Source organism: Oreochromis niloticus, linkage group LG1, assembly GCF_001858045.2.
Source record: "Oreochromis niloticus isolate F11D_XX linkage group LG1, O_niloticus_UMD_NMBU, whole genome shotgun sequence".
Taxonomy (NCBI): domain Eukaryota; kingdom Metazoa; phylum Chordata; class Actinopteri; order Cichliformes; family Cichlidae; genus Oreochromis; species Oreochromis niloticus.
The window spans coordinates 26681282-26821145 of record NC_031965.2 but is presented as its reverse complement, the minus strand read 5'-3'; the positions used below and the strand labels follow the sequence as shown (position 1 = coordinate 26821145).

General features: G+C 39.0%; 1 protein-coding gene across 8 annotated transcripts; it reads right to left on the bottom strand.

Annotated features, from left to right (window-relative positions):
* Nucleotides 1-25474: 25474 nt before the first annotated feature.
* Nucleotides 25475-87338, bottom strand: spata17 (spermatogenesis associated 17). 8 transcript variants are annotated; one of them, XR_003220068.1, is made up of 12 exons: nt 87183-87338; nt 86494-86583; nt 85303-85384; nt 83852-83902; nt 80357-80460; nt 72948-73071; nt 70715-70762; nt 68439-68678; nt 64800-64936; nt 63502-63612; nt 47224-47293; nt 25475-30806 (listed from the first exon to the last, which is right to left on the bottom strand). XR_003220068.1 is itself a non-coding variant. In XM_019359756.2 (11 exons), the coding sequence occupies exons 1-10, from the start codon at nt 87248-87250 to the stop codon at nt 63528-63530; spliced, it is 1029 nt and encodes a 342-aa protein (XP_019215301.1). In that variant the 5' UTR covers nt 87251-87338; the 3' UTR covers nt 25475-30806; nt 63502-63527. The 8 variants fall into 8 exon arrangements, 5 of the variants coding, with proteins under 5 accessions (XP_019215301.1, XP_019215284.1, XP_019215287.1 ...); XR_003220069.1 differs by lacking the exon at nt 25475-30806 and adding an exon at nt 59404-59469 and having other exon boundaries at nt 46136-47293; XR_003220067.1 differs by lacking the exon at nt 25475-30806 and adding an exon at nt 53538-53637 and having other exon boundaries at nt 46136-47293.
* Between the last annotated feature and the right edge of the window lie 52526 nt (nt 87339-139864).

The window sequence follows — 139864 nt, the reverse complement described above, 5'->3', positions numbered from 1 at the left end:
TCACTGTCATTCGCATAGAATTTTACACTAAACACTCCGCAAAACCCTTAACGGTGTCTCAGATAAATTCACTAAAAGAAGTCTTTTAGGGGTTCAGCATCTTGCTCATCAAAACTTTAATGTGGAGGCCTGGGGATCGAACCACCTACCTTCTGATTAGTAATTTAACCGCTCCTGAGCTATTGCAAAAAATAAGCTTCCCCAATAAATAACGTACCATTAACAGTTGGTAAAAAATGCACAAATGCAAAAGTGTACAACTTACACCTAACTTTAATTTTCTTACAGTTCGGCTATTGAACGCTAACGTTTGAGGCTCACACAGCAGTCATTTGATAGATCTCTGTCGCCCTCTAGTGGACTAAAAATGAGCTTATAGTGTGAAGCATGAGAGGACCCAGGAATACTGCTAATAATGCACGTTAATCAAAGATGATTGGAACTGTGTTTTTTAAACATACTCATATTTATCTCAAAATTAAAAAATAAAATAAAAACCACATCGTACAGCCAGGGAATGAAACAAATGAGGCAGATTTTAAATTTCCTGCATAAATGTAAATATTAGTCATCTTTAAACAAGCAATATCAAACAAGTGAAGTTTAAGTGAGATATGCAGCACGATATGCAGGAAAAAAATAAAAATGAACTCTCTCCTGAGAGTAAAAAAAGAAAGCTGCGCATCACGTGACCACTCTCTTTGCTTCCATCAACATGGGTAGTAGTGTCCATGTGGGAAAAGCGTATGCCAAACTAGGGAGAGCCACAAGACAAAACCCACCTACACAGCAGCACAAATACTAATTTCTCATTCATCATTATTCCCCCACCATATTCCCCTCTGACACATCAAGTCTTGGCGCTTAAGAAGTAAAACTTCATGTGACAGAAGTAATATTTTTATTTGTCTCATAAGGATAACTTTGTTAGTCCCATAGAACCCATTTAAGGAGCACAGTCGCAGCAAATGCAGCTGTGGCTGTGTTATGCTGTAGATAGGAGCTTGAATCAGTCCTTAGGGTGCTGCTGCATTGGGGAGTCATTTTTGTTTCTATGTTTTGCACATAATTTCTATTGGTAACAGCTTAGAGGCAGGTCTTATGTAAATAATTCTAAAAACAATAAAAAATCTAAAAGTTAACAAATATTTGTATATTTCAGGTGCAAATGCAAACGTTATGCATTCTTCATGTGACAAATAAATCTAGATCATATCATACCTCAATCACTTTTGTGAAATATTAATTTATCATTTGGTATAACAGATGAATACAGATGAAATAAATGCCATATTACACACCAACCTCAAAATCAAAGTCAGTGGTGTGATTCATTTGCTAAAATAATGTCCAGGGATACTTAAAAAAATCCAGATATTTGTAAAAGACATAAAAATTTTCCCATGTTATCCTCCCTGCTGATTACAGCTTATATTTTGTCACAGGGATTCTCATACTTCATCCTTTCTACTACCCCAACTGGGCAGTGCCAATCTGTACAGTGGCATAACCATGCCACGCCAACACAACATCCCCTGATGGGAGAACAGGTGTTGGACAGGGTCCAGTGGAGCAGAGCGAAGTGGGCTGCCATGATATATCAGATGAACCGGCCAGCACCGACTCCTCTGGCCCCAGGGAGGGGGACCCGGCCATTTATTAAGTGTGTGTCTGTGTGTTTGTGTGTAGAGGTCCTGTGAGGGCAGCAGTGGTGCAACAATGAAACCCAACAAAAATGATTGGGACCCAAGCTGCTACAGGGAACCAGGCTGAGCTGGGGAAGCCCTTAAGAAAAACTATAAAGGCTTCCTTCAAGCAATTAATAATTTTATAAGACAAAAAGGAGACATTTTATTGATAGTAAAAGAGAAGAAGTCACATTAAAAGGCTGCAGACTTTCTGTCAGCACTGTCTGACAGATACACGGCAAATTATGCTTTAATATTAACTCTGTAAATGAAAAATCCAAATTCAGTTGATTTTGTTTTCTTTTTTAATTTTGGGTGGCCTTAAAACAGACTCCCCACTAACTTGTACTTTGTGACTCAGACCTTAAGAAACTGGTTTATTGGGTTTTTGAGATCAGTTTCTCAAGTCCCTTTACTGCTAATTTTACAGCCAAAATGACACTCGGTATGATGATTTGCTAAGTCGCTGTGGAGCCATATTGGCCTAGGCAAGGCTTGTAGTTCCTGTTAATGGGTTGAATATAATATTTTATGTCCCGTTGCTATAGCCACGGTGCTTAACTTGTGATGTAAAAATAGTCAGGCCCATTCATTTTAGTATAAATACTTCACTTCGCTTCACAGACTGAGCTGTATGTAAAACATGTCTATTTGAATGTGCCCTAGCAGAGGGAAAAGGTATTGCTACTTTACACATAATGACGGCCCAGGTCGTTTGGTTGAGAATAATGGTGGTTTCGCTGTAAAGCATATCACTCTCATTAGGTTTTTACACACTGGTCGTGCCTAACTGGAGATGCACTTGTCTGGATACACACACACATACATGCTTGCATGCACACATAGACTACACCCTCACAAACACACACACACACTCATATCCATCTCTAAAGTCATTAAATCCCTTTGAAAAGAGGCCTCATTTGAGAGAAGCAATAAAATTTTTAATCATTTTATTACCAAAAGAGTATTTAACAAGTGGGTAATGAAACGCCAAAGGCAGGTTAGCTGAGTTTAACCTTCATAGAGGAAGCCATGTATCACATGCTGCCCCCAGGCATGGTGGGACAGAAATGTCATCCTCCATTATCCACCATACCTGAAGTGTGGCTTTGCGCGGCTGGCAGGCAGGCGTCTCGCTCTGCAAGGCAAGGCTGACGGGAAATTAGGGGGAATTCAATTAATGGACGTTTTTTACGCACCAGGGAGAGGGCACAGCTGCACACACACCTTAATGCGTGATGCACACACAGTGTAAGAAAGGTAACACACTTGCGAATGCACATACACATATCTCCAAGCATATCCTACATGTCCCGCACAGTGAGGGGCAGCTGATGGGACAGGAGGAGCAGGAGAAAAGCATGTTCTTTCCCCAGTTACCGGTCACCATCTCTCTTTGGAGCTCTCGTCACTTTGTCACATCTACTTTCTTAACTTTTTGTCTTCTTTTCTCTGCATGTATGAAGTCAGCTGTGTTGAGTCTTGCATTCTCTCAGTCTTCTTCAGGATAGTATAGCAGGGTCGCTCCATCGCTTTCCCTCAGTGGGTCAGTTAAGGAGAAAATGAGGCAGAGGGGGACACTTACTGTCTGTCACCATAAAAGAACCATACCTACTTACCTGCTCCCAATAGCTCATATAAAACACCGTTAAACTGCGGTGCAGGGTAAATTGTGGCTTTGTGTGCACGCCCACTTCCAAGAGTGCATGTGAAAGAGAATGAGAGTATGGCAGGAGAACAAAAAAGGGAGGGACACATCATTCAGTAAATGCACCTGTTCAAGAATCTTAGTTATTTATTTATTATTTTCCTGAAAAGCAATCATCAACCAAGTTTTTAAGGGAGGGGAAACACACCAGCCACCTCTGGAAGAACCAAATATAGCTCCTTACATTACATCTTCCAATTCATTTGACATGCAGGAATAATTTATGGTTGATAACAAAAATACTCTATTTTCAATAACAAGCTTCTGTGGTACTTAGAGGGACTGGCCCCCAAAGTTAATTGAAAAGTGTCCTGGCCCTCATTTGCATAAGAAACACATTTAAAGGTGAAAAATTATAAATAAATATGCGGCCACCTGTGAAATATGGCTTTTGGCCTGCTGGTCATTTATAACTTTGCCTTTAATTACGTGACAGGCTGGGGTTCTGCAGCTGTAATGAGAGGCTGGAGTGATGGAGAGGACTGTGGGAGAGACAGAGGGCTATAGGTCATTTAGTGTATGAACAGACAAACATGCATGCAGAAGCACACAGATGGACAGACAAGCATGCACGTTGAAAGACTGAAAATATATAGAGACACTCCCACATGGCTTTCGATACACATAGGTAAACAAAGAATATGCACAGAGTCGGAGTCAAAATGCAATTTTAATAATATCGGGATTCCCGTGCGCCCTGCGACAGACTGGCGACCTGTCCAGGGTGTACCCCGCCTCTCGCCCTATGACAGCTGGGATAGGCTCCAGTGCCCCCTGCGACCCTGAAAAGGATGAGCGGAAGCGAATGGATGGATGGATGGATGGGATTCCCGTGCATTATATTTTGAAGACTTGTAATCGAAATCAGTATGTAGCACAACTTACACCTTTTGATGACAAGTCTAGCATCCTGATCAGTGGAGATACTATGCATCCCAGTAATCAGGACGCATCAGCTCCTTAAGGCTCCCTAATGCTTGATATTTTGACATTTGCCATCCCGGGAAACAAAGTTAAAACGGGCTGCTGATCATTTTCCTCACACTTCCACAGTTAGGGCAGCATTACGGTACAGTGTTTGGCACTGTTGCCTCATAGGAAGAAGGTCCTGGGTTCAAATGCACCGGCCAGCTGGCGCCTGCTTATGTGAAGTGCGCATATTCTCATGCTCATTTTTCTGTGTGGCGTTTGCTTGCTCTCTCTCTGCCTGTGTTTCCATGTGTCAACACAGTGATGCTAAGACACACAAAAACAAAACCTGTGACAAATACCTGTGGCATTTCTGCATACTCAACAAAAAGCAAAAAAGACTGACTACATGAAGTCAAAGTAAGAAACTGAGAAATAAATAAAACACACCTGTACACAAATAATGCTACAATTCCTTTGTTGAAAATTTAATACATTCTTTTTATTTTTTCTTTAATATGCATTTATTTTCTTTTCATTTCTTGGAATGTAGCGCAGTAAGTGTAACGATTTTCTAATTCAATACCTGGTGAAGGCCTTTTAACAAAGCGTTAGAAATGTATCCTGGATAGGTTGTATTTGCAGACTCTAGCAAATTTCAGACAAACATATTAAATGACCAGTTAAAACTAGCTATGGCAAAAGTGAGGCAGGGAGAGACAGACATGCATTACAGATCATCATTCCATATGTAGACAAAAGACTGGGTGGTGGCTATGCAGCGTGTGGCACTTCTGTCAGTCTCTCCTCACTCCCTCACCTCCTCTCTCCCTCCCTCCGTCTCCTTTATGCATAAAGAAAACAGCTTGCATTGCCCTGCAGGTACTACCAGAGCGCCGCACCGCCGCGCACTGCCTTCACTTTCACCTTCACTCCTTCTCTGCGGTCACTTCCCGGTAGAGCTTGCGCTGCAGCAGCAGCACTTCCTGGGGTGTTCTTTCTCTCTCTCCCCTTATCTCCATCCCCCCAATCTCTGAATAGCAGTAGAGAGAGGAGGAATGAGGGAGGGAGTCATAAGCATGCCCCGCCCCAGCTCAGTAAGTCCTATTATAAGTAGAAGAAGGCGATATTTCACCATTTCACCCTCCAGAAATATTACAAGATAGACAAGCAAGCAGGGGCTAATCCCTCGGATGAAATTAGTGGTGGAGGGGTTAGCAGCAGGATGGATGGATGATAGAGGAGGGGGGAGGGTTCTGGGGTGGGTAGCTGAGCCCAGCTAGAGGCAACTCGTCCATAGGGATAATTACAAGATGCTCCTGGGGTCTGTCTGTCTGTCTGTGGGCTCTATTGGGCTGGCCTTCATTTTTGATGGCTCTATTTTCAACACAGGGGGTGCGGGGGACTTGCTCTCTCTCCCTCACTCTGTGCGCGTGGGTTGCCCTTTCTTTCTGTGTCTCCAGTGCTTCAAATACATAGTAAAAGCTATTAAGATTGAAATTGTTCTAGGGGCAGTGAGCGAAGGAGGGAGAGAGAGGACACACTCAAACCCCACAATGGACTGTTTAATAATGGTGTGTATGTATGTGTGTGTGTGTGTGTGGGTAGAGGTGGCAGGTCCTGTGGTATTTTCTTTTATTCCAAGCTACATTTATCTCAAATTTATAATAGCAAGCTTGAAATTGTGACCATAACGCCTCATTTAAAACTTAGCATCAGATTTATTCCTCAACTTCAGTTTATCTGACTTTTCTAGTTTTTATTTAGTTATCAACCAGTCTAGTGGGAGAATACCTTGTATTTTTTTTAACATTTATTTATTACTGATCATTTCTAAATAAAATTTAGAACACAAATGAGAAAAAAAAAGTGATTAAAATTTTCCTACATTGCAGGTAAAAGTGAGCAGATCTCCCTCACTCCCTCTTTGGTCAGTGGTTGGGAGGTGAGTGTGGCAGCAGAAAGCTTTGACCAGCACACTGACCTCTCTCTAGGGAAACAATGACTTTGAAAATGCTGGAACACACATGTACGCTTTCTCTCTCTCGCACACACACATACACACAGTCACGCACACACAAAATGAAGAATGGATTGGGCAAACTCATTCATCACTTTCGCAAATATAACAGGCTATTGTAAGAGCTCGCAAAACAGGAGACAAAAGCCAAAACAGTTGCACTTTACTCTGACACATTACCCACCTACTGTGCACACATTTGCAGCCACAGATCTGCATGGATATACATTTCAGTGCATTTACTAAAAATTAAAAACTTTTATCTGAATTTTGGTCATAATACAGATGAGCAACTTTAAAAGAAATACAATTTTATCACTTTCACATGTACTTGATGTACACCTCATAAAAAAACACTTTCAGTATTTTCTTCTCCTATAGCAACCCAACCTGGGACCGATTGACTGGAAAACTTTATGTTTCATTGGAGCATAATTCTCTGAAAAAAATGGCCCTTTTAATGTATTCATTTTAAAAATATTAATAAATGCTGCCTGTCATTTCTCAGTGGATATTCCTCTCGAGCATGTTGCTGAGTCTAAAGAAATGTTTGTCTCTAAAAAACTGGTGAGTGAGACTTGCGCAGCAGCTGAGGTGTTCAGTATTGGACCTGTAGATGGAGCTCTGCACCAGGAAATGATACAGAACTGTGGTGGAATGTGGACCATAGCGCAGAATAAGAGTGTGTGTGCGCGTGTGTGTGAGGGAGAGAGAGGGAGAGCGGGAGGAAAGGGAAAATAGAACAAGAAAGATGGAAAGCGTGTATGTATGTGGGTGTGTGTGTTATAAAAAGAAGAAGAGGGGAGTAGAGAGAGAGAGAAGTGTACAGTACCTGATGTTACAGAATAGTCTAATGACCGTCCTTCTTTGTCTTTGAGCCGGCAGACAGAGTCATCCAGCACATTCAGCACCAGAATAGCTACAGAACAACCACGCATAAAGTGAAGTTATAAACAAAAAAGAGCACACTAGATCATCGAGAGAGACAGGGCCAGGATGACATTTCCTTCTGATAACTGCATCCTCTCACATAATTCACAGAATCGCCCGCATGCCTGGACTGGAAACTCCTCTGGGTTCAATTAGTTATGAAAACTATTGTTTCGCTCCTAAACTTCTATTAAGAAAATGGAACAAGCTGATTATTTAATGCTTGAACAGGTTTACATCTTAAATGACAGAAAACGGGCTTACAAATAAAAGCAAAACAGGAAAAAAAAGAAGAAACATACATTCCATCACACATGTAAATTATAATTGAGGGTAAATGTAACTGTAATTACAATTAGGGTTTTGTTTTATATTTCTAGTAGAGGTTGTTATTTCCCAAACAATAAGAAAAAAATATTTTACTTAAACAACAACATAATGGGATTTTTTCCTCTCGGTAATCAGAGTGTAATTAGAAATAAAATGGTTAGTGATATCTCGCAGTAAGGAAGATATACAGAATAGACTGTGTATATTTGTTATATTATCATCACATCTATGTGAAGAGAAACATTTATTCAAGGTCAGATGAATAACTGACCCAGTGGTTAAGCAGCTGCCACATTTTGTCACATACAGTTACACTATAATTACACTGTGATTACAGAATCTAAGCAGCAACAAACGCAGACATAGAGCGATTTGATTCTTTGTCAGGTTGAGACACGAGCAGTAAGCGCAATTTTCTTTTTTCAGATCATCTGCAAAAAAATTACATATCCTAAGCTAGTTCCTCTTTATAATAACGCGCATCTTGTGGATAAGCGCTTGAATAATTCCTGCCTCAATCTAAGAGCCACTGAGTGACACATATGTCATATTGTTTCCATCCACCTTTTGCATGAAGTCGTTTCAGGGTAAAATCTGTTTATTCGGTGTTAGTGGCAATGACATTAATCTGACAGGGATTCCAGTCTAAAAATAGAAACACAGATGTGACCAAAAGACACATTCAGTGCTGCGGTCTTCACTGCGCGTCGCAAAAGCGTGTATGTATAGCCAAATGAAAAGTGGTGATATACAACAAAGTGACAAAAAGAAAAGGCAGATAGCAGATTTTTTTTTTTCAGGTCAAATCCAGATTATTATTATTAACTGGAGAAGTATTTAATAAATCAATTTAAAATAGTAAAAACATATTCAAGTAAATTTAAAATAAGTTTGCCTAGTTCGTAGATTTTGTATTTTTTAATCTTCTATTTTGTTTGTTTGTTGTTTAAACAATTATTATCATTATTATTATTGTTATTTTACCTTGCATTTTTCTTCAGTAATTCTCATTCAAATGATTTGAAGGCTCAGATGTCAGGCTGACAATCCATGTGCAAATCGCAGGGAAAAAACCAAAACAATTAAATGCTTCAGAATTTGGCTTCAATAAAATATCCAGGAAATGATCAATGTCACATATTTTGCCTTTTCAGCATTTAGCTACTGATTAAATATTGCAGGAGATTTTTGGGCCATATGCTGTAATTTAACAGAAACTGCAGATGCACGTTTACATATGTTGGATCCTGCTCTGAATATAAAAAAGGTGTCCTTGACAGTGACTTAGCCCCTCTGTATTGATGCTTTCTATCATTATTTAATTGAACTTTTCTAAGATATAGTGTTGCGCTAACCCAGATGAGGTTTCAGATATGGAGAGAGGTAAAAGTCAAACTCTTGTTTTCTATCGCAGCTTTTCATAAGCTGTTGATTAAACACGGGACAATGTTCCAGCTTTTCTTTAAAACATCCAGATTGTTTTTAATATATTTATATACTTTATATCATGTGCATTTAATTTTGTGATGTTGTGTGTGTTGACCAAACAGACATGTAGCTTTTAAAGGAATCGGGGAACTTTTGCATTTTAATCTCTCCCTCTTGTAGTGTTACTTCTTTTATTTGCAGCCACAGGGGAGGTCAGAGAGAAAGGGTAACTATATACTGACATGTATGGGAACCACTCAGCGTCCAGTATACTGCATATGCTATCATTTTAGCTTTAATCGTTTTTCCTAAACAGTGTTTTCCCTAAACATACACACTTTATATTCAACAAAGTGTGATGGCTTTTTGGAGTGCAATGAAAAGGTCACAAAGGTGTTGATGTCATTCATTAATAAAGCATTCGATTTAGACATGCCAACAAAAATGTGCTGTAATTTGTTTCATCGTTTTTTTATAGTTCAGACAGGCTTTGACTTAGCCATCATCACCTTTATACACCCTCAAGGTGTCTCTCACATATAAGGACATGCACACGCACACACACACACACACACTAGTGCCTCTTTAGCGCTCACCATTTCACTGTTCCGCATGTCCCACTCAGCAGTGTATGAAAATAAAGACAGCGCCCTTGCCAAAGACACACCAGTGTTGCGAGTCAGCCTTGTTTTTTCTTTCAAGTTTCCTGATTGGATTCTTTGTCACTGCATGAGGAGTTTGTCAAATGAGTCGTGACAGAACTCGGAAAAACAATTCATAAGCGTGTATTTTTAAAACCATATTTAATGCTAAACTGTTAATATTAAAAAAATTATTATTAGTATCTAGTGTTAGTATCAACGTAACTACTTTAAATGCTGACATATACATTTAAAATAAAAAAAGAAAATTACAAATAATAATAAAAAACTAGACATTATACTGTTCTTTCTTTAAATTGCCCAACATTATTTTTATGCTACATTTATTTCTATCAAGTGTTTTTTAATTATTGTCTTAATTAAAATACATAACGTATTTCACCCAGTGAAAATCCCAGTTTTGCTTATATTTCCATGTTTCTAAATTCCATGTTCCCATAAACAATGGTATAAATAACATGTCTCAAGAATACATGAGGGCAGGGGAGGGACACACTCTTTTTCTCTCTTCCTGTCTGTCCAAGTGCTCTGACTTTGGTTTTTGCATGATAGTTCCTAACGGTTAAAACTAATGAATTGACCAGCCTCGGGGAGGTATATATAAACCTATTAGCTTTAATAAAGTCTGAAGGTATAAAATTACTCTCTGAGGTATTTCACTATACACTTAGTACTCTCTCCAAGCTAATAATATCAGCTTCTCTTTCAAGTACATTGTCGTGGTCGTTGATTGCATTCTGGGGGTCTGTATGCACAATTATTTTCAATTTAACCACTTAGATGACAGAGACGGGAGCAGAAAAGTGTGTGGGGAGATGTGTTGTCTATATTTATCCTCAGAGACAACTCCAGAGTGTTGAGAGACAGAGGCGGATATGAGAGATTGAAAAACAGAAATTAAAAGGAAATTGAGAATAACAGAGTATAAAACAATCAATGAAGAGAGACGACAACAAAAACAGAAGCAGAGAGAAAGACATAGACGTTAGTTGAGTATGTGCACGTGTGCTCATTTGGCACCTAATCCCTGATTCAATTTCTACCCTTTAAACATGACGAATTACACTCCTGTCCTTACCTAATGCTTTTAACACATCCCTATAAGAGGTCTTAATCATGTGAGATGGGCCCCGATGTTACTGGCTGTACATACGCACATGCATAAACGTCAAATGCACATTCACAGACATGCAAAGTGTGTTGGCTGCACATACATACAGCACATAAACAGGAACACACACGCACACCTTCAAATACACACAGATAGGCTGATTAGCCTAGCCCTAGTGCTAGCCACCCCGGATAAGCCACCAGGTGGATAATGTGCTGCTTTAGCGCCTTAATTACGCTATAATCTGTTCAGCGCCTCAACCCCCTGCACAGAAGGACAGAGACATAGTGGGGGAGGTGGGGGTGACTGAGGTGTGGGTTGGTGGGAGGTAGAAGGGGACTAAAAGAGAGGACAAGAGAAGAGTGGGTGGAGGGAGCAGTGGGAGAGAATGAAAGGAAAAGGAGCCCTAAGGCACTCCTCTTCTTAACCCCCCCCCGCATCTCATCTCTAAACTCTCTGCGGTCCTCCTGTGTTCAGCCTGCATGTTTCTCTCAATCCTTCCTTTCCTTTTTTCCCCCCTTATATGCTTACTTGTGTCCTAAATTCCTTCAAACACCCCCTCGACACACCCGTTTTGTTGCCTAAAACACTTCAGCTCTCAGAGTTAGTCTCTCTGGCTACCAACACTCATACTGTTCTCCATGCATCTTGAGCCTCTACTTTCTCCTCACCTTCCTCAACCACTCACCCTTCCCTCTTCTGGCTGTTCTCCCTCCATCCACCTCTCTCCTTTGGTTTGTGTGTTTCAGTATCTCAGGTCCTCCTGTACCCTGTACCTGTCACTGTGCGCGGCCCTTTGACAAATCACGTGAAGGGCAGACTGAGTTTTGTAGGACGAGACAAAGCTTAAACATATGGCTGCAGTGTCCCCAGGTGCTATGCTGTGTGCTCTAGCAAGTCCCTGTGAGTCCTTATATATAACATTAGCTACCTGTATGTCTACCAGAATAGTACCCTTTCTGTCTGTCCACTTCAGAGTGTTTATCTGCCTAGAAACTTCTGACTGGCTCTCCAAGATACACACATGACATTAATAATGTAACTAAAAACTAATGAACCACAAACAAAAACTTCAATTTATACAACAATGGGAAGCAATAAATCTCTATATAGAGTTAAACAACTCACCATAGTGAAGCTTTGGGCCTGTCTTTACATGTAGTCCATCACAGTGTGGAATGATTGATATCAGAAAATACTGACTTTTACATAAAGTCTATTCTGCATTTTACTTTTGTGGTGGAGTATTCAGTATGTGAAACTGACTCATACCTTATCCAATGAGTGCACCACTTATGCCACATATGTTATACACTGAATTTATTCATAAGTTAGGGTCAGTTGCACATACTAGATAAATTTAAAACTACTGATCTTATTTTTCTTTAGCCAATGGAAAATCAGCATGAAGACTAAAAGCAGTGCAAACCAATGCAATGTAAATGTTTTACTGTTGTTAGTCATATGCTGAAAAAAAGAGTGATTCAAAATCACTGGGTCATATGCATTTGACCTCGTAATATTGTTTTTATCATTGCCGGCTGGTTACTGTTCCTTTTGAAGTGTACACACACACACACACACACACACACACACACACACACACACACACACACACACACACACTCTCTCTCTCACAAATCACATCAGTTTTGCTAATGAAGATGAAGTGAGATATGAGTGTTTTCTCACCGCTCTCGATGCCAATTAAGTGCCCCATTTAATGCTAATTGGCCACTGAACCTCAATTTGCAGAGTTATTTATTCTTTTGAGCTTTTCTTTCTTCTCATAATGTAAGTCAACACAGGAGAATTACTATCTTTCCTCTGCTCAACCACTGTAAATTTTGCTAAACCTAAATACATAGGATACGCATTCAAGTTTACAGCAGCACTTCACACTTCAGCACACGCTTTAAAGCTGTGCAGCTTTTTCAGAGGTGTGCTGCATGAGTGGTTTAAAAAGTTATAAGGATCCTTTACTACATTTTAATGCTGTAAAAACATGTCAAGACTGAAATTCAAGTTTAAAGCCTAAATTTTTCACAGTCTATTTAATGAATAGTCTTAAATGTCCACCTACTATGCACTGGTACCAAATATATGAAAGTCCAGTCACTATGGTAGAGGGCTGTTATTTGTATTTGCTGATGCTTACAGTTTAGACATGTGAGACTGTCAGCTAATTTTTACCACTTGATCAATTCTTTACAGTTTCTTGGAAATAATAATTGCTTATGAGTGATCTCTAATATTCTGAATATGCATACTTTCTATGTCAAGATGAAATAAAGTCAGTGGATCTTACAACGAATGCCATCACTATCACAGTATAACAGCATATCCTTATTTATAAAATGAGAAGAGAAGAAATGTTTGGGCATGTCCTACAAAGTTTTGAAGTTCTTTCCTTTTTAAACTTTACATGCATTTGCTGGCATGCAGAATAATTTTGGGCTTTGCTCGTCTCTGGGGCAATGGCCTCAGGAGCAGGCAGACCCCCACGGGGTACAGGTGTCAGGCAGGTGTGCACTGTATGTGTGTGAGTTTTAAATGTGTGTGTGTGTCAGTGAGTAATGGCGCTATCAACTGGCCTCCACGATCCATCATGCACGTCCCTGGCCTAGCACCTTTAGGCCCACAGTGCACATGCGCACTCTGATTTAAATGGGCACACACACATGCACGCACACATGCACACACTCACACACCTAAACAAGCAGATGTATTTAAGCATGAAAATATTTAACAAACAATTCTTTTGCTCTGAATCTCCCCCCCCCCATGGACAAACATACACACTGTAAAAAATACTGAATACACAGTTTCTCTCAAATCAAGATTACCTTTTAAGACTGCTGTTAAATGAAAACGTTGTGAAATCATATCACAACTGTTTCACAAAAGGTTTGTGGGCCTTTTGCTTTGCAGTTCCTCACATAAAGCTACTGCAAAAAGGCAAACATTTCAAGAGGTTACAGATTTAAATCAGACACTTGCTGCTTTAAAAGGAACTGCTATTAAAAACTCAATTAAACTCCAATCATGAAATGCATCGTATTGTTTGAGTATTAAAAAGGGGCCCATTTTAAATTCTAACAACCCTCCACTTTCTATTATTTATTTTCTGTCTCTTTGGTGTTCTGTCTTTCCATCTAGTTTCTTCTCTTTGTCCAAGCAGTTCATCTGTCGTCTTTCTTCATGTAGCAGAAAATCTTTCTGAACAAATTGCTCTGTTCAGTTATTATCTCAACAGGGGAGGTTGATATTATAATTAACAAAACAATAAAAGTTTATTAATGAACATTAAAATGCAAAATAGCAGGAAGGGAAGACAGTGGGTGCTATCAATCAAAAAGAAGTGACTCCCTCGCTTTTTTGAGTCTTAATTAGCCGTCCATACATTAATGGGTTGAGTGTGTTTGTGCGTGTGTGTTCGGGGGAGGTTACAAAATGACTTTAATTGATCAGTGACCCCAAAGTGGGCTATCATCAAGTTGGAGACTGAAAAATTATTTATAAAAAAGGTGTCAGATTTTCTTTTCACAACAACTAATTATGAAACCAAATGAATGCAGCTTTTACTTTGTTAAAAGCATCATCTTATCAAATGACCACTTTACAATATGAGACTCTGAGTAACCATAGCAACAATACTAATGCTTTATTCTGTTGGTTAAACCAAGTAGCCTGCCTAGTAAGTGGTGGTGATCAGGATTACACATGATGGATAACATTTTCTTCAGTAATCCCAAAAGGTTGATTCTGTTCATCTGGATGTAGCGTGTTCAGTGGGAGAAATGTTTCGTCACTTCTTCAGCCATTTTTTTAAGTCACTTGAGTGAGTGACAAAATGTTTCTTCTTTCCTTTTCTCACAGTTAGTATTCATAATCAGTTTATTTAGTTGGTGTCACCAGCTCCATCAGCAAACCACACCAAAGTAGACTGTGCTCACCACAACTAACAGGTAGAAAATCTCCATCATTTTGATGCACACTTATAAGGATCTCAGTTTCTTTACAAAATAAAGCCCACTCACCCCCTTCTTGTATATACGGCCTCTGTGTTAGTCTTTCATTTCAGCTTGTTGTCGATGCGGACACCACTTCTACTCTGCTACTTCTAAGTCCTCCTGTCACAGGATCATCAAGTAGTCCTCCTGCTCAACACTAACACATCAGCCACTGCAGAGTATTTCTATAGGCAAGATAACATGGAATTATACTGATGTTACAACATGGAAAAGAAAAGAAAAATCTGTTGATAGAGTAATATTTAGCCACAGTAGGAGAAGTGTTTTGAAAAAAATGTGATGTAGCAAAAAACAAAAACAAAAAACCAACCAATAAAATTGTACATAAACACAGAATAAATGTTGAAGTACATTGGCTGGAAAAGTGTCCAGGTTGTACCCCACCTCTCAACTGATAAAAGCTGGAACTGGCTTCATATAATCCATCTGTGGAAATAAGTCAAATTCAGAGTTTTCAGTAACACTCAACAGTAAGGACATATGAAAAAATATTAATTCATGTAAACTTTATGAACAACCAGTGAACCACTAACTAATGAGTGTGAAAATGTCACCTGTTAGCGCTCAAATATAGTATAACTATAACTGCATCCAGACTTCATCTCATCTTATGACGTAGTGACATACATCTAACACGCCAGAATTTCAGCTTACCAATAAGAATGATTTCATTTGAACATAAATTAATATAAACTAAAGGTTCTGAGACCACCCATGGAGGAATTCAAACTTCCCTCCTAAAACTAAACTAATAAAAAAATATGAAAAAAAACCAACCAACCAAAAACAACAACAAAAAACAAAAAACAAAAACAGATGACCAAGGCCTAAATCCAAAAAGGAAAGAAAACACATCCCCACAAAGAAGCAGGTATCATTGGATGCTGAAGAGGATCTTGGTCTGGAGAAAGAGCCTCATTTAAATAGGTGCAGGTCAATCAATTAATTACATCAACCTGAGAAAGAGAGACGAGATAGTGGAGCAGAAAAGAGGACGCAAACACAAGGGAAGGTGTGTAACATGCTCCTTCAGGTAACATGGTTATTGAGGTAATATTAGAAGAAAAGTAAATGCATGGATGGAATGGCTGAGAATACTAAATATAGAGCATTTACACATGTTAAACATCAACATTATACAGTATTTTGTCTTCACAAAAACCAAAAATAAACAAACATCAAGGAAGTCCAGAAGTATTATTTACTTTACATGACCTGTTAGCACATAAATGTCTGTAGACCTGAAATTGCTTGTTAAAAATATATCGTGACACATGATACGTGACACTTCTCAGCTTGTGCATAACGTTTCCATGCATATGATATTTTATAATAAAATCCATGGCAAATACAGTTAGAGTTATTCAGTACTTCTTAATATTAAAACTGAGCATATGCAAATTTAAGTTTTTGCCTGTGGTCGCCAGGATGCCATTACGTTCATGTTTTTAAAAAACATTAATAAAAACTGAAACAGGAAATAATGAAATCATAAAGTACAAATTGATTGATAAAATCACAAAAAGCAATATAGAATAATGCATCTTTGAAATATGACAAAACACATACCTCATCTGTACCCCGCTGGTAGGATGACGGGTGAAGAAACATTCTCATGGACACAATATTATTAATATTTTGGGCCTTTACTGACTCGTGATATTGCCATTTGGTTTAAAGAAGTCAATTTTTTTTAAAAAGCTGTGAGGGTGTAGTTTAACATCACACATCAGTTCGGAGTTGAATTTACAGTATATTAAAAAGCCAACCAACTTAAACCAGTGACAAATTAGGTTGCCCTCCTGAAGCTATATTTAACATACTTTAAACCAATCAGAAGCCATCTCTCTCCTTCCTTCTATATCTTTCATGCATACACATACAGAAATTACTGAGGCACACACTACTACACCCACGTGAACACATACAGTATACAACCCAGCTCGATTTATAATAGTTGGCATGACCATGTGCCCCCTCTCAGGGAGGAACTAAGAGAGTTCAAATCGTGGCCTAATTACGCCCCGCTCCGCTTCGCTCCCTCCGCCCTGTGCTCTCAGAAAGTAGAGCGCACAGCTACAGCTCACACAAAAGCCCAAACACGCACACATGCTCTGCTTTCAGAACAGACAGCCTGTTTCACACCAAACTCCCCTGTTTCAACAATATGTGTACAATTCTGCACACAGTACTGAAACTATTCCTTTGCTACCTCTGACAAATCTTGCCACATGTGTATATCAATTGCGCACACACACAAACACACACACACACACACACAGATTTCCTGGGTCAACCTACATTTTTCTTTTAGTGAGACTCAGTCACTGTAGTGGGAGTCCATAAAGTGGAAAGTCAGGTGGTTCAGACCTGCATACCCCCAACACTGCCAAGAAAAAAAAAAAAAAGGTGCGAGTAATTCTATACATTTATATATTTCAAATATATATATATGTAAGAAAACACAAGAGCGAAAATATCTTCAGTTTAATAATAAATAATTTAATAATAAATGTTGAGCCGCTGGGGTAGTGACACTTTAATCTGACTTTTTGATAGTTCAGTAATCAGGGTATGGGGGCATACAACATACAGAGTATGCAAATCAAATGAAGAGGGCCATGTACATTACACAGAAACTCACAGCTCTGCTCTGATGACACACTGATTAATCATAGTTAATAATGGTGAAGGTCACACAAAAACCTGACGACCAGAGATCGTATGTAATACCTGGTTATACATCATACAAATATGGAGAAGGTCAAGATGTAATACTAACAAAGTCACACACTGATAAAAGCCTGGCACCTAGCAGTCATCTCCATATCCTCTTCTCACCTAAACACATAGACCTACTGTTGTCTGAACCTACGTCGGTTTATGCAAACTGCTTCATTATGTTATTGGATGGAGGAATAGTGTATCTTCAGCATAGTCACATGTCCTGCAGGACTTCTGTTGACTCCGAAGCTTGGTTCAAGATAAATAGCCACCTATTTTTCTTCAGTAGTGCTCTTCAGCAGTGCTCTCCAAACTCCTTTGAGAAATGCAGGTTAGTGATCTAGGAATGACCACACAGGCTTCAAGCAGGGAACATCATGATGGTGACAATGATCTGGTGGAGGGCAGCCACTCTTTAAATACCAAGTGCTGATTAGCCAGGGTGCAGGAGAGACAGAACGGGGAAAAAAAAAACCCCGTAGGCAGACCCCCGAGGAAATCTCCCTGGATATGTTCTTCCACATGTCCAGGAATATAAGGGACAAACACTTAATGGATAAAGATTACTGAATTTAAAGTAACGTTACAGACCACTGATTGAGGGAAAGCTGCAGCTAGTATATAGAAACAGATGTCACACAGACATCACTCAGTGGAAAAGTCTTCATGATAACCAAGAAGTGGAGATGTTCCCATTTGTGGGTCTCCAGATTTAAAGCGTTCTTCCTCTTCTACTTAACAAAGCACACACTTCAGCAGTATGGACTGGGTTTATGTTCCATGTTCCTTCATGAGTATCTGGAAAACATGAGCATGATAGGGGCAACTGGTTGCAGAGGCACATTGAGGCTCCAGGCAAGCGGCTGAAGTATGGCAAGGGAGGGCAATAATTTGCACACCCATAGATCTTTATATAGCATATTATGAACCCAGTCCACATTAGGTGATGCAATTAATATTTTCATTAGAAAATAAATGCTTCTAAGTACGGCATTTTGATGAAAGGAGATGAGTATCAGAGTTTTAATTGATGCCCAAAGAGGAATTCATATATATATATCGAAATTATAAACATTAGCAAATTTTAGTTGATAAACTTCCACCAGCAGCTTAAGGAAATGGAAATCTACACTGATATACTTTTTAAGGTTTGCTTTTCTAAGTCTTCTGAAAACATTTAAAAATAATTATTTAGTTTTTAATACTGATTGTACCACAGATGTCTGAATTACCTTCCTAACTTCCACCTTTCTGACAAGCGCCCATGTAAAAAAAAAATATCTTGTTCTGACTAATGTTCTTAACCAAAGAAAAAGTAGTCAAAAAACGGAATCACTTGAGGCGTAAAATGTTCCAGACCTCTTTTAAGACACAAAGCTTTAGTTCAGATCAACTGACTTTGTCTGAAGACTGACAACTTGAAAGTTGTGAAATCTGCCAGCAGGTCTCTAATAACATTCACACACACACACACACACACACACACACACACACACACACACACACACACACACACACACACACACACACAGGTAATGTCTGACAAAGAACAGACTTTATGAAAAGAAATGGAAATAAATTGGATGGTTACAGTTTAATAACTAACATTTCTTTCTGCATTTCTGCCATATGCTCAGTCTTTCTACACCCAGGTTGCCCAGTAATATCCCGCATTTCTTACCACGAGTCTTAGTTCAAACGAAGATTACCAAAATAATTTGCTTCATTAGCAAAACTGATGTGATTTGTGTGTGTGTGTGTGTGTGTGTGTGTATGTGTGCTAAAGGTGGATAGTGGATTGGGGGGGGTGTCTCCTCACAAGTAAGTTGTAGACAAATGATTCGGCCCTGTGTATCCACTCTGGGGTTTTTTTCTTCATTTAATCCATGTAAATTAGTCTGTCTAACATCGCTCCCCTTATTATAGCCCTTCCTTTTATACTATGCACATTTTGTTTATCTTTCTAGTCTTAAAATATTAAAATTAATGTGTTAACCTTATCTTTAAAATAATGTTTTATTTTATGAGATCAATATTTTGTGTACTTACAAGTAAAGAATTAAAAAATTAGTCTAAAACATCATATTATTATCATTATCTTTTAAAAAAACCTTCTCATTTTTGTCTCAGTGACTTTCTGTTACTCTTTGTAACAATGCCCCTTTATCAGTGTGGAGTTAACAAGAGCCTGCAGTGCAATATGTCCCTGTCCTGTTTCACTGCTGTATACGGCTTCATTATGTGGTAGTTGTTTCAGTAGCACTCGCTTGCACATACTGTACATACAAAAGCGGCGCATATGAACACACACATTTTGTACATAAACAGGGTCACAACAATCTCTTTGATGAGAATATGACAGGACAGGCAAATGTGATTTGATTCTCTTTACCAGGCTGCCTGCGAAGACAAATGCAACAATGACTGCAAGCGGAGCTGGTAATATGGCATATGACTCCCACAGACATGACACGCAGGTTTGCTCAGTGTGGACACCTCAAATCAACGGGCAAAAACAGTGAGACTGAGATTAATGAACAGAAGCCAAACACATATATGGAGAAAATGGGAGTTAAAGAGAGGAGGAAAAAAATAATTTGTAGCAGTTTAGCAGGGAGTTTGATATTACACTACCCCAATCAGAGGAACCTAAAGGTTCTGGAAAAATTAAGCATTTTTCTTTAGAACTTTTTCTAGTTTTCACTTCTTGATTGATATTTTTTATTAGAAATACCAGGTAAATTCCACTTAAATTTATGGACTATTAAAACCAGACAATATTTATCACCGTTCCTACATTTTTCATAAGCTTCAATTAATATTATTCTTTTTAAAAATATATATAAATGCAAAATGTGATCTTTAAAAGACCTTAGATGCAAAAAAGCAGTTATGTGAATTCTGTATGATATCAGTTCAAGCATTTTTAAAGATATATTTGTATTTAAGATATGTCTTTTAAATGTTCTCTTTGGGGTGTAACTTCAGTAATCCGGTAACCATAGGATGTTTTAAATTTTTCACTATCAGACACCCTCATCAAAGTTACCTTATGGGAGTTGATCAAGCTCAGATTTGAGTCCCAGGAGACATCACCAATGGATCCCCACTTTTAATCTAAAGCCACCTAGTGGCTTGCGCTGAAGTTGCACTCACAAATGTAACGGCTGGTTAAACTAATACTGATTTGTTTCTTAATTTGAAATTAGTGTATCAGTTTAGCCTTAAGGATATAGCTTTGCATAAATTTGACAGAATTTGCATTAAAGTATCAGTGTAATGTAGAATGATCTATCAACATTACGTAGCAACTGGAATCTTCTGGTGTGACTTCAGGTGTGCAGACTAACGCATATAACATGGCAATTATTAACTTTTGCCTGAACACTTTTTTAGTGACTATCATAATAACAGCTCACTAACATCAACCAACAAACAAAGAATTGAAATACTGCATGAGATAGTAAAATGCACAGAGGCTTAGCTACAACCCATTTAGTGGAGATGAGCCTAAAACTAAATGGAAGTGACAAAAGTTGGCATACTATACGCAGTTCTCCATATACATTTCCTTTACGGTTGGATTGCATAGTATGCTTTTTCTTTTCTTTCCAGGCTATGTCCTTGCAAGTATTTATTCTTTTGTATATAATGAGCTATTCACTTGCAAGTTCTGATAAAAAAAACATAGCATACCGGATTAAATTACTTCAATAACTTTATTTATACACCCTTTAAGTTGTCAAATAAAATCAAGTGCAACACATTTTTATCAGCAATCACACACGTGCATATATACACATACACACATACATGCACGCACACATATATCTGGGTGTATAAAAGGGGCATCTATAATGAACGCACCTTAGATGTCAGGGGTAATTACTGTGTGTCAACCTCCAGAAGGATAACGTAACATGTGTGTATGGTAAGCCCTGTGTGTGTATGTGTGTGTCTTTCAAAGAGAAGTTCTTATCCTTAAAATCAAAATCTCTGCAGTAACCTGCCAATATTTTATTTTATCTTGTATAATTAATAATTTCTTTAATATACTGTATGTGTGTGTATGCAGGTATGTATCCAGAAAGGGAAGGTCTCATGCCATTATTGTATGATGTGCTTTAGCCTTAATGCTTTTCTCTGTCCCTTTGAGACACAAAATGTACCTTAAGCAAAGGTGTAATAGAACAGGCACTAAGTTCAGAACTAAGTTCATTGGAAAGCTGACATTATATCACTTATTTCATGGTCACCACACACACACACACACACACACACACACACACACACACACACACACACACCTAGCTTCAGGTGGCTGCTTCTTTGCATCATGTCAACCTTTGTTTTCCCCTTGATGGAATATAACATGATGGTTGCAATATGACACTAGTGCTGATGGGCTGGAATTGAGGAGCTCAATTTCCAGATGCCATGTAAACAGATATCACATAAATAGTAAACTATAGTTATCTAAGCTCCTTGAGGCGACTGTTGTTGTGATTTGGTGCTGTGTAAATAAATGTGTACATAAATATATATAACTTTAGAGCTTACTTTGAGTCTATACATATTGTCAGAGCTATAAAAGCAAGAAAAGCACAAGTGTAAAGCACAAGAATATAAGTTGGTGCATTAGCGTAATGAGCAAGCAGGACACGGTTCTAGCTTATTATTAACATGTTATTATTAATAAAATGGCCCACACATAAATATTCCAAACTCCAATCTTACTCTTTGTTCAATGTAATTACAATAATATACCAGAATACATGAGAAACTATGTGTAAATTTGTAGAGTATATAATATATGTAGGATGATAAAGGCCGTACACTGTGGACTATTTGTATTTTGATAAAATTGTAGCATCTGTGTGGAGTTATTTACACATTTATGTGATGTGATCTGACATTATTCTACCATAATTCCTAACTATAAAAAACTAAACACAGACACAAACACACAAAAAAACAGGTGAATAACTTTTTTCCACCATTGGTTTCCCTTTTTTCCTATTTGTTTCATTTGCGCAGGAGAGGTGCACAAATCTGTCTCTGATAGTGTTTGTGATCAGTCACTTCCAATGTAAGTGGAGCATGTGCTTTAAACCACCAACCCAAATGCAGCAAATATCTCAACACTCAGTTGTATATTATGGAAGAGACATGATTTGAAAAAAGGAATGAAAATAGTTTGGCCTGGTAGGAGTTTTTTGGTTTTTGTGTGTGTTAGGGGAGGCAGATGTAGCTCACTACATGAGGTCTGCTGAGAAGAGAACATCTGATCTCAACTGCCACAAAAGTGACATCTCTGTCTATGTGAGTGTCTGTGTGTGTGTGCAAGTTAAGATGAGGCCCTGAATCACACTGCTGATGATCTGTCTAGTCTAGTCAGACCCCTGCGAGTATGTGGTTGTGATTGGGGGTGGGTCGGGGTTGAGAGGGACTCTTAAAATGTCACTTGGCACTCTTGCCTACAGCTACATTTTTAACTTGACAGTGACCTCAGCGCACACACCCAAACACACATTAATACTATAGTTTTTCTTGCTTTCCTGTTTTCTAAATAGTAAAAAATTGATAAATAAAAAACACTGAAAAAAGTAAAGACTAATTTTTACTGTTGCGATATGAGCGTTACAGTGTTGTGTAAACAGTAAGAGGCACGTGTTTTCACAGTCATTGTTACATTATTGATACAGGTTTAAAGTCTGGGTATTGATGTTGTAAGGGTAGTAGTGGCCTAATTGATCAACCACTTGCTTAATGCTGACAACATTAAGAACATGTTGGAACTCCATCACCAGGGCACTTTAAGGAGCTCAGTGGAAAACATACATGCGTACACACACAAGGGCCTACACTTGTCATATGTTAGCTAAATCAGCTTACCAAAAGAATTCCACCGAGGAATGATAGCGAGAACAAGCTTTGGTTAGACTTCACACATCTCCAAACTTTCCTCTTTGCTTTCATGTTAAAAGTGTTGCATCTATCTGTTATCAGTCTCCTCCCTATCTCTAGTTCTCTTTCTCTCTCTCACTCTCTCTTATAGATGCCAGCCATAATGGCAGTGCCAGGCAGGTGATGGTGATGCCAAGCTGGAATGACACACACATACACATACACAAGTATACACAAACGTCTCCCTACAGACGTTCTTAATTAGACTCCACCCGTCCCCCATGGTCCCTGTGGCAGGCGAGACAAAGGGAGGTTCACTCGTTTGGACGTGTGAGTGTGTCTGCTTTTGCCTGTGTGTGTCTGTGGTGTGTGTGTGTGTGTGTGTGTATACTGTGTGTTTGTGTCTGAGGGGCCTATCTTTAGCAGATGCTCATACCTCTCCCGTCTCTCTGTGTGCTGAGCAGCGGTGCTATCATTAAAGTGTCATTGAGAAGTGGCACCACTTAATTTTAGCTGCTCTCACTGGGGGCACTGCTGGGAGACGCTGGAGACTGAGAGGGAGAGAGGGAGGAGAAAAAGGAGAGAGGGACAAGAGATGGAGACAGAGAGGCGAGCTAGAAGAAAGACACAAATATTCAGTGGAAAGAATTAGGAGGGAAAAGGCACGTAAGGTTTGAAAGAAAAGCAAACGAACTTTGATAAGACAAGTTACTGCAGTCACAGGCTCAACTTTCCCCACATGTGCAAGAAAGCGAGAAGTGTTGCTTACCTTGATCAAATGTGATAAGATTTGCTAAAGCAGCAGTCCCTCAAACAAACATCTTGTATAAATTTTCGAATAAAGACAGTGGCCATGGAACTCATACCTTAGGGTCATGAGTCTAGATTTGAGGGCACGCACTTGGTACAGTAGTTAGCCTCACAGCAACAAGGTCCTGGGCTTGAGCCATTTGGGATGCTGTGGAGTTCATGTTTTTCCCTGTGTCTGTGTGTGTTCTCTCTGGGTAATCTGGCTTCATCCTATAGTTTAAAAGCATGTGTGTTAGGTTACTGGGGAATGTAAATTGGCCATAGGTTTGAATGTCAGCATGAACTCTGCAGTAACCCTGTGAGAGGACTGACAACCTGTCCAGGCATTTTGCCTGTGACCGTTAGGAAAGGCTCCAGCAGCCCCGCAACTGTGAATAGAGAAGAAAGGATGGATAGCGATAGACTTCAATGCACTGCATCTCAACAGAAGAAGAAAATGGACACAAACACTTTACTTTACTTAGGAAAAATTCCTGTAGCTGCTTCACAGTGAATGCCCCTCAGTTAATTCAGAAGATGTCGACTAGGTATCCAAAACTGGCTACTCCATGAAAGAAGCTGTACTTGATTCTACACTTTGGATAATAAAACAGAACAAAAAAACCAAAAACCAAAAAAACAGGAACAGTAGGAATAGGAGGAAACAGATGAAAATTTAGAGGGAGGGAGTATATTACACTACTCTCAGCAATTTCCCACACAACTTAATTGCTCTGAGATGAGTTACTTGAGACACACACACACACACACACACACACACACACACACACACACACACACACACAAAGCATCCCATTGGCGTCGGGCTCAGTAATGAATCCATGTCTCAGGGACGTCAGGTGAGAAGCAGCACTTCCTATGGCGAACCCAAAATAACCGAGTGTTCGAGTGTTTGAAAGAGAAAGCAGACAGACGGATGAACAGACAGGCAGACAGATAGAGTACGTGTAGAGTGATAGATAAGTGAGTGCACTGTCAGCCATGAGAGAATGCCAAGCAGCGGTGGCAAGAGTACAGACATTCTTCACCTAAGCAGAAGTACATATGTAAGTGGGAAAAAGTTGAAAAAGTGAAAAAGTACAGGGCCTGAAATTTAATCCAAGCATAAAAGTAAAAAGTAAATATTTGGAGGGTACATCTTCTAGTTATTTTCTTGTAAATTGTCACCAGTTCGTAATTGAGGTGAGAGACAAACGACCACAGGTCCAAGTGCGTCAAAACAATGATTTTATTAAAACACACGTGTGGAGGAAATACACCGTCACAATCCTCAGCATAAAACCCCCCCAAGAAAGCATACTCAGAATGTTTTATACATCAGGGTATTATAACGCCCCCTCATGCGTCAAAGCAGATACATAACATGCATGAGTTACAGCAATGACAACCTTTAACACATTCAAAAAGAACATTTTCTTCGCCTCCAAAACCAGGTGTTTCCTGTAGCTGCCGTACGACCACTTATCTCAGAACATCAGCAGTCCGTCCTACAACAAACTCGTCACTTATGCAGGCACAAAATGCAGTTGCAAGCAAAATATATCTGAACTCTTACCTAGAAATGAGTCTACCGACTATGTGTGTGTTTGTGTGTGTCTGTGTGTATGTGTGTGCAGACTGTATGTCTTGACCTCAGTGCACTCTGTCTCACCTCTCCAACTAAAACTTATAACCTCTTACCAGACAGAAGGCTCTTCTGTAAGCCCATTTTGTAATATGTGTAACAACATAAATGAAACTATATGTGTAATATATTGAATAAATGTTTTAATCACTACTCAAAGCTTAATAAAAGGATATACACGAATAAAAAGAATATGAACGAATATGAATGAATAAACATGATATTAAAATGATATAATCCCCACAAAATGAAACTGAAACTTGTGCCATATTAACATAATAAAATATTATTAATGCACGTGAATGAAATCTTTATTTCAATCTAAATTCTAATACAAAGAATGAACTCAGGTTGAACATGTGTTGTACAGAACACATGCATAGAAAAGGGTAAAAAGGAACTTTTTCCAACCACTATACAGTATAAAGCTAGCAGGGATTCAGTGAGTGGATATAACCAGTATCATCACCTTAAATTTAATTTGCTGTCTGCAAACCTTAATGTAACCTAACAGTGACCATGAACACCACAGCTGCTCTGCACCAGTCCAACACAGTGCTTTACTGTAAAATCACAACAGTACAACAGACTAGCCTGTTTAACCTGCACTTAACTGCTCAGTATTTTCATTCAACCTTTGAATAGAAAGTAGTAGTAGAAAGAAGTATATTTCAGGGATTTTTTTTGTATGATTTGTTTTACAAAACATGAAAAAACAGAAGTACAGCAACACATCATGTATAAATACAAAATTTACTAAAAACCAACAATACTTATAAGCTTTCAGTTTATCAAATGTCACTGAGCAATACCTAAAAATAACCACCCTTCTTTCTCTCCTGTCCTGTCTGTACTGTTACTGGATACACTAATAAAATTATTTTTATGTGATATTTTTCTCTCCATTTGGTTTCAAATCAGTTTAATGTTGGGAAGTTGTACAGTGAAGGGAAATAACTAAACCTAAGGCAACAAGCATGTTTTAAAATTTAAAAGGTATAAAGTATAGAGATATGCTAAAATGTAGGAAGTTAAAGTAAATAGTTTTCAGAAAAATAAATACTCAAGTAAAGTATAAATACCTGAAAATTCTACTTAAGTACAGTAGAAAAGTACTTGTACTTGCCACCTCTGATGCAGTGTCAAGAACATGCAGAAGTCTGAGACAAGGCTAGAAATGTATATCTGATTAATTTAGGTCTTCCAGACTTTTTCTATTTATTTATTGACCTTGACCTTGATATCATCACTCTTTCTCTCCCTCCTTCCAATTTGTCTGCCCAATGTGTCAGTAAAATGTTAGCACATTGTCGTTGTCTTCAAGAGCAGGTATAGACTTGTTAATCTTGCCCCCACTGCTTTCTGCTATTTAGATTTTGTCTTCAAGGCTAATGTATTTTCATAAGGCAGTTGCCAACACATACAGAACATTTTCCACAGTCTCGCCAAACTGTTACTTTTACTGGAGGGACTTTAAAAACTTTTTTTGTAGACTTTCCAATATTATCCACATATTATTTTCTTTCTCACCTCTACAGCCTACCATCACCACTCAAGGTCTTTCAGATTTTCAGGCTTTGTACTTTTGTAAAGTTTTAAACAGTTGCTGTGACATATCAGTGTGAGTTATTTAAAACAATGTTTTGGTGGTGCATTGTCTTAATGTTTAGGGATCAAAAATCAAAGCGGCAGTCACCATAAGAAGAAATCATTTCTGACAGGGATCCTATCAGAGATATGAAAAAAACCCAAACTCCCTAATATTCTCTTTGGTTGCATTCTATATAATTTCAGGCAGAAGCGTAGAAAAAGTTATTGTCTTTGTGTTTGTATGTCATAGTCAATGCAACAGTGTTACAATCCCCCAAATTATCAGTACAATTCTTGAGTGGGTTGAAGGTGGGGGAAGCACTCAAACTAATTTGGTGTTTCAACTAGCCTTAAGCATCACAAGCCCTGATGGGACACTGTAACTCTTCAGTAAGCTGTATAAAATGTGAGTATAAAATATAGATGTGACTTCCCAGAAAAACAAAGCCAATATAGAAGTGCCTGAAAACCTGCATTCTATTAGAAGGCCACCAGATGGCGATAGCTGAGGTCGCAAAAAGATTTTCAGTCCTACAGAAGTCTATGGGAAAAAGGTTTTCTTTCTTGACCTCTGTGAACAACACTGCTGCTGAGTTCACTGTCTTAGTCACTTATTTTGGCTCATACTAAATAAAACTTTAAATTGATTTTTTCAGTCTTGGTAATACCATGTTTCAAAAAGGATTATTAGCTGTGTGCTTTTTTTCCCCACTTGTGATTCACAAGCCATTAGCCAATGAGCAGGTCGTTTCACACTCAGATTCACAACTCCTTATTACATCCTGTTTTTTTGCATCCAAGATGTTGATGGCGGAAAGACACATCTTAGACTTAAGAAAAAAGTGGGCTGTATCACAGTAGTTACGTCCATCTTTTATACTGTTTATGCTTAGGAAGCTACAAAATGTACAAAAAGTAAATTCTGTGCAAAACAATATCAGCATCTGTGATGATCCTTTAGGGTCAGAATCAGATTAAGCATACAACACTGTGAATGCAAAGCAGTGCCTTCTCAGTAAAACCTTGTCCTTCTATCTTTTTTAATATACACTTCTCATAGTCTCCTCTCTCTAACCTTTCCTTACAGCCACCTACTGCTCCCTCCACCCTCACTCTCTTCTTGTTTAACACTCACTGTCATACGTTCTTGGCATCTGCTCCCTGCTTACTTCCCACATGTGTTCCTACCTTGTCCTACCGAAGACAACTCCATATATCCTTTTACTCAGCTTTCATCTCTGTCCTTCTCCCTTTTCTGTTCTCCGTCTACATGCTGTGTCTCTGTCTCGTCTCATACCATGTGGTGTACCTGATAGGGCAGCTCACTCCTCATGGATCTTTTTGCGTTGTTGGCTGGGAATTGATTGTGGCACTTTTAGTGTTGGAGCCCATCATTGCATTTTCGTCTCACAGCATGGTATCCCTCTCTGTCTGTAACCCTCTCTTTTAACTTTTCTCAGTCCTGCAACCGCCTGCATCTAGCCCTACTTTTAACGCTGGGATCTTTGTAGTTTCATATTTTTCTATAATATAGCACGTTTGGTATAGTTTACATCAAAATAGAAATGCTTTACTTACAGACTGAAAAACATAGTTATCGCTGTCATTTTGATTTTAAAAAGTCCTTGCAATAAAATCAAGCATGCTGTGGTTTGAATCCGCTTTGAAACATCCAATTTTCAAGCTGGTTACTGTAATGACAGGAACATATCATGATGATACTATAGAAATGTGATGTTAGTTGGTATCTGCTCTGTTGGGACTCCACATTAATTGTCCAAAGTGTTTCAACTGTACTGAGAGCAAAGTAGCTTTTAACTATTACTATAGCCTGCATCGTCTGTGTGTGTGTCATTTGCAAAGTGGGGGATGGTAAACAGGTTTGCATTATGCATAGATCGTGATGGTTTACCAGAAGATATGGCAGGAAAAGGACTGAAAACTCAAACATGAGATTTATATACTACAAGGGGATGATTAAAAAATGAGGCCAAAATGGTTAAATTTCACAAAAAGGAGAAACAATGAGTAGAAGTCTGGATATGAGAAAGCAGGATAAAGGTGAGGAAAAGAGAACCGGAGAAGAATGTGGTGGGAGGTGAGAAAGTAGGCGAGCGGGGGGACCTGAAGAAGGGATGAGAAAGGAAAGGATGAGGAGGAAAAAGGAGTGAGGCCCTCTTCATTTATTGCTCCAGTGGAGAAGAACGTAGAGCTCTCTAATGGTGCTGCCATGGTAATAACAATAAAAACCAGGAGAACAAGAGAAAACGAGACGCAGCGAAAGAAAGGGAAGAAGACAGAGGTTAGGACAGAGCGGGAAACATAAAGTATGACTGTTTTCTTTCTACATTTCCATATTTTCCCATTTAGCTCTCCCTCTCTCTATCTCTCTCTGTATCCTCCACCCAGCAAAACGGCACTTTCCCTCTCTTCTTCTTTTCTGTCTTTCCACTGTTGGCACTGTGTGTCCTTGCTCTATGCTTTGTTAGGCAGGGCAGTGGTACTGCTGTAGCTGCTGTGTCAGGGCTTTCTATTGGTGGTGATTAATGTATGGAGATGGACTGATCGTCACCAGCTACCAACAATATTCTCACCGCCGGCACAGTGGAGGTGCACGCAGGGGGTAGGGGACATAGAGACGGGCTGCACATTGGTGTCAGTAGCAGTGAATCATAAATGCTTGTTATATTTGGACACATAAGAGACAACGGCACAAATACGTAGGAGAAAAAACTTTTTTGCTAAGTAATAATAAATAAAGCCAATAATTATGAGAAAGGTTATTGCATAACACTGCATTTAATATATCACAGAATTATAAACTAATGGTCTTTGGTATGTGGTATGTGGTAATGACAAAAGTTATGAACTAAAGTGATTAATCAATAAATGATAATAAGGAACAATTTTGATTACCATTCGAGCATTTGACTCTAAAATTTTAAAATCTGTGCATATGGTCTTCTTTAAAAACAAACAAACAAACAAAAAAACTTCACCTTTGGTTCACTCTAACTGAGATAAGGATTTTTACAGACAAAACCAGTGCACTAACAGAAGAACATTTTAAAAATGTTAGGCACCCCTCATAGTCATATTTCAACCCTAAATCCTGAAGTCTTTAACTAATGATTATGATGTATTGTAAATTACGATTATTGTACAGCCCAATCTTGGTTTTGGTGAATTCAATACATTTGAATATGAACACATTCAGAGATTGTTGCGCGCTGCTTCCCGATCACTTTGGTTTACTGAGTATTCAGTTCTAAGTTGGACCAGTTGCTTCATTGAAAAACTGAAAAACTTCTGTCTAGTAGTAGCAATCCTGTTGGATGAAACAAGACACCAAATTAAAACACGATACATTTCCAAAATCTTCTTCAAAATCAGTGGAAATAACATTGAGCCTCTTTTCCTTCTTGAGATATATGTGTTGATAGCACAATTGACTCTAAACTAACAGAAATTACCAGGCCAAGGTGGAATCATTACATGAGAATACATAGATCTCTACCAAGAATTTCAATATCTTTGTAGTGGTGAAGAACAGAGCTAAGATGAAACATCCAACACTGTTGTTATTTAATGAGCATAATTAACAAGCAAAATTTGTGCAATATATGAGTACCAAATGGTGAGCCAGCCTGGCATTTCTGCCCACACTGCACATGTGTGTGTTATGATTAGGCCAAGGAGACAGTAGATAAATTAGCTTTGGGTAGAAAATGAAAGTGGAAGATATACTGGATGGCCCTGCGAGAGTTCATGTAGTAAGTAGTGATACAAGCACGCGCGCACACACACACTCACACACACACTAAACCTTTCCTCTGTCTCTTCCTCCCTATCCACCTTCCCATCCATCAGGCCATCTCAGGGAGCTGCCCGCAGTTCCACTGGCTGGTTTAATTGTTAATGCTAATTGCTATTTATTGGCTCAGATGCAAATGATAGGCTGGCCAAAGTGAAATTTTATGAGGAGTGAACTCCCCCTCTCACACAAATTGAAAAAGTGAAACAAGAGGAAGAGGGAAATGAGGCGAGAAGAGAAGAGCTTAATGGCGGCTCTTTAATAGCAGAGAGCAAAAATTAAGACTGATTTAAGACATGGAGCTAAATCCCCCCAAAATCCTCTGTGATCCCCACTCAGGGAGACACCCATTTGGCACAGCCGGAGAGGAGAGGAGAAGATATTAAGGCAAAATCTGAATTTCATTTAGTCTTGAAAGCTAGTCAGTATTACATGAAATGTAACGTTGTGCCTGGCTATAAACCTTGAAACTTATTTAGAATAAAAAGAGAAAAAAACAGATAGATAGATAGATAGATAGATAGATAGATAGATAGATACATACACCTGCTCGGTGGAATAATTGTATTAGTGGAAAGCATATGGAGAATGACAGTAGACTGAGGTCAAACTTAGCCAGCGGCAGCCTCTCATTGACTCCCTATATACCAACTGAGCGCGCACTTGAACATCTTCCACTTTCTAATACACTCTAAAAGGCAAAGCAGTATTTGGACGGCACATTATCTTAATGTAAGGCTGACAATATGTGTGTATGTGTGTGTGCGCTATGCCACAGTCCAGGCACAGGACGAGCTTTGCGGCATTGTTTGACACAGCGGTGTCCTCTTTTTAGGTTCACTCATTTGCTTTTCTGTCCATCCATTACTGCCTTCCTCACTCCTGTCTATCCCTCGCTCCATCACTCCATCTGATTGAAGGATCTTCTATCCATCCTCAAGGTGTGATCGCCCTGCCAATTAAAGACCAATCCAATCACATCTCAGCTTCTGTGTGTGTTTGCGTGTGAGGGTGCAGTGTGTCTGCATGTATACACATATGTATGAGAATGGATGTGTGTGTGTGCATCTATGTGTGTGTGAGATGTGAGATCTGGCAAGTTAATGCAGTTAGGGTTATTTCACAGTCCATTAAGAAGCTTATGTTGACCTCCTGACCCTAAAGCCAACAACACAGAATCCATTATCATGACAATAGGACTCTGTGTGCACATTTGTGAGTGTGTGTGACTGTGGACTCTATTTGACATGATCATGCTTTGTGGAAAATCTAAATGCATGGACTGCTGCTTTCCTGAGACTTAAGGTTTGGTCAAAAGATTTTGTGTTGTAGAATTTGTATGATTGTAGTTAACAGAGTATCAGAAAAAGGACAAATAAAAATAAAAATGCAAATAAAAGAGAAGATGCTGATGTTAGCACTTTTTTGTGGGTGCTGGAAAATTTGATTGAATTACGTAATGAGCAAAACCCGGTAGCCTCCGTAGGTGCTGGACCACATGTGTATTCGTAGGTTTACATATGTGTGACTGATGGACTGAAGGAGGAATCTTGTCAGGTGTGAAAGCCTAAATGGTGCTCAGAAAGCTCAGTTGTAATTTGAAGCACTATTTGAAACAGTTTGATATCAGTTCAAAAGGATCATTCTTGCACTCTCAAACTGGGAAGGAAAATTACAGTATATGTCAGTAAAGTCCACCTTTTAACATTTATTATGATTATTTTTTTCTTTTTCTTTCATTGTCTCTTTTAATATTCATTTACCTCAATCTCTGTTGCTTGCTTTCTCATCTGTTTATCCACTTATTTCCCTAACACTGGGCGGCTAACCCTGACCCTCACCTTGCGCCTCTGTATCCAAACCTCTAGGATGGCTATTGATCCGCACCTCCTCAGACTCGCACAAAGACCCGGCTGCTGTGTTCATGGTTAATGAGACAGACACGGCCAGTCTAGGTCTGGATGGGTTACAGTGCGAGGACCTATAAATAAACTTACAATGCCTGAGGGAACCACAAGATTGAATTTATTACATTTTTGTTCAAACCCTGAAAAAATGTGTAAAGAACAGGACTGACATTTAGCAGAAGGAAAGCTAGACAAATGTTTGTACACACTAGAGTGAGGACCAAAACTTAAACGAAGGACATAATATAAAAAAAAATGTACAAAGTAAAATAAATAAATAAAAATCATTTCTGTGATCACACACACACACATGCACACACACTCCTATCTACCTTCACCTCTGTTCTGTATACAGTGTGTGTACTGAAATGTACCTGTAAAACTAGGCAGTGTTTGCACACTATGTGCACCTGACAATAGTACTGTAAATCTGTGAAACAACGAAAAATTGATAACTCTGGCCATGTCCCCAGCAATATGTTGCCTGTTTGGGGACTTTTCAAACTGATGGATTGGTGCGTGCGTGTGTGTGTGTGAAGGGGGTGTTGGTGGATGATCCCATGGGACCCCTGCCTTAATCAACCACACTCGTACACAAACACACAGTCACGCACTTCAACAATATGACCAACTTAAGACAGCGCAATACTGCATCAATTAACAGTCACAGAACTCTGTGTGAATTTGATCTTTACATGCACATCAAACACACTGTACACACACATCCTTAGACAGAAACAGAGCTTTGTGAATTATAAAGCAAGCTAGTGTTGGTTGTCTTTGACAAAAATAAGTGTTTTCTTTCCCCCTTTTTTGCAAGTGCTGTCACTCTAAATTATAAGTGAAACATGTATATTGAAACTATAAAAAAGAATTTTTTTTAGCTCTATCAGCAATATAATTATGAATATTTAGTATTGTTCAAATTAACAGCAGCATTACTGGTAAAGAATTTAACAGTTAAAAAGTTAGCTAAGCAAAATGTCTGAGGTTATTTCTCTTAACATAGAGACTAAAAACTGAGTAGTAAATTTCACATTCGAAAACAAAGTATTTAATAATATACAGTTAGTACTTTCATTATTTCACGATTATTGTACAATCCGAGTAAATCCATCCCTCAATTTAACTTGATGTAAAAAATTGAATTTCAGCTGTACATTAAGGTGTGATTAATGTTGCTTTTGAAACATTTGTCTTTGGTGTCATGTAGTTTCACCGCACTCTGTCTTAGTGGCTTTATATGTGTGTGTGTGTGTGAGCGAGCCTGTGCCTGCAAATCTGTTTTAACGATTCCGAGAGCTGTTTATCAGTGAAGAGTATACAATGCTCTATTGTCAGTACTGTCCAAAAAACACACTAGGACAAAGAACACACACACTCATACGTTCCCATATAGATGATGGCGCTCTCTAAATTGTCCTTCACACGGCTCTCCCTGTATATTGACTGTGTGTCTTTTTTCTCAAGCTGACATTATTGTCAAATTGTTTCTCAAACAGGACACAATTGAAAAGGCGGACAGTTGTTCAATGGCTCGAGTTTTACCATTGATTCCCAATAGGGCCGTCTATTCATCTGTCGACAGGAGGAGCGGAGAGAAACTCTGCTCTGCACTCGTACCATGACCGTTCTTTTTTTTATGTGTACACCGGTACACATACATACATACACACACACACACACAAGCACAAGTGGATGTTTACATCTATGCATGTGCACACACACGCACTTTCATTTAAATATTGCTCCTGTCCCAATGCATTCTGTTACTTGATACAGTGCGATACCCACAGATCAATGGAAGCCAAGGAGACACCACACACACTTGTGTAACCACACACACACTAGGCTATGTGTTGCCCGCAGGCAGATGGTATCTGCAGTAGACGCTTGTTATTCTCAACAACTCTGATATGGACATCATTAGCACAAGGAAAACACTAAAATACGTAGAAACACCTGAAGCTGTACACAAGATAAAACTTTTTACTTTACCGATCACCATATTAAAGCAGCAGTGTGAGCGGTTTATCTCTTTAATACACTGCTGTTAAATCGCTAAGTAGTCATACAACAGACAAAAAACAACAGATATGGAGATTATTAGGAAGTAAGAAACGTGGATCCAATACAGACAGCACCTACGCTATTTACAAAGAATGTGAATCTGAGTTAAAACAGGGAATAATTAATTATAGCTAGGGTGTACTATATGCCTTTCAGGATGAAGGATCACTACAGAGCAGGAACCAGCTGAAGAGGTGCCCTTGTAAAAGAAATTTGAAGAGTTTTCCATAACTAATAATACACTTTATTTTCGTGACTGCAAAAACGCTAAACAAGTCCGAGTCAATTTATTAAAACATTTTTTTTTATTTATTGTGTTTTTTGGCTGCCTTATAACAAAATCAATTCCCTCTTGTGTTATGTCAAAGATATAAATTGAAAGAAAAAAAAACATGCAACAGACAGACACAATCAATCAGACTAGTGTGCATCTATAAAAATGTAACTAATAGTTTTGAATGAATATTTAACAATCATGGCGTACATTTTCATAAACACATACTTTGCAGAAGTTGGATTTGAGCAAGTAAAACCGTAGAAAAGAAGAAGAGAAGAGAAGAGAAGAGAAGAGAAGAGAAGAGAAGAGAAGAGAAGAGAAGAGAAGAGGCTGATAGAAAAAAGAAAGCATTGACAAGAACAATGAGGATGAAAAGGATGAGCATAATTTTTCTCCTTCTCTGTCCCTTTCTCCTTGGCAACACTTTTAACAGTAAATAAATTAGAAAAAGTGTGTGTGTGTGTGTGTGTGTGTGTGTGAGTGTGTGTGACTGAGTGACAGAAAAGGAAACACAGACCGAGGGAGATAGTGCAGATACATTACTAGGCCCATGGTGTATGTGGGTATATGTTTGTACTTGTACAAAAACCCTTACTGCTCTGCGCTGCTCCTTCCTCTTGCTGTTTGTGTGTGTGTGTGTGTGTGTGTGAGTGTGTGAGAGAGAGAGAGAGAGAGAGAGAGAGAGAGAGAGAGGGAGAAAGAGACAGTATCTGAGGGAGCGTGCGGCACGAGATTGATGTGTACCGCCAGCGTGGCCGTTTCTGCTGAGAACGGCCACACTCCTCTGCCTAATGATGCCACATCCATCCTGCAGCGCCAAGTGCTACGCGATTAGGAGTGTGTGTGCTGCGTGTGTCCACAAGGCGTCTATCCTGGGGGCTACAACGCAGAACCTTACACAGCCTCTGATCACTCTTTATTTGGCACTGAGCATGTGTGTCCATTTGTGTGTGTGAGTGTGAGAGTGAAGGGTCCTATGCGCCCATTAATATTAAATATAGATACCCTTGTCAGTGAATTACATCCACTGATCCCGTATTCTCCTCTCAGGGAGGAGAGGTGAGCAGGGAGGAGTCATGGGAGGTGAACGAAGGGAGAGATAAAGCGAAAAGAAGAAAGGAAGCATACAGGGGATGAAATGGGGAGAGAGTGGAAGGTAGCAAGGGTCGAGAAGTGAGGAAGGGTGAGCATGGAGAATGCAGTGTTGAAGGCGAAGGGGAAAAGGGTGCAATAGGGAAAGAGGAGTTTAAGTAGGAGGAGGAGAGTTAGAGGAGAGCATACTGGTGGAAAGGAAAGGAAAGGAAAGGAAAGGAAAGGAAAGGAAAGGAAAGGAAAGGAAAAGGTATAGAAGACTAGAGAAGACTAGAGAGAACTTCTTGTTAACAGTTCATAATAAATGTTTAACATGATCAGAAAAAGAGGCATAAAGGAAGAATGAGAAAGGGCAGAGATGAGGAGAGAAGAAGGAGACAAAGAAAAGAAAAGATGTGATAAAACAGAGTTTAATGATATGCAGGAAGTATCACATTAGAAAAGGAGGAAGTAGATAGGAAAGTAGAGAGTGGGAGAGAGAGAGAGAAAGGTGAATAAATCTGTGGAAAGAGGAACCACCACAGAGGGGACTAAGGGGTTTAGGGATGGATAGATTGAGGGAGGAGGGGCCAGCTGATTGATTGTGCAGAGTGTTGGAGACTTGAGAAAAGAGGGACGACAAGAGGTGGAAAGGGAAAAGGAAAGGAGACTACTGAATCCATCACTTCGAGAGAAGAAGACGGAGGAAGGCGCAGGCACGCTTAGACAGAAAAAGAAAAAGAGACATAAGAATAAGCATTAAAATGTGGAGGAGTTACAGGATAAAAAGTCAACATAAAGAAAAATAGATCAGACTGAAAGAGATTAAGAAAGACTTTGAGAGAAACAGATTTACCGGATGCTGATGTTAGAAAACAAGCAGCGATTGAGTGATGAAGGGTGGAGAAAAAACAACAGAGTGAATGGTAGCAGCTTTGACCTGTCATCTGTCTGTAATGAAAGAGAGAAGGGAGGAAGAGAGGAAAGGAGGAGTGACAGTTTGATTTTCCTAGCCTGGCGTTCATTCCCATATTCCCTGGCAAGCTCTCACCTGATGGAAAGATGGCAGAAAATCAATAGTCCATGTGCGTAATGGAGTAATGACTCTGAGTGTATGTGTATGTGTGGATAATGATAAGTGTGTGTGTATGTGCCCGATCCCTAAGCAATCACACACAGCTTAAGCCAGTCCCATGGGGTGGGGGCCACTTTAACTAACAACTTCATTACTGCAGCCACACACACGCAAGCTCACGCACACACACAAACCATGCCTTCATACAAACACTGTTGATAACGGACATCTTAAGAGTTTTAGAGAAGATTTTTACAGAGCAGCTTTAATTTTCATTTTGAAATAGCTTACATGTTTACTTAATTTGGACCCACACGTGCCAAAATTCACCCATGAATACAGTCATGTGACACCACTGCTGTCAGGAACTTCCACATTTCCAACAGCTCTACCTATCTGCCAGTGTGATTTGGATATGTCTGAGCAGTTTGGTGGTATAAAAACTACTTTAAATTAGTTTAGTTTTCTTCAAAGGGTTAAACCAGAGTCCAAGTGTATCAGCATGGCGTCCTTAAGCGTGTTTATCCAAGCAGCTCTCAAAGTATTTTCAGCCTCTGCCAAGTTGTTCTGAAGCTGTGAAAACATTCCCAGCTCTGGGAATGCTAAGGCCCTGCCCTGGCACACACAGACACACAAACACACACACAAGCAAATACACAGACACACAGAAACACACGGAGAAGCACCTCAATCAACCAATTAGGTCATCAAGGGGCTCTCTCATCACAATAACAGGCTCACTGCCATGTCCAAATGATGGGGTGCTGACGTACAAACACACACGCGCAGACACAAACCATTCTCAACTGACACCGACACACAGAATAAACACATGCGCACACAGTTACATACACACCGCTCCCATGTAAACACCAAGCGCACACATGCACTACTCAAACTCACACATGGCCCCGACTCATTATGGGTCCACTGATCAAAAAGAATGATGCTCCCTGTAACTATCTACCAGAGGAGGATGGGACAAGAGGAATTTGGACTAAAGGCGGCCCATTGCGGCTTAGCGTCGGCACAGACCAGCAGCTCATGGCGGCAGCCCCCTCTGTTTACTAGCGGCTAATTAATTCGCCACATATGCTGAGAACATCTGTCGCTAGTGACCTGCCGGGAGAGCAGAGGACGCACTGCTGCGACAGCCCGCTCCCCCCAACTCTCATTAGCACACACATACAACTTCATATACACACACACACACAATCATACAGCCACACCAAGAGGGAAACACACACACACACTCAAAGACGTGTATGAATGTATGCACATGTATGTGAAGACACATCGAGTGTAACTAGGGGTATTTTGAAACAAACATAAACTTTGATCTATTTATAGTTTGGGACTAATAGTTTCTTTGCAACATATTAAAGCTCCGACAAGCTGAACACTTCAAACAGATGCCAGTCACATCTCTAAGAGTCTGTACTGCAGTTATTACAATCAAAAGCTCAATTACTTAACTCAACAGGCTTTTTTTCTTATAGATATTCACCAGAAATGGCATGCTGATACTGAACACAAAATAGGAACTTATTGTACTACAATAAATTAAGTTGTACCTGAATAATGGAATTCTGCATTGATATGCAACAGCTGAAAGGTGGTCATCTTTTCAAAGATCTGATTTGTGTAGGAAGCACCTTTCTGAAATATTTTGGTTGCAGCTAAATAACTAATAAAGTTAATTCATCAAAGCAGAGAAAAAAACTTTTTGGTCAAAATTATCATCAGTTTTTCTTTTTGCCATTATTTGGCAGTAAGTTTCTGTTTTTCTGTGTGTAACTAAAAAGTTGTATCATCACAGCAGGATGCAAACAGTGATTATTTGGAATGAGACACTCATATGAGCTGTGTCGTATTACTGTGTTTAATGGGTTCAGTGGTTTCAATACTTTGAATCTACATTACATATACAATGAAAAAGAATTCTACGTGGGAAATTATCACTAAAAATGCCATTGTGATTTCTTTTTGAAACTGCAGTATTTCATTAATAAAAAAATATTGTTGGATTTTTTTTTTTTGCCTTTTACCTGTGCAGTAATTTTGAGCTTACTACTACCCAGGTGTGCATGCATTTTAAAATGTAAATATGAGCATCTTTAATTTTGTGCCTCAGCGATGTTAAACTCAAGTTTCATCCTATTCCACTGATTCAGTAAAATTTAGCACTTTTTGTTTGCCACACTGTCCTTCATGCTGCACTGTGTCAAAGCCAAACTTGGCGAAATAAAAAAGTGAAGCGAGTGTGCAAACCGCAGCACCAGCAGAAAAACTCCCACCAGCCAATCAGATTCATTAACCTCCACTATCCCACAATACCCCAGGGGGACCTACAGAGACAAAGACAAACTCTCTTCCCCTTGTGTCCTGTGTTCTCCCTCTTTCTCCCCCTCATCCCTCCACCTACACCCCATTACACCGATCCAGTCTTCCTACCCTCCCTCACATGCCACAGAATTAACAAAGTGCAGGGATCTGACTTCTTGCTGCAATGAAAAAAACAAGCTCAATTTTTTTTGAGGAGTTTATTGCCACTAAAGACTGTCATTACTGCAAGGTTCACTTGCACCTACAGTTAATTTTAAAGCTTTAATTAATGATTTTAACCAATGATTTTTAGTGGCTCCTGTGATTATGAAGCAAATGAAGCATACTGAGTTGTTTGTTTTTGCAGGAGTCTTCAAAACTGCACTTTTTATCTTTATGAAATTCAAGTTTTTGATAAAAACTTAAAATAAACATATAGACTGATTAGACTAATTGGCTTTTCCAAAACAATGTAGCTGTAAGCCAGACTATCGTTGTCGTTATTGTTTTTAAATAAAATTACTACTAAACACTTACTATCAAGTGACCCAGTCAGCCATTTAACAATCACTCAGTCAGGCAGGCAGTGGATCACTTGGGGTCTCACCTCAACTGTCCCTGAATATCTACTGACGAATCAATTAAAACATTAAAGAGTTTGATAAGTTCTCCTCACCTTCAGCTCAACAAAATTCACCTGGTAAACTCAGTTAGTCAGTCAACTCATCTTGTTGTAACTCAGTCAATCGACCGCCAAACAAGTCAACAAGTCAGCCACTCAGTGAAGCAGCCAACCAAGCATCCAGTCAGTCAAGCAGCCACCCAGCCAGTAAGCCCCCCACCTGTCCCTGCTAATTTGGTGAGGAATCAATTAAGGCTGTGTTTGCTGAGTTCTCCTTGCCTTCAGCTCATCTGCTCCTCTCTAATGCAATTGTCCTGTGTGCTGCGTGCAGAGCGGCATAATAAAGTGATAAGGCTAATCAGGTTGGCTGCTCCTCTCCTCTCCCCATACGCACACTACACTTATTCTATTAGATGTGTAATGAGATTCTGCACTCCATCAACACGATGCCGCTATGTGTGTGCATTTGAAAAAGCGCGTGTCTTTAGGAGTGTGTGTCTGTGTTCGCGTGTGTGTGAAAGTATGAAGGTGTGTGTGGTTGTGTGTCTGAGCGAGAGAGCTTCTGTTCTTGCAGAGGAAATTTGCTCCATTTACATTCTATCATTAGCTTGAAACAAATGTGCCCTTGAGCTTAGCGCCCCTGTCTCTCTCAGCTGCAAACACTTTACTTTGGTTAGTGATCACAGCAACATACACACACTGACACACTCTTGAGTAAGAGACTCGGGCATGTAATCGTATGCACACATGCACAAACACACGCTTAAATGAAACTCCCAGCAAAAAAGTATTGAAACCGATGTGTAACGCTGCACGTGTGGATGAGATCATTAGCTGAGGACTCATCTAACTTTTCATTATGTAAAACACCCAGTAAGAAAATACACACACACTCTCACACAAATTTCTACTTATACCCATCCACTCATCTCTTCATATATCCACCCATCCAACAATCACGTCTTACCTCTCATATACACACAAACCTTCAACCAACCACCAACTGACACACGCGAGCACAAATGTATTACACCCCCACCCAGACAAGAGAATGATGGTCGAATAGATGTAGAGGACACGGGGCTCTATGATGTGTAGAACAGTTCTGGTCAATGGGCCAGATAATGAGTTGCCATAAACAGCAGCAGTCTTCCACTGTCCAGCTCAGCTCATTACCATAGCTAGCATATGTAATCAGTGTGTTACTGGGGCGTGTCTTAATGTACTCTACTCTGCTGTTTCTCAAAGACAGGGTTGGGCCCACAGGGTGGGTCACGAGAAGGTAAGAATGGATCAGTGCATCATCCTCAGGAAACCTTGGTGATTAGTATTCAAAGCTGTAAAAGCCAAATAATGACATTGAAGTCTTCTCGGTTTCAATTTACGCTAAATAAGCAACTACAGAGACAATTATGTGGTACAAAATACTGTTATGTATATATCAGTATACTTATCAAATAAAATATAAACAACTACTTTGAAGCATGATGGCAATTTAATCTCAAACACTACATAAAGCAGTGAATTTCCTTTTCTGTGATTGACTTCATTAACATAAATCAGTGGGAAAACAAAACAACAGAGGGTATACAGTATATGGATACTTTGGAGGCCAGAAAGCTGTCACTGAGACGTAATTAGAAAACACGCACACACCCTCACACACATACAAACACAATATCAAGCTGTGCACATCCTCATTAACTCCATGAGTATGATAAAACACGATTCTCTCTCATCCCACCCAAGATTCCATAAAGAGGAGATAGTAATTCAAGCTGCAGACACCAAATCTCTAATTATAACTTTATTTGAAGAAAACAAGGGAGCACTTAATAAGCAAATGAGAGTGATAATAACTTGGAATATGGATTGGACCTAACAGACTAGATTATAGGGGCGAACCCCTGCCGAGAGAGAGGGGGAGAGAGAGAGCAAGAGAAAAAGAGAGAATTGTAAATAATGTGACAGAACGAGTAAATTATGAGGCTAAAGACTCAAAGCTGTAATTATGTCTTTCTTTGAATAGAGAGAGATGAGTGGGTGTGAGGATGATCGGATTGAAAAAAAGTTAACTGCTGTCCTCATTTTTCCTTTCTTCTTCCCTCATTTGTTCACATTCACTGACAACGCAGACACTTTTACTCTTTCTTTCTTGGTTTTCCATTGTTAAGTGCATTAAATATTTGGATGGTTAATGTTTCCGGTTTATTTAAAACCATAAAAGGATCCCTGTAATAATTTCATGCATTTGATCAGTTCACAGATCAAGATGAAGTGCAACCTGGACTGTAAAAATGGTGGCACTGATAGGACTTTAAAGTCAGAGGAAAATAACACTATTGACATCATGATGGGTCATAATTGCTTGGAGATTGAGACTTTTTTTAGCCATAAGTTTGGAGAAGCATAGACTTAATGAAGGACTAAAACATAATGCTAAATTGTGTAATAAAAAGTTGGATTGTTTTTAGAGCTTGACAGGTACATAGGAGTAGAAAACCAACTTTAGGGCCTTTAAAGATCTCTTGCAAGTACTCCAACCTGTACGTGGATCTCTAAATTGCAGAGTATTAGATGTGATCATATAGTCCCAGGAATCAAAACCCATATCTAATTTAAATATGGCTAATGTACCCTTCAAGGTCATCTTCCTTTTCACCTCATCACTGCTTCTAGCACTCCAGCTGTTTTTTTAAGATTTGTTTGTCAAGTCCCATTCAATCTCTTTGCTGGATATCCTCCAGTCTGTTAATCTGATGATCTGTCAACATGAACTTTATTTTGGGGAAGAGGCCAGAGTCAACACATCACAGTTTAGGTAGTTTCTGCCAAATGTTCTCCCCCAGATCCCTCAGGAAATTGTAGCAAAACTCTTTGTTGCAAGTCTGAATTTGGCAGACTTTCCAACTGCACTACTCAAGATCCAGGTTGTGTTCCTTGTCTGAATGTTACTTTGAGGCCTGGACACCATTAACTGGAAACTCTTTGGTGTCTAAGTCATAGCAACCAGTTAGCTCAAAAACAGTAGTTATAACATTTTAGCACAGAGTTTCTTAATACAACATTACAGTACAGAATGTAAAGTCATTTGGGAACTTTATTGTGGTAAACTTTTCACTCACATGATAAAGGAACATAAAATACAAAGTCAGCTTTAGGTGGTAAAAGGTACAGCATTGGAGTGGGTCAAGATTTTTCACTCATGAAATGGGGTTTCTTCTGTTTCTCTAATTGAAATAAAACTATTAAAATTATTTTGATAGGCATAATTTAGTGTTTTTCTTGTATTACTTTAATTTTGAAATGATTTTGATTAATTTAGGCAACAGAACTACTTGATTAGATAAAATGGAATGGTATAGTCACTTGACCCAAATGACCCGGACTTACATTTGTCACCTCTTGCAGTTGTGTGATTAAGTGCATGTAAAAATCCCTGACCATTTCAGAAACCCAGTACCACCCATAATTAAAAAAAGACAAAAGAGGAGAAGCATAATGCTTTCCATGATCCCAGCAAATAATCTGAACTCAAGTCATCAAGTATTAAAAGCTCTTAAAAGAATAACAGTTTCATCAAATCTGCTGAATACATCATGGACATTGCACTCGTAAATGGTCAGTTATAATTTTTCAACCCCAATTTAACCTATGATCCCGGCTCTCACCAAGGTCTCCTCTCCCTCTTTTCTTCACTTTCTCTCTATAACCCATTTTATTTCCCTCCACCCTCTGTCTGTTTCTACATCAATTTCAAATCTCTTTAGGTTTGTCTTGAGCTACAGGATATGAAATTGACTTGTAAAGAAGAGACAAGTATTCACAGAGGATTTTGCTATTCAAGGTTGATTTCATTTTATTTGCTATCAGAGCTGTCTGTCTGTTTGCATGTTAAAGATACGAGCTGAGTGTTCGTGTGTATGTGTTACTCTACGATTTGTGTCTGCCATTCAGCCAGCTGTACATATGTCACACAATCTCGCTTTCTATACATGGTTATATTTGACATATGCTTAACAGGGGCCAGGGGGATCGCTTGCAGCACTGCACACTTAGGTAGATGTGTGTGTGTGTGTGTGTGTGCCTCTCCCTGAGCAGCAGTCTGCGGTCCTGTACCAATCCAGTGAAGTTGTCTGAGAATGACAGCTTCATTATCTTGTATGAAAGTGGGACAAATTGAAGCATGTCTCTCTATCACTCTGAGTGTAAGTATGAAAAGCTGAGAAAATACAAACATTAACACACATCCACATATTGACACACACATATACGCTTCGCTTTTCTTTTTTTCACCACCAACTTGCCTGCAGTTCAATCTCTCCACTAGCCCATAACTTTAACATTTATTTCTCCTGAGGAGTGTGTGTGTGGCAGCAGGGACCAGTAAGTGATGACTGTATCTAAATGTTGATCATTGGGAGATGCTCTGTTGTTCTGAAATGAGGTGGTGGGGGATATGTGCATGCATGTTTTGGGAGTTTTCTGGCAGATGTCAAACAGTTGAGGCTTCCCACAGACCTGCTGACAACTCTCTTAGTAACTGGGCACCTTAGGGGCAAGACAGGTGTGTGTCTGTGAGTGTATGTGCTTGTGTGAGAGAAAAAAAGGAAACAGACGTGACCTACCTCCCTCTATTTCATCCCATCTGCAGCCTGACATCTGACAGGGACATCACACCAGGCCAATCCACCTTTCTGTGTGTGTGAGTGTGTGTGTGTCTGTAATTCCTCATATCCAGTAGAAAGGTAATAGTATGTAAATGACCCCACATATGTCATCTATGAGAAGACGGGGATGGACACACACACATACACACACATGCATCCCCTCTATTATACGCACACACTTTAATGCCCTCAGGGTTGGGGGGTCTCGGCCTCTGTCTGATGTCTTTGGGTCAGTTTCTCACACTTCTGACAGGGTCACACACCTCTCCTCTCATTATTAACCTGCAGTAAAATGCCACATAGCCAAACACTCAGAGTGCATATATAGGTGTGTGTGAAAGATTAAATCACAGGGAGAGTATATGTGAAAAGAAAAGCTGGAAAGCTGTCCGTGTGTGGGAAGGAAAATGAAAGACAGCGACGTAAAGAAATTCAGGTACATGTAGGAGTCTTTAGAGAGACTGATAGAGAAAGGCTGATAGAAAGGGAGTCACTTTCTTGTTTGTGCGTATGTGCATGTCCTTGGGGTATTACCTATCATATTAACAATTTGACAGACTGCCCAGACTCCTCTCCAATTTCCCGTCAATCAAGCACATTCAGCCAACAATATCTTATACTAAACAATGAAACCACCCTGGTACAGTTCAAACATGCTGCCCCTGTTTAGGACAGTTTAATGTATATATATGAGCATTCAGCACCATTTAATAGTTTCAACCCTCATGGCTCCCATCTGCAGCCATTTCCCTACAGACGCTTCCAGCTGCACACTGGTGGTGTTCACTTTAATTTGATTACATTATGTAAAACTGCCACAAGAGAGTAAAGAAATCATAAATATTTTATTTTATTTTAGCATTTTTGTGTGAAAACTAATGGATGAAGTGAATATACATGTTTTTTAAAAGAGACTTAAAATGAATATACTGGAACAGCAGAATAAAAGACTGAGATGTAAAAAATACATTGCACCAAAAGACAGAGATGTGTATGTGCTTACACAGATATTCTGGACTTTACTTTTTGCTCCCATGATTCATAGTATGCTGGTAGAATTATAAAAATTAAATCCTCTCTAAATTCCATCACAGTTACTGACAGGATTATACTCCTTCACTGTGTGTGTGTGTGAGAGAGCGAGAGGAGACAGGTGATGAGACTCCCACACTCTGGTCACTGCTACACAATAGGATTAAGACCAACACATACCTGTGTGTATGTATGTGTGCTAGCTGAGCAGTGACCATTGGGGAGAGTCTCCTGAATGATAAACAGTGTGTTCTTCTGCCTTTCCTTTGTTCCCTCTTTCTTTGTCTTTATCTACCTCTACATCTATCTTTCCAACCATCTGGACCCTTGGTCTACCCCCCACCCCCTACCCATTAGCCCCCAGTGCCAATACATACAAACATACAAACACACGTATGTAGAGTACTTCACATATATACAAGATGTATTTTGAATATGTTATGTGTGAGTAATACAGACTTCAGGCAATGCAAGTATTGTTTAAAGCCCGGTAAAGTTTGGTATTGTAAGAAAAGAATACATGGAAAAAGCCTGACTTACAGTGCTTGTGTGCTATATCTATCAATCCTCTTTGTAGTTTTGTTATTAATAGCTGCTGCATGTAAAGGACCTGATGGGTAAAGATAGCTGCTTTGGTGTCATTGGAGGTCTTTGAATTTTTAACTCAACCGCATCTTTTTTGTTGTGTCTGCTAATGACCTTTGCTCTAAATTTACTGAGTTTACAAACTCTGTTACTTTTTCCCACTAAAGATTTTTATTGGGGTGGATTACATTTCAGTGATGCTCCAATGTGCAGAGTGGAAAAGTCAGGGAACAATTAAGGGAGAACGCAGTTAAAATTGATTAAACTGGGTTTCGTTTTCATTGACAAGCCTAATACCTTGTGATGCAAAGGGCATTTTTTATGTGCAGTTGAATCCCTGGGTAATGTCTTCATCCACTGGGTAAAACTGTAAGAGAAAATAATTTAATAAGATATTACATTTATTTAAAAAGGTGTCATGAGCACACATGAATTTATTATCTTTACAAAAGTGGTGCATATGCACTTTTCTACCTTTGTGTATGCACACAACTTTACTTACAACCATTATATCTAAAAAAGTTTAATGTAACAGATTGTGTTGGGTGGGTAATATAAAGTAAAACTATGAGTGCACATATCGAGTTGAAGAAAATACAGTTGTAAATTGTATATGCATATAGACATCATCCCTCCTACTGCTACAGTTTCCTGCATACTGCCTACTATATTATATACTGTAACGTAAAATAAAAGCAAATATGTCACAACCCCCCTAAAGCATGTGTGATGACTCTGTGTAACCATGAATGTATGGCCTTTAAGACTAATAATCTGGCATGTTCCCAAGGCATACACATAAAATAAGTTCAGTTCGGTCTCCTTATATTTTTAAGGAAAAAAGATATACATATGTGAAGTGTAGTGCTGTGCATGTGAGTTTGTGAGTGGGTGTGTGTCTGTGCCTCCCCACTCCCCCCAGGCTTACTCCATCAACCTCCCTTCACTAACAGCTGTCTCCCCTCATTTACATGCTCTCTCCACCCACTAATGGAATTAGCCACAAGTTTCCTGAGGTGAGGCAACATGCAGACACAAAGACATATAGACACAACTGTGTGCACTGTATTTGTATCCATATACAAAATGTTTTTGCTTGTTCTATTTTTGTGTGTATGTTAGAGATGGACTGCAAAGGTCAAACAAAAGACACAGCTAAATTCAAAGCTACTCTGTCAATATTCTGAAGAAAAATAAAAAAACAGGGGTTTCTTCCGCATCAAAGGCCAGCCACCAGAAAGTTAAGCAGCAAAAAGAATAACCTAGGACAAAACAGGAATGTCTAACAGAAACTGGTGAAGTCACCTCACCTGTTGTTTAGCCCATGTTTGATTTAGTGGCTCACACTCACATTTCTATGAATTTCATTACATTACATGTAGTGTCTAAGCTCCAATCTGAGGTGGTGGCATTTAGGACAGTAGTAATGGCCACTTTCCATTCAATTATACAGCAAGTTAAAAGTAAAGAAAACTAGTGAGAACTAGTGGTTACTACTGGTGTTGCTGGTGCCTGGGTACTATGCATTGTATAACTGCAGCGAACTACAACATAGCTCAAAATTGCAAACTAAATACTGTTTTACTTGAGCAGCTGTTTGTGTGACGATTAGGCACACTAATTTCTTTATTGTAGCAAAAGACATCTTGATCCCAAAGAGTATTCTCTCTTTCACTGTTGGACTGCTAAAGAAAATGATGTCTCATGATAGAGTTAAAGGTGAACTGATCCAGATCCAAAACTTTTCCTTCCTATTCTTACCATGACCTTCAAAAAGTTTCAAAGCTCCTGCTAGTGTAGACCTTTTTTTCCCTCTTTCTTTTAACTGTCTCCCCTGGCCCTCTCCACCAATAGGGCTCTGTTTCCTATTGTTTCGTCCTTCATCTCTCTGTCAGCAGATCCCGTCCATCAATAGAGAACTGTCACTCACTAGAGTGACAATTGGCAGCTGTCGATAGTTTAGAGGGTCGCCAGTCTGTATATAGGCTTCAGCTCCTAAAATGCTATCAGCTGCCAATACAAACTCACACATGCACATGCACAGAGAGAGCAAAGACTCACACACACGCATACATGCCTTTTTCTCTTTGCATCCTCATCTCGCTTGATCATCGCTGACATAGGAAAATTTGGTTTGGTAGTAACGATATCAGATCAGATGAGGAAACAAAGAGCCACCTTCTGACTATTCAGTGTTTAGCAGCGTGTATGTGTGCATGCACACACAGACACACACACACACACACACACACACACACTTTATTGCACTGATAAAGGTCTTTGACACAGACAAGAGTCACTGACACATGGCTCCCCCTTCTGGAGACCTATAAGACCCTTGGCAATGACATTGCAATCCCCAGTTACACTGTAGCACATTAACATTCATTAATTGATTCCATCATCCATCTATTCATTTAATCACTCCTCCCTCTTTCTGCTATCCATTTCCCCTCACTTTATCATATTCTTTTTTCTTTCAGTTCCCCAGTCCTTTTTTCCCCACATAGTTTCTAAACTTGTATCCTTCCATCACACCTTTTCCATCTTTGTATCTCTGTTAGATTTGAAAATCAACCAACCGAAGGTAGTGCCAGATGATTACCGGTTGGGTTTTTCACTGATTTGGCTTCATTTTAATCTATTATGATATTGTACTCATTCAATACAGATATTTGGTGAGAGTCAAAATACTACAAGTCACACATACATGTCATAAAAATTCAGATCGTAAGACACTGCAGTTATTTAGAACAGATAAATCCAAAATGCTTCATGGAAAGTAAAGTGAGCGCAATATATAGTACATCCTAGTACCGTATTATGCCGACAGAGCACTTCACTCTCAGACTGGAGGCTTACTTGGTGGTTCTTAGAGCTTCCAAAAGTAGGATAGGAGGTGGCGCCTCAGCTATCAGGTTTCTCTCTTTTGGAATGTGCTCTCTTTTGATTCAGGAGACTGACACTCTCTTATTTTAAGAATAGACTTAAAACTTTCCTGTTTAATAATGGTTGTAGGTAGGACTGGATTTCATGTAAAAGATGGACTGACCATGATGTCATCCATTGCCTGTATAGCAAAGGTCCATTGTGAAGCGTGAAGACTGTTTTCACCTTCGTCATTTTGGTGTTTTCAAATCAGATGTGAGGCAGATCAGACTGATAAATATATGGACAATGCACCTTAATAGGCTAGATACTTGCCAGTGACACAGTAAAGAAAACTCTTCATTACTGTTCTTTTTAACTTGAATCATAATCTAAAATATGAGCTGCTATATTCAATAAGACTAGACAGGTTTCTGAAGCCATAAACCCCTCAGGAGAGTGAGGTCACAACAGAGTCGGAGCTTTTTCTTCTACTTCTTTACTGTCTCAGCATTTTGCAACCACAGTAGTTGACCCCTTCTACCCATCAGACAAAAAATGTAGTCAATTCCACATTACTTTTAAGACAGGGACATTAAGTCCATCTTGTACAATTTGTGGCACCTCTCGCAAGACTATGGCATATATTAGAGTCTAATCAATAAGTGTACAAGTATTATTGTTCCAAAAACATCTTTTATATTTCTTAGACTCTCCCATTCAATGACAGACTAATTGTGATAGTAAGGAAATGCCAAATATACACAAGTTTAGTTTAAAAAGGAACTACAGTTAGGTCAAAGTTAGACGAGGTTGCACCATAAGCTCTAACTGATATTCATGCCAGTTTATAGAATAATACTGCTTTGTTTATCTTCTGAAACAAGCAGGAATCTCTTAAAAAACTGCACATTCCTTGGATTTCGATTATTTTTTACTACCTCCTGCTTTTTTCAAAATGTTAAAGCTCCTTTTTTTAAGAACACAGGAAAGGAAAAGTGACAGTGATGTGCCTGTCTGCTGTTCTTTACGCACACGGCGTCCATCCATATGAGAAATGTGATTACAAATGAGAGCGTGAGTGAGAAAGCGGAGTGTCACAGCTGGCATGGCATCTGGCTTGGCATATCGTTGCCCGGCCTCGCCCGCTGCCTGTGCGTTCTAATGTGGCTGTCGACAAGCCCATTAAGAAGCTATTACTAAATGCTCTGTCTCTGCTCCTCTTCCACGCCTTACAGCACAGGCCCGAGGGAATGCCAGCAACATGAAGGAGAGGAAAAGGGGAAGAGAGACAGAAAGAAAGGGAAAAACAGGTTGGGGAAAGACAATGGTGCCACATCAATACGGACAACTGGAAGTTTCTGACTTAATAACTTTATTTAAAGATAAAACTGGTGTTATATTGTCATGCCACTGTCTATAACAGATAGTAAAGGCTCTGAAACAATGTTATAGGGATTTAGCCATAGGGAGAAGTGTTGTGAAGCCATGTAGGATTAAACTAAACAATCCAGAAAAATGTGTTTCTCAAAGCAGCTGATGGAACAAACAAGCCCATCAGTTGCTCAACTTGAGTTGCAAATAATAGCCTCAAAGATGAAGTTCATGGATCCTGTGGACACATACCATTAAAATAGGTCATTACATTAGAATCTTTTGTGTCACACATTTCCACCTAGTGACCTAATTTACTGGAGAAAAGCTACCACTCGGCCTCCTAGAAAACACACCTATGGTGTCATTTGAAAATCCTATGTTGCTTTGTGTTGAAGTTGTTGCATTCACAGGATTTTCACTAAACTTACTCTGACCTTGAGGTCAAGGTCACTGACAGTCAAAGTCATTCAAGATATTTTATAGATGCACCTATGCTATTCATTTGAAGCTCCTATGCCACCTTGTTCTCGAGTTATCGCATTCACAAGATTTTCAGAAAACCTGACCTCCATTGACCTTTAGGTTGAGGTCACTGAGATTCAAACTTATCTGAGATTTTTAGTAGATGTACCAATGGTATCAATTTGAAGTTCCTATGTCGGCTCGTTCTCGAGTTATCACATTCACAAACGTAGGCGTCCACCCTGGCTGCCAGGCCATACGTTTGGCAGGGGGACAGCAATACTCCATCAGCCTTTTACGGCTCAAAAGTGGATTTGTTTTGGTTTCTAGAAAAATAGAAACATTCAAGTATCCCTAGCAAGACAGCATGATACTTATTTTTTTGTGCCTATAAAACACTTTCAAGGATAGAGCCTAATCGGTATTCTTCATATGACTTATTTAGTGAGTCAAAAATACACAACAGTGGCAGTACAGATTAAACATTTACACTTTCACTACTGTTTATGTTCAGTACCACCATCTTGCATTGCTAACTAGGTATGTCAGTCTGCTCTGACTTTCCAATTGGGAGCTCCAGGTTGAGGGGTTTTTCAAAATTAAAATCTGTCGGTCTGTTTCAGACATTCCTCTTTTCACTGTGACTACTGTTGCATGCCAGAAAATCGAGCTAGTTCGTTTTAACTAAAACTGACAGATGAATTGTAACTTTAAAAGTGATTTTAATTTTTGAAGACCCGCTCTTACAAAAAAGTTTTAAAAATATAGCATCTTATTCATGTGGGTGATGAATCCTAGAATGTTATTCCCATTTCCTGGATTTTTAAAGGTGTACATATCCCATTATGATTCCAATACTCACAAGAGACTGTGTGCAATTTCCTGCTCTGTGTGTGTGTGTGTGTGTAAGAGAGAGAGAGAAAGTGTGTTTGGAGCGATGAACTGCTCTTTTCATGAGTGACTGTGACAGGTTTCTCATCAGGCCCTGAAGCCTCCTTGCAGTTAGAGACCATGTACAGCTCAGTCCCCAAACAACAAGCACACATGAACACATGCTGAAACGGGTGATGATTCAAAAGACTTTTCCCATTAAAAAAACAGCATATCGGAGCAGTAGTTGGTACCACGTGTTTGTGTGTGTGTGTGTGTGTGTGTGTGTTTGTGCATCTGAGCCGACTACTGGAACTAAGCGGGGCTCTTAATCACGGCTGTAACGGGCAACATTACCAGCAGCGGCAGCAGGCTAATGATGAATGCCCGAGTCTCTGTGCAAACCCTGACCTCCTTTTCTGCTGTGATGCACAAAAAGCTCTACTTCTCTCATCAAAAATTACAAACACACACACACACAGGTATTAGATTACACCAACGCATACATCTTAACAAACAACCGAAGCAAACAACCATGTATTGAACAAAAAATTGCTTGTACTCGCACACACACAAACACAACTTACTGCTCCATAGAAGGTGATTTACCTCCAGCCAGCCTGCTCAGGAAATGTGTGTGTGTTTGCAGGTGTGAAAGAATACAACTTCCATTGCTAAGAGAATCTAAAAAGTTGTGTCAAGTCCAGATATATTAAATGTGGAACCGAAACGGTAAGAGAATGATTGAGAGGTAAACACGAGAAAAAAAGAAGTGGAAGAAATATCAGTAGTGGTAACATGAAATGTAAATGAGAGAGGAAGAGAAATTGAAATAAAAGAGGGGAAAAAAGATCAGCAGATGAAAGAGACAGATGGTAAAAAAAAGATGTAAACAAGAAAGATTTTGCAACGCAGAGAGTGAGTAGTTATAAACGAATGTAAAGTTTTGATGAAGGACAAACTAATGTCAGGGAGTTGGGCGGTTTGGGCTTCCTGCTCCCCGGCTAGCACATGTGATCCCGCCTGTCACTCACACTCCATCGCCATGACAATCATCATAATGCCGACGCCTGGAGGGAGGGACAAGCCTGTCCTTGTAACAAACAGAAGCCCTCCGCAATCTGACGCCGACAACTGTTGAGAACACACACACACACACACACACGAACATGACAACCGTCATGTAGTGCTGCCACATAAATAGACAAATATAAAGCAAACTCCACTGTAGATTTATAATGAAAGCTCTTTTCAGTAACAATGATGTGATTTGATATGCTACTGTCACCCTTTCCAGACCATGCTGCATACATTGTCAAACTCATTCATTGCATAATATGCAGCATGTGGTCATCTGTGCATTTGGACAGGTGTGTAGGTGTGTGTGTGTGTATGTCACATGTGTGCCTATACATTTATTTAGCCGAAGCATTCAAACAATACACGTGAGTGTGTGACTGGTGTGTTCACATATCATACGTGTGTGTGACAGACAAGTGAGACAGAGACAGAGAGACAGTGCGTATGTGTGTGCGAGTTGGCCACAGGGTAGGAAACAGGGACTTGTCAAACTGAGGAAGAGATGGCAAACTGGATGGTGATGCCAGCTCAGTGTGACAGCTTCTTCACATACACACACACTCACACATACACACATGCTCTAGCCCCCCAAACCTGCCCTTGCCCATACTATAGAGCTGTGAAAGCTGGGATACAGAAAGAAAACGAGACTGGTGGAACCTCCCTTTAACTGGAGGCTAATTAGTGTGTGTGTGTCGGTGTGTCTGTATGCGTGTGTGTCTCTGTGAGTGTGTGTTTGTGGTGAGATGGGGTTCAAAATGTCACATCAATTTGTGGCTCCGCTGTTTCTGAAAGAGGCCAACCCCACTGCCACTTAAGTTTAGCACATCAGTGAACAGCATAGCGGCAGACAGGACACATACATGCGTCAGTACACACACATGAAACCATTCTAATCCAATAATTACAGACCTACTTAGAACAGCAAGCACACACATTTTTATTGGGCTATACAGATGTAATTTAACTTGATAGACAATTTACAACTGCTTCAGATGGTGACTCTGGAACATGTACTAAACTGCTGCTGCAAAACTATTCTTTTTGAAAAACAATGTTAAAATGCTCAATTAGTCAACATCCCATGCAGTAATATTAGATAATTACACATGCTGACATATGTGTTAATTTTAAATACTAGATGGCAGCTCAATACAGCTTGAGAAATTCACCATGTGAATTATAATAATAGTAATATTGATAATATACTGATAAGCTTGCATCTCTATCTCCACATATACACAAAGATGAGTTGAAATCAGTCTTTTAGTAGGATGCTTCACTCCACATTATGGTGGAAAGAGTCAGCAGAGGTAGAGTTGCTGGTTAGAAACCCCCAAGAGTGACCTGGCCAGGGAGTCAGACTACTTTAACCACTCGTCTCCATTAACAGGCTCGCAGATATTATCATGTTCCCAGGGGAACAGGCGTGCTCTAACCAACCATTTAGCCTCTCCCTCTCTCCACTCTCATGTCTCCTTCTCTCTGCTGTGATGTTATACTATGAAAGAAGACAGCAGAGAGAAAAATATGAGATTGATTTATTTGCTTCAGTGTTCTTTGGGATGGAGTTCTCTCCCACACTTTCTCTCCTGTTTCTCTCTCTCTTTCTCTGGAAACTGAAACCAATTAGTGGGCAGAGCACTTGTAGTGGGGAATGTAGGGCAAGCGAGGAGTAATAAAAAAGTATTGACTTTTCTGTGACTGTATGCGGCGTGAAAGGGGTGCCGCGGCCTTGTCCGACATGAAAGGAGCTCCATTAATTTCACTTATTTCTCCCAGGCCCCTGTCAGGAGGCCCTAATGCGTCCCAGGCGCACTTCTCACATGCAGGCACTCAAGACAGCACGACACAGCTTCAGCCTGGTTACTAAATGAGTTTACATTATATATCAGTGAGGGAGAGAGAGAGAAGTGCAAGAGAAAAGAGTCATTTCTAATTCTGTGGTTGAGACACAAAGCGAGGCCTTTCATACATGGCTTATTTGCCCCAATCTCACCTCCCCATCCTGCTGAACTCTTGCTTTCTTTCACTTGTTCTGCATCATGCAAACACACAGTCCCAGAAAAGAATGACCTACAGTATCAAAACAGGACCACAGCAAATCGGCAAGACCATTTTGATTTACCTAATCATGCCTTTCCTTTGGGACATCATAAGATACAACACAAGGTCTTTGTATTGAGGACTTGTGCAAGATTTCTTCCACATAGGTCAAATAGTAAAAAAAAGTTAAAAAGAAAGAAAGCGTGTGCAATTTTACTGCACGCAAAGATAGCTACTCCGAAGCCCAACAGTTTGAAGAGGTGTTCCTGCATTTTTACAGCTTTATCACATTTATCAAAAAGATTATCCCAGATCCTCCTTAATTAAAAAAAAGCAAAAAACCACAGCAAAGACAGGCTTTTTGAATTTTTCTCATTTTGCACTTAATGATGACCTAATGCCACCAGCTAAATTACATTTATCTGGAATTCCAACAGTACTGAGTGAGTGCATGTAACCTTGTGTCTGCATGCTTGCATACACTGTATACGTATGCTTGAGGTACACACACCCCATGAGTATCTGTGTGTGTGTGTGTGAGAGAGAAAGAGCGAAGAGTGAGAGGCTATCTGCAGACAGAAACTAATCAGTGTGTGTGAGATAAGAAAGCAGCCTTTATGGTGTATGGTAATCAGCCCCCCTCGGCCTGCCACCGCCATGCATAATCACCACGACTTATTCACATGATTGATGAAATATGCGTCTGTGAAATCTGAGCCGCTTTTGTTATCATCCTGTTTTTCCCCGCTCCCTTCTCTCTTTCCCTTTCTCTCAATCTTTTTTTTGCCTGATTCAACCTCTCTGTCCCTCTCTATATCTATCGCCTGCTCTGCAGTAACCAAAGATGTTTGGAACAATGTACAAACAAGAAATTACACCCACAGTATGGGGTCCCTCTTACTAACATAAACACACACACACACACACACACACACTCTACACATACTTTCTTCTCATGTGGTAGTTATGTGATACATAGGGCATATATACAAAATTTTTGTATTAAGAAGAATATGGAGAAAAAGTATAAGGGGAAATGGCAAAGAATAAGACAATAACTAAATGAGAAGTACTAATTGTTCAGTCTTGCAAAGAGTGTGAACGGGTGGGCCGGATTAGAGGGGGTTGCTGAGAGTAGAGAGAGAGGGAGAGAGATGACATGATAGATGAAATTAGATACATGCTTCAGAAGACTCATCACTGACATTCAATCACATTAATCTGGAAACAAATGCAGAATTCAAAACTAACATATGAAGAAGAAACAAAAAAAAGCAGCAACTCCTTATGAAAATGCAGTTACCAGAATGAGTGGCTATGGTTGTCACGTGTCTGGCCATGGTGATAAAATATTATTAATAATGAGGGTGTTAGTTCTATACAAAAAGGGTTACCATAAAAAATACAACTATAATGGAAATTAATTAGCATAACTTTTTGTCTTTAGTTACCTCACCTTTTCCATGCTACCAATGTTCAAATGTGACAATCTTCCTACAATTTGTCCATTATTCTCTATCATCATATTGCTATTGGTCATTTCATGATTCTAACAACACATAATACAAAAGTTTAATGAATCTTGTTTAATCCTAGTTTTCTATTAGCCGTTGCAAATGCCCTGTGGGACAAAACAGTGAAATTCTGGTTATCTCCCAAAGGCATTCATAGTGCAAAAGTTCACAAAAATGAAAAGTATCTGATTTTTGCCAATTTTCCACGTCAATTCCAATGTCAGAAGGCGGTTACAGACACTGTTTGACCGTCTGACAAGTATACTAGCACCCTAAGGCTTAGAATAGGAAAGAACTAGGAGAGACAAAGCCTAGGAGGAGGGCTGCAACTAGGACTTTGATTTGGGTTGAAAGTAGGCACTGGGGGAAGGTGGGGGCTGAGACTGAGGGTAAGATTAAGACTTGGGCTGGGGCTGGTGAATTAAGGGCCTCAGCCTCGGGGTGCTATTACACATCTATAATGAGAAACGGAGAAGAGGGAGGCTTGTCTTTGCACCTCGGCACACCTTAGATTAAATATGCACAATTCCCATGCAAAATGGGCCACGAACAGCCGGGACCAGCATTGCTGTCTAATCCCCTGTGCTGGAGTTGTTTCAGCCAGGGTTAACAGGCTCATCAGTCAACACGGGCTGCTTTGCACAGGACATCAAGGCCATTTGCTGGTTTAAGTGTTTGTGATTGCTTCTCTTTCCAGGTCCCATCACCACCCCCAACCCCCAACACATATTCCCACACTGGCTAAGGAACATATGAGACTTTAATAGCACACACATACATGTGCATATACCCAAGTGTGCACATCTTGTATAGTTACAACTGATAAATGGGTGGTTTTTATAAATACACTAGGCTGCTTAGAAAGTTGCAAAAGCCATAACACACACAAAAAAACATAACCTGAAAAAATCGGACTCACACACAGTGATACATACACACCTTATATCTCCAACAGATAGATACAGAATGTGGGTGCTGGATTCTCTGTGCCCATCCAATAAGACAAGCTCCTGGCCTAGAAAAATGAAGCCACTGTGAAAGTGCCAAAAACAGCAGTACATTTGAGTGTAGCCCCAACAGTCAATCAATCCAAATAGACTTCAATGTAAAAAAAATGCATCTGAAGAGATTGAATGTTCAGAGCCTGTTTTTTGGAGACCAAAAATGGCCTGGGTCTCCATGTCTAATCTATAATTGCTATAAATTTAACCATTACATTTGAGTTTACTTAAAGTTAACTGACTGATGGATGCCAACAAATGACTATAGTGGGCAACTGTCTAGCATTGACCTCTTAGAATTTCAATCATGGAACTGGACCTCTATACTTGTGTGCAGTGTTGGTGCCATTTGGAATATGTGAAAAGCACAATTGCTTGTGGTGTGTGTACATCCACGTCTATCCAAGAAGTCTGAGCTTCATTTTTTATAATTGTTGGTCTGCTTCTGATTTTCTTTTTTTTGTTGTTCTTTTTTGTTTTTTAAATTTCTTAGCACTAAATAGCAGGTACTGTATCTATCTTATTTAATAAAGCAGTCAATGCACGCTGCTCCTTAGTTAATGGATATCTGAGGAGTCTACCCTTTTTTTGGGTGGGCTCCTAAGCTACCCAAATACCCATTGGTCACTTCTGGCTCCAAAAACTAAAATAGTGACAGCAAAAACTATATTGTTTAGGCTTCAAAAACCAAGACATGACCTGTTGCAGCTGATGCCTGCCCCTTGCTGAGTCTGATTCTGCTGAAGGTTAAGAGAGAGTTCTTCCTTTCCACATTCGCAAAGTGCTTGCTCATAAGGGGTCATTTGTTTGTTGGGGTTTTCTTTCTAAAACTGCAATCTTTACCTTACTGCATAAAACAACTTGAGGTAAGTTTTTTGTGATTTGAAACTATATAAAACTATATAAATAAAACTAAATAAATAAACCATTGAACAGAATAATGCCATGGGTAATATGTCCATTTTTTATATACAGTCTTTGATCTACATTTTAGCTTCATCACAATCCATTTATCTCTCTCTCTCTCTCTCTATATATATATATATATATATGCACTCAGATATTTTTTACAAGAATGGGGAAAGGGATTTAGAAAAAGCTACTGGTTGGTAGTACAGATGAAGAAGTCAGAAAAAGAGAACATATGCAAATAAAGAAGATAGCAAAGATGAGCAAAGAAAAAGTGATGGAAGGAGAAAGACATCGACAGTGATTATACTACACTATATACAGCATGGTTCAGTGGAGCATATCCTTACAGGGACAGGCAGTCCATTAAAGTACAGGAACCCCTATCCAGCTTGTCTGCCTCCTTTCTCTGACATCTATGTACACATGGAGAAGAAAACATCTACTCAGACTTAAAAACACTTCCATCTTGATTTTGGAATAACTATGATGACATAGCGTTTTATATTGCAGTTAACTTATATTTTCACACCAATACTGCCAATCTGTTAGTGGTTGTGGTGTTTTGTTGGGTGTATTAAGAATAAGAATAAGAATAACTTTATTTAAGGTAACCACACTGAAACAAAAACGACTCCCTTTTTAATACATTATTTTATAGAAATAAAGTTCTACAAAGTCACTCAAGTTAATCTGGTAGAGTTCGGTCCAGAATCTTTTAACAAAAATATCTGAAGTCATTCATTCTTTCAAATCTTACCAAAATATATCTGCTACTTAGCAGATACTGTCCATTTAACATCACGCTGTGTGAACTTGACCCTCACTGTTACTCTGTATACAGTCCTAAATGTCACCATAATGTAAGTGAATTGGTGGGTTAATTGATAAGCCTGAGGTCTCAAGTAGGAAGCGGTGTGGCGGGAAATGCTTTATAGCTGAGCAAATGGCAGGGCTTCAGAGTTTTACACAGGCTGTAAAATGGTTAGTAGTAATGGTTAGTAACATGGACTCTAATGCAGCAGAGTCGCATAGATCACTTGAATCAATATCACAGTAAATCATAAATGCATCTTGTTAACCAATCTAGCTAGTTAGAGCTGGAATTATCTAACAGTGTCTTAGGTTATCTTTGTTATTCAAGCACAGTGGTTAAAAAAATGAGATTGCAAAGCCTAAAGTGTCATAACAGCTTTTGAATAACCAATGAGGGTTGACACAGAGACTACATCTATCTTTTAGATACAGTCTGTGGAAACAAGAACAGATAAATCCGATCATATTCTGGTGTATATCAATCTGTATTTGTTCTGATAATCTATTTGATTTTGACTTTCACCCTTGGTCAAGTTTTTTCGCGTTTTAATACCCACATGGCAGCATTATTATTGGTAAATTCAAATTAAAAGGTTGTGAATACCAGGCTTGACGTAATACGGGTCTTCCATGATATCATTTGATCAGTTTCATTATTATTTACAAATTGTCTTTCTTCCTTCACTGTAAAACCACACATATTAACTAAAAGTTAGGAAAACAATTTCCAGTCCCTCTCCCGGTACTGTAGTTTACACCTTAACCTAGATTTAAATATAAATTATTAGATAATGACTTTTGGGTTCACTGTTATGAGTCTGGTAAAAGAATCAAACTATATGATTTTTTGAGCTATCATTTTCATACTAGTCTCAGCTTAAATACATTATTAGTTTCAGGAGTAATTTGCAACATTAGCTGCTTCAACTGCTGCATTGAAAGGTCTATGTCTGGACCTATGTCTAGGTCCAGACATAGAGAAAACTTCATTTTCTCTATGTCTGGACCTCATATTTGGTATTGTTTCAATAAACAATTACCAGAAACAAACAAACAAACAAACAAAATTTTAAAAAGACCTGGACCTAGGGAAGAGTGCTTGTGTTTTAGTGTGTATCAGTGAGTTTCTCCTGATCAGATGCTCTGAAAGTTATGATGGACATCAGTCTAATGAAAAGAGAAGGAAAGGCTTGGAGCACAGATAAACACAGACGTGACCACTCACTGTAGTGTACTTTATTAGCACGTAGCCTCCTAATTAGCTATCTTCTATGGTTATAGGCAGAACCGCTGGTGACATGGCTAATAACGACCACAAAATTAGCATGAACACAGAGGGCTTTCCCATATCTGCATTTGAAATTAGTCTTTGCTGGAGCATGTAACTGGTCCACAATCTTTAATAGCATTTTATCTTACAGTACTTTCAGGCAATGTGTTGCTTACCAATAACCTACATTTTGCTCTTTATCACTTTATTTCTCCTGAAATAACAATGATAATAATAATGATAATATAACATGAACTAAAGAGTGTCCTTTACATTTCATCCTAGTAAAATAACCATCATTGTTGTGTTGGCATGACAGGGTTACCAGGAACATAGGCAAAAAGGGTAAGCACACATATGGGCAAGAAAAGGGGCAACCTTTACACAGCGCTCTTTGGCCTGAGACAGGGAACTCAGCTTTTCAAGAGGCAGGGACTGGCATTTTTGTGAATGTGTGTGGATGCATGTGGATATGTGTGTGTGTACACTGACAGACTTTCATACTGTGACCCAGATGGCTAAGGTAAATAAAGGTCCAGGAGTCACAGGCTATTTCTAGGGCTTGGTTTGGTCTGAGGATGCTGTGTACATACTGCCAAGAGCTGTGATGGTCAAGCCAAAGAAAACAGAAAAAAAACTGGGGTATGTTAATGATGAGGCTTCAGGCTGTGTGGAGAAGCTAAAGCAACGCTTAAGGTGATGATTACAAGCAAGGCTAGGTAATGTGGCAGAGACTGGGTGAGAGGGCTATGGCTAGGATTTGAAAATAATTAGGAGCATGGCTGGATAACATAGCTAAATAATGTGGCTGGGGGGAGGCTGGCTAGGCATGGTATGAAGATGATGAGTACCAGGGTTGAGCTGTCCACTCCACTGGCCCTGTGAGATGTGACAAGAAGCTCCGCTGGCTGCTGCTGTAGCTCAGGGTGATGCCAATGATAGGACTAATGCACTAATTATCACAGAGTGAGAGGAGAGAGAGAGTAAACAGAGGTAGAGAGATACAAAGACACAGAATCTCTGAGAGAAAGATGCGAGGTTTGATGAGTTCTGAGTGACAGCAGTATGACAGGACTGGGCCGAGGACAGGCAACTACTGTCTTTATCATCTTCCTCAACAACATCCTGCATGGCAATGTTATACTATACAGAGAATACGTTTAGCAAATATTTGATTTGAGATACAATAAAATAATAGAAAATAGCTAAACGTGTCAGCAAACACACACACATACTTATCTAACAATTGAATCAACTTAATAAATAAATCCTGGCTCATCCCATCATTTAAATTACCAAATCTCATTCTAATTCACACCTATACTTACCGACATATTATTTGATTATCAGTGGGTATGCCTGTTAACACACACAGTTAAAACTGCCATGCAGCTTTGCTGTGAACCTGTGTTAGTTCAACAGCATATTTGGCACATTTGTTTCCTGTTTTATCTAGACGGGCTCTTTTCACCCACACAGGGCTAGGGTGATAGGCAAAGTCAAAATACTACCACCAATGCAGATCTACAACCTTCCTAAAATTGTATTTTACAAACATGATACAGTGAAATATGGATCATTCTCCCTCAATTTCTCTTGTCAGTTTGAGGAGACCCCGTTCACCCGCTCACTCTCTCCTCATACTTATTTATCTCCACTTCCTGGGGCCGTGTTAGTTCATTCCCCTGTCGCTGCTCTCTCCTTTTTCCCTTGCTCCTCTCTCTCTCTCTCTTGTTTCACTCCTTGTTTCCGGGCAATTGGGTCTGGTTGCTGGTGGGGAGTAAGGGGCTGGGGTGGAGCTGCTGGGAACTTTGTGTATGTGTGTGTGTGTGTGCACGTATGCGAGTGTGTGTGCTGGGAAGTGAGCTAATAAAGGACGGTGATCCATGAAAGGCCTTGAGCAAAGACACAGTCAATTACCTAATGCCTGGACCAGACCGCAGGGCCCACGCTCACACATTCTCTCACTAACATACCCACACATACACACCCATGCATACACCTCATTTACGTATACATGGAGAAGGGGCAGTGGAGGGCATAGCTGGGAATTGTGTGTATGGGTGTGGGTGGGTGTAGATATGCGTGCGATGGAGAGTGGCGATTTATTAAATTGCTGTCACTTTTGACAAATTTGTGCAACACAAGTTGAAAGGTTTAGGTTGTGCTGCTCTGTTTTTTCATGTCTTTCTTAGAAGAAGAATTATACCTTAGGATCAAACTAATTCAACCCTATAAACCCATTACAACAGCTTTTAGCCCATTCAGACCATTCCCTCTACATGGGATAATTAAATAAACAAATAAACAAACAAATGATTTTTTTTTTCTTTTTGTTTAGTCTTTTCAGTTTTCATCATACCTCCTCTCATAACCAGTGTATATTAATCATCTGAAGCTCTTGCCAGTATGGGCTGGATGAGGAAATGAATTGCTGCCATGGCTCAGATGGTAAGGTGTACTTCCTGTTTCTCTGTGTGTCAGACAACAAGAAATAGCAAAGTTATACAATATAGTGCACACAGGTTTTCAGATTGGTTTTATTAAAACTGTTGTTTGCTAAGCACGTCTCTCACTTTCATAGGGCGAGATTCACCGGTGTAAAACCTTCCATGGATATATAACTACTGTCAGGATTTACTAGAGATGGTGCAGTGTCAGTTTTGAAACTAAGAGTTTGCGGGAAGCAATTTACTGCAAATAGTGGCATATTTAACTATGAAAGCATGTCTTATTTTGCACCAGAATAGCTGAGATAGTTGCAGCTGGGAGATTTGCTATATTTGGGATGCCAGCAAGCAACTTTATCAGAATTAGCACATAATTGGCACAGATGGACAGCACAAAGCTGTGAGTTTAGTGCCAAAGCTTTGTTCTTTTGTCCTGTAAGGCTTCACTGAATCTTGATCCTAAATGTCTAAATGAGTGGAGCTCCACATATTTCAGTAATACCAGTATTTTGATAAAATACAGCAAAACTGAACTCAATTTAACATGGAGCATCAAAAGGAGGAGGCGAATACCAACACAAGACACATGCAAGGATGTAGCTTACACTGGATTATTACGTTATTATAAGTTTTTAGTAACATTTCTGTACACAGCCCACAATGAAAAATTGTGTCGCTCTCTTTCAGCAGTGCTCACTCAAAGAGCAGCTTCTTGCTATTATCGAGTTAATACAGACACTATTTGCAGTAAATAATGTCTGTTAAAACACACCAAACAATGGGACTTGGACATACCTGTAGCTGAATTATGTTAGATTAATGTATGAATGTTCTAATATATTGTATATAATCTAAAAGAAAAATCCATCATCATCACATAATATAAAAATACTGGCGGCCACCAGTGCTACCACTTGGCCTCCTAGTAGATGCACCTATAGTATGAATTTCAAAATCCTAAGTGATTTGCAGAAAAGATGACCTTGCCCTTGACTTCAAGATCACTGAGATTCAAATTCATCTGAGATTTTTAGTAGATGCACCTATGGTATGAATTTGAAAATTCTATGTTGCCTCGTTCTATTGATAAAAAAATGTCAATATGTGTATGGTTCAGAATATAGTGATAAATAATGTTTCATGCATTTCCCCACGTCCACCTCCCGCCAGATTTATCCAGACAGGTCGGACAGAGAACTGCTGTACAAACCTAAGTCTCACTGGCTCAAGTTGACGTAGCTGATTCTGGGTCTCCTCTAGGTGCATGTAAGAGGTCTGCAGACATAACATCAATTCACGACAATGCAAGCGCTGCTCCCAAGCCTCTCCTGCTTCTCTTGAAAGACCCTGGAATAAAAACAGACAAAACAGACAGTACATTAGTTGAAAACTGATCGCAAAGTCACTCTTTTGCAGAATTTTAAAAAGACAGAGGTCAGTCCTCTGCATCTCTTCTCTTGTGACAGGAGACAGGCTAAGTGTAGAGAAAGAATAAAAAAGATCAAGTGGCAGGAGAAGTAAAACCAAGCATGCTAGTTCAATTTTGGAGAGAGGAGGATGGGAGGGGTATCAATTAAAAAGAAGACAGTTTTGGAGCAATGAGGACACTGTCGGCAATGGGTTAAAATCATGATTTGGGCTTTTGTGGTGATTTGTTAATTGAAATCTAAGAAATCTAAATGAATATGATAGTGGATCTTTTTTCATGTCCCCCTCTGTTCTCTTCTTTTCCCCTCACCCCCAATCAGTCCCAGCATATGGGTGCCCCTCCCTGAGCCTGGTTCTACCAGAGTTTTCTTCCTGTTAAAAGTGCAGCAATTGTGCAGGAAATATAAATAGTAAGAAGACTGAAATAAGCAACAAACAAGTGGAACATATATATAAAAACAAAAGAAAGGCACACAGTAACAATGACAAGTTGAAAAGTGCTTGAATGTTGTGCAAAAGACTTGGTCGGAGTATAGAGTCTTTGTGTAAGTGGCCAGAGGGATGAGGGTTACTCAGACCATGGCTGAGATTGGCAGATAAGTGGATGGGAGTGGGGTGTGGAATGGTTCTCTGTAAATATAGCAGTGATCTCAACGAAAAAGACTAAATTATGAATTGTTTAAACTCAGTTTATTTAAGAAGTCAACTTACATAATATCTGTGTTAATGTGGTTAAATTGTTAAGGTAAACTGAAGAAACACACACACAATTAAAAAGTCTTGAGCCACCCCTCATTTCTTTTTATTTTTCTTCCATGGAGACAGACTTTCTCATGATTTTTTACAAGTGGTCTTCAACAATAGTTCTTCAGGCTCTCTTTTTGTTTGTTCGTTAAGCCACATTACATTTACCCGTGATTCACTCAATCATAAAAAAGGCATCTAACTCAAGGGATAAACTAGACAACTTTTCGAAGAACCTATTTTAATTGGTATCTTTAGGCACTTTGTTACTTATTATCAATTCATTAGTTAAATTTAGAAAACATGCTGAAGATAACACAGTTTAAAGGCATAGCATAGTATTTTTGCACTAACAAAGTGATTCCCATGGAGCTAATAAGCTGAAAACTTGGCACACCTCAGTATGGTGTGCAGTTTGTCCTTAGAATATTTGAGGAGTCAAACAAGAAGAAGAGATCACCATGGCAATGGATCCAAAACACTGCCAATGCACAAAAAACTACATCTGGATTAAAAAAGAAAACACAAAAAACCTACAACAAAAAAACAACAACACACCATGGAAGACTATCAGTCATGGATTGGCTTCCCCAGAGCCCGGACCTTAACATTACTGAAGAAGTACATCCAGCTAACATCTAAGGTAGAGCTCTGGATTTATGTCCAAGAAGGCTGGAGAAATAGACTGCCTACAGAAATTACAAGAAAGCTGCCTAAGAGAGTTCAGGCTAAGTGCAAGAACAAAGGTAAAAAAGCTTGTTGGAATATATATATATATATATATGTGTGTGTGTGTGTGTGTGTGTGTGTGTGTGTGAGTTGTCCGTGTGTCCAGTGAGGTCAAATCTCAAAGTGGATGCTCTAAGACTACATTACTTAAGAACTTGTGCGAATAACGGCTAAACTTTTGGGAATGCAGATTAACTTAAATGTTTTCGCTTTGTTTAAGGTGACCTTCAGTTGTTGTTTGGTGTTAAAAAAAGGAGGGAGAATGAGGGGGAGAGAGACAGGGACCCTGTCCTTGCTCCTATCACCACGGGATCAGTGGCCTGGCCTGACCACTTCCACAGCCAGCACCTCAACCTTATCCATCACCACTAGATAGTTATCACACCAGAGATGGAGGGGGTGTGGGATGTAGGGGTGAGTGCAAAAGAAAAGGGGACTTCCTGCACTAATGACACCAGCTGAACACACACAAAAAAGACACACTATGAGGCACACATGTATAAATATAGACAATTATTCTTCATATCAACCATAGAGACTTTCCTAGGACACCATTAATAAACCTATTCCCATTACAGCCAGCTGGAGACATGCCTGCATGTGTATGTAAGTGTATGAACTGCAGCTAATAAAAGGAGACAAATATACGCCTCATTTCTGCTCACTTATGTTTTACATTACTAGAAACTAATACTAGGGAAAGCAATTTTCCATAAAGAGCCACAGAGTGGAAAATATTGCTCTTCAATAGCACTCAAATCATCATCACACACACAAATGCAAACACAGACACATGACACATACAGTCACAAACACACCACTGGATTATCCTTTACTGAACCAAGACAAATTCTCAGTTGAGAACAACCAAAGTAAATATTCAAATAGTGGCAACTCAGGGTTCGTCTATTTTCATCAGCCACTGGATTAATATAGTGCAGATTTTGACTGGTAACTGTCATATTTATGTGACAGTTACAATAATGAGCAATGATTCAATATGAAACAGTGGCAAATCTGTGCTTTTCTCTCTATGATATGTCCAAAGGTCTTTGATGAAAATTTACTCTGTAAAATGAACACTTTAGACAAAGCAATATATTGTTAAAACAATTTGTGTAAAAAAAAAAATGTGTTCACAAAATATAAGATCAGAAAAATGCTAATTTATTACATTTATTATTTATTAAATTAAATTTTAATTTCTGTTGAATGTATATATGTCGCTTATTTGCTTAATGGAAATAAAATGCATGTTTACCATGGAATTTAACAAAATTATCCATATATATCTGTAATATACAGAAACATATACATACATCTAAACTTCAAATTCAAGTAGAATGTGTATGTGAATGTGTATTAGTTTACATTTAGAACAGAATAGCCGTTTATTGTCATTGTACCTGTACAACGAAAATGTGGATAATTGTACAGTTAAATCGTTACCTGACACAGCACATATCATGTTGTTGTGGGCCACTAATCAGAGCTGTGCATGCAATTTTAAAATACACACACACACACACACACACACACACACACACACACACACACACACTGTGGTACACAAATATAGTAACACATAACTACATAGTCCCACAGAGTACTCATTGAAATAAAGGCACTAAACGACTCTGTGCAGTAGCCCCCAGGAGAGCTGTCTGCCATGCTTTAATGATGTCATTCTTCTTTAAAAGGAGTTTTAAAGGATCTCTGCTTTCATCAAGAACCATCCCCCATGAGGAAGGAAGGTGATGTTGGAGGCTTTAATAATTAGTATGATACTTTGTTAAACTAACAGTCTGTTTCACCTCTTGAACATGCTTGAATCCAGTTTTTCACACCATCACATCTCATCTCTTGTATATCTGCTTTTATGCTGCTGTATTTATCTTTTTTTCTACTTGTTTATGTCTTTTATAGCCAACGTTTTGACCATCATCACCTGCTGTTTCTTGTTGCCAATGGGAGGCAGTATGGGCCTGGAGCTGTAAGTTCTAGAGGTTTTGATCAATGGGGATCCAAGAGTCGCAGGGAAACTAGAGCTTGTTGAGCTTGGGATGCCCAAGAGACAAGCCTTGCCCCTGGAGGCCAGCCTGGTGGGGGCCTGGTACTTGACCTGCCTCAGCAGCAGCTCCATCTCATGAGGAGCTGGCCTGAATGGAGAGTTGAAGACCCCTGGGCACTGAGGAAACAGAAAAAAAAGAGAGAGAGGGTAAAAGTGTGAAAACATTACATTAGGATTTTAAAGTCATTAGATTAAAATGTATTTCTTACTAGTAATTACATTTTTTAAATTAATAAATCAAAATCAAATCAAATTTATTTCTATAGCACATTTAAAAACAATTTAGTTGACCAAAGTGCTTCACAATTAGTTAAGACCATGAGAAAACAATAGAAAAACAAATACAGATAAATGAGATGAGGCAATGACAATGTATAACATAAAAACAAAAAAAAAAACATAACAAACATAAAACAAGCCTGATGGTACTCAAACTGAAACTGAACTTGAATTAAAAGCTAATGTAAAAAGTGAGTTTTAAGATGTGATTTGAAAGACTGAATAGACTCGGAAGTACAAATATCATCTGGCAAGTTATTCCAGAGTCTAGGTGCTGCGACTGCGAAGGCCCAATCTCCTCTATGCTTCAATCGAGACCTCGGCTGTACTAAGAGCATCTGGCTGGACGATCTCAGTGCTCTTTCGGGGTTACACATGTTGAGGAGTTTGCTTAAATAATTGGGCGCCATACCATTTGAAACTAGTAAGTAAAAGAATCTCAAAATGAATACGACAATGAACAGGGAGCCAGTGTAAATTTGCTAAAACTGGAGTGATATGTTCATACATTCTAGCACCTGTTAAAAGACATGCAGCAGCATTTAAATATGCATTTAATAACAATGTACTGCACCTAAAAATATGAAATAAAAAAACAGGCTCCACGGAATGACATAGACATACAGCGAACATGATTTTGGGGCACTGATTTTGAAGCACCTGGCTGTCCACATGGATGCTTTAGTACTAAATCAATATATATAACTTCATTTAGATTTTGGAGAAGAAAAATAATTCAGTTTATTTAGAGGAACATCAAATCTCAGAATGGCCACCTACTGGGACAGGGACTAAACTAACAATTATTAGCTACTAAACATCAATTGTGTTAAAATTTTCCATCAACCTTCTTCCCTATCAATGGTCATGTAATCCATATTAACCTCCCCCAAATATCCCCACTTTAAAAAGGTGTTATCTTTTTAATCTTAAATGAATACAGGGGTGAATGCATGGAAGAATGGATAGATGGAAATCCTAAACACACACACAAGTACACATACTTAAAACTGTGCCTCTCTAATTCTGAACTGGGGTACAGATTTGCCACAGACAGCCTTGATGATAATTATTCAAACCACAGTTATTCTTTTGCCTGTGTCTTAATTACCAGACCAAAGCTTTGAGTTGGAACGCTCTGTCCCTGTTCTATATGCTAATAACACTGCTTTCCACTCTAAAAGACTGCAACAAGAGGGAAAGGGAGAGGGAGAAACACAGGGCAGACAGCTTTAACTACATCCAGCCAAACCTCGCTCCTTCTAAAATAACATTAAAAAATTAGTAAAATAGCAAATGTGTCACTATTAGATCATAAGCACTTTTGGTCTAAATATCATCCATTGCGTCATAAGAAGAAAGAAATTATTTCAACTTTATTCACTGCAATTTTTTTGACCCTGGGTTGTAGGTACAGCTTGATAATAGCAAATATCTAATAAGTACCTATTTAAAAAAATAGTGTTGTTGATACAAATAACTTGGGGGATTGTGTCAGGAAGGACATCCAATGTGAAAATCTACCAAATCAAAACTCCTTGTGACTAAGGGAGTAGTTGAAAGTAGTTATTATACAACGTCATAGTTTCCCATAGGTTTAGATTCTATATGTAACGGCAGAATATGTGCATGCGCATATATGTAATCGTGTATATATGCATACACGTGTGCTTTCTTAGATGAATCTTACACTATAAAGTAACATTTAAACGGTTGTGTTCTGCAAATATTTTACTTGTCAAGTACACTGTGACAAAAAAAAATAATGAAGCAATATAATTACATGCATCTCTAGTGAATCTCATCCCAAGCTAGGACTTAGGATGAGGACAACTACACCATCATGGATTTTAGTTGTTAAGAGTAGTACTTGCCCTGCTCTGCTGATTCAGTAAACTCATTCTTCTCATTGGAGACCCCCTCTAGATTGCAGGGGAGATTCAAAGCAAAGGAAGTACTACTATTAGACTGCCAGTTGCAGTCGAAGACAGTGGTGACAGATAAACAGGTCCCAGGCTAGTTGCTAAGCAGTGACTAAAATTTCAAAGTGACACTGGGGCAACTGTTCACTAATAATCAAAATCAGTAATCAATCATGCATAGGGTCACTCTTGAGAACAAAAATATCTTGAATCAGTTGTCAAATATATTTCTACAACCAATAATAAGTGTCCTCACTTACATTTATAAGATTCTTCCTTATAGATAAAAAACAAAATTAGCAAACGTTATGCCTCACCCCAATAGAGTAGTAAACTAATTAAAAGTGTGGACTGAGTAGTCATCAGAATAGTTTATATGATCAACACCAATCAGTATCTTGGAAATTGCTTGAAACTACAGGAGAAATGTTCTGCTTTAGGGATGACAGTACACAAGTCAAATAGGAAGTGACAGAAAGCCAGCAAAATACACAGACACACACAACGCATAAACAAAAGTAAATCTCACCACCCCTAAAGACACACACACATACACAAACACAACACATAAGCCCAAAAAGTACCAAGTACCAACCTAGCTACGGGAAGAGCAATGATGTTGACCCCAGGAACACAGCATCTCTGTCTCTGTCAGAGGGACTTGGGGCCTTTTGGTAAGCTGGATGTGAGTCTGTGTATTTTGGTGTGTGTGTGTGTGTGTGTGTGTGTGGGCTGGGGTCTGAGAAGTGAGAAAGGATGAACTGTGTGGGAGAGCCATCTATTCACTGCTGACAAGGTCAGAGCTACGGAGGGAAAGAGTCCCCTGCCATATGCAGAGAAAGAGAGGGAAGTATATAGAGAAAGATGGACAGAGGGCGGAGAAGAGCATATAAACTTTCATTCTTTCTAGTGTGTACTTAAAAGTAATGATAACAGAGTTAAAGAAACGTAACACAAATTATGTGGATACCCACAAGTTAAAGTATTTTAAGAATCAGGCCTGATGTGGAAAAACTGCAAACTTAAACTCCAGCTTGCATCAACTCTATGCAAATGTGTGAAAGTTTTGTGTATGTATGCATCTTCGGTGAACATGGGATGTCTGAGGACAGTAGACAGCAAGACAGGTAATGATGATGCTAGTTGTAAAGACATGAAAGAGAGAGAGAAAGAGGGAGAGAGAGAGAGAGACAGAGAGAGAGTAAGCAGAGTGCTGGTGCTGAATCAACAGTGACCACTGTGCTTTGTCTTCATTATTATCACAGTGAGGAGTCGCAAAGATGCGTAGATGCCACACACATACGAACACAGGGATAGCTGTGGCTCAGGAGAAAGAATGGCTCGCCCGCTAACTGAAAAGACGGTGGTTTGATCCCCAGATTCTTTAGTCTGTTGCTGTATCCTTGGGCATGATACTAAACAACGAGTTATTTCCAATTCATCCACTGGACTAAGAGTGTGTGACTGCTAAGTTAAAAATGCTTAGGCATAGAGAAAAGCATGACGTGTGTGTGAATGGTTGAATGATGCATATGATAAAAAAAAAAAAAGTGCTCTGAGCACTCAAATAGAGTAAAAAAGCACTATATAAGTACCAGTCCATTTACCATTTACAAATGTGCACACTTTTGCCAAGGGAAGCATCAGACTCAGCACATCAGAACAACCATGAGGACTCACACTTATGTTTGCACATATGCAACTGACCTCCACACAGCACACATCTGTTGACTAATAGAAAGGAAAAGGTCTGTGTTATTTCTCTGTGTAGACAGTTTCTGTAGGAACCCACCTCTCTGTAATGTTGAGCTCAATGCCCATGAGTGTGCCTGCATATGTATCTGAGCATGCACATAATTGTGCATAGCTGTATGGGTGCACATAGCGCTACACAAATGTGAAATCAATCCACAGGGTTGCGTTTGCTGTGTCATCTGAAGTGACTTTGCATCCATACATGTAACCGCAGTTAAGGTCACTTTGGAATCAAAACGTGTTACTGTCATTAGTCCAACAACTGTTTATTAATTACAGTATTTTTATTAAACTTTGCTATTTTCATGTAGCTCTGGTTAACATAAAATTAATATGTACATTTCCCTCTGGTTAAATATTAGGCTAATCATTATAACATTGTTGTAAAATGTGTGCAATAGTGAATGTGTTTGTGTTCCCATAAGCCCACCTGCTTTGTACTGAGGAGGTGATGTAACCGTTGAGCTTGATAGACTTTGGCTGTGTGCTCTTTCACCATATCCAGACAGTCTCTCTCCCTTTTCTGGAGTTCTTCCAGCTGATCAAGCTCCCTCCTGCAGGGAACATAAACCGCACACAAACATTCTTGCACTTCGGATTCATTAGGCTTTAGAATAGATATGCATTAGTTAGACATGTATAATAAATTAAAATCATTTTACACAATAACAGTTAAGACATAATTTCTCAGATTCCTAAGTTGTCAATCATTGTAATTCATATAGTAGCAATAACTCATCATATTTATATACTCATGTACAGTATGTTTTCTGAATGACAATGACTAAATGTACATTACTCTTTATTTTGATTACATTTAACTCTATACCACTTGGTTTAACAAGTAAGCTTAATGTTTTTTTAATACTACATTAATGTGTTGTATTACACATTTTCTGAGGATTCACCTTACGAAGTACTATATCTTAACACCATATAAATCAATAACTTGTAAATGGTGTAAACTTCAGACAAGTACATCTGTGCATGTGTTATTATGTATTTGGGAAACAGTTGTTGGTCGTAAAGCTGACAATTCCCTAAAGTGTCCTTCAGATGAAGGAAAAAAACTACCTAATCACACTGAGGGATACATGGAAAGACAGAGAAGCTCTGGGGCAAAAACAACAGAATGACACTGCATAGAAGAAAAAAAAGGCAAAGTAAGAGTGTAAGAGGCTATAAGTGGGAGGATGATTGATATATTTCATCATGGCAGCCAGGACAGGTCTGTCTATGACATCTGTTAAGCGAAGCTGGCTAAATGGGATGCATTAAAACCCCATACACACAGCAATTTAATTCCACATCCACACAGCAATGTTGTTACAAAGTGGTGATAACTTAAAAGGGGAATTGGAAACAATTACTAAATACACACATGCCGTCATAATATAAACACACACACACACACAAAGCAGGAGTAAAACCAATTTAATTCCAAGAGCACAATACCAATAAGAGTTTAACCATAGCTCATCAAGAATCCCGTGTCTGTTTCCCTCCTTTTTCCTTACTTCTTCTCCGCTGTTTTTTTCCCCTCTACCCAACTTCTGTTTTCAATTTCAATCCTCCATAGAAGATTCAGGGTATTCAAAGTGTGTCAGTAATCTGAGGTTAACACATTCTGTGGCTACTGACATTTAAAAACAAATCACAACAAATTCCCATTGCCTGTGCATTCTCATTCATTCTTCAGCACCAGACTCAATTACAATATAAATGAAAAATGCTTGCAGGTGTGTAAAGAAGAAGAGTGAATCTAAATATGTGCATTTGTGTAATATTAAATACAGTAATTTAATACAGTGTAGGTGTGTGGGGAGTAAATATTGAGGTTGCTTGGCCTCTATTTGTCCACCTAGCTAACAGGGATATTACTTATTAATGTAACATTTAAAGTCCTGGTTTAGGGACGGTGTTGTCCACCATATGTGCATGTCTGTATATATGTAGTCATTTCTGTTTGCTCAATTCTTAATAGCACCTTAAAAAGCTTGTAGTAATGTTTCAGGGGATCAGGACCTTTGTTCATATGTTCATATTTTCACATGTATCTGGGCTGAAACAGTTTAACTGAGAATATAGCAGTTTGTGCGTTTATCATAAATATGCAAGTCTGTATCTATTTTTATACTACATGTATGTCTATATGTATCTATATATGTGTGTGTTGGGGTGTTGGGGTGTTGGGGGGGGGGGGGGGGCCTCAATGAGTGACCTTTGCTTCCCTACCCCAGACCCAGTGTTATTAATTGCTCTGTAGTGGACAAAAGCCAAACAGATTTGTAACGGCTGAAGGCACCTCGATCTGTGTCGACCCAACCAGCCGCCACAACATACAACCCTCATTAGCCCTGTTCGGCAAGCAGCACATGCCCTCGCGCCTGTGTGTGTGCGCGTGTGTCTGTGTGTCTGTGTTTATAAATGTGTGTGCAACTGACTGAGTAAAAGTTAAAAGAAAGAAAGAAACACTATGTTTAACTCTGGAACATCTCTGGAACATGTGCTACGTCTGGTTTATCAGCCTAAGCTGATTTCTTGTAAAGATATTTCTTAAATTTAAATAGTATAAAAACATAGAACATTTGTAGAACATTGGTATCTGAGCATATACTGTGAGCCGCACTTCATATTTAAAATAGAAAGGAACAAAAAAAAATAATTGCTGGTTTTAATCAAAATTATACACATATGTATATAAACACATATGTATAGATTTACTATAATAGGTTAAAAATAAATAAAGTTACAGGTGAAAGATTATAGGAAAAATCTGAACAATCTGAACCAGCATAGTAAGGGAAGTATAAAAGAAGGGTCACCACAAAACCAAGTTTTTCTCAGCTATCACATACAATTTTTAATAAAACATTACTCTCCTGATGTACGTGTTCTCTTCCAGAATTAATGCAAAGGTTAATTCTGGCAACATCTACTTTTGGCTGTCATCTTATTTATAAGCGATCGCCATAGCAGGTAGCTCCGCATATTTGACTTTGTACACCAGATATCCTTCTTGACACAATCCAAAAGAGATATTTGGGTTTAAGTGGGGATCTTTTGCTTCTTAGACAAATGTGTGAACCACTACATTAAAGAGCCACTCGAAGCCACTTTCAGCTGCTCCCTTAATCACAAAAAATCCCCCCAAAACAAAACATAGGTCCCAAAACTTTCAGAAGTACAGTTGGAAAATATATAGAGTAACCTCTGTGTCCAAAGGACAAGGCCAGTTCAGTTTTCTGGATCTAAGGCAACACTGCATTAAAACAGTGACAATTTTGCAGAGTTTCTCAGAATAACTGACACTGTACAGAGCTATACAAGAGTAACTTGTATACCTGAAAAGGCATATGAATGCTGAAATTACATACATAGATTCTGAAGTCAAATATGCTCCCATTTACACTATGTCTTTTTTTAGAGAAGTTCTTGCTTTAGTTTCTTAAAGAAAAGCCACATTATGAAATTTAAAAAAGGCAATAAAAAGAAAACATTTCACTTTTAAATTTACAGCAATCGATCTCCTTAGTTCCTCAGAGGATTACAGTGCATTTTCAGGCCCAGATCCCAAGCCAGGCCTAACTGTGGGGAATTTTTTGTGCATTTATTTTTATAACAACAGAAACAAAAATTGAGCTAATGTATTGATTATTATCGTACAGTTCATGTTAACAGTATGTGATGTAATGTATTATGCATATTAAATATTTTACACTTAAAAGAAAGGTAAAAGTGAAAAAGAACACTTTTACCTAATAAGGAGATAAAAAAGCAGGCAAGTGTTAAATTATTTAACCTTTACAGCTGATGCCTAATTACAACAGGATAAATCATTAATTGCTCCATGTGAACCTTGATTTGGTAGTCCCCTATAAAACCATCTTTTCATGTTGAAGAAATTAAATAAACTACCTGGTGCCTCTCTCTGTCTCTCTCCAGCTGTTTGTGCAAAGCTGCATCTACGCTGTTCTTCATGCCACACAATTAGCAGGGTGCCGGATAAATATCACTGCATTAATCCCAGTAACATTAAACTATACTGTACCACTGCTGGAGGTGCAACAAAGGGCTAAACATAATCATACATCAACAATTTTGAAATGCGATGATTTGCAATGAAATAATATAATAATGTCACAATAATATTCAAACTTTCATTCATTAATTGGTGTTGAAACACCAATTATATAAATATATTAATAAATATATTTATGATTCATGAATCATGATATTGTGTTATTTAGATTATACACAGAGCCCACCTTTCAGTATGTGATAAAATAGATATATGACATAAAATAAAAACTGAATAAAAATTATGAACATTACACACAATTAGTGTGCAAAGCCTGTCACGTTGTATTCCTGAAGCACTGTGGCTAGAGATTATGTTTAATGGCTGCTGAACCGCTGGACAAGTTAATCAAACATACCTGAAGTACTTTTAAATGACTGAAACCCTTACTGACATTTTCACCCTGGATTTCTAACTTATTTAAATGTCTAATATAATACAGCCACATTTCTCACTTCTTCCTCAATAATTTACTCTCTGGTTCAAAACAGGGGATCAAGGAGTAATGGAACATCAGAGAGTGAGGCATTGTGGGACAGCAGGCCACACCTTCGGTCATCCAGGCCAGCACCAGAGCAGCTAATTGGCCAGGTTCTAAATATTTGATGGAGGCTTGACCTGATTGGCTGTTTTAATTGCTCCAATTGAATGATTCAATAGCTGGCAATGAGAGGGTAGTCAGCCAGTCAATTTAGACAGTGGCGAGCTCAATGTATTGAGCCTTCAACACCCTCATAACATAGCCTTTCCATTTAAGTGACTGACCGATTGATTAACTAATTCACTAAAGTAGTAAAACTAATGCCACCCAAAGGTGTTTAAGCAAACAATTAACCCCAGCTTTGATAATATCGCTAATCCACAGTCAATAAACTGAGAGGAAAAAAACAAATAATTTCAAATATATCACAGACTTTTGTCCACTGTTCACTCTCAAAGTAATTTTCTAAAGAGACAAGTAGCAGTGCATCCACATTAAACTTCAACAGACACACACATAGCGAACATATAAATCCAATCAGACTGAAGAGAGAACTTGTCTGCATCCAAACTGGATCAGAAGGGAAGAGCACTAAAAGAAAGACTGACGCATAGAAGGGGAGAGTGATCGCAGGGCAGACCCACACTCTCTCCAACATAGCAGCTCTCCTTTCATGAATGTCCTTGAGAGGGACACAAGAGATGGAGGAATGAAGAAGGCTGGAATGAAGGGAGACAGGAAAAAAGTAGACACACGAAGAGAGACAGCACAGCACAAAAGAAAAGAAGAGAAGAAAACACTTGTGCTTTTCAGCCTAGTGACAGTCCATAAACTCTCTCTGAGCCTCCTTTTTTAGCACTCTTTAGGATAACTTAAAAGATTTCACTATGTTGTTGCAACATCACAGGGAGAATTATTTATCTGATTATGGCAGTAATAATTACCCCGCTGTTTATTGCAGATAGAGGAATAATTCATGCAGTCAACAGGCCGTGCTAGTGGCAGCAACGATGACACCAGCACATTTAGTAAATATGCAAAGCGGACTTGCTCCGCTTTCCTAATTGCCCCCATCGTCCCACAGCATGCCCTTATTAAAGCCCAGGAACTTTAAGTGTCTCCCTGACAAAGTGATAAATTGTTGGGGTATCAAGGAAAACTGTGGCAGAGTGGGGACTGCACTGGGGTCCTGACTTCATTAGGCTATGCAGAAGGAGAGGAAGGATGAATGAGGATGGACACTAAAGCATAGTGAACCTGTGGCAAGGAGAGCAGGAGAGAAAGATATCGAACAAAATAGATTGAGAAAGAGAGAGGCAAGAGGCAGAGATTAAGAAAGGGAGGCGGAGAGAGGGCGGTGGATAAAAGAGGATGGTGTAAGTGGCGTGGATTAGTTGTACCTAATGAAATGATACAGATGGTTTTGAACTGGGGAGCTCTGTCATGAGAAAGAGATTGGAATGGAGAATCAGAATGAAAAAGGACAAAGACAGTGAAGGGAAAATATGCAATACTCCTACATCATTACCATGCACAGCTGATCAGCCTTCAATAAATGGAGATCATTCATCTGACTTTGAATTTATTAATTTATGCAGTGGTTGGACAGACAGACGGACAGACTTGCAGAGCCAGGGAGCACGGTAATGGATTAAAAAGCAGACCTTTGCAGGGTTAGTGATCAGGCAGTGTGCAATCCGGGGGCTTAGCAGCTAACAGAGAAAGGATATTTTAAATAAATGCCGGCACGGCGTTAATTGATCGTGACCCCAGCAGCACTAAATAAACATGTGATTAAGTGAAGTGAAAGTGACCTCGTACCCCAAACCACTGTGGAGGAGGGGCTGCATGTGTATGTGTGTATGTGTGTTTTTGCATAAATGTGTGTATGAGTATGAGAGAGAGTATGAGAGTGTGAATGTATCACAGCTGATAACAAAAGCGTAAGACCAGAAGCCTAAAATGAAATTGCATCACATAGCTGGTCACTTTATCCTTACAGCTTCTTGTTTCTAAATTTCAATTCCTATGATTTTTGTTAACTGTTGTAAGTTATGCAAAAGGTGCAAAGAGACAGGAGCCACAGTATATGCATATATATTTTTAGGCAAGGTCCTTGCAAACTAAAAGCTATAGCTTGGATACTTCTGAGTTAATCTGATTTAGTCCTACGAAGTGATGTTCAGTTCAGTTCAGATCAATGGTCTGATTGTTTCCTTATTGTATCTTTATTGCAGTGTGGTTAAATTTGGCCTGATTATGAATACTTTTTACTATGAATTATTTATTATACTTTTGTAATGTCTTAAATTTCATTAAGACATTACAAGCAAAATAATGCCAGTGACTGGTCAGAATACTTAACATAGTTGACATGTCTTTGTGTGTGCTCACTTTTGTGTTATATTATAGCAGCAACTCTTCCATGATGGACTCTAACAGCCTAGTCACTCCTATTTCTAAAAGGGGCAAAGAGCGTGGAGGAAAGGTAAAATGCTGCTGGGGAAGTGGGGGGGGAGTCAGTGATCCAAGGAGCACTTTAACAAATTTACATTTAATTTTAGCAGAAGCCTAAAGATATTTTCCTGTAAAATATATTAGCAACATTAAAAATGTGACTATTAGCTAAACGTGATGGTTTTTTTTGTCAAAAATAAAAGATGGTGTATCTCTAGCAGTAAGCCCTGAAGCGCAGGATGTTTTATTAATGCACGAGCTGCGGTTCAAATCAGAGGCTAATTTTTAATTTCTTCACATCGTTCACTTCTCTCTTAGCCTCAAGCACTTTAGAGGACTTCTCTCTCTCTCTTCTGTCTTTCTCTTCTCTTTGTCTCTCAGTCTCTTTCATTTCCTCACTTTTCCTTTCCCGTTACTCATGTGTTTTAGTTAAGGATACACAATACACCTTTCAGACAACTGTTTTTACATGAATCAAATCAATTCATTTTGATTGATAGGCTATATAATAGGCTATAGTCAGTGGGCAAAGATACACTATGTTCTAACAGAACATATTAAGGCTAAGTTTTTTTTTCCTTTCCAGTTTGCATTCCTTTGTGCAAAAGAGGGTACCCCATGTTTGCTTCCTTTAATTGAAGATATTGTATTATATCAGTTATAATCTATCTAGAAGAATGCTGACACATGTACTGGCCATGTGAGAAAGACAAAAGCAACAAAACTTCAAGTGAGTTTCAGGAAAATAAAACCAAATAAAAACCTGTAAGTCAAAGACAAGATTAACTCAGGTCTCATAAATGAAACTATTTTTTCTCACCTGACTAGTTCATTTTTCATGACAAGTCCTTCCATATACTTTTTTCGTGCATAGAAGTTATGGATATGTTTCCTCACAAAGAATCCTCTCCATCTCCGCTGGATCTGTGTGGGATTACAGAAGTTTTTATGAGAAGTTTAAATTTAACATTTAAGTAGGCTTTTATTCATTAGATTAACACATAAAATCTCAACATAAGTCAGAGCATTAATATAAATGATAAGACACTTTTAAACCATTGTTAATAAACTATACAATCCCTATTTTTCTGAGGGACAATCCAGCACGAGGGAGACAGACTGTCAAACTGTCACATCACCATGTATTTAACTGCATCATCCACACTGATTGAGGAGGCTGCAGATTAGCCAGAACACACCCACACACAATAGTTGACCATTTTAAAGCAAAGGGGCGGATGTCCTTCAGACTAATTAGGAGATTAAAACAGTGGCAGGTAAAAGAATAATCACGGTATGAGAAGAGGGAAGAAGAAAGAAGAGGAGAAGTGGAGGATAGGGAAAAACAACAAAGAGCAAAATGAGAATTAGCATTGATCTGCCAGTCAATAGATAATTTTAAATAAAGTAATTGCCGCCTCCCGAGTTCTTGCTGACCTTTGTTGACTAGTGAAATCGATGCTGTTGAATCTAATACAAATACGAGGTGCGGCATGTAAACACTGGTTTCTATTACGGCCTTAATACATTATCCTCTGTTAGCTACCACACCAAGATAAAGACATCAGGAGGGGAGAGAAAAAGAAATAGAGTTAAAATTGATTCAAAGAAAATGTCACAAGTGGATTCTGAGATGATTGTATGTGTTGGGTGTCCTTTGTGGGTTTCTTTTTCTTCATTTATACAATATATACTTATTTGGCAAAAAAGTACAAATGTCTTTCTCTCATTTGTTTTTGTATCTCTGTTCAGGTCATATTCAAACAGAACAAACACTGAAGTCGAGAAAGTACAGAGTGTGTGTCAGAAGATGTGGGATCAAGATAAGATAAGATAAGATAACTCTTTATTGTCATTGCACAGTCATACATAGTACAGTAGTACAATGAAATTGGAAAACTGTCCTACGTCGGCACTACATATAACACAACACGACACGATATGACACATCACAACGCAACACAAACAACACAACACAGTATATTAACTTAGTAAATAAAAAAAGAAGAATAAGTGTATGTGTATTGCACACTGTTATTATTGCACATTAATTATTATTGCACCTTGTTATAAATATAAATATTATTATTGTTATTGTTTTAAACATTGTTACCTCCCCCCTAAAAAAGTCCAGGGAGGTAGCCAATCAGGTCAGCTATTTGCATTGATCAGGGCTATTGCCCTATTGTAAAAGCTGTCCTTGAGTCTGTTTGTTCGGGACCTCAGCAGCCTGAACCTCCTGCCAGACGGCAGCAGCTTAAACACCCGGTGTCCTGGGTGTGTACAGTCCCGTAGGATGCTGCGTGCCCTCTTGAGACAGCGAGTGCTGTACAGGTCCTTCAGGGAGGGAAGAGGATGTCCAATGATTTTTTGGGCCATATTGATGACCCTCTGGAGTGCCTTTCTGTGTGCTGCGGTGCAGCTGGAGAACCATACACCGATGCAATATGTCAGCACACTTTCAATGGAGCAGCGGTAGAAGACGGTCAGCAGCTCCTTCTTCAGGTCCATTTTTCTGAGGATTCTCAGAAAGTGGAGACGCTGTTGGGCCTTCTTTAAGACCGCAGAGGTGTTAGAGCTCCATTGGAGGTCTGTGTCTATGTGCACACCCAGAAACTTGAAACTGGAGACCCCTTCCACGCACTCCCCGTTGATGCTGACAGGCTGCAGCTCAGACTTCCTCCTTCTGAAGTCAACTACCAGTTCTTTTGTCTTGGTGGTATTGAGGTCCAGGTTGTTATCTACACACCAATCTGACAGCCTCTGAACTTCAGCTCTGTACGCTGTCTCATCTCCCCCTGAGATGAGCCCCACCACGGTGGTATCATCTGCAAACTTGATGACTGTGTTGTCTGGGTGGGTACTAACACAGTCATGTGTGTACAGAGTGTACAGTAGGGGACTCAGTACACAGCCTTGTGGAGAGCCGGTGTTGAGGCTGAGGGCTGAGGAAAGATGAGGCCCCACTCTAACTCTCAAGACTTATATTGCAGGTATTAAGTACTACATCTGTATGTCTGGTGTAAATAGTAGAAAAGTTTCAACAGGTGGCATCATAAAAAAGGCCAGATACTACATGTATTTCCCTTATTGTCCTTTAATTTATTATGAACTTTCTAAAGTCTAAAGTCACATGTAATCGATCTGTTTTGAGAATTTTTGTCTTTGGATTTGCCCCATGACTTCTCTTTAGGCGCTGTGGGCAGTACACAGTCCAACACCAAGGGACCAATTTCACATATGAGGCTAAAGCCTTGGTCAAGGGCAGTGGGAGAAAACTGGAGCACCCGGAAAAACCCCAGACAGACACAGAGAATACACTCAGCGCAGAAAAGGCTCACTTGGCCCTTCTGGGGTTTAAACCCAGTACTTTCTCGCATTGGTAACCTCTAAGCACCAGTCATTTTAACACAATTCTCCATTAAAATTCCTATTGTGTCCTATAGGAAATTGTGGTTATTTTCATAGATAACATAGGTCTCTTATTTCAGTAGCTTCTCTTTCGGACCACATGTCGACATCACCTCTGAACTTTCACCCTGTGACCTAAACAGCTGGGTCAAACATTATTCTTGAATCTATGTCTCTCCTATAATGTGACATTTATTGTAAAAGCAGGGTGGTGAGCTTTATTTGTTTGGGTTCCTATTATGTGTAAAACATAAAGCCCTCAGTTCCCCGGCTTTTCCACCAATACGAAAATATTATAAACATCTCTTTCCAGCTGGACAGTGAATCTCTCTCTTCAATAAACACTGGTGAATTTTTTTGTTGGTCTATAAAACCCTTTTATGGTTTAGGCATGAAACCATTCACCAAAAGAGAAGGCCTATATGGAACTGTTAAAATATAAGATTTCTAGGCAATATCCTTGTGTAAAAGTGCCAAAGCATCACTCACAGCCACAGAGCCATGATTTATGAGTTGAACAGTAGTAGGTGTTCAGGGATAAAGACAGCATTTGAGGGCCATGACCATTTAAGCAAAGTGAAAAAAAAAAATGTTTCTAAAACAGAGTTTTTAACGTTATATATGAAATATTCGCTGTGGTTTGAGACATAAATCTGATAGGTCATTTTGATATAGAAATCTGTCCATTTTTATAGGGTTTTTAACAATAATAATAAATTATACTGGATTACCATGATGCTACACTTAAAAAGGGAGAAAAATGGCCAACAAAGGATTAAAGAAATTTAGAGGTATGATGCTTATGGGCTGCTACTCACAGGGGCTCCCACATACAGAGAGCAACAGAGTGTCCCCCCACCACGACACTCCATTTGCTAAAACAAGACAGTGTGGTGATATTTACCCTGACCGCCATCTCCTCGTAGAAATTCATCTTCATGATAAAATATGCCGCCTGTGAACACAAAGGAAACGATGGCGTTACATCTTGTCTCCCAGCCCTCTGATCTGTCCACAGCAGGCGTCAAAGATAAAGAGCTCTTTATACATAATACATTGCACAGGCAGCATAGATAGGGCCACTGTAGAGTGGAGGGAGGAGGGAAGGGGGCAGAAAAGAAGAGTGGGAAAGGAAGAGAGACAAGAGGAACGAGAAAAAGTCAGAGGGATGGAGAGAGAGCAAAAGAGAGACAGAGACGAAGAGAGAAAAAAGGAGAGAGAGAGAGAGTGGTTAGTGGGACTTTCTATCAAGGGGAGGACGGTACTCTCTTAATACACTAACACAGACAAGGGCCAAGAAAATCTATGGTAGTCAAGCAGCGCACTAATGGAGATGTATGACGGCCAAACGTTCTCCTCTGGATTTCATAATCAATGACAGCACTGCCACAGAACAGACTAACAAAAGGCCAGAGAATATTCAGCAACATACTCAACGAGCCGTCACACTCCAAACGTGCCAGGCAACCACTGGGGGCACATTTCAGGAGCAAACTGGAGTGGGGGCCATAAAAGGGATTCATATCTCAACACGTCTTTTTTAATAATGACAAGGAAGAGAGGAAAAAGAGGAAGGAGATGGAAGACAAAGACTTGAAAGGAGGTTGTAAATTCAGCTTGATGTTTTGAGAAGAGGCTTTGTGCACATCACATTACACATGATAAGGTCCGCAAGAGAGAAAAAGACAGAGAGAGATAAAGGAGGTGAAGAGTAGAATCTCTCAGGGCTAATTTCAAAACAGTGCACTGTGGCAATTTTGAGTGATTCAAATTAGCGCTTGTCTGTTTCCAAATGAGACCAAACAGCCTCTTTTTAGCCCATATGTGTGTTGTGACACATCCTTCATTGTTTATTTCAACACCCCCCCCTCCACCGCCACCCTTCCATTTCTTGAACGCCTCCCAAACGGCGGCTGGCAGTTATGCTTTAGCAAACAGTCAATTTACAGGCATGATAAATAGCTTGTTGTGATACGTTTACAAAACTCAATCCAGGGGAAAATTATACGTGAGAGCGCTGGGTATTGGATCCGGTATCAACAATCTGTTCAATTAAGAAGCAGTTGGAGGCAATATGCTGAAAATGGGGCCTTGTTTTACTAAAGCATACACATACACACATAGATACACACAACTGTTTTCTTTTTTCTATATGCATCCCAAGAATTGTGAAATAGATGGAATTCCTTATCATAATGCATCATTTTTCCAAAGTGCTAATTTCCTAATGTGTAATGGGTGAATTATATTTCTTAAGGTCAGACGCAGGGACTTTAGGAATATAGCAATTGAATTCTAATGCGTGCTATCATAACATAATCAATATATCTATAGTCGTTCCAGGCACTGGCTTACCTTCACCATTTGTCTGACATGTGCCCTTGCTGTGAAGCCCCGCCATATCTTCTGTATAATGATTGCCTTCTTGTGCAGATGGCTGTAATAAAATCAAATTGAGGAGAGGATTGGGTGGATGTTTTTTTAGTAGTTAAACTGAAGGAAACCCTGGAAAAAGTTATTCAGAAACACGTAAGGGAAGTAAAAGGCAGATTTCACTGGTCATTAACAAGGTTGTTTAAGCTGAGAAATTAAGCAATTCAGTGCAACCCTCCCCCAGAAAGCTCAATCCTAACAACGCATGAAATGGAAAGTTTCCATAGTTATGAATAAGCTAAAAAATACCTTTATCTAGAATTAATTAATGAATTATTCAATTAATTTAACTTCCTAACATAAACTCTTTTTTAGGGAAAACAATAAAAAGAAAGCGATTTTCTGCATACACATTTAAGGTTGTGAAAAGGCTCAAATGAAAGGTCAAGGAAACATTATGCTTACAAATACAAGCTGTCACGAACACACATGCACTCACACACACACACACACACACACACATATAGACCATTCGTGCTCTCCCAGGCTTTTCGATCATGTCCGATGAGCCTTTCACCTCCTTTAGTCAGCGGTACACATTTGTATTCATCTTCAAACATACTCTAAATGCAAGTCCACTGCGATTCTCTGCCTCCAATGAGGCCATCAATTTCCAAAAGGCCATTTATATGCCCAGAAAATCAATGCTTATAGTGGGGCTAGCACAACCCCGGAGTTGCACTTAGGCAGCTAAAACTGTTGCTAATTATCCACTTAACGCATTGATCAATTAACTAAAGTAATCTGAATTAACCTACTGTCTGGAAGTTTGTCTGCTGACCCTGCAGAATGGTGCTAGGGTCACAGTATGGGAACAAGCACAGAGATAGAGACATTTATTTCTCTGTGTGAGAAAAGAGCATAGAGTGCAAGCGACATTTATCCCTCCAGGCCATTTGCAAACTTCTGGAAGTGGGATAATTATGGTAGTGAGCTAATATCAGTGTTTCCCTTGATATGAACTCTTACAGCCTGTCTGAGTGTTTTACAACTCCAAAGGAACTACACTTACATTGATAAATAAAATATGAATGTCTGTTTTGTTTTTGCATGAGCACCAAGTCTTTTTTTATGGATTACAGTTACAAACTGGATCACAGAGATATACCATACCTGAGATAAGCCCGCACCTTACAGCCTCTGAACCAGCTCTGGATCTGGGTGGCGGCCTGGTTCTCCTTCTCTCTGTTCTCCTCAGCTTCTCTGAAATACATAAACACAAAAATATATCACACTAATGTTACTATTCAAAACATGCCGTGCAGAGGGGGGTCTTACTACGCATGGCAGCATGCACAATATACAGTAAAGAGAATACATTGTTATCACAGCTCACTTAAGCATCTTCTCAAAAATGTATATTAAGCTTCATTATAACACCAATTATTAAAACTGGCTGAAAAATATTTCAACATTTGGAGACTAAACGCCACTTTCCTTTGACTTTAGCTTAACTCTTTTAGGAGAGGCGATAATAAGTCCTTCATGCGTAAAAACAAACAAAAAACAACAACAACACATTTTTACTGGCAAGTTACACAGCTAAACTTTGCTTTTGCCCAATTTGTGTTGCTTACTCTTAGGGTGCTTCTGAGCATTACTGTCATTCTTAAGGAACCAAAAACTTGCATTGTAACGCCAAAACAGGACCGCAAAAAGCTTATTAGCATACACAGTAGACGCATGACGCTAGCCTTAGTTCTGCGTGATGTTAGCTAAATGCTGACTGCTAAACCGCTGACAAGAACTCATAAAGCAATTAAACGTATCCATACATAGTTATGTAAATCATTAACACATACCTGTTTCTACAGCAGTATTCCTTTTGGAACTCTTCAAATTCACGTTTTATTTTCAACAGCTCCGCCATGTCGGTGTACTCAAGCGAGAGTTTACTTGTTGTCTTGACAACACAAGTGTTTCCCAAGGTACTGCAGATGCGTTCAAAACTCACAGGAAAAGGGAAAGTTCCTCCTAACGTGTCTATTTCCTTTCATTTCGGCTATTGTAAAGCGTTTAAACAGATTCCAGTAACCGAATTGGGTTAATATCATACGATGTATGCAAACAAGTTTACATTTTATATGCAGTATACGGCGGATAAATGCATAAAACACATGGAGACATGGTTGAGTTGTAATGGATGAACTGAATGGCGATGTTTATCTACGAGTGCTGTTTAGCAGCTGTAATAGCTTCTTTAATGGACAAAAAATAATTAATTATAATTTAACCATAAATTCCAAAAGTAATACATGATAGAAATAAAAACTTCACGAAAAAATCCAATTTTCTTTTTCGTCCTGCAAACCACTTCCCACTTACTATACCAAAGCAAAACATTTTGTAAGTAATAAGAATAGTAGGCCTTTAAAAAAAACTAAGAGATTTTAAAAAGCGCCCGTTTCATGGGATGCAGATTGTGGATCTGTGTATTGATCTGCCAGCTGCCTCACTTCTTCCATCCATCCCTTCATCTACTTCCCTCCTCTCCTGACGTTATCAGCCTTCATCATACAGTTATCAGTTTATTTCTCCCCACTCTTCCTTCCACAATTTCCCTCATCTTCACTCCACTCTTCTTCAGTCATATTGCCCTGTCAAAATGATCACCTAAGCAGGGTGTATATGTGTGTCTCTGTGTGTATTTTGTACTTGTGCAAGGAAAGATATCTGTCTGGCCAGTGGTCAGAGCAAAAGACTGTCTGTATAATAGATTACTCCTTGGAGACAGGGAAACCACAAATAGTGAAAGTGAATGAGTATATGTCTGTCTCATTGCTCTTTCATGTGTTTTTGTACTGGCATGCCTCGGCTTGTTTCTCTGTGAACTAGGCAGTGTGCTTGTTTGAGAATCCCTTTCAGTCTCTCTGTCTTTCTCTGAGGCCAATTTGCTGTCTGAGGGCCACCACAGTAGTGAAGAGCAGTAGGCAGACGTCCTAGGTAGAGTTATGGCTGGAGGGTTGAACCCATGGTGGCTCGGCTCATCCATCGAAGGGCGATAGGAGGGCGACCACCCTAGTAATTACTGGAGAAATGTTGTTGTGACAAGAGGGTATGAACAGCGCATGTGAGAAAAAGAGAGCGAGTGAATGAGCGAGAGAGAAAAGAGAGATTTTTGGGGGGGCAAGCTTTGTTTTTGACAAGACTGTAAAAATGCTGCAGGCTATTCGTCCTGCCACAGCACTGATTAGGTGTCACCAGGAGTGTATCTGTGAGAGAACAGCAAAAAAGGAGAGTGAGACCACTTCATAAAAAGACATCCTGTTTACACTCTTTCTAATGACACACTTCCAGACTCAGCCTAACATCTTCTCCACATTCCTCTATACAACACACCCTTCCAACAACTTTGGTCTACTTTCATCCTCCAGGTATTGTTCTGAGTGGTTCTATCTTCTGTATCTACTTTTCCATTTTCTTTCTACTTTCCTCATCTCCTGTCTGTTCTCAATCAAAACATTTCCCTTGCTCACTGAGGCGATAAGTTCTTATCCAGGATTACCCATGTATATACTTTCTCCTTCTCTCTCTCTCTCCATCTCTCTCTCCATCTCTCCATACGGGGCATGTCATTTAACACGCCTCCAGTCACCTCTCACAGTGAGGAAGCTCTTCCCGCCAGTCATTGTCCATGCCCATTGTTGCTAAATGAGGGCCATATGCACTGTGGCCAGCACTGGTCATAAAGATACACACACACACACACACACACACACACAGATACCAGTGTCTGTGGGTGTGTGACTACCGCACATGTCTTCACACAGTGCATGTGTATGAATCATTATTGTATGTGTCAGTGTGTGACTGATTATACGTGAGCGTCTGTGTATGCAAGGCCGTCTGTGTGTCTTTCGATGCATGTGTGTTCCTTCCACCACAGTAGGGTGCGGCGGATGGAATGTGTGTTTCTCGGCAGGGCCAGTTCGGCCATTATTATTAAACATCTGTCCGCAGCACATTAATTCCCCCACTCTGACGCATCCCTCTCTGCCCAGGGATCACTTAATTGAAATCCATAATGACTCTTTCTTCTCTTCTATCCCACACTGAGCAAAGTGAAGCAGGGAAATATCTTTTAGACAAAAAGATATTTGTATCAGCTATTATCTAATCATTAACCCACTGGTATGCTTTTTTTTATTTTAATAAAAGAATTATCAGGTAGCCCTTGATAGCTTAATTTCTGGAAAACTTTAAGAAAAAACAAAAATATGTTCTACTAAGGAAAAAGATTTTTAATGAAGTTACAATCAGCAATTTATTATTAATTTTGAATTCATTCACAATAACTCATGTTTCAAATATTTTTTAGACCTGCATTAAACACTTAAAGAGTAGTTAATGTGGGTTTTAAATAAACACAAATGCTCAAAAATGTCCAAATGGCACCATATGTGAAGAGAAAATTCAGGGTGTGATTTCATATTTCATATCAAGTACTGTAAACTTAGCAGCATCCAAGTAAACTCCACATAATTTCCAAGATGAGTTTTGTGATGAATAAACCACTGGTATCATTTTCATCAATGGTGATTTTCACATTATTTTCCATTAAAAAAAAGTAATGAAATTACTCATCACACACAAAAGCTCAGATTTCAGAACATGGTTTAAACCTTTTCAGTTTGAGCTCATTCTACAATGTAGGAAGTTGTTCCTGTTCTTCTTTGCAAAACTATGCAAATTGTTCCGTCATATTTTCCACCCGGGGCTACTGTTACTTTTTATAGTGGCAATGCTTTTAAACCATTTTTAAAGTCATCTATTTTTCCCTCTCCATCCCATCCCCTCCCTTCCACCTTTCCTCATTCCTAATATCCTACTAATGGATAAAAACTACAATTCTGCTGGTAAAGGAGAAATATCATACTGTTATTAGCTCACCTATACCCGGAGAGAGAGCGGGAGGGAGAGCAGAGAGAAAGAGAGAGAGAGAGAGAGAGCACAAAGTAATGAATTGAGCATTGTGTAAAATAGTTTAATGCAGGGGTGGTTCATCATTATTTGTGGCGGATTGCGTGCAGACAGGGGTGATCCATTAGTGTGGTCGTTTCCATCTGTGTATGCCTGTATCTCTGTATGTGTGTGTGTCTGCGTGTTCATGTGTGAGTGTGTGTCCCACCCAGAAGGACATTCGCTGCTGCCGGCCCCACTGTCACAATGAGAGATTCATCACCACACACACACACACAAACACACACACACACATACACATGCATGCACGCGCACAAATACAAGCACATACACACAGGCTACCATACACATGTGGCATTATTGTTCCATCATTACGCCTCTCATTCTTCTTTTCAACAATATGTCATTTTGCTGTCTCTGTTGACACACACACAAACACAAACACACACACACAGAGCAGAAAAAAAAATGTAAATGTGTTGTTGTCAGAATAGAAAAAATAATACAATTAAATCACTGAATTTAAAAACTTGAATTGTTTTCAGTTTGCAACTAAATGCTGAATTAAAATTTCAAATACAGTTTAATTTCAGAAAAAAAAAAATTGTAAAAATCTTTGTTATTACATCCAGTATTCTCTCACCGCAACCTGATTTTTACCAGGAGTTTCCAACACTTTAAAATGTACCCTCACAAACTGTGTGACCCTTAGCTTCAGCAAGTTTTAATATCTTTGTTTTGTGCACAATCTGTATTTTAAGAAAAGCCTAATAAAGAAAAGCCCATCTTACTCCCCAAAGAGTAAAACCATGTTTCAGATCAAACACTTTCTGTTTGCATGTTTGTGCATAACATCTACAAGTCTAGGTTGAGTATGCATTAGAAATAGAAGAAAGGAGAATGGACAGAATGGCAATCAAAGACCAGAAGAATAGAGTAAGATGAGTAAGACTTTTTTGTTGCATGATTGCCACATCTGATGACCATTCCTTTACGTCCACACATCCACGCCCACAATCACATTCTCCTTTCAAAATAAAACCCTCAGTAGTTTAATGGAATGTAGATTCTTTTTTTCATGAACTCAATATTGGAGAAGGAAAATAAATCATGCAGTCTACACTCTGATCATGGTAGGGTGTAGTGTTGCATCTTAGACATCTCCCAATCTAAGGCACTTCAGCCCTTACACTTCACTTGTTCTTTTCATCTGCCCCTACCCATCTGCTGTCGTGTTCATCCCTTGTTCTCTTGTTCTAGCTTTGTTTTGCTTGCTCTATCAGATTGCCATTGCTTACTAGCTTTGCCACTGGCTTTTTCATTTGTTGAACATTACAGTCTTTCTCTGCTTTTCTCTGATCAAATCTTTCATTGACATTAACCTTTGTTCTGTTTCTTTGTTGCTTTCTGTGTTCTCCCTTCTTGCATCTACTTATTCATCTTTTTTTAACCTCCAAGCTTGGCCATCCATGGATGTTCATTTCTGGGCTAAATCTGGCCAGACAGTGGATTTAAAAGGCTAGACTTCTTTTTCCTTTCCAGAGCTTCATATCTTTCTTGTGTGTGGATTCAAAATGACGATTCAAATTATGTTCCTTGAAAACACAACACAGGCCTCCTGTTATATTCAGGAAAGACATGAGTGATGTCATGTCCCATCTTGGTTGAAATTTTGTGCCTTTAGCATCAAAATTCCTTTTTGGTAATATTCAGTGTCAGCTAGCTTGTTGGCTTGCAGGTGTTGGGTCCACATTTGCATAGTTTGGCTTGTTGAAAAAGTGTGACGCTGTGCAGACCACAACTACAATTGGCAGGCCAAAATTTATGAGTAACCTGCAGTGATAATGCATGTTGGATTACTTGATGTTGACTTGACTTTCTAGAAGTCTTTTAAGCTGCATGAGCAGATGACTTTTCACCAACCACTTTATAACAAAATCTGGCAAAGTTTTTTATTCTGTGCCTTTGCAATATAAAAAGACACGAATTTCTCTACAAATTCACAAGTTAGAGGACAAATGACACACAAAATAATAGTAATGTAGGGAATGAATGTAACAGTTGTACCTGGGCTTATAAGTGTTATGTATGAGTGTTAATTTCAGGGGTTTTTTTTAAAGTCATATGATCACTGCAGACCTTAGAATCACTTGTTCCCCAAATACTCAGCCAATTAATTTTTCAAGCTACTAGAACCAACTGGGCATTGCAACACCTTGTTCCACTCCAACTTTGCACACATTTCCAAACAGTAGAGTTGGTTCTTGGCTGTAAATATGACACACAGAGACTTTGTCTCTTCTGTCTGAAATATCACAGACCTTTTTCAAGTATGTGTATGTGCGTATGCCCAGTGACCACAGGAGCTAGTCTATTTCTCTTTACTGCAGCTAATTGGTTGGACCGTGAGAGAAACAGGCTGGAGAGGTGGCCAGACCTGACAGTGAGTGTGTGAGCTTGTGTGTCAGATGTCCTCTGGCATGCCTCAGAGAGCTAATCATAACCACACTGCAGAGATTAATGAAGTCAAGAGCAATCAGCCCCGACACACAAACAGGGACACACACACACACACATGAATACAGACACGCGCACTCACTTTTGTATATGCACACGCACAGGAACATATAGTGGTTCTGGCTCAGATACACTGGACCTTATTTAGCTGAGGCAGTGACATGTGGAGTGACTTAATGATTAATTGAATCTCTTCTTGTGTGAACATCTGTACCTACATATGTTGCTATTATCAAAGTTCCTTTTTGACTGCTTGCTTAACTTGTGCTCAGCCTCTCTGGAAAAGTTTTCTTTTTTTTTAAACTAATGCACATTATACTATAAAGGAACTGCTTTGGTTATTGTCTCTACATTATACTGTAAAATGCTGACCAGGTGCACTGTTGGGGAATTTCTGATGAGATTAAAAAGCAGGGTGTATTTGTGTCTATTTTTTCCGCAGTAACCTTTATTGTAATATATATGAAATGTTTGGAATGCAAGAAAGACAAGAGCAGACTGGTTATTGGTGCATTAACCTACAATAAATATGAGAAGTCCCTGTGTGAGTGGTTGATTCAATAAAACTTGTAAGGTCATCCTGAGTCAGAAAGAGCTGCACTGGTGGCACCACCCTGCATGTGAATAGGTAAAGGGATACTTCAACATCAGTGCAGGCAAGCATGATAATTACAATTAATGACACTTTTCTCTATCTCCAACTTTTGCCTTCTGCTCAGACTAACCCAGAAAATTACTCTTCCTTTCCCTATGACAGTCCTCTTCATTTAGAGCATTAGGGAGCTTTTACATGAGATCATGTGACCTGGAAATTAAAGGCTATGATTCATTTGTCTCTAATATTGAAAAATAAAAGTAATCTGGTTCAAGCCTGCTGGGCTCACCTATCCAGGCAAGATCAGTCAACACAAAAAGGCTGAGAATGTAGCTCAGACACCCAGTAGCTGCTGTCCACCCACGTGAACTACCTTACATCATTTTTTAAGTCTGGGCCTCCGGCAGGCAGTAATGGCAGTAGACTAGCTAGAGGCACACCTGCCTTTGGGTCAGAAGATTCCCTAGACAGTGACTCTCCCCCTGCCCAATTACACACTTTTTAGGGGCTGGCCATGAGTCCTGCCTTTGGGGATTTCAGAACCACAGCCACCATCTGCAGATGGTGCTCCCGGTTGTCTTTCTCAATGATAACATCATCCACATAAACACCATTGCTAAATTATTACACACACGCAGACATTTTCATTACTTTGTAATTGCCTGGCTCTTATCTAACTGCAAAGAAAGACATTTATAAGAAAAGCAGGGGTCAGTGTTTTCAGCACCCCAAATACCGTGACCTTTGCCCCTTTAGGGCCTCTGTGCCTGATTCGGGAGCTACAAGGAGCCCTGATTGTATTTATTATTGTTTTTGTTTTGTTTGTGCAGACCTAAAATAACTCTTACCTCGTGTACATAATTTTTTATGAACAAGAAACACTATGAAAGGAAACATGTAAGGGGAAAAAACATTTCGCTTGCAGAAAAGAAGCAAATAAAAATAAATGATGCAACCCTTTACTCTTGGATGTGTTTTATGACTGATGCAATGTTAAGTCTTAATTGTTAGGTATGCCTTGCAAGTCTTTCAGTGTATTTATCTTATAAAACCGTGCATAGTGGACTTCACGTTCCCTGCTTTTGCACAGTAGGCACTTTTGAATGTGTAGCTGTTCATGGTAGCTAGTGACCACCCTATAACATGCATCAGCACACTTGCATTTGTGGTTAGTGAGTGTGTCCAAGAAACTTTAACCAGCTTTGGCCTTTTGGCCATAATGCCCATTGATTGATTTGTTTTCACATTCACTAGCTGACTGCCATGGCTGAGCTGGAACTTTAAAAGATGTTTTGTATGTTGTATAAATATCAGGGAAAGTATTTTATTATATTCTACATGAAAAAATATCGAATATTGAAGAAACAAACAGAATCCTTTTTGGTTCATTTTTAGGCTCTTTGCTGCATTTATTGCCAACTATGTCTGTAATGTCTCAACATTTAATGATAAATTCTAGATTCTAAAAACACACATAGTCTAATTAGACTTTTGTTATATAATTTTTACATCCTTACCCTGCTGACTTATGTGGAAAAGGTTTTATTCATCACAGAACTGATCTAACCTTTAAATCAACAGAAATCAGACATGACCACAGGCGACTGGCCTGGACAAATAGCCTTTTATTAGGATTTTGTGTGTGTGTGTGTGTGTGTGTGTGTGTGTGTGTGTGTGTGTGTATATATGTGATTATATGTGCAATTAAGACTGGGATTTTTCGGTTATTTATTTTCTGTTATTTACCAATGTATTATCCATTACTATATATATATATATGTTTAATATATTTAGCTGACAATACAGCCTAGACAATTATATAGTTAGTTAATAGTAAGAAAAACCAAAAACCAAAACACTTCAAGAGATCAACACAAAGACAGCCAAACCGTGAACTAGACTGAGCAGACAAAAGCAGCTAGTACAAAGGCAAACAGTACATCATTTACCAAGTGATAGTGGACTGAATGCATAAACTTGATGATGATGGGCTTGTCTCTTTGCATGTCAGAGGCAGCAGCAAAGGTCACTGAGCGCTAAGGAAGCTTTTAAGAAGGAGGAAAACACTAAATACTCCTAATCCCCAGTTTATTTGCCGCATGGATGGTTAAAAGCTACTCTCAGCCTCATAAAATTAAAACCAAGTGTGCACCGAACTGTGGAGAAGAGGCATGGATAGGGAAGGATACCAAGAAAGAAAGGGGAGAGAAAAGGCTTAGATGATGAGGTGAGAAAGATAGTTAGATGGAGAGCGAAAGGAAGAGGGAGGTGGGGAATAGTGTGGTGAAGAAAGGGGATTGAGAAGCGATGATGTGCAGCTCCAAAACATTCTTTTGCAGAATGAGCTGTCACCTGTGCCTCTTTTGCTTGGCGATCTATGGTTCACACCGACTGCCTTTGATTAATACATCCCACCTAAATCATTGAAAGTTCCCCTTTCCTTCTTACCCATAAAATGCAATACACAACACAAATCAGCCCCTTAAACAGCAAAGCCAGATAACAATCGGAAAATAATGCATCTTACCTGGGCCATCCCGATAAATTGTTCTTTATAACACCCTCCCTTAAACCAAAATCAATTCATCCACCTCCAATTTTTATTAAAATCTCCAGTAATAAATCTTCCCACAATGTTTGTTCATCTGTTTTTTGATACATTTATATCACTTTCAGTTCTGCTCCAGTGTTTCCCCTGCCTCTACAGCGTAAAATGGGAAAATCTATTTGGGGCCAATAGAATAGTTAAAGGGGTGTTATGGGCGCCTGTTCTTCTGGTGAAAATGGTTGTCAGTTTGTGTGTGTGTGTAAATGGAATCGATAAATGTGGCAGTTTGGCGAGTAGATAGCACCCTTCCAGTTGCTTTTCTGATTAACCCAAGCCACTGAAAAGCTGACAGCCATATAACAATATTAGAGGTGCATGTGAGTATGTGAATGTGTCTGCAGGTGTGTGTGCAGGTGTGTCCCAGTTCCATGTGAAAAAGCCTTTGTCTTTTTATAAAATCTCCAGGATGTTTACACAGCCATGTTTAAGGTTATAAGTGTGGCTTCAGCTTGTGAGTGAATGGAGATGATCTTACTCTAATGTTTTCAAAGAGGCACAAATAAACATTATCATGTCTCTCTGCTTGTTGGTTACAGTTTTAAGCAGCTGCATGAATCTTTATTCTGCTTTTTTGTAATATTTCGAAGCTGTTCACCTCTCTCACTTGTCAGCTAAATAAAAAAGAGACAAGATACATCCCGCCTAAACCAGTTTCTGAAAGATTATGAGGGTTAAGAATGAGGAAACAGTACTTTCCCTTAGTTTGAACTATATATCACAACATCAGTCAGTGAAAATATAGCCACTTAATTCCCACTTGACAAAAAACACTCATTTAGAGTAATCTTAAACATTCTGAAATATTATGACTTTACATTTTGTAAAGTGTCCTTAAAGTGTAAAATTTATATTTTGAACACACTGTACAGATTTCTGTCTGACACGGTTAATGCACTGATCAAAACCTGACAGTTATCTTACCTAATAAAGAGAAAATTACTTTCTATAGTAGTTTATCAGCATGTTTATCAGTGTCATGTTGCACATTTTACAAAATACTTTGCTGGGTATTGTGGTTATCTATATACGAACTGACACCCTCAGGGATCTAACAGCACCAGACTGTTAATACAACAGTACAACTACTGATGATCAGAAAATCACTGAAAAACAAAGGCACTGCTATTTCTTTAACTACTGGAGCACAACAATGATGTTTCTGCTGCTTCCACTAGGTGTGTCCTCTCTATGTCCCAACTCTATCTCTGAGTCCTTCTCTCTCCCTCGCTTTTTTTTCTATTGCGGTAGAATGACACTGAATTAGAAACTTCCAGAAAGCATGCCATAACCATGGCTGTTCATATGTGCAATATTTATTCAACCAATAGTAGTCTGAGTTTTACAAAATACATTTAAGTGCTTAATCATAAATATCAATGGGGAAAAAAGAAAAAGGGAAAATAATTCAAATTAATTAAATTCAAATCAAACCAGTTCAATTAAATTCAGTAGTATTTATATAGTGCCAAATCAAAACAACAGTTGCCTCAGGGTGCTTTATTTTGTAAGCTAAAGACCCTACAATTATACAGAGACAGCCCGAACAATCAGACGATCCATCCAATGAGCAAGCACTTGGAGACAGCGGGAAGGAATAGCTCCCTTTTAACAGGAAGAACCAGCAGAACCAGACTCCCATGACCAGTTGGGGGTGAGGGGAGGAAGACTAGACAAAAATACACACTGTGGAAGAGATCCAGTAATTAGTAATAACTTATGATTAAATGGTTTAACACGTGATGAGTGAAAACAAGTGAGACAAGGAGAAACGCTCAGTACATTATGTGAAGCCCCCAGCAGCCTAAGCTTATTGCAGTGTAACTAAGAGAGGATTCAGGGTCACCTGATAGAGTCCTAAATCTATGCTTTATCAAAAAGGAAAGTTTTCAGTGTAATCTTAAAAGTAGAGAGGGTGTCTCTCTCCCGAATCCAAACTGGGAGCTGCTTCCACAGAGGAAGGGCCTGAAAGCTGAAAGCTCCCATTCTACTTTAAATATCCTAGGAACCACAAGTAAGTCAGCAGTATGAGAGTAAAGTGCTCTGTGATATGGTAATATGAGTTCTTCAAGATAAGATGAGGCTGATTTTTCAAGACCTTGTATGTAAAGAGAGGGATTTTAAATTTAACTGGATTTAACAGGGAACCGATGAAAAGAAGCCAACAGTCCTGCTGCTTTATTTCTTTTGATCTAAGAACTGGTAGAGTATCTCCCCTATTGTTGGGAGTGTGAATGTGTGTGAAAGCTAGATAGAGAACACTTAGATATAGGGAAAATAAAAAGTGCTTGCATAAATGTGTGTGCATGATAGTCCATCTCATTCGTTCTTGAGGTTAAATCTAAAGTTGAATGTAACATAATGTTGAATTTATATGTCTATGAATATTTGTTCATTAATTTTAAAGTTCTTTAACATTCTCTGAGGGATTTGTATTTAAGTGGAATTATTTTTCCCCACTTACCCACTTTAAAGTTATAAATAAAAGTAATCTTTTTTCACTTTACCAAGTTTTAACCACAACCTGTTTTGCATGTAAAGGTAATGATGGACGATAAAAGAATTCAAACTGAGGTATACAATAGGAATACAATACAATAAGCCTCATTGCCCAGCATTGTCTCATTTGTTAGGTGATCAATGAATGCTTTGCAGAGTGCTGAGGAATGGAGAGATGTTGTGTGATTTATTCTAGGTGTTAAAAAATAATTTGTTTGGATCGATTAGCATTAATTAATTATGCTAATTGAGCAGGATGAAAACAGATGTCGAAAGTGCCCTCCTACTCATCTCTTGGTAAACCTGGCCTTTGATTAGAGATCCTATTGGTTTATCTAAAAATAACTCATAAGAGATGCAAATGTTTGCTGGACATACAGACAGAGAACAACCCCGAACTAGGTGTATACTTAGGGACTGATGCAAACAAGCACAGGGCACATGATAAATTTGGAGCTGATTTGATCATTTATAGCATTGTTTTTTTTTTGTTTTTGTTTTTAAATAAATAAAACCCTAAACATTACCTACAATTGAAGACAAAAACAACAGCTTCACATGATGATCATGATAACGAGGGTTTATTTTGAACAGGTTAATATAATACCAGAGGGCATAAGCATAAGCATATTCAATCCCACAACCTTAATAACCATTAATCCTGTCCTATCACAAATCCTTATTGTCAATTAGCTACATGTGTCTGTCCTAAAATTACCTGTACATTTCGTTTTTATGTCTCCCTCTTTTAATTTTATCTAGATTTCATATAGATTTTATCGATAAGTCGGCAATATCACTCTTCTGTTTTACAAAAACAAACTCTTGTGCAGTATTTGATCACTTTTTTGCTTTGCAGCATCCTTTATGCGTCCTTCTCTGTTAGGAAAGCTTAAAATGGTAAACTTTCCATTAGACATCAGTGCTTAAAATCTATGCAGAATTTTCCTTTTAGACAGCAAAACCTATATATGCTACAACTAGTTTTACATTCTAAATAAAATTTATCCAGTGTGACTTTGTTTGGCCAGCAAGAGCCATGTCCTCATGATGATAACAAGCCAAGTTTACTGTTAGGTTTAGTTAAGGTAACAAAAGCAGTAGTTATTCTTTAGTTAGTTCAATTTAGTTTAGTTAGGTGCTTAATTGATAATCATATTTAGCCTTTTGAAGTAATAGAAACACAACTATGTGTATGTCATTTTATCAGGCAGTTTGAAGTTGCTGTCTTTCTCAGCCAATGCCTTTGTGGATGTGTGTGCATGCACACATGTGTATCTGTCTCTGTGTTAGTTTCTGTGTGTTCCAATGAAGGAGGAGGCTGCACTGAGCCGCATGGATTTGCTGCTAAAGTTTGAACAGTTTTAAATTAAAATGTATTGCCCATTCTCAATGTATTGATCCCAGACCCAGCTGTGTCAATACGCCGCCCCGGCTATTTTTCCAATAACTTATAAAGATCTGCCAGCCAGGCATAAATTCATTACATAGCTCTGAGTTTATATTCTCTCTCTTTTTCTATCTTTCTCTCCCATCACTTCTTCTCATACTCTTTACTCTATCTTTTCACCATCAATTTATTTCTTTTTTTCTTTACATTTCACTCCTTTAAATTATAGGCTTTTATTCCTCTGTTGGTTTTGTTTTTGTTTCAGCTTTTTTTTCAGTACCAGTACTCCCTGATGGGATGAAACTACACAACAATACATGATGAAGCCCAAGGTGCTGTTTGAAATCATTTAAAGCATTATGTATTCTGAGATCTAAGGGAAAAAAGCAGTGTGATATTTTATGTCAGTAACTTTTGGGGACTTACCTTCCACAGCATCAAGTTAGAGAAAAAAAGTGGGAACCCTAAAAAAGTTAAATGCATTATATATACCTAAATATCTTTTCTCTGCATCAAAATGATGTTTTTAATGAAATATGACATTTCTGAGTGTGCTTTTCTCCTACTGGCCTGCTTCAGCCACTGATTAGATCCCTTCTTGTCTCACTCTCTCCTCTCCTTTACTTCATTTTTTCTTCTTCCCTTCCACTTTCTTTTTCCTCCAATTTCTCTGCTTTATCTTGTCATTCTTCTACTCCTCTTCCATCATGTCTTCTCATGGTTTCGTCTCTTCCTTTCCCTTCTCCCGCCTCCATTTTCCTCGACTTTTTCCATCTCTCTTGCTAATCTCCCTCCACCTCCTCTTATTGTCAATACCTATCTAATTCCACTTTAGCACCAGTAATTGGCTGATGGATAGAAGCTATGGATTGGCCTCTTCCTGATGACTGCATGACATTTTTCCCCCTCCCCTACATCTGGTAATACTAATAGAATTCCAAATCCGCAGCACTGGGATCCTGTCATGAGTAGGTCAACCGCTGTGTCAAGGTCCTATTGGAAAGCCAGCATCCAACATCTTAATTTAGACTTAGCTTTTTTTCTCTCTTTCTCTCTGCTTTGCTCAATGATCAGTGGGTATGACACTGTCTCTGTTTCTGTAGCCGCTGCCTTGTTGTACAAATCTTATGCTTGCTGTTTATCTTATGTCTTTTTGCCTTTCTGTGTAAATATGTGTTTATACTAGTAAGTTTCACGTATTGTTTAAATTTAATCCAATGAATCAGAGTGAAAGAGTCAAATATGCTGATTTGCTTGTATTGTCACATGTTAATACTTTTTCTTTTAGAGAAAGTGGATATAAAAATACTGCGCTGAAAGCTTTAGTTATTGATAATGATATTTTAACCTTTGACAGAATTAAGACTTTTATATGCAGGGTGTATGTTTCTGTGTGTCTGGAATCACATACTGCACATACTACATAGTATAAAAGCCTGTGTGTGTGTGTGTGTGTGTGTGTGTGTGTGTGTGTGTGTGTGTGTGTGTGTGTATTATAGTTGTGAACTGTGAAAAAGAGGTTTGTTAAATTGGGTTGTCATGCTAATTCAGTCAGCTGACTGCATAATGCAATGCAGCAGGGAGATGGACTGAACTTGACCCTGTTAAACCTGACCTTGGCCTCCCTTTTTTTCTCCTTCCTTTTACTCACATATACAGGTACAGGGGTCAGCAATAAGCTAATAAATCTGTTTTGAGTATTTGGTCTTTCTACAGTACTGCCATACAAACGGCCGTTTAATATTGTTGTGGGAGTTTTTTTAAACTGCCACTTTGTTGCATCTACATATACAGAAATGATTTAATATACTACTTTTTTTTTTCTATCAAACATTTTCTTTCTGAGAACCAGGGATACACTGGATCAGATAAGTTTATAAACTCTTTAAAAACTCATCTTTTAACACTAATTTGTGTGTATGTGTGCATACGTGCGCGTGTGTGTGTCCGCATGTGAGAATAGTGGGTTTATTTAATAGAATTTCACAGAATTACACAACAATGCCATTGAGAATGTTTAACAAACAAAATATATATCATTGAGCAGAGTGAAGTATAGTGAAGTCCTCATATAAGGATGCAGGTTCTCAGGAAGTGAAAGTTACCTAAAATCCTCTTTAAATTCTGTCCCTTTAAATATTATGTTTTTCATTGAAAAATTGTTGACTAGCTACAGTGTACAGTGTAAGTTTAAGTTTATTGAACATTGTTTTCCAACATAGAGGTAACCAGGTTTCATTTGGTGAATAATTTTACTGACTCAGCACTTTGTTTTCCACTCTCAAGCATCTCCTTTTGTCTGCATGTTAAATGAAACAGGTCAGTGCACTGCCATCTAGTCATCAGTGCTGTCAGTATGAGCAAGAACTAATTCTGTTTACCAGAGGAAATATGCTAGTGAGATGTTCTGGTTATCAAAGAATATTGAACTGGAATCTATGGGAGAAGTTCAAGTGGGAGGAGCCACAACCTCTTTGAAACCTTGTTTTGGGACAAAGTGAACAATTTTACTAGACTTTTTTTAATACGTATCATTTTCCTAATGTCCTAATGATAAAAGGTCAAAACTAATTGTCCAAATCAATGCCTGGGGGCATTTCAATATGGTTGCCCAGTGCAGGGACTGGCCAAAACCAACTTCTTATGAAATCTTCTGATATGCATGCTTTGCTTATGTATTATCTGAGATTTGTATTCTGTATGCCTAACATGCTTGAAGAAGGATGAGATTTCTAAAGCTTTTGTTTCAGTGTTATAATTTAATCTAATTAGATTTGACCTATCCAAGCACTTAAGATTATGCTTTTATCAAAACCAACTAATGTACGCATCTCTTTACCTATGACCTTCAGGTCAGCGCTATAACTGTGATTAGGAAACCAGATCACCCTGTTAAATATGTTATTGAGTCAGACTAAAAAAAATCCATCATGTTTGAAATGGCAATGAAATAATACGAATAATGCAAGGTTTGAATACGCCATTCAATGCAAGTCAAGAGTAACATTTGTTTATTTTAGCCCACGTTAGTCTGTGGGTTTACAAGCCTGTGTGGAATGTCCCTTTAAATTATTCAAAGACCAATCAGGTGTCTTTTTCTCCCCTGATCTAAAGATGGGTATCAGAGGTCATGCATTCTTCCTTCCAGGGTCACCTTTCCCTCTTTTCCTTTTAGCACTGACATGCTCACAAACTTTCACTCCCTATCTCTTTCACTAATGTTATATAGGTCATTGTCATGGTCACATGGTGCTACATATGTTCATGCACGAGGATATTAGAAGCAAAGCAGCTGTGTGCATATACATGTACACACATGACACGCACGTATATGCGCACAGAGCCATACACACAAACATGGTCTAGGCCATCCTTTCTCTCCCACAGTGAGCTCCATTGTGCGTGTGTCAGGACATTGTTCATTCTCTTCAGTGTTTCCATGAATACCTTCTGACCTTCTCATAGACTGCAAGGATGTGAGGCATTATTGCTCTTCATGCAACTTGCTTTGGTGTTGTAACCACAATGGGTAACAAAGGTACCTGACAGACTGTGAAAAGGCTGAAGGGAGACAGGGAGGAGGTAACAATCCTGGAGTTTTCAGCTTCCTCTTAGTGTAAAATGTGTGAATTTATTCCACATATTTTACATTATTATTTAATGCTGTGTCACAAGATACTCATAAAAAACTGGTGATAGATGAATAATTTAAACTTGTAATTATGGACAATGTAAACATTGCTTGAAGCTTTCTTCAGCAAATGTAGCACACAAATAACTTTGTGTATGGCTGTATTTTTGTTGATGCTTTCATGACTGAGTGCTTGTTTATATGCATGCAAGTATGTACAGTTTCTTGCAGTTATATGTGCATACTTTTGCAAAATAAAAGTGACTGCTGCTTTTGTGAGAGTTACATACAGCATGTGTGTCTGTGTATGCATGCTCACCGCTGGGGGCTTGTTGTCAGAGCTTCTCTCGACTGGCCAATTAATTATGATGGCCTACTTATGATGTGTAATGGGATGATTTATTAGTAAACACACAAACAGAGCAGGGACACAGACAGTCAGGTAGCAGTACTGCATTCTGTGGTCTGGGATCATATACTGGGGCAAGATCAGAAGCCACCTCTGGCAGTGTCCTACTGCATCAGAGCGCAGATTACTGCATATTAGAGGAGGCGTGCATCTTCAGAAAAAGTAGTCTGTGGGACTGTGTAGATGTACAAACTGCCAAATTTGCATGGTATGCATCATTTTTCTTTATGGGAAACTAGAAAAAAATTGGTTGCCCCTCAAGAGCCATGTTACACTCCCATTTTGTCACACGGCAAATTCTTTTCTGCTTATGTCCATCACTCTACTGAAACCGGTCACCTTTCTGACTAACTTGAATGAAAAGCGGGTTATAAGAAGTTGCTTTTCTAACAAGTGGTTAACATCCAAACTATAAGCCTTCCTGAACCTAATGGAGTAGTTCTGTAATTACAAAAAAAGCAGGCCTAAATTGGACTCCGTCTTCCACCTTTTAAGTTAAAAAATATAACTGAAAAGGTAAAATGTTAAAATAAGAGTTTGGTTTTTTTTACCAAGTATCTCCTTATAGTCTCAATCTCCATATTCTCTCTTATTGGTCTGATTTGATGCGATTGTGTTCTCACATGTAGAACAACTCCTCCCACTTTAACTCATTTTTTTTATTTCCTGAAGATGTTTGTAATCTAAAATAATTACCCTGGATTTACTGGGGTGTGTACATGCACTACACTTGTTTCAAAGCGCATGTAGCATTGTGTGGCAGGTATAGGTGTAGCAGGCCTGTCCTGGTAGCGAGGAGAGCTATTTGTTTCCTAGGCTAGCTGTCTCACTAGCTGGGTGGGTGTCCTATTTCTGGATGACACACACACATATCCACACCAAACCCTGTGCCCCTCTACCATACGTTGTGGGACATAATTTATGATGGTTCTGTAACATATGGACTTTTCATCACTCAGCAGCAACTCTCCATACAGTGTTACCAGCATATTGTCTCTTTCTCTTCAGTCTCTCATTTCTGCCCACATCATCATGTGTCTTTTGAATATTTCCATTTCTGTTTCCCTTCTTTCTGTGATCTATGACTCATTATCAAAATTCTTCTTCTGTTTAAATGGGAGAAATTGATTTAAAGTTCGAGATATATAGCTCCCATTAGCTTAATTCAGACTATGTAATACTTCCCTACAATCTAAAAAATGTATTAACAAGTCATAATCACATTTGTTAGAAATTAGAAAAAAAACCCAATAATAAAACAAAATATCTCTTCTAAACTGATTTATTCAATTTTAAAAAAATTCTTAATTTCTCCATTGTTGTTATTATGTAGTTCTTTCTTAAATTAGACATATTTCCTACCTATGGCTAATTTATATATATATACCTCGGTCCTGACTTTTTGGCCTCCTTTCTTGTTAGGTGCCTTTTTTATGATGATGGTCTAGAAGTAAATTTATCATGAGTTATGTGTGTGACATATTATTTTCTGCAAACATATGTTGCACGTGTGGTGGGGTGTTGATACGCACAATGACCATGTCACCATGGGTATTATGATAAAACACTCACTAAGTGCATAAAAGGCTGGGATCATTATGCTTTTATTATCAAACATGCACATTGTATGCATGTATGTCAACCCACTTCACACATTCTGTGCAGATGTTCTCATTTGGGATTTATCACGCAGGCCTCCAGTGTGTGTGTGTGTGTGTGTGCGTGCATGTGTGTGTTTATGCATGAAGTGTGGTGTAGATGCAACAAGAAGGCAGTGTTGCACTAGCACACTCCACGCCGTAAAATTAATAAATGTCACAATCAGCTAATGAAGAACACGAGCTCCTCTCAAGGTTGGCAAAACCCACAAATTCCTGGACACGATACCTTGTGTGATCAACACCGATGAACTTGGAGTATCAAGCAAAGCAGAAGCACAGGTAGAGGCATTTTAATGAAATCCTTTGGTGAACCTATCATATTGATCAGAATGATGTTGATTAAACTCTGTGTCTGTAACTTCTAACGGTATTTTCTTCTGTTTTGCCTCCAGATGAAAAGAGGAAAGCAAAATGAAATAAACAGACAAAAGTCAGATAATTTAATCTACATCAGAATATGTTTTGTTTTAGGGAACATGGCACTTATATGTGACCTGCTATTCTACTTTGTTCTTAACCAGTGTTCTGGCACTCTCTGTGTAACTATTGATGCTACTTTGTCCTAGTGATGAAGCAAGCGGGCCGTTGTTGGGTCGATGTGTGTCATTGTTATATTGATGTGAGGACAGACCCCTGAGGCCTGCAGCCTTCTACTCCCCTGAAAGCAATAAATCTATGGCCTACTGTTCCCTGTATACTGTGCCCAGCATAGCTTCTCTTTATCTCTCTCTTCACTGACATACACACCATACCGTATATAAATAGGAGGAAACATGCAAAACGATAACGTTAAGGCCTTCTGTTCTGCCCTACAAGGGAAATCATCTCTCACACAATAAAGGTATTTGCATCATATTTTATTTGTTCGTGTTTGTGCTTTTTTTCCGTGTGTTTGTGTAGAGTTAGTCACTGAGCATTCCTGTGAATCATGAATCATTTTAATTCCCTTCAGTCAGCCAGTAGAGGCCACTCACAGCATTCAGTACAGACAGACGGCCCACATTCACACGTGAACTCACGCACACATGACAGCTGTCCATTACTAAGCAAAGGGGGGTGGGTCAGTTTGAGTTGGGGGGGCAAATGAAAGTACAAGAGGTGGATGCAGCCAGAGCAGAGAGGAGATGTGAGGGATGGGAGAAATTAGTCAAAATATAAGCTACAAAGTAGAAAAGGATGGAGAATGACTAGAAAAGAGAGGGAATGATAGATGTAAAAAAAGAAAGGAAGCGACAACACTGATGATGTCGTGTCTTATTTTGTTTGTTCCTGTTTATTCCCATCAACTCTGCTCTGCTCACAACCGCTGCTTTTGACTGAAGCAGAGAGAGACATTGGTGAGAAATTGAAATTGACACTCATTCAGTTTTCCCTGTGAGGAGTGAAGAGTGGAGTTTAGCTTCCTGCCGTCATTGTAATAATACACACAATGCGTTGTTGTTGTGCAGTCACTCTGCTGTAACATGTCACAGTTTGTTTCTTTTCCTTTTTGTATTTCCTTTTTTCCAGCAGCGGGTGAAGAAGGGGAAGAAAGATCAGAGCAGAAGAAAAACAAAAAGACAAGAGTGATCAAGAACAGTGGGAGCAGAAGAAAGGCCCATGCAATGAGAAAATAGTCATCTTTTTGACATAAAATCTGCAGATTACTAAATGCTGTGCAATAAGGAAATGCATTCACAGCTACTGACTGGCTGTGTGCCTTTTGATATATTTTCAACCATGATGCTGAGATTGTTGAATTAATGTTCATCAGCCACAAACTCTTTCTTTTTTTCTCTCTCTTTCTTTCTTTCTTGGTAGTGAAAGAGAGTTGGCAAAAAAAATGTAATTCTTTTTCCTGTTTTTAACAAAAAGTTCAACAAAAATTTACATTCTTTTGCACAAATTCTTTGCATATTTTTTTCTTTCTACCACCAGTGACAACAGCTGTTCTCTTACCATGCTAATCTACAGGAAGCCTGACTTAGGTCGAGCTTAATGCATTCTGAAAGATAATTATTATTTTTTTTAATGTGAGATTTCTCAACAAGAAGAAGGTTTCACATTTATTTTCGATTTGTTTGTCTCACCTGTGGTGAAGTGACAGGATGTTTTTATGCATGGTACAGTGTAATCAACATTTCAGGGCAGAACGAACCTTAAAATTCATTTGTGACTCCGGTAGGCTGGCAGTGGAGACATGAAAAGAATGAAAATACAATGGGAAAAAGTGAAAGGCGCACTGGAATGTTTTAAACTGTAAGTTGACCTTCATGAGGCAGAAAGGACAGAGAAGTTTGGAGAATTACTGCTTCAATATTCTTTTAGTTATATTTCTTTCTAGGTGGGGGAGTGAGTGGAGATTCCTCGCTGTGACTAATGTGATGTTTGTCAAGTCTAAACTTTCTCCTGCTGTCCCCCACCCGCTCGCAACCTTCGCATGGACAAGCGGTTTCTCTCTTTTTTTGGTTCTGTGTTATTTTTTTCCTCTCTTTTTATTCACTCTTTTTCATTGTTTGCTTTGTTTGGCTGTTTTCTCTACAGAAAATGTAAGTGAATGACCGGCCCACCTGCAGGTAAACAGGCAGTTGTATTCTTGTGATCAGCGTCTTTGTGTGTGTGTATGTGTGTGTGTGTGGGTGTTCATATGTCTCCAGTCCATTGCCCCTCCCGGTCCAAATGTGGTTTGTTATATTATATTTGTGTGTGTTTGTGTGTTTATGTGTATGCGCCTGTGGAGGGGCTATCTATGCTCAGATAAGACTGTAAACCAGATTAATCTGGCGTGGAAGAGCTTGTCAGCAGGACCACTGTGTGTTTGGAAGTGTGTATGTGAATGTGTGTGAGAGAGAGAGAAAGAGCAATGCTCTTCTCGATCTCAGCCAGCCCATCGGGTGAGCCGCTCGTTCTTTCGTTCCTAGAATGTGTCTGTGTGTGTTTGTGTGTGTGTGTGTGTGTGCGTGTGTGAAGGAAATCTACAGAGAATGCTATATAAGTGAATGAGTATGTAGGGTCCAGCACTGGATAATGTGATCATGACTCCATGTAACGCAGCGTGACAACAGCTTGTGTATTTGAGTGTGTCTCTGTGTTTGTGTGTGTGTGAAACACGGCATGACAACAGTGTCTCTCCATACCACTGTGGAGAGAATGGATTACTCTGCTCTCTGACTCGAAACACCAACACACACGCATACACTCACGCGCACATGTACACGCATGCACACAACTTCATATGCCTCCCATATGTACCATACTGTACACAGACTCACACAGAGAAAAGAATACCGCTAGATCTGGTAAAATTAAAACTTCAACCATTCTTAGACTTCAGACCTGTGAATGTCGATCTTTGATGCCTTGATTCTTCTCTTTCTTCACACACAACTTTGGAAGGTTTGACATTCAGCAAGGCTTAAAAAATGTTCACAGTATAATCAGAAACAGGATTTTTCAAAATCATTACTTTTCCTTGTGCTCTGCTGACATTTGCAGAGTGAAAATTTCAAAGTCTGTGATGTCAAGAAACTAGTTTTGTGAAAAAATGTACATTAAGTACAGCACAAGCGAGCTGAATAAAGCTGAGGTTAGTTCAGTGATTGAAGCTGACAGATATGTTCAAAATAGCAGTGGCATTTTCAACCTGGAACCTCATCATTAGAGCTTATGAAAGATTCTCTGTCTCTAGACCATAAAGATCATAAACACTGTTTTCCTGAATCAGCAGCATCAGTTACTTCATCAAGTAGATTTAAAAATAATGACATAAAACCAGTTTTAGAGTTGAATCAAAATGCCAAGTAATTATTTCATCACACTTCCTCCTTTGTGCATTTCAAAGCAGCTACACTCACTACAAGTTATGTTGGCGTGATGAAAAACTGGTCTTCTAACAACACAGTCTGACACCAGTGTCCCTCCAAACATTAATATAGAGTCAACTGATATATAATGTGCTTTTCTATCAAGTCAGATAATACATGTGTCTGGAGGGCATTTGCACAAACTCTATCTGAGAAAAGAAGCAAAGAATATTTGAAATCTGTTTGTTTTCCTTTAATTTTTCCTTTAATAACTGATAACACTAACATGTCAAACCTTTTCATGTGGTGCTGAAAAATTCACCTCTGCTCACAGGGCCTTTGTAATACTGATATAATACTGACTATACAGTCAGACGTGTTGCTAATTTACTGTAAACCAGGTAACAAGGAGGATATCCTGCATTCACCCTCCTATCACACACACACAGCTCTCTATATATTTGCATTTCATCAGGGATGCTAGAGGCCACCTGCAGTGCAGCATGGGATTCTATGTCTTATTCAAGGGCATTACTGGTGAGAACTTCAGAAGTAATACCAGTATCCTCCAGCTGCCAGCTCACAGCCAGAAAACACTCCTGTCTGTGGCGGGGATCAACCCAACAACCTTTAGGTTATTAGTCAGCCTCTACATCCAGGCCAACCTAGGGAGAGGTGCTGGGTGGGTGGTGTGGGATGGAAGCCAAATGTGTGTGTGGTGGAGCTGGTGGGGGTGTTTCTTCCCCAGTGTAAGGAGCACACTGTATCTTCCCCGACTACTCTCTGACAGGCCTACATACATCACCACCCCCAACACCTCTGTTTCTCTCTTCTCTCCCTCTTCATCATCCCTATTCCCTCTCTCCCTCCCTCCATCCATCCAGCTCTCCTCCCAGCCTCGCTCTCACCTGCTCCCATCTCTCATGAGTGCTTGTGTCTCCACAACTCTCTCTTTTTCTCTGTTTCACCTGCTTGTGGGCCCCCCCGCACACATCTCTTGCCAGGACTCCCTGAGTATCATTTACATCGATGATGCCTCATCATTACCCCTGCCCTACTTTATCTATCACCCAGCAGCTCTGCCATAGGGCCTATTCCTTCACCAGAGGCCTTATTTTTGTAGTCTGCTACTGTAAAATGAGTTCAGATGTTGGGCTGCAAACCTGGATCTTCACTCTAATGCTGAGACCTGCATATGTAAGCAATCTAAGATCATGGTGCGAAAAAACTATTCTCAGCTGATAAGAGTTTATTCAAAGATCTATTACATTGTTTTCATTGTGTGACTAATACAGACTGAGCAACCTATAATGTTTTTGTACAAATCCACAACTACCCTTTTAATGTACTAAATTCATTTTTTTTTCATTTGAATAGTTTCAATCCAAATGTAGTCGATAGAATTAGATAAAAATCCTGTAGCCAAGGTGCCCCTATAAGAGGATAAGGTAGTGGGGCCGGCATCAAAACATGAAACAAACTTTGGTCCATTAAAAGTCCACAGCTGTAGAATGTTCTGCGAAAGAGATGGAAAGATTAATTCATGTTAAAAAAAACAACAAAAAAAGGCAAATTTGTGCCTGAAATATCTATTGCTGTTGTCAGCTGTTTTTCTGTTTATTTTTTCTTTGGCCTAACATGGATAAATGAATAAAAACAGCAAAGAAAAAAGGCAGAAAAAGTAACTTCTGCTTAGCATAAAGCGAGGTCTCTTGTGAAGGAATATGAAGTTAAATACAAAACCCTCCACAAGAAACATATTTTTAGTTAAAAACTGGAAACCACTAAGTAGGTGCAAGATCATATTGTCTAACTGCAATATTATTGTAGAATATTATGTTTTATGGTTTCATGAGACCACGCAAAAGTGTAATTTATATAATAACTAACTGGTTCTTACTTTGAAAAATGCATTGGAACACAATTTGACTCACTCGAGCGACAGAGCATTAGTAGTACACTATGCTTTTATGCTACTTTGATGCTATAATGGAGAGGTATGTACTTGTGATAGCCAATTCGGCTTTTGTAATAGTCTATAAAGACTTACATAAAAAAACTGTATTCTTTGTGAATGAATATTTTATTATTCTTAAGTGATATGCTTTTGTGTTATTAGGGTAGCAGAGCATGTGGCAGGAAGGGCTTGGGTCAGATGCTTGGGTCTGAACTTTGGATGCTCCATAGCACATATTCTCGGAGTATCATTTGCTTTTAAAAGGCTTAAAAGAGCCGAGCAGACTTGAGGTCATTTCAAGTTGGCAACAATTCCTTAGTGATGAGTAAATCCTTTAGATTAATTTATAATGAATGAATGGACGACAGTGATAGGGAGAAAAATATGGTGTTCATCCAATGTGTACTTGGAAGGAATCCTGAAAATATATATTGTGTGCAGTGGCAGCTTTACAATATTTTTACACAGCAAGGGTAATTGAAAATGACATTGTTTACCAACAGCAAATAAAATAAAAACACTATCCAGAGTTACTATTTGTGTGGTAAGCTTTGCTGCTATATGCTGTATGTATGGTGTACACTTGCAGACTATACATACAAGTTCTGTATTAGGGTACATAGATACATAAAGTATGTGTATATACATGAACCTACATGTTAAAGTTAGACTCGGTCAGAGTTTCTATAATATTTGAAATGAATGACAACCCTACACTTCAGACAGAATATTTGGTCTTTCTTATCTGAATTAACTAAATTAAGCAACAGGACTATTGCATAGACTCTGTTACACTAATTTTACAGTTCTGTCAGTTCCTAATAATTTCATCTTAATACATTTCTGGGAAATTTTTTAATTTTGTACAATGTATTTGTCTCTTTGGGAGAGACTATTAAACCTACAATAGGAGACTTCTACTGCAAACTCACTGACTTATATTGACATACAAATTTCTCTTGGTCAGATTAGTAACATTACCTTGACCTTGGTATATTGATTTTTACATCTTCTACTCTTATTAAAAGAAGAATGAACCCCCTGGCTTGTATTACAAAGGCAATGTGTACTGATGGGAATGTTGTGGTGGCTGTGCACTTGTTACACTTTATGCTTCTGGCTTACAGTCTATGCAAAAAGTCTTTTTGTCAAGTTTCTCTCAGTTGTGTATAATTGTAACAAAGGCCTTTATATAAGGGTAAATATGCAGTGAATAAACACTGTCTTGTTGCAAGCTACATTGCCAAACATTACATCAAACTGTAGTAATGGCAGACACAGTATGAGGAAAGTCTGACTTATGTAGCTAAAAGTTCTCCTCTTCTCTTCTCTTCTCTTCTCTTCTCTTCTCTTCTCTTCTCTTCTCTTCTCTTCTCTTTTCTTCTCTTCTCTTCTCTTCTCTTCTCTTCTCTTCTCTTCTCTTCTCTTCTCTTCTCTTCTCTTCTCTTCCTGATTCAATTTCTCCTCCTACCTTGGCCCTTATATCTGATTAAGCCATGAGAGATATAAGATCAGCAGCGCTCTTAGGGTTAAGTCCCTCACTGTTGCTTTGCAGCGCTAAACCAACGGAATCATGCATGCAAGTGCAGTAGAGGAGGACTTAATAATATAAAAGAAAATTGATTTTCTGGAACGAGATTTCTCCTTTGATAAGGTATTAGCTGGGAGGGAAAAATGTTGTGAATCTTCATTAAGAGCCTCTGATATGCACTCAGATAATCACAGGGAGAGGAGTTTGAATGAAAAATGAACACAAAGGGGAAAAAGGAAGACTCATACATTAGGGATAGACAGAAAGAAAGAATGGGAGAAAGAGCAAAGAAAGAATATGACTCTACAACCCCCACCCCATACCTCTGTCTACCTACACGTGTGCTTATACTCAAATCAGAGACTTAAGCAGGAGTAGTCCTCCCTTAATAAGAGTAAAAATTGATTTCTTTCCACTCCCATAAGATGAGATCTAAAGATGATGAAGGTGAGGATTGGGCTCCAGTTCATTATGGAAAATTAGAATACGTTCAAGCTAGGGGTAAATCCCTAATATATCTACCCTGGCTTTATCCAACACTTCTTCACACATTGAACAAACATAGAGAACTTAAGTGTGGCGAGCAGGCCAAGAGGAGCAATGTGGAAGGGTAGTTGGCAGGAGATGTGGAGTATAGTTGAGTAAATATCAGATAATGAGACAGGAAGACAGAAAAAGCGACAAGAACACAGAAGTCAGAGATTGTGGGAATCGGGCGAGGGAAGACAAACGGTCAGTGGAAGTAAAGCAGCAAGTGAAAGTAAGAAAGATGAGAGCAGGAGAAGAGAACAGTTTTCCAACAGGCTTTCACCCATAGCAGTGAGTATTAGGCAGTGCTGGGATGAGGATGAGGACAGAGTTAAAGAGGATAACAGGCAGATGGACTGACTGCGGTGAGGAGAATTGAATAGAGCCTAACCTCAGCTAATACCACTGACAGAAATTTATGACAGACCAGCAGAAAACTATAGATCAGCTGCAGCAAGAGATCCTTTTGTTGAGTCAGAAAAATTGCCCCCAGAAGACTAAACAGTGCTGGACTGACAGAACATAAAGTAATAGTTTGGGGCAGAAATTAAAGTTTACATTTTTATTTTATTTTATTTAGTTCAAAACACCAAACATGGATCCACTGATCTAAAACACAAGGATAACCCTAATTAACTATGACAAGTAAGCATAGTTTTGGTATGAATAAGTCATTGTTGTCGCTGCTTTTTCTACTCTAAGTCTGCCTACCACAATGTGTTTGAGTGGGGCTGGATGCATACATGCCTGTCATCATTATGAAATCTCTGAATGCAGTGTTCAGACCTGTTTCTGTGTGTGTGTGTGTGTGTGTGTGTGTGTGTGTGTGTGTGTAAGTGTAGGTGTGTGTGTGTGTGTCTCTGTCTTCCTCTCTGTTTCAGCCTGCGGGCTGTCTGTTAATGTGTGAAAGCAGAAAGTGGAAAAGATCAAACCCAACTGACCTGAGAATAGTACTGACACCTTCTCACTCTCTACCACACCGTCCGTCTGTATGTGTGTGTGCTCGCCCATGTGCGTACGGGCGAGTGAGAAAGTAAAACAGTGAAAACAACGGAAAATGTCACATAAGAAATTTAAATGAAATGAAAAAAAGAAGTACAAACTTCATCTACAAAAAATGCAAGACAGAATGACTGAGAGCATGAGAGAGCATGTCAGACAGAGAATTACTGTTTGTGTGAGTCAGAATAAGAGACTAAGAGAGAGATGGGGGAAGGTGAGAGGTAGAGAACATTTATTATGCTGGTGCTTCATCTACAGATACAAATCACAGGCTGTTATCGCACTGAAGCAAACCCTACTAAGACCCTACACTTGGATCCATCTCCATCTCAACACACAGACATACCAACACACATAAACGTGCAAGTGAGCAGCAAGAAACCAGAGGTGTTTGTGTGTGCAAGTGCATCTGTGGGTCTGTGTGTGTACGCTTAGTGATGGGATTATAAATACAGCCACGAACAGACTCTGTGAGAGGTGAGAACATCCAGTGAGCATTATCAGGGACAGACCAGCGGGTTTTGATGTGTTTGTGTGTATCAGTATTTTTTTTCCTCTGTTGCTTTTTACACACCTCTATGTGTACCTGAGTCTGTTACTGTTAAACAAGTTCTCATTGTTCTCGCTGTGACAGTAAAACACACCTACATGAAGTACTGAGGTGCACTACTTTTAAAAAATAAACAAAGATTGATCACTGCTACATTTAAGTCTAATTCTCAATTTGTATTTGAGCACAAAGGCTTGCTTTACAAACACACAAAGACACCAAGCTTCTTTTCTTAGTTACTTCCTACAAAATCCTTCTGCTGTCTCGTTTTTTCCAGTCTAAGACAGACACCTTGTGTAATTCATCAACCATTTCAGCACCATGGACAGCAAACAGGCATTGCACAGTTTACTTTGCTGGCTCTTGGGCACTACATGTATCAGCATAAATATTCAGCTAGAACTTGTCACAACCCTCTGTGGAAAACTTTAATTTGTTGGTACACTGACACAGTAAATGTACTTTATGTAAAATGAATACGGGAATACTTTGAGGAAGATACAAAGATTATTCTGTAAAATAAAAGAAGGCAAAACAAAACAAAACAAATTACAAGCAAACATATATAATAACAATACTGATTTTTGTATTATTACAAAATAATTAAAAATTATATCATAAAATAACAAATCTGAGAATGTATCTATTGTTCTAATAATAATACATACAGAAACACACACGCACAGACACACACACACACACACACACATCGATGAATGACACTTTAGTGAATAAAAGAATTGGTTTACGTTTCCATAATTATAAGGAAAGCCCAACATTATTAAAACAATATTATCAGTATATATACTTTTTGGTTTGTCTCTATTCTTCGCCTTTGACATTTAGTTTAAATGCACACTTTATATAGTGCTTTTTATCCAGAGTAATTTAACCTTTGCTCTTCATTCACACAAAAGCAAAATGAACCAGTCTTTTATTTCATCACTGGACATTTAAATACTAACATTATAACAATAGGCCTGATACTAGAAAATGCACATTACAGAAAACCTGACTTATATCTTATTAAACAGTTACCTGTATTTAATGTCTTAAAGGTTGAGTGGTTGCTTTGTGGTCAGTATTACAGGTAATGATAAGGTTGGTGTAGTTGTGAATTAAATTTAAATAAATGTAAAAAAAAAAATAAGAAAAAGAAAATAAAGAATCTGAAACATAAGCAGTAATCAAAAATACACTCATGTTTCAATCATTATATGTTGTGTAATAATGAATGTAATGTACTGTAATACAGAGAGATACTTAACTGAAAGTCAATCCGGGACAACTAAACTGAGTTACACTCAAGTGCATACACTGACTGTTTAAAATAACTGCTGCTAAACCACCCACACCTTCCACTTGCTAATGTCCTCATTTGTACAGCAGATTGTATGTCCTGTGTTAAAATACTGTGACTTTGAAAATGCATTTAAAAGCTAAGGCATGGGCTCAAGGTGAATCATCTAATCACTTACCTTGTTCCTGGGTGGGTGTTACCACACACACACACACACACACACACACACACACACACACACCACAAAGTCATATGATAACGCGCAAGTAATAACCGAGGCACATGGATATACACCCAACTCCACTGACACACTCAAACACACATTTATTAGAAGCTCAGGCCTGTAGTGGCCACTAGCAAAACTAAAGACCTTTGTCTGCCTCTTATGTGCATATTTTGAAAAAAACAAAACAAAACAAAAAAGCCACCTTAAGGTATGGAAACCAAGAACAGTTATTTCCTTCTCTCCACGCACCTCATTGCCTGCACTTAACAACACGTAGAATTTGCTTCTCCTGTCACCACCAGTCCCATGGGACTTTCCCCTCTTTTCTGTCACGGCGGGGTACGCCGGTGTGTTTTATTGAATGGACCAAAGAGAAGAGAATGAGACAGGAGTTGCAGGTGAAACAAAAGGCGAGCCTTTATTTTGGCTGATGGCGCATAAAAAACAAGTAAACTAAGAATACTGAGAAAACTAAGAAAAAACATGAAATACTAAGAAACACTATGACTAAAACAAACAACCTGACAACTACATACAGAAAACAGAGGACTTAAATACACTCAGGAGGTGATCAGGGGAAGTGAGAACACATGGGGAAATAACTAACTGACATGAACCTAATGACGGGACATTGGATGTGAAACTAAATACAATGAACAAAGAACAAAAGACTCCTTCAAAATAAAACAGAAAACATGGAGAAAAATACAATAAACGACGAAATAAAACTGAAATACACACAACACTGGGTCGCAAACCCAGTACCATGACATTTTTCCTCCTCTTCCTCCTCTTCTCTTCTCTGAAAACATATGATTCTGTGTTATATAATCGTGGATAAGCAAAAAAATATATTCATGAGGATGGGGACAGGACTTCAACCTGTCTGCATTTAAAGAGGTGACACACTCCCTGTGCACTCACTGCATTTTCTTTCACTCTCTTGCTGCAGCTGTTAAAAGGCCTTCCCACCACACCTTGACCACAGTCAACTGTAAAGTTAAATACCTCAAATAAACTCTTTAAAGCAGAGTTTAAGGCGGTGAGAGGTTTTCTTCTTCCGTGGTCTAGGGGATTTTAATATCGTTTACATTTTGCAATTCAATTTTGATAGTGTAACAAAACAAGCAAGGGTAAACAAAACAAAAATAATAGCTATGGAAGGAGACTTGGTATTTCATCCTCTTTTGCTCTGCACATAGCATGCAGCTATTAACTGATCAGACATGTTTAGTCAGTCAATCTCTAATATTCACTACATATTAATGTGCAGAATCTGTTTATAGCAATTAGTCCATGAAAGAAAAAAAGGGGGGTTTTAGATATTGCCGCCCACCTCATTTGTTAACTTTTTGGACAACCACAGCAAAGAGTGCTGAGTCCTTACATCAAGTCTGGTGTTAGTACATTAAAAGTGTTACAGAGATGTCACTTTCTGTTTGTCTCTTTAACCATAAGTTTCAGTTCGATGCAACATACATGAAATGTTGTGTGAAGTTTGGTCTGATCATCTCTGCCAGTTTTCCTGAACAAAAAAATTGTCAGCGAATTTTTTTTTTTACTTTCAACAAGATTCAGTATGACCGTTCCATCAATTAGGCTGACATAACAAGCACACCCCCTTAGAGGCTATATATGAAAATGGAGAGTGATGAGCAACATATTTTCCTGAAGCCTACAGGTGGATAAGATAAACCTTTATAAACCTTTATTGGGATGCAGGGTATCACTGGCACTGATGTGTCCAAGGTAGAGATTGAAAATGTTGTAATTTAAATAGGCAGCAATTTGGAAAGGTCCAGGTGTGACTTGGAAAGACCTAGGTGTGACATGCCTCACTTGAGAGCGAAGCATGTTCATGTGCATGCAGCTCAAGCAGCTTGCCTGGCCACCTAGGCAGCTTTTCTGCTTCACGCTCCAAAACTGAAATTTGGTAAGAAATACGGGATTTAAAAGCTGACATTTAATCAGACATTTGCTGTTAACATATTGCACTATGTAAAAAGCTAATTTTGCCCTATTTCAAATAAATACACTGATACAATTTCTGATGTGCTTTAGCATCCTCGTTAAGAGTGTGGATAACTGTTTTGTTGATATTTCATTGCAGCAGAATAGGTCAGCAGTACATTAGCTGAAATATATATACTGTCAGAAAACGACGGCAACAGAGAGAGAGAGAGAGAGAGAGAGAAGGACTGAGAGACCTTAGCTGGCAGCAGTGCTGTCTTTTCACCCCTAATTCTTTCCACCTTGTTAGGCACTCTGCCGTGGGCTGGGCAAATATAAACACTCTGGCAGGAGAAAAAGGGGATGGTGGGAGAAAAGGAGAGTGCTGTTAAAACTGTGCATCAGAATGGTCAAAAGAAAGAAGAGGAGGGGAGACAAAACAATAATAATAAAGTTCTGGAGGAGAGGTCATGAAATAAAGATAATTGAGGCTATTCATACTATACATATTGTACACTGAGAAAAGTAAAGATGGGAGGAGGAATGAAGGAAAAGGTAAGTGCAGAAGTCCCAGAACAAAGAAACACATCTGCATTGATCCTTGGATGTGCTGGCCTGTGGTGAGGGGCCATGAGAAATGTCTTTGACAATAAGAAAAATTGTGTCCTCCTCCTCTACAGATTTTACATTCTGTAAAACTATCCTGGAGGCTAAATCTGGTGGGCTGGTTTTGTCACATTAACCATATGTTTCAAAGAAACAAAGAAACAGGAAAGTAAAGTAGATGTAGATCTGTCACTGGTTTTATTTCTCCACCCATTTCTATATCCACCCACCCAGTAACCTGGATATAGTTTGATTTTGATGCTGTCATGTTTGCATTAATAACTCATGTTTTTGATGGTATGTATTGTGCTCTAGAAACCGATTATTCTAAAACAGTGTTTCCTTGACGGCATCCAGACAAACCAAACGAGAGAGTCGTATATCTGAACTCTTAACTTATGAATTTTTCTGTTTGTAACTGACTCTTTATCTGTTTCTCTGTCTCTCTATGCTAGTCTCATTCTGTGCCACCCGTTGTTGCCCCCTGGTCGTGTGCTGGTTGTCGAGCAGACTTCGGCAGTATTGCCGTGGCGACAAAGACAGGAGCAGATGTGACTCTGGTTGCCGGGCGTTTGGCAGGAGCACTCATCGTCACAGTGACGGAAATGCAGCTGGACGGCGCATCATCTGTAGCTTTGTGACTAGATGGGCGTGTGCACGTTTATGTGTGTGTGTGTGTGTGTGTGTGTGTGTGTGTGTGTGTGTGTGTGTGGATGGTAGAGGGAGGGAAGGAGGGGGCTGGCACTGGGTGAACTCCCCTCACCCACCAGTGCACAGACAGACACAGCCACACAAACACACATGCACACACACGGTGACCCCACATGCCCTAGAGGGACTGCAAGTGCACAGCCAGTAACCACACAAGACGGGGGTGTGTATGTGTGCAGATGTGTGTGTGAGTGTCTGAGTGTCTTTAACCAGACAGCAAAAAGTGCTGTCAAACACACAAGATGTTTATTTTTCCTCCCTATCTCTCTCGCTCGCTCTGCTCTTCATTTCTTGGGGTATTTTCTTCTATTTTGGTCTCTCTGTCTGGTAAGTTGGAGACAAATGGCTGTTTGGGGGCTAAATGTTTGAACTTGAGCAAGGAGACCCAAATTGACACACTTAAGGAAAACTGAGTCCTGGGGATAGCTGAGAGAGAGGGAGAGAGAGGGAAAAGAGAGATTACAGATGGCGGCATTACTCAAGACATCTGTAATATGTACACACCACCAAAGAAAACAAACATAAGAACTGGCCAGCGGACATAAACTGCTGCTGCGCTCATCCCTCCACATCATCTGTCCATTTCCCCCAACAAACCCTTGTTTTCTTCTCCTCTTTCTCTGGGTGCGTTTTCATTGTCAGACTTTCAAACTTTTTACTACAACTTTTAAGAATGCAAGTAAAAACACAGAAATTAAAAGTTGGTATAGAAAAACCATCAATCTGAACTATAAAAGTTTAAAATAAAGTGTTAGGTTGAAAAAAGGAATATTTAACTTCAGAAGCAAGGAGCAAATTTGAAACCACACAGTCACCATTTGATTACGAATGTTTCTGTGTGACATCGGTAGTTCATGTATTTTGTCATATGTGTGTGTGGGTCTATGTGTGTGTGTGTGTGTGTGTGTGTGTGTGTGTGTGTGTGTGTGTGCCTGTCAGTGATGTGCACTACAGTGGTTTGGCAGCGGTCTGACATTTCCTGCTCTGACATCTTGTCTCAGTTCATCTCCCCTGCTAGTGAATGGACGGAAGCCCTGGAGGGACACAGTAGCACCAGCAACGCAAACTTGTCTTTTTGTCAGCATCAGTGAAGAGCTCTCCAGTATATTAGTCACAGACACACGTACACACAAATGCACACATGCATAATTTTTTTTCTCCATACTACTCCTTTTTGATGTGAAATGACACAGTGACTGTGAAGTGCAGACTGTCAGATTTAATTTGCTCTGATTTCATAATAAATTTGATTGAACAGCTAAAAAAATTATTAATTTTCTCTCCACGCATTGTTTTTACTGAACATTTACATAACGTTTTAGTTTTATTTAATTTTATATGAAATATTGTGCCTTATAAATTACAATAGAGTAAATACCCATGTTTGTAGCTATAAATGAATGTTACAGGGAGGTGTTTGAGGTTTATACCCTTAGCTGAACGTATTAATACATTAATTTTTAAAACAAATCTGGATTCATGCAGAGAGGGAATCATGGTTAAATGGTTAAACAAGCTTGTTATTTTTGTTTACACGCATTTATCAAAATCATTCAAGAAGACTGTTACAACCAGTGTTGGGAGTAGTCTATTACTGTGATCACATTACATTTTTCTGTAATGCAGTGTTTACCGTAACCCTGCCGCAAGGGGTTGCCCTCAAGCAACAAACCACGTTTTTGGTAGAATTAGGTTTGTTTATTTATTTATTGAATGACATGGGACACCTCACAGTTTAGTAAAGCAGCGGAAGAGGGTTTGACCTTTGACCTGGGGGTTTAGCAATCCTTTCAGGAACCACATCTGCAAGGGATACAGTGCCAGCTACTACTAAGGCTGTTTAAATTGAAAGAAGTATACTAAATAAATAAGTGCATGGACACGTATCTGATATTTGTAACAGTGAAATTTTGATTTTATTTATTTCATAAAATACATTTTTGGGGGGGTTAGAGGCCTCAGGAGAAGTCAAAGTTTAGAATAGGTTTTAGAATAAGTTACATTATAAATTACATTAGATGAATAGGGGAAAGTAAATTTTGACAGCAATTTATTCAAAAGCTTCCTGACACTTCACCAAGTTTTTAGCCCGTGGTGGTGAAAATTAAGGGGGTTCCCCAAAATCATGATGTACTGTAAATATAACATTGTCTTCGGATTATGAATATCCTAAATGTATCTATGGAATAGTAGTTCACATGAGTTTAGTTTGGATACAACCAACACTGTCAGCCCTACAGCCTTGCTGCTAGTGCAGCTCAAAATGAAGAATTTACACACTCGGCATTTAGACTTTTTCCCTTAACAGGCAGTAACAAATCCTGAGAGAATTGTTTCACAATCAAGTCACTTTTTTTAGCCCTTTTTAATGATGACACTTTATTCAAACTGACTCCTGCAGAATTCATTGTACATAGTAAAGATAGTTGAGTGAGGAGATATAAGCTACCAGTTTGGATTAGTTGTCAATACATCCAGGAGCAAAATCTAAATCATGTATTTAACACCCATGTTGGCAAAGCTGATTGAGCTGTCTGACTCGCGGACTACACCAGGCCTACTATCTCCCGTTATCCCCCTTATCTCCGGGGCTCTGCCATCTCTACTTCTGTTTCCTCATCTCCCGAGTCTCCTACAATCTTTACGAGGCTCAGGAGAGCTCTGACATTCCTAAATGAAAAGGCTCTCTTTCCAGCGCTGCAACAGCTGACGATTTATGACAACGAGGCCTCGCTGGAATCTTAGCTGCTGTCAGCCAGCATAATGATGTTTTGATATAAAGATGATTGGTGGGGCTGCATGAGCCGCACTGTGCATCAGGCCCACATATATGTGTGTGTGTGTGTGAAGGAATGTGTGTGATTGGGTGATTTAAGGTGGACACTCGAGTCGTTTACTTGTTGTTGTCTATTGTTTAGGTGTTTACTCCTCTGGATGTTTTTTCAAATTCGATTTTTATTTCAACTTGACATTTAGAGTCCCCTTCATCCAGGCTCCCCTGGCTGTCTCCGTTTTCACACTTGCAGGCTCTGCTTTGGGCCTTTGTTTTTCTATCCGTGGCTCTATAGCTCTTTTTGAGTTGCATAGTCCACGTTCTCTGTCTGCTCTATCTCTTGTTGTTCTCTTCTCTATTTGTCATTTCACAACAGGTAAATTTTTAAACTTCCTCTATGTTTTTTTTTTCTTTTTTTCCTCTATCCACTTTTTTCAACGTGCATGCTCACGCACAACTCCCCCACCTCAGCCGCTGGTGACAGGCATATACTTTTCTACAGTTTCTATTAGAGAATCATTGCATGCTTGAGGGCCCCCACAGATTGGTTACATTTTGTTCGGCGGGGCATTAGTGGGCCCCGTCGAAGGGCCCCATCATCATCAGTGTGTCTGCCATCTTCCGGCAGTGATCTATGATTCGGCCATCAGACGTACATAAATCAGAGCGCTAAAAGGATTTCTACTCTACCCCACAACCCCCCTCCTGTTAAATTTATGCTGCCGTAAAAGAAAGGAAAATTAGTCATTGAAGCCCCCACTACCCCATCCTCTAGTCTTTCTCTATCTCTTTGTCGCTCTCTCCATGCGATGTGTAGCAGTAAAAAAAACAGAAAGAGGAAAGACAGAGTGAACAATTGCATGCGGCGCCCATCATCCTCTCCTCTCCTTCCTCCTCCCCCTCCTCTTCTCTCTAATATCATCATTATCAGAATCGTAAAGCGAAAAATAACATGCCAGAGGAAAAAAAAAAGAAGTGACTAGAGAAGGTTTTGAGAGGGGTGAGTGTATTCCCTCCAACCTCTAATCCTTCTTCCCCCTTCCTCTCTCCAATCATACCCCCCTCTCTCTCTCTCTCTCTCTGTCACACACACGCACACGTACACACACAAACATCCACACGCTGACACACACATTTAGACTACTTGAATAAGAGTGGGGTTAATAATTAGTCTACAACATTCAAGCTCGTGTCCTCATACATGATTGCATGTGTGTGCTTGCTTACAAACATTTTTTTTTCAATGTGCATGTGCTTTGGGACTAAGTTTGCTGGTGTGTGCGTGTTTGTGTGTCTCCACTGTTGAATGCAAATCAGTGAGTCGCCCAAGCAGAACGCCTTTCAAATCCCATCGCCGCTCTGCTCTGCCCTTCCACTCCCAGAATGCAGTGCAGCAAGGCAGGCAGGTATGGAGTACGGGCAGTGCGTTGTTGTGGGTGACTGGTTATGTTATTGGCCCACAATCTACTCATTAACTTCCTGCCTTCCTCTCTGTCTATCACTACTGTCTCTCAATGAGTGGATTTTCTGTCTGTCACTGCGTACTGTTGTGTATGTAAATATGCCTGTCTGTCCATGGGTTCATCTGTCTTCTAGTCAGGCCTTCTTCTAGTTTTCTTTTTATATGATTATGTTTATTCTCTTCCAAAGCTTTATTCTTTCTTGTTTTTGTTTTGTTTTTATTTTTGTTTTCTGTCTCCATTCTTCTGCTAGTAGAGGCACATTCATATATTTTGCATTTTAATTTGAGTGTTGTAACAGCTATTCTGCCACAGAATTCCTTGGCTCACAACCATAACAAAGACTTTACAGGAAATAAAGGGAGGGCAGTTTTTGCTCACATAAGGAACTATTAAAGAATTTTATCCTGGTGGCACAAAATGCCAACTTTTTAATAATAAAATCTATCCAAAATGTCAAACTACATGCATTGCATTTAAATGCATGCATATAATTTTTTGGGCACGTGCCTTCACAATAATTCAAACACAAGAACTAAAAAGGATGAACAGTTAACAGGATTTCTACTTTGTTGTACTAACAACACATTTTTTTATACACAGCATGAGTGTGTGTGTGTGTGTGTGTGTGTGTGTGTGTGTGTGTGTGTGCAAGCGTGCGTGCGTGCGTGTGTGTGTGTGAATGATTCATACACATGCACTGTGTGAAGACGTGCGATAGTCACATACCTATAGACACCAGTAACTGTGTTTGTGTGTGTGTGTGTGTGTGTGTGTGTGTGTGTGTGTAAGAGAGAGAGAGAGAGAGAGAGAGATGGAGAGTGAGAAAGAAAAAGAGAGACTTTCTTTTTCTTTTTCTCCCAAATACTAAAAGATCCACTTCAGTATCTAAATTCTTTAATGACATGATAACTAGGCCTACAGTATAACATAAAGCAGCAACTGGAGTGAAAAAAAGAAAAATAATAAAAATAATAATAATAATGGTTAAACTATCTTAGCTAAGTGGCTTCTTTTTTAAAGTATTTAAAACACGAGCTGAATGAATTACATGGCAATACAATTAATTCTGAATAAACGCTAATAAAAAAAAAAGGGAAAAGAATATCAGTGTTTTCAGTGCTTGCCTGATTTTTGAATGGAAAAGAAACCTGCAATTCTCTTTAAAGCTACTGGCTTTACTGCTGCTACATCCATCTCTACACCCTGCCAAGTAAAATAAACTGAATACAATACTGCAAATCAATGGATAATATGTGAATAATGGGCAATGATACATGTTCTCCACTGACATTTTTATGCACTCAATAATTTCCTCTGTATCATTTTGGGTAATCAATGATAATTTAGAGTGGCAAGGTGTCTTTTTGTGTTCACAGAGCACCAAATGGCAGTTTGTCCTCTTTTATCCTCGCTGCATTAAAATGAACTCAGAATGCCATCTACTAAAAATGCCATTAAATAATCAATACTCTTTTAAATTATTCATTTTGTAATCTATGTACTCTAAGATCACAATGCTTATGGATTACAGAAAATGATTTGAACACATTTCAACAAAGTTTACACGTCAGTGTGAAATTTGTTCTTTGTACGCATTCATCTTTCACTTAATAAAGGATGCTTATTTTTATCCTGTAATAATTCTCCTATATTTCCAGTAATAAGTCAGTAGAAGAACAGGAGGATAGTGTGCAACCATAGATGGTGCAGGGTGGAGAAAGGAAAATGGGGGGGGAAAGTCACGAATGGGAAAAGGTCCCTTTTTAAGTCTCTTTTTTAATATACTCCTATTGTAATTATTATCATTTCGGCTTGAGCACAAAGGTGCATGCTGTCAACTTCTGTCTCTACAGTTGTACCTTTTTGGTAAGAGAGCAGTGTTAACTCCTGTCAAGGCTCTTTGAAATCAAGACAAGGAGAACGAGGCAGGGAGAGGGAAAAGGCTGCTTCTCGACTACTTGTAGTAATCCCGTCTTTGTATGACGCTAATCATATGTAAATCCGCGTTGTAAAGTGATTTGGTTTTCCTCGTGTTTGAAATAATTATACAGGCTGTGCTTATGGAGGAAAACCTCTTCAGTTTCAATTGGTACATGGCTTTTCTGTTGTCACTGCAGAGGAGCATACTGGCTGGTGTCTTAATCCATCAGACCTGCTTGTTTACCAACAACAAGAGAATAATATCATTGTCATTGTCAGACGCACTTATTGTTCATTTGACTCAATCAGGTTTGGGAAGGTTACTTTGAAGATGTACTTCATTGCAGAATACTGATTACCTACTTAATACCAGCTTATTTTAACTCCACTTTCTGATTACTTTTCCACTTTCTTTGGAACTGCTCTTTCATCTGTGCAAATGGATATTTATCTTTGAACGTACCACTGTATAAGATTTAATGAATAAAACTGTGAATGAATGCTAATACAGTTTACATAATATATATTTCCTGACCCAAAGTTCTGAAATAAAAACTGGTCAATTACAGTTAAACTCTGCAGTCCAATGGTACTGCTAAGAAAAAAAAATCATACGAATGATTGTTATGGTTACCGTTCTGATGAGTTTTCTTAAATGTTTAACTTGAACTATTAGAAGCATTAATGTGGACTCTTATCCAAGGTCCTGTTAATCTGCAGTGCCTGAGGCCAGTAACCAGTAATGATCTTATCCACAGCAGAGGTAACGCTCCCTTCCTTTCCCGAGGCAGTCCTCACAAGAGCCAGTTTCACAGTGTCTGATGGATTTTGAGAACTTGTAGAAATTTTTAAAGCTCTTGAAATTTTGCTGACTGACCTACATGCCTTAAAGTGGAGAAGAAGTTAAACGTGTTTTAAATTTCTCCATTCCTAAAAAAATTTAATCATTTAAGCCATAACTGTGCACAGAGATGAACCCTTTGACATACAATAAAACAACAATAATAAATAATAATAATACTAGTGATAATGCAGTCTTTAAACACGTTGAACGGGTTAGGCCTATAGATTAGAAAATGTATGAATTATTGTAATGCACTAATCAACTTGAAGCTAAAAACTAAAGAATTAATGCATAAATATATATGCTGCAATGTCACAAATTTATGTAATACATTTTTCATGAAGGGGTAATTTTATGAACAGTGGTCTGCATCACTGTAAAAATGAGCAGTTTGAAAGAATTGTGTACAATTTTCGTTTCTGAGTGTTTCTCTGTTCTTTGGTCCTGAAAACAGAGTGGCACAAGCTTTGTATGACTGTGAATCTGTACTCTATGTTAAGCACTTTTCCAGACTGTGAATTGGTTCTAAGCAGGAACCACATCAGATCTAACACCTGTGGCTCGCAGCCAACGTGATCCTTTTACACCTTGCAATTGAAGAACAGTGTGTCTGTCTAAACATGAGTTTCTGAAACGTGTCATGATATTGTCAAACAAGTTTAAGGCAAAACAAGAAATCAGTTCAGTATACCATGGCAAGATAAAGGAGAGAGATAAAGCAACATAGGCAAAAAAGGAGAGAAGGTGAGTAACCAGAATTTGAGTGATGAAGTAGGTCATCTTCACTCCATCACAGTCAGTTTGGGTGAAAGTCCCTGAAGTGATCACAGTCTGCAAGTTTCAATAGAATCTGACCAAAACTCCTTGACTTTGAGCACAATGGGTAAAAACCCATTAGATATTCGTCGTGAGTAAATTTGATATCATTTTAGTCAATACAGAAGGAGTAGTAGTGATTCTTGTGAATTGTGAACAGACAGACAGATGGACAGGTGGATAAGCGAAGCAATAGCTCACTGATTCTTGAGCCGGATAAGCTAAACTGAAAAAAGAGGAAAGTCAAACTAAACAAAGCTTGACAGAGAGATGCCAAATTGCAGTGGGGTTGTAAATAAAGAGAAACATTAAAAAAGGGGGCAAATGAAACATCAACAAGTGGATCAGGAGGAAAATGTTTTCATGAAATTAGGACTCGAGAAGATGATTATGTAGCAGAATATCACATTTTAAGAGGATAACAACAACTGCAACTGGACAGAAGAGAAAAGTAGAAAGTTACTAAAGGATGTGCAGTTCATCCAGACAAGGACACATTTTGATAGCCCCCATTATGCTTTCCCTTTCCTATGGACACAAAATGTACAATCAGGTGCACACACACACACACACACACACACATGCACACACACACACACACACACACACACACACACACACACACACATACTTGCGATAAAAAGAGGACAGTATAAAACAAGGGATGGAGGGTGCATGAATCGAACGAGGGTAAGAGGAGATTGTGCCTGGGGTTGTGTCAGCGGTGTAGAGCTGGCAGCCAGGGGAAGCAGGTTTGTACACATTAACACACACACAAACACACACAGGGTGTGGCTTTTATTTACCTGTGAGAAAAAAGGCTTATCTCGCCCACAGCTGTGAGGCTAAAGAGAGGTCTGACCTCACCTCCTCTCTGCTCCTCTCCACTCCTCTTCCTCTCCTCCTCCTTTCTTCTCACCTCTTCCCCTGTGGCTCGAGTGAGCGTATTTGCTAAGTAACGCACCGAGGGCTCTAACCTGCGACCTGGAGCACATGGCACGTGGAAATGATTCACAATCTTCTCTGTGTGGCGCTGTTGAAAGGTTTTGTCTTTTATAACTTTGTTCAAGGAGAAAAGATTTTTCTCTACTTTCACCAGTGAGCGATAGAAACATTGTGATTGACTAAGGCTGACAAAGGCTGCAAACTGAATGGATTCTTTCTACTATATTCAAAGACTTTTTAAAAATTTTAAGTTTTCTATCAAGCGACTGAAACCATATAGGACAGTGCTTAAAAGTCTTGAGCCGCCTCTCATTTTGCTAGAAAAATGAGAAATAGGTCCAGTGATTTATTGAAACATGTGAACGTACATGGAAATGCAAAACAGAGTTTGTACAGTCCTAATGAGCATAAAAGTCTACATTTGGTGTGATCATCTTTATTCTTTAACATAATATAAAGTCTCTTGGGCAAGCTTTCATGTAATTTCTTTAGTGATTCTCGAGGCTATTTGAAGGACATTCAAAGCTCTTCTGTGGATCCTTGCCTTCTTTGTTTCCTTTGTCTTACAAGAGGATCCCACAAATAATGTTAAGGTCCAGGCTCTGTGGAGGCCAGTCCATAACTGATATTGTTGGATTGTGTACTTTTCTATCTAGATATGCTTTTACAGTTTGTTTGGGATTACTGTGATGCTGGAAAATGAAGCTGTTGCCAATTAGACACTTTCCAGATGGTATTGTATGGTGCATCAAAATATGAAGGCACTGCATTAAAAAGTCCATCTCTAACACCAGTGGCTGAAATGAATCCACAAACCATGACAGAGCCTCTACAGTGTTTTACAGATGGCTGTAGACACTCAGTGCTGTACCTCTCTCCTGACCTCCTCCTGTGTTGAAGTAAACAATCAAGATTTGGATTCATCACTCCCTAAGACCTGTTGCTACTGACTTTCTCTCCAGTTCTGTGCAATTTGGCATCCCTGAGCCTTTCCTCCCTGTTTTCTTTCATAAAGAATGTCTTCTTGACAACCAAACTTCCACTGAGCCCATTTCTGATGACGCGTTATTAAACAGTAGATGGATTGACTGAATGACCAGATGCTTCTCTCAGGTCCTTTATCATGTGCTTGCTGGATTTTTTCTTTTGTCCTTACTTCTCCAGTTTCCTCATTCTTTTTAGGGACATACTACACACCATCCTCAGATAAGTCAAGCTTAGGCTAGTAGTTCTTTGGGTATCGCCTTGTTATTTCACAAAGTATTTTGGTGGTGCAAAAATACTATTTAATGCCTGTCAAAAATAAATTGTGTTTTGTGCGACAGGCTGATAGTAACAAAGTGCCTAAAGATACAAATTAAAATTTACAATATTCTGTCTTTGCTAAGTTGTTTTTAGACACAATACTGGTTCATCTCTTGAAATAGGTGCCTTGGATGGGTGGATGAATGAGGGCTCATCTCTGAATTTGGCCCAGAGGAAAGGAAGGAAGGAAGGTGAGCCTGATAAGAGGCCAGCAAATACATTCCAGAACCAGTGGCAGAGTCCTGGAGCAGAAAATCACGACGTAATGGCTGACTCTAGCAAATAAACCCTAGAGTTCCCAGTGACTATTAGAATTTGGCAGACATTTGCTGACTCAAATTCTAAAGCTTTAACTGGCAAACAGTACGGTTTAGTGTCAGATGTCCCTGAGGAGATGTATCAATAAAGGTTGAGTTGACTATTTCTGTAGCAGAGTCGGGAACAGGTAGTGTGGCATTTGACTCAGAATCACGTCAGCTGGGACACTGGGTAAAGGCACCTTCATGACACTAGTTGGGGCTGTATAGAGATGCTCAGTAGTGGTGAGGTTGTGGAACAGTGCCAGGGAAAAAGACCTGAGGAACAGAGACTGTGATGTGTGCAGAGGCATGTTGACACAGCCACAGAAACAGAGTAAATACTAGCTATCACACTTGCAGCAAACTCAGTGGAAATAAGCAAAGAGCTAGCCAACTCCATGTTAGATGTTACTTGGGTACCACTAGGAGGACGCAGAAATTCTCAAAAGCTCCTCTTGGCACTCCAACTCTTTGTAAATGTTCAACCAAGCCTGAAATCTCGATGAACAAGGGCTTTTCTGATGTCTTTTCTAATGTCTTCAAAGTTAAATGTCTTCAGTCCCCTTAGGGTCATCTAGCTCCTTCTTGTGGAGTCAAGTGTCTACTAGCTCCGTAGTATGGGCATTTTTTACTCAATCAACACAAGGACCATGACCAAGTTGCTACTTGACACATACAACTGTTTTGATGACCTCCATAAAAGCTGAAGGACAAGATTTTTCTCGTTCCCAAGGTGTCAGATATTGCCGTTTTGTCAAATCTGGAGGCGTCCCACTCCTTTGACATTAGTGCTCTCTTTATAAAAATAGTGAGGTTAATTTATCAGTTCCAACTCATCATAAATGAATGCTAGACAGTACAGGAAAGCAAATTCTGTGAACCTCCAAATGTAAACATTACTGTTCTTTAAAACATGAAGAGTTAAGGTGAGTCAAGGCACCTGTGTGACACTAGGGCAAGGTGTTTGCAGTTACACACAAAAATCAATTATGTAGATGCCGATGTAGTGACGTACACAGTGATGCTTTAGTTAATTCTTAAACACACACAGAAACACATGCACACAAACTTACTTACCAAAATGCTAAATTAAACTATTTATACATGAATTCTTCACTTCATCAGTTTTTTTCCTCTCTTAATGCTTTTTGTTTCATATTTTTAAATACACAAATTAACAAATTAATGTGTAATACATGTCACAAAATAAAACAGTGACCTAAACATCTGACATGTGAACAGGCTTTAGAAACAAAAACATAATGTTTTTGTTTCCATCATGGTGACATTTTTAAGGAAAGTATTCCGTATTTGTGAGTGTTGGAGTGTAGTTAGATTACAGATGTTTTAGATCTGTTAGCACTAATGTAACTGAAAAAAGCAATATCATTTGTACTACTGCTAATAACAATAAAACAAAATCAACAAAGAATCAGGAAAACATAGACTAAAGGTGAGAGTCTATTGGTCTAGTGTTGTCAGATTTGAGCTCTGTCCACTCTTATTCTTCTCCATCGCCTTTATTCGCTTTCTTTCTTTTCATGTTTCTCTGTCTGTGTGACTGTAGGACCAATTGTGTGGCTGGCAGTGACAGATGTGCTGTATCGCTGTTTCTCTTCATGAAAGAAAAAAAAAATCATGTCTTGTCCTCCACATGTCTGCTCTCTTTTTAGAGCTACTGAGGTCCTGGCCCCATTACACTGATTTACACACACCCTTTCTGTCTCTCTCTCTCACACTGTGTCTCTCCAAGTTAATAGCAGAATGCAGATGAGCACTTTTTCACAAGGAGCCGGCTGACTGCATGAGGCATATAAGTGTATGTGTGCACGTGCGCGCAAGCGTGTGTGCACGAATGAGTTCTTCTGGCCAAGGGGATGAGAGGGTAGTGACAGGGGTCTTGACATGCTAAAGAGGCAGAGTAAATGGGTTTTTCTAAAGCAGTGGAGGAAATATCACCATTTTATACCAGGCCAATTTATGTCCCCTTATCTCTTCCTCAAACATGTCACTTTAGCTGCTGCTGAATGGTAATTACCACTCTCTCAACACTCAGTCACTCACTAACACACACACACATACACTTACAGAACCGTATTTAAGAACACGTTCAAGTGCAAACACGTAAGCCATATGAATAAGTATACTTATGCAGAGGATTAAATGTTTTATATACATATAACACACACTCATACACACAGCATTTGGGATTATGAATATACACACTTTTCAATATTGATAAAAGTAGATTTTTTAAAACAGATTCTAATGTTTAAAGGTTTTATCTACTAAATGCTGAGTTCTGTGCCTGTTTCAAACACACTGTGAGGTCGCTTTATGTGTTTCAGATGGCCTCACAGATCCCTTAATCCACCTAAATAGCCATTCATGACAGACGCATGCACACACACACACACACACACACACACACACACACACACACACACACACACACACAGGATAAATAGCCATTTATGTTCGTCTCATTCTAATTCTGATGGCCGTCCCTACCCCATAAACTGTCTCAGGAATTGGATCGCCCTAGGCAGATTATGATTATGGTTATCAAAAAACCACATCACAGATTGCCTCAGTGCTATCTTTTCCCCCTTTGTTTTTTCTCTCGCTTACTTGCTGTGTTCGTGCTTTATGTAGAAATCTTTGGTGTCCAAAAAAATTATCAGCTGACTCCAGGAAAAACACAAGATCATATTTCACCATCAAATTTCTTTGATAAGCATTAAGTGGGAACATCAATACCTTAGTTTTCTCCACAAGACCATTCCCTACTACAGGCAGCATACAAAACAACAGGAGAGACATCCTTTTAGTGTTTTTCTTACTTTTCCCACAACAGATGAGTTAGTGTCTTCATTAGGATTGGGCCAGGCCAAGCTAATACAGGACACAGATGATGCTGCCTGCATAAATAATGTCTTAATGAGGTTTAGCAAAATGATTAGCCAGTAGCCAGTACTTAACTGCCAATGACACACTACAGCAGTCATGGGAGCCATGTGTTTAGCATGCTTACTTTTTCTGCTTGAATGCACCACAGAGAGCTTGAATAGATGAAACAACCATCCATAAGCAATCCATAATCTCCTAATCGTCACGTTATATTTGAACTGTTCTTGCCTAAAACTTTTTGCCTGTGTTTGTCTGGGTTTGCCAGTGTGTTCTGTTTGTATATAAGAATGCCTGAGTGTGTGTTGAATAGAGTCTATGACTATGAGTGAGTCTGTAGCCGTGGCCCTTGGTAGTGAGTGCCCCTCCTGACCTTGAGAACAGAGCGCTACGTTGTCAGTCTGAGAGCTATAGCTAATGCTAATGCAGAGAGAATAGCCCCATAAAGTGCAGCTCTCTTATCCACTGGAGTTTGAAGTCTTTCACTTACTGGGAAAAGGCTGTCCAATGTCTCTTATTGTTTCATTCAATATCTCACTTTTTATTCTCTGTCTTCCTGTAACTTTGTTGAATTTTTTCCCCTGTCTTATTCTTTCCATCTTCTTCATTTTCAATCCATGTCTCTGTGTAATCTCCCTTTTGTCTTTCTGTCAGTTTCTGTCTCTCGTTTCCTCTCTCTGTCCTTCCTTGACCCGATTGAGTCTCTTTTCTTTTTCTTTTTTTTTCTTTTTTTGTGAAATTTCCATGACATATCTTATTGTCATGTATTCAAACAAAGATATTTGAAATCCAAATTTGTTCCTGCATTCTGTGTTTGTAGATTAGTGGTATGACGTTCACAAAACCATTTATGATTAGATCTTTTTTTTCCACTTGTCTTGTTAGAGATGTAACTTGACAGCTGCTTGAAAGCATGCCGCATGCAATGTAAATTGTATATGGCATGTATAAGTGTTTTCTAGACCTCTACAAAGATGTATACCTGACCCTGAAGCCTAATATTGGAATATTTAGTATAGTGTACCATTGTCAAATGTATGTCTATCTGTGTCCCCATGTGCTTCGAAGGCATAAATTTTACTCTGACCTTCCTCATTCTTGTCTTTATCTAATTCTGCTTCTTTTTCTGCTATTTCAAACAGTCTCCCTTAATTCTCTCCCTCTATTAAACAGCCTCTCTGTCTGTATTCCCGTCTCTAAGTGTGTTTTATTACATGCTTCTTAACAACCCCTTTCATTTTCTTGTTCCAAAAGTTAACACTTAATGAACACTGGCACACTTAAGAACTCTTTCTACCCAAGCCTGCTTGAATGGGTATTTCAATTCACTCATATTTTTTCTTGCTCCATCATTCTTCTTGGCTTTCTTCTTTCTTTATTTATCTCAATCTCACTGTGTCTTGCGACTAAAGCTGTGATTGTGCTCTTCCACTGTGCATTATTGCTTCTGGTTTTTCACACTGTTCTACACCAGGAGACACAATACAGGCCTTATAATAGAAGAACTGTAGAATTAAACTATAGCTGCAGATCCATTGAATGTTGAACTGTTATGACGAGAGAGCAAGAGAGAGGGAGAGAAAGGGAGGGAGAGTAATAGAATCAGACAGAAAGAAAGAGAAAGATGCCATATTGTGAGTCAGTATGCCCCTCAATCCTGTTAGAGACTACGTCTGTATTCTCATTCTGTTTGATTGTATTTTCAGACCAGCCAGAGTGTCTTTCACTGAGAAACTGAAAATTTAATTTGGCCCCATTGTTTAGTCTGCTTCAAATCCACAATCCTTAATTATATGAAATGTACTAAAGCTGTGATCCATGATTGTGCGACTGACTCAAATTATCTGGTCTGACCTGGCTTGGTTTTGTAAGTCCTGAACCCCATCTGCAGAAATAAAAAGAAGACTTGGGGCGCGTGTGTGTATATCATTAAATGCAGCTATTATGGTTAGATAATACTATTGGCACTCATGTGGTGTCTGCATATTGTGCATTGCCATGAGCCTGTAAGTCAGGCTCAGTAAAGTGCTGATAACTTTGACGTGACATTGAACAGAATCAGTATAAAACTCATAATAGTGCCTGCTGCTTTTTGATATCCTATTGAATCTGATACCATTAATTAATTTAAATTATTGTTGTTCTCTGAAGACAATATACAGCATTTCTGCTGTGGCTGATAGTGTTGAACTGCCAGTGACGGGAAATATTGGAAAGAGAGAAGGTGTGGCATGAACTCAGAAGCAGGCTCTCAAACTTATGATGAATCATGACCCCTGTTGTCTGTTTCAGAAAACTCTCATATGCATATATGACACTTTAATCTGAAAAGTGATGCAGGACTATTTTTTTAACTGTATGACTATTGATTTAAACTTATACATATAATATTCTGGTATTTTTCACAAGTGAACTAGTTTTTACAAAAATACTTGGGGTATAATGTATTTCTCCTTTCAACTAACACCAGTTTTTTCCCACTAGTCTTGTGTTCTTTGCAGTTGCAGTATTATAATTGACACACATACATACATGAGGTTACATAATGGAAAACACCAGGGAAAACAGGTAAACTAAATCTGGCTAATGAGACAGAGGAGGCAAAGCTGAAGACAGTGCACACAAGTGAAGAGGCTATCAAAATATTACAAGAGACAGACACAAAGACACAAACTTGACATAGACAAAAAGAAAACAAGCATGAAGACAAGGCTGACTAAATGCGGGAGTGCCAACATAAACACAGACTAGACACAGGGAACATACGAGGACAAGAAAAAACCTTGAAGAACAACTGAAAATGATAATTATGAATATGAAAGAAAACAAAACCTAAACAAAAGTAATATTAGATTACACTGAAAAGCTACAACAAACCAAGTCAAACAGAGAATATTAAACAGAAACTGAAAGTCCAAAACTGGTCCTGGGTCCAAAGCCGAGGCTCATGACGATAAGTATTAGAGCGGCCATTGTGGCCCTTTTTTGAAATGATCACTTCGTGGGTTGCATGTGCGTGTGTATGTGTTTATGTGTGTGCTTCTTGACGTGATGATAGTGGACAAAGTGCTGGGAGCTTGAGCTGTCAACCTGTCACACACTGACAGATATGCTGCTCCTACACCGTCCAGGCAACGCCACATGGATGCACACATTGCGTGTGTCTGTGTGTGTGTGTGTTTGTCCCTGTGTGAGTTGGTCATATGCAGTCTAGGCATCGCCAGAATACCAAAGCTTGTACTTTATGCCCAAACTCCTGTATGCGTGTCAGAGTGAGAAAACACGGTGACAGATAAGCCTTTGATATATGAAATATTTTTGCCACAGAATTTTCACTTTTCTTGACTTTTCATGTCTGACAGAACAATGACGGAAACTATAAGACAGAAGAGAGAGGAAGAGAAAAAGAAAACAAAGAGCGGAGAGTAACATGTAACAAGGCATTAGTTATTAATACTACTGTGGTTTAAAACATTGCATTAAATGACTTTTTTATGACCTTCACTGTTTTCTGTAGGCCTGAAATTAAAGCCAAACTAAACCTTTTAAATAATACTACTGTTACGGCCCCTGGCCTCATGTGGGCCCGCCTTCCTGCCGGGGCGTAACGCTACTTGTCAAATTTCCAGTGACACTTTCAAAGACTCCACGTCTAAAGTAAACCCATTCAGTAGTGTCAGACACTTATACATACAAAAACACGCTAAGATAGACATAACACATTGGTCCCTGATCTCACGTATGTCCAGTAGGCAGACAACATGCTGGTTTCCCTTTGGCTGAACTCTCATAACTGAGGATTCTGGGTATAGCCAGGATTACCAACCGTCTGGGACTGTGAGTGTGTGTGATTTACGTGTCTGTCTCCTTGCACAAAGCATGAATAGTTTTTGACATCTTCTTGCATTAGATTGTGCATTGTGCATGTCTGTTTTCTATTTTAAATTGTACATGTGTGTATTTTTATAAAACCATGATCTTCGGAGGTGATTTGTGTGTGTGTGTGTGTGTGTGTGTGCACGCTGGCAGAACAGATGGCATCGAACTGAGAGGCCCAGTGTGAGGTGAGACATCTCCTACTGAACTCTGATACACACACACATTTACCAAGATCCATCATTAATATCATTATCATAATACTCTCAGTGCGACGCTGTCTGCCTGTCACAAATATGATCACTCCTATCATTCTCTCCGCTTCTCCGTAATTATGTAACTTCTTTTTTGTAAGAAATAATTTCTGCTATCATTTGTACCTGCCAAGCTTTTGTAAAAAAGAATTTGGTATTATTATTCTTAATCACAGTTTAGTGTAACTAATCTCGTATTTACTAATTGTATTAAAGTGTTTTTGTTCAATGTTTCTATTACTCTTTGATGTCAAGATATAATTTTTTATCCTTTTTAAAAAATACAAGCACATATATTTTATAGATTTGTCTTCATGCTTCAGGTACATGTAGAGTAAATAAATCCCACTTACACTGTAGATTTAATGAAACCTTATGAATTGAGCCCACCACTTACATTTTTAATGTCAGACCATGTGAACTGTTCCGACGCTCTTACTCATCTCAACAGGAAGTATTTTCTGTGACAGACCTTCTCCTGTGGAACTTTTTACCAGAATAACCAAGGTTACCAAACTCTACTTTTAAATCACTTCTCAACACTTACTTTTAAACACAGCCTTATTCGTAGTACAATTATTTTTTTTTAGAAATAATAATACTGTTCTTATTCCCACAGGACGGGCTGGGGTCCCACAGCACACAGGACGGGCTGGGGTCCTCCACTGATCAGCCAGCTAATTCCCTTCCTTGCCCTCTTTATTACTGATGGACTTCATCTGGATTCTTCACACTGTCTGCCAGCAGATACGACAGGCAACAGTGTGGGATCCCAGGCCAGTGAAGGACATCGAGAGCTGACAAACTTAAATCAGCTTCAATGTTCAAGGCTTCAGCCAGCGCAGTCTCAGTGAGAGGTTGTGTGTAAACAAACTTAATGACAGCAACAAAAGCCATTCAGTGAAAAAAAGTAAGACAGCGGTGAGTGGAGCATGTTGTAATGACTAAATATAATGCTAAATATCTATAACTAGATTTAAAATATAGAGGCAAGACACTCGAATAAAGTAACTTTTATTAGCATCACATATTCTTTTGTTTACTTTAAAGTTTAACATTAGGTCATTTAGCTAGTAGAGTAGCTTAGAGTGTCCAGTTCAGCTGGCTGTGACATAACATAATGGTGATGATTTCTAGTTGGTGGGACCCCTGTGAATTTTTGCCTAGTGCCTTAACAGACTCAAGAATCATCACTGGTTTCCCATAGTGTTTCTCAGATTGTTGTCTCATCACTCTTGGTCCTCAGGTTTTACTTGTTTTTCTACTTCTACTGTTTTCTGCTTTTGGTTAATTCCTAATACTTCAAGGTTTTGTAAGTTTGTTGTATTTTCTTGTCACTCTCTGCAGTGCTTTTTGTGTATATCATGTAGATGAATATGAGTTTTGAAATAAACATTATACATTTTACCATAGCCTTTCATATCCAACACAATCACTGCATCTATAGCAACGTAAGTCTACAGATGAATTTCTGCGCTGGTAATAGAATGACTGCTGTCAGTGACAGACACATGAGTGGTTGGATTGATGAGTTCAGGCAGTGGCCCCTCACTTAGTGCTTGTCATGCTCATTTTTTAATTTTTTACACTGACCGAGCAATACAAACTGTGTTTTGCAAAAGCAGCACAGCAGGTTAATTGAGTTTATTTATTCTGTGTAACCACCACAGGGTCTAGAAGCCACCTCTATCTATTAATTAAGCTAGCAAAGCTGTGCTAAATTACTAACTAAAAAAAATTAACTAAAACAAATGTGCTAACTTACCTGTTGTCACTTGTTTAACCATACTGGTGAGTGGCGATTTAGGCACTGTTTCACTAATGTTAACTAAAACCATGCTGATGCAAACAAAATGATTTGTCCACTCTTGGTGATCACCCAGGTCCCGGTTATGTGGTCAGACTGGGGCACTCATAATGAAGTAGCAGTTTGTGTAGTTCACATGGTTTTATTGGCTAACTACTGTTAATGATATGATTGTATATTGTACATTATAATGTCTCAACTACAATAATAGCAGCTTGTTGATTTATGGTACTTTCACAGAATTGTCTAAACGTATTTAAAAATAGCTAAAGGTCTCAGGATTATCCCTTTACACTTTAATAGTCTGTTGTTTTTCTTTCTCTTTCTTTTTTTGTGGTTTCTTGGTGTGTGCGTGTGTGTGCGTGTGTGTGTGTGTGCGTGTGTGCGTGTGCGTGTGTGTGAGTGTGTGTGTGTGTGCCCTTGTGCGTGTGTGTCCATAATGGTTTTGTTTTCCTCATTTAGCTGGCTGGAGCTCTTCTGTCTTTAAATGATCCACTCAGCTCTCGCAGTTTAAATGGTAATTAAACAGTAGTTCCGCTGTCAAGATCACAGACTCACACACACACATTCTCTCTCTCTCCCTCTATCTTGCACACACACACACACCTACAAACAGAGGCACACACACACAAACGCACACAGCCCCTGCTGTTTGAATGGTAATTAAAGAGCCATTCCAGTATCAACATCTGGGCATAGTTATAAAGAATGACATTAGAGCACACTCACACACACACATAGACACACACACACACACACACACACAGATGGAAACTGGTCTTGAAGCATCCTGTAGGAGTGTTACAGGAGTTCTTTGCCACACTAGTTCTCAGCTTACCTGGCTGACAGCAAACAGCAAAAATGAATCTTAACTTTAATTCTTTCCCGACATTTCCCACATTTTT

Coding starts and splice junctions, on each gene's coding strand:
- spata17 (XM_019359756.2), bottom strand. CDS start 87,250: ATGGCGGAGCTGTTGAAAATAAAACGTGAATTTGAAGAGTTCCAAAAG. Junction 86,584..87,182: donor GAATACTGCTGTAGAAACAG/GTATGTGTTAAT, acceptor TATGTATTTCAG/AGAAGCTGAGGAGAACAGAG. Junction 64,937..68,438: donor TTGGCAACAAGAAACAGCAG/GTGATGATGGTC, acceptor TTTTTATTCCAG/GGTCTTTCAAGAGAAGCAGG.